Source organism: Ylistrum balloti, unplaced genomic scaffold (genome assembly GCF_031769215.1).
Source record: "Ylistrum balloti isolate Yb309-2 unplaced genomic scaffold, AGI_CSIRO_Ybal_v1 Utg369802, whole genome shotgun sequence".
NCBI classification, from domain to species: Eukaryota; Metazoa; Mollusca; class Bivalvia; order Pectinida; family Pectinidae; genus Ylistrum; species Ylistrum balloti.
The window spans coordinates 1423406-1567584 of NW_026781979.1; the positions used below are offsets into that span (position 1 = coordinate 1423406).

Below are 144179 nucleotides of genomic sequence, written 5' to 3' on the forward strand. Positions count from 1 at the left end.
AATTCATACTGGACAACTTTGATATTTGCCCATGGATAAAACACAACAAAAACTGGAAACAAATAGTGGCAGTAATATCTACAAGCAGCTTCGAACACACCTCAAAGATTCTTAATAAAAATATACACGAATGCCGCAACAGTAGGTTCGGGCCTTAATGGGAATGAGCATTAGTTCTAACAGTTATGGATTCCAATGAATCAAACACACAAGAATATGGCAATTCATTAGATTCATATCCCATGCGCTGGAACCTCATGGGCAAATACCTAATTCCTATATTAAAAGTGCGCTAACGAAATTGCTTCTGTTAATATATAACTATATCTAAACTACATTTAAACTGATATTAATGAAAATAAGTGAGCTCTTTATATGTAATATAGATGTGATTTAAAGAAAAAGAAATTGAGGAGGTGTTGGGATACTGACTCCATTTATATACAATTTTTCAATTAGAAATTCATTTTAGGAGTAAAAACATTTTATCCATGAATACGCTTTCAAAATGAAACAAAATGTTGTCGAGATATACCCTAAAAATTAGAAGACAGGCCCGACCAAAAAATAAGTCTGAAATAAGGTTGTACATTATTTCATTAATAAAGCTGAAATAAGTCGCGTCTTCTTTACGAGTTTTACGATATTTCCCATAATACTAATACTGTGTTTAGTTTGATTAAGTTGTTATACATTGTGTTTATGTCAATAATCAATCATATATAAAGCAATTTCTGAAGTCAATTCCTATAAAATCATAAATCATCTTCATAATGAGAGTATTATTGTTCTGTGCACGTCACTTTCACTGGTTAAAACGAGTCTATTCATCACAATTGCTGAAACAATCAGGATTTGAAAAAGAAACAAATAGCCAATAAGATGTTTCTTCCTTCGCAGTAAAAATCTTGATATCAAACAAATAGTTCTTTTGAAAAAGAAATATGGATGATAAGATAGCGTATTATCCAATAATGAAATGAATAGGAAATTCAACGTAACTGTCATTCCTTGATATCATTTCATTCATTTGTAGTAGAGAATTTCAGATAAATGTAAACCTAATTATAGAATACACGCAACAATTACAATCGTGATGTGAATGTTTTTGTATAAAATAGTTTCACAAGGTATCGAAATACTGCTCATCCCGAAGCAAGATGTTAAAATCCTATATTGAAAACGCAAATTAATTCCCACTAGACCCAACTAATCACTTTTCCAATTATCATACTTAATTGTCATACCGCAATATATTACTGTACAACACCAGATTTTAGATGATGCCAACACTATGGAACTCATCAAGTTTCATTTTCGAACTACGGATACAAACAATTCCTTCCAATATCATCCTTTTCTTTTATCGATCGTTAGGGACAGATTGAAATACTGATATATATTTAAAATTCAAGCCATGCTGCAACAAATGGAGATATCAATTAAATTAAGATCAGTGATATATGAGTATTGTTAATCCATGTACATGTACCAGGTCCTGTTCAATTTACAGAGTCATTATCCACAGACATTTACGATCGATCAAGGCTTCATGTCTTGTTTTTACTGCTGGAGTTTTCGTAATGGTGACTTATTCTCTGTAACGAGCGACAAACCTAGGTTGATAACATAATGTTTCACTGGTCAACAATTACTAATAACTGGACAAAACCCAATGACATAACACAAGGTTACAACAGTCTGCTATCCATATCTATATTAATCGATATTTTTTCGCGTTGTTGAGTACATACAATCAACAAAGAACATATAGAACGCAGATTCTATAATATTAGACCAACATCACGTCAGCTTCATCAACCTTCATTTTATCTTCTTATCAAACATTTTTACATATTTTCTGCATTAATATATCGTATATAACATGTAGATTTTCGTCACATTTGTCCTATTGAGCTGTTCAAATTCATTATGTCGATTTTAAGTTATATATCAACACCATTCAAGTTTGTTTGAGAAATGAAGCCCGGAGGCCTGCTCTTATATAATGACTAATTTCCTTATGTTATCAGCAAATTACTGAAACCATTGGCATTATTATAAGGATTTACAGAAGAAACACAAGTATATAGCACATTTCAATATACATTTAGAATCAGAAATATATCATACAGTTGTTTCGTCCTTCTAGGACTGGTCAGCTATGCTACATCATACAGCTGTTTCGTCCTTCTAGGACTCATCAGTTATCATACAGCTGTTTCGTCCTTCTAGGATTCGTCAGTTATCATACAGCTGTTTCGTACTTCTAGGATTGGTCAGTTATGCTACATCATACAGCTGTTTCGTCCTTCTAGGATTGGTCAGTTATGCTACATCATACAGCTGTTTCGTCCTTCTAGGATTGGTCAGTTATGCTACATCATACAGCTGTTTCGTCCTTCTAGGACTCGTTAGTGCTGATAAGTCCATAAACTTTGAAAACAAGGAGACAACTGAGCTGGGGAAAAGCAAAAGTGATCGAAAGAAATGTCAAAATCCAGATGAGGAGGTGCACTATAGGCACATCATTAAAATAAATCTCGCAATTTCTATACGTCTGATAATCTCAAAGAAAACAGCAGTACATGTGTATATTCTGAATGATGTCATTATTCGAATGAATTAAAAGTGTCATGCAGGTTTCATTTGAACTTTGAAACGAATAGGAATTCGTATTTGGTTCTGTTGACGCTGACATAAGACATTTTTTCATACTTTCTGGTGTGTCACGTAAGCATGTATAGTTTGTCTATAAATGGTAAGTTTTAATTTGAGTTTGTTTTGCGGTGTAAGGACTCTTAATTGTCCGCACCACTGGGCGGATATACGTCACGGGCTTGACCGGTTGTGCACGAAATGGACACTTGTTTACGGTCCACAGTTTTGTGAGTTCGTGTAACCGATATGTAAATATAGCTGTTTCCGATATTGTGAACAAGGCACAGACGACAGACTGTGGTAAGTTATGTTTCTTTCTTCCGTTTCGATATGTTTTTTTTTTCTGGCATTATTTTATCCATATAAAGCGCCGTCATATTGAGTCATGCCATGAAAGTCTATAGGCAGAAATCTTCATCACTACTTTAGAATTTGCATACTGGTATATTAAGGTCATTCCTTAAAAGATTACACAGATTAGAGAAAAGGGCGTTGATAATGTTGTTATAACTAATTCTTATGCCATTGTTCAACATGAAACATGTTTACATTTATTCATCATAAATCCGAAATGGACATCAGAAAAAAAATTGCTATTCTGCTTACTACTTCCATCCATACGATTTTACGGCGTATAAGATGATCTTCAAATAAAATTCATGGATTTTGAGGTGTTCTATCGGCGTCATTCATTCATATAATTTTCTCTTTGTGTATTATGATATTGTCCATTCAACCGATATATTTTCATCTATTTTAGGTTGCTTATTAGGTGTTTCCAGATGATTACAGAAAAAATAAATGAGTGAATAACATCGTTAAATGCAAATTATAAAGAGCAGATATAGTATAAATAATCTATTAAACTGCACCTAACAACTGTTTTTTTCTATGACTTATCGATGATGCCTTGGAAACGATCGGGAAAGATCCACATCGGTGGATAGAAACGTCAGAATCTAGAAGTGGAGGAGAAATAACCCCAAAAGTCAATAAATTCCAACATTTTTAACATTGAATCATTTCAGACGCACTTCAAATAATTATGTATACTGTCGGTAGTGTCACTATTAGAATGATTTTTGTCTCAATTATTTCAAAATGGTATTTTCATCGATACTGTATAACACTATTCCATCCAGTGAATAATTCAGATAAGGGCTTTGGCTGATATTTTGTAAGGGTACACCAAAACAAATATATAGCGCTATCTTATTTGAATATCAATCGAACATCTGTAGTGATGAATATTTAAACTCTTTTACAATGACGTATTGATAATGAACAGGTTTCTTGCTCGATGACTCCGTAATAAATCTTCGCTAAGTTAATGACTCTGTCAATACCATAAACAATGAGATTGGCCACTACGTTCGGTTTATGCTCATGTGATCATCAGTAGTGATCTGAACTGGAAACAGTCGAATAATGTAACCATATCTACTGTCTATTAATTCAGGTTTCTCAGCATTCTATTATATGTAATGATATTATCAATTAATGTATAAATCCATTGGCTTTTAACTGTTGCGGTGTAATGATATTTTCATGTGTTATTGTGACATGCTATCCGTGCATATTATGAATATGATGCTAACAAATAATACCTTCTGATGTAATCTTGTATATTTATGATTGCCTTGGTTATTGATGGTGATGATGATACTAATTTATTATTAACTACAGCTAATATGTCTTCTACATTCCAAGCGGTAGTCCAGATTTCAACTGTGATGTTAGGTTTTATCTACAAAATACCAATTACAAACAAACATGCCAACAGAAACATAATCAAAACTAAAACAACATTTTAAAAACAGACGAGGGGAAGGGGGGGGGGGGGGGGCAATTATGACTAAGCCGAAAACATGTCACGTTCTCAAATATGATCACGGTAAATGAAAACAAAAATCAATAGGTAACTAACGAGCATGTAACATATTCAATTTTATATCAAGAAAATAGAAATAATTTGACGACCGCAAAAGTTCTTCATTCATTTCATCGATCTGCATCATTCGAAACTGTGGCGTGATTTTGTTTGTCAGTTTCCGACATCTTGCGTGCTTTTAAAAAGAAGAGAACTGCGACGTGTAAACACCATATGTTGGGGATGCAGAGATACAAACATTTCGACTGCTGCTTATGCTAAGGATACGGACCTCCACCGTTTATACTGGATTACTTATCTTCAAAATATTCCATATAACAGCGTTTCATTGCTGACTTGCTAGCTGTTCAACAATGCCTTTGTCAAAACTACCTTTCTAAGTACTATCAAATCTGGGTTACAGTCTTATCGTCATTTTGTTTACTGAAGAAGTGGAATTGGTGCTTTGTGGTCCAAAGAGCTTTCGACCAATCTTCAACACCGCCTTCTATAAACATTTGTTTTACAAGAATATTTGATTTTTCCATTCTGTTCACCACCATACCCCATTCTAAACTGAAAGAACACCATTATCCTCTTGCTATAAGAGATTTCTCCTCCAAAAAAGGTGAACGGTGGAATGGATATATGGTTCTGAACTATACTAATCGAATCAAAGAAGAAATATACGGAGAACAAAATCATAAAAAATGATCGAGTTTCTTGTTGACATCTTCATCTAATTTGGTGTTAAGATCTTCCAACAGATTATTGGCATATTAATAGAAACTAACTGTGACCCTCTTTTTTTCTGAATTTATTCAAATACTTATCGAAACAGGTCACAAAAACCTTACACAGTCGTTTAATTTCATTTCCAGATATTATGATGACGTCTTGTCTTAAATAACGATAAATTTATTGACTACGTCCATCGTATGAACCCACCAGACATGGACACAACAGACTATTCTACATCATCTGCTTATTTCGATATTTTCAAACAGCGACACCAACATGGACAGCTTTCCAAAACGCTTTATGATAAACGTGATGATTTCAATTTCCCTATTGTGAATATTCCATTTCTTGATATCGATATACCTGCATTCCCAACATATGGTGCTCACATGTCGCAGTTAATTCAATATTCAACGACCTGTTTCCATTATTACGGTTTTCGTGCAAGAAGTTGTCACCTGACGGACAAACTCGTAACACAGGGTTTCAAAAGATGCAGGTTAATCAAAATTCGGGGGAAGTTTTATGGTCACCATTGTGATCTATTTGAGAAATATTCTATTTCTTTGTGCGATATGAAGCTGGACGTATTTGGTGTTCGTTTGAATGCTGTTGTATATCCTATTCTCAATACAGAACGTGACATGACTTCCTTGGATGGACCAATGTTTACATGGCGGTTATCGTCGATGAAGTAGAAAACGCTTGCTTTTCCGGAGCACCTGGTTTTATTCTCCTTTTATTTTTCTCAAAAGTCTTCTTGTAAACATTTCTTTCGCTCATATTTTGCCCTGGTTTTATGGAATTTGAGGTTGGATTATGATTATGTCGACATGTTGCAACCGTGATATTATGTCTCTGTTTACAACATTGATGTTCTGTCTGTTTTCAAATATAATGTCCGTCTCTATTTACCACTTTGATGATTCTGTCTTTGGTTATAACTGTAATATTCTGTCTTTGTTTACTATTCTGATGTTCTGTCTGTTATCAACTTTGATGTTATGACTTTGTTTACATCTGTGATATTCTTTCTTTGTTGGCCACGCTAGCATTCTGCCTCTATCCATAAATCTGTTGTTTTGTCTTTGTTAAGATATTGTCAAGTAAGATAAAACGTCATTTAGACGAAATACATCGAAATCCTAATGTTATGTTAAGTCTATATTAAAGAGTGCATATGTTGAGGGAAAGGTCGGTTTAATTGTGAAATATCGAAAGTCACACTCGGCAAAAATTACCTAATATCGTCATTAGTTAACAAACGATAAACCAAGAAAAATTGCAGAAATGTTGAAAACGCTTAAATTTTAAATCAATGCAGATGTTGAAAGGCACATCAACATACTTCAAGGCTCAATAAAATAGCTGTAAAAACCCACTTGACCCTTGATAAAATTTCATGAACAGTAGCGCATTCCGAAAGAGAACGATAAAGGAATTTAACAAAAAAACAAAAACAAAAACAAAAAGATAACAAAACGGAAACACTTATGCACAAATGTTTCTCCTTCAAGGTGTTTTTATTTATTAGGTAGGAGATATTTGTATCTTATTATCTGCTGTAAAGAGCCAGTGTGCTGGACTAGCACAAGAGCGTTAGATTTCAAGTGGGTTTTTTTGTTTATAACTCTTAGGTGACCTTGATGTTTAAAACTAACAAGCGTTTTCTTTGTTTACCAATAGCAAGTAGTATATGTCTGTTTATGACTATCAATATTTAAGTCTACCTTTTATCATCCCTTGATAACACATAATGATTTGCTACGCTCACACTTTATATATTATTCAAATGTATTTGAATATACTCTACCGAATAATCCTTAATATTTTTCTTGTTGACGAAATCGTTGCTGTCGTGTATTCATGGTCCAGAATATTCCCTTTCTTTCTTTATTTCGAAATCAATTCATAAACGGGCACTCATGTATACGTATCGTTCTAATTCTTTTCTGTTTTTTTTTTTTTTTTTTTTATCTCGTTTTTTGTTTTATTACTGTTTTCGCTTAGTTCCATTCAGTCTGGAAAACACCAATACCATTAAATCAAATGCACGAACGACCTACAATGGAACCAGCTATACACACTTTAGGATGGCAGTGATTTGATTCTTTTGAAACAAAACCAGTGGATTTAATTGCCCTCACGAGGATATCTGCGCTACATAACACAAGGATAAAAAGACGAGCGTAGAGTTACTAATACATACTATACATATAAAACGTCATGCGAGAAATAGAATTTCAGAACAATTGACTGGTTTTGATTTCTTTTCTTATCATGTATTCTGCTCAAGTAGACACAAAGCTATGATTTTTAATGTAACACAATCACTCTAGGGATAATGATGATAGCCACTGTTAAATATTCTAGTTTTCATGTAAAAGTTCGAATAATCCGATGTACGTCAATGCTAGTATACTTCACACTGGTCATCTGTCTGATGAAGGTGACCTTTTCGTCATGGAAACATCAAACTAAGAAATACTGATTGTGTAATAAGGACTTTTATTCTATCCTTATCTCAGCTTTTTACCTTTTTGCATGAATATTCAATTTTTTTTTCATTTACATTATACATAAATAATTCCTTAACGTGGTATATACAACATAAAATATTTTGAAAACATATAATAGGGTCTGCTAGTTATACATATAACTCAATTTGCATGTTTCTCCTATGTTACATGTTGTCTTCATTCTAAATCATAACTGGTATTTTGACTTGAAATTTAACTAAAACAGACTCAGCAGTATGCTTGTTGTGGCCCGTGCATTACGTAGAATGTTTTCAAGTGTTTCCATATACTACTGTTTTATTACTTGATATCATTTTATCGATATTGAGTTTGAATAATGGTTCCATTGAAGTTTTTATATTTTCTTGTTGTTTTTACTTTAAATACAACAATAAAACAATGTTACTATCTATTAACGAGTGACAGACAATATATATTTAGGTATTATTACTCGAGGTCAATATCTATCGGACAAGACAAATCGTCATATAAATAGTATTAAGTATTGTCATTAAGTCATTATCAGGAGGTTCCTGTAACGGTTCAGAACGGTTCTGTATCCATATCTATAATCCATTCAAAGAATCTCGTTATGTATCAGTACAACCATTTGGAATGACTCTATGAATGTATATGAGATGAATTATGAAAGACAAAATGACGTCATAAGCACCGAGTGAAAACTATTGTAACACAAAATTCATAAAGCGTAGAGCAGTCAAAAAGTTCGAATCTAATTCATATAGGGTATAAAAGGATTTTCACTTATCTGTGTGCTACATGTATTTTATAGATAATATGGATATTAGAAATGAATAGGTAAGATAAACTAAGGAGGTAATTAATGGAAGAAAGGTTGCTGGCTACAGCAGATTGTACTAATGGACCAAGCCTACTATTCAATGATTACGTTCACAACTGCCTTCGTCACGTTGGCATTGTATTACATTTTAACGGAAAATTAATTTTGTATTTTTAAAATACTATTTACTTTCAAAGAAGAAATCTTGAACATCAACCTTAAGAATAAGCAAACTAAGATCATATTAACTTTTCACGATAATCGAAATCTTTACATCAACTATCTAAAACATAGGAAACATCATCATTAATTCCTTGAAAACGCATTACATTTACAATACAAAACAGTTCTGTGTGGTTCAGATATCTTCCCTTCGTCATTATCATTAATACCCTGACAACATTTTATACTGACAATACAAAACAGTTCTGTGTGGTTCAGATATCTTCCCTGTTGTAGAAAACGTCATTATCATTAATACCCTGACAACATTTTACACTGACAATAGAAAACTATTCTGTGTGGTTCAGATGTCTTCTCTGTTGTAGAAACATTAGTATTAGCAATACCTTGACAACGCATTACACTTACAATACAAAACAGTTCTGTGTGGTTCAGATATCTTCCCTTCGTCATTATCATTAATACCCTGACAACATTTTATACTGACAATAGAACGCTGTTCTGTGTGGTTCAGATGTCTTCTCTGTTGTAGAAACATTAGTATTAGCAATACCTTGACAACGCATTACACTTACAATACAAAACAGTTCTGTGTGGTTCAGATATCTTCTCTGTTGTAGAAACCGTTATTATCATTAATACCTTGATAAAAGCATTGCACCTACAATATAAAACTGTTCTGTGTGGTTCAGAAGGTAATTGTGATATATCTTTTCTGTTGTAGAAAATATGATTATCTTCAAAACCTTCATAAAGCACTACGATCACCATACAAAACAGTTTTGTGTGGTTCAGAAAGTAAGTGTGGTCTATCTTCTATATGGTTACCCTTACGTACAAGGTTGTTATAGTATTAACAAGTCTGGATATGACTGCCTTGTGAAAATCCAGGTAAAATACACCTTTTAATGAGATACAATGAGTTTTGTTTGCCTTAATACCGATACACACTTACAGCATCATCGAACACTGTCTGAGTACATCAATATTTTAAGACTGACTTTACAGACGTAAAGCCTTGCTAGCACAATTGATGTGTTGTGTGACTCCACTTACAGATACTTATTGAACATTTGTTATCTCCTATTCTGGGGCGAGCATGACAATGATCTATTCTTCTGATTAATAGAAACGTCGAGATGATATGGTAGACTGAATTAGCTTACATCAGCCATGGGAAGGGCTGTAGAATATGTATATTCGAGCATTAAAATACTTTATACATGGTTTGTAGGCGATGTGAATACCCGTTGTCTTAAAAAAGGGCAACATAAAAGGCTGGAAACGTTTTAGGAATGTTAGGCTATATAAATATATAAATAGTGGAATAAAACGTTATCATTTGTCAAAATATTCTTTGAAGATTTGCAATTGAGTAGTTGGGAATGAAAATGAAATTATTTGGATTGAATTTTCGCAGTCAGAAGCCAAACGGTGTTTCCAATTTAAAGTGTATTTTGTGTGCATATTACGAAAGAATTATAATTCATACAAGTAAAGAATTTATCAGCGTCAGTGACCGTTTTGATATTGATTTATCTGAGGGGTTTTGTTAAAGACCTTGGACACATTTAACTGGGGTATTGTTTGCAGTGGAAGATCAGTGAACAAATACAAGTAAATAATTACTAACTGACGAGCGAATTATTTACTCTGATTTACCAGCTGTCATCTGAATAGGGGTTTTCAGTAGGCGTTGTCCTACATACACTATTTAGTCAGCTTTATCTGTTTTCCAATCCATAACTACATTCGAAGGTTAACTAGCTAAACTGAAAGTCATATACTTTGAATTTATCAAATCACCAAATTTTAAATTAGATATAGAGAGATATCCTAAACTTCATATGATTTTTTGAAACTTACTTTTGGTGGGAAAATATTGTTTTGATGGTGAATACCTAGTGTGAACGTATCATACATTTTTTCACAAAAGATTATGTATAACTACTGATATTCTGATTTAATGGTATGGTGTAGCAGATACAGAGTTGGTTCAGTCTATGGAACAAGTACCGGGATAATATGAAAGCCGCCACCAGCATAGTTTAATGAATTGGTACAAGCAGCAAGATAAAGCTTTAAAACTGTCATAGGTGCTAAAAGATGTAAGGTCACCGAGGAGAACAAATCACATTATTGTTGTATAACAGAACCTGACTTTATCCTGCTCAAATGTAAGAGACGATAACTTCCAGGCAATAAAGAATTAATTTACAAACATCGTTATGCATTTCGCTCTCAATTAAACTGGATAATGCAACACAAAATCTACATTTGGGGGGGGATTTCTATCAATTAACAGTAGAACTTTTGATTAACGGGTGGCATAAAATACCGATGGAGGTAAACTCTAATAGTCAACATTATATTCAGATTTTAAATGGACATGGGAGTTTGTTGGTCTTGTTGACATGTTGACAAAACATGAATGGTTCCTTTTCGATGAAGTAATTACATTAAATTCATTCCGTGTTATCCACATAGTTTAGATATGTCCATAGTCAAATATAGGTTAAGGAATTAGGCAAAGGTGTATTTAATTTATCAAACCCTTCTCACAATACAAAACAACCTAACAATGAAAGTCTTGTTATCTATTTAAATACCATCTGAGATCAATAAATAAAATATCAACGGATGACTTGTTTGCTTTTTAATCTGCGGTAGGTGTACCTATCTAACCATACTTACCGCTGTTTTTATCGTCAACATTCACGCAGTTAAATTTCAAACCGACACACCTTAAAAATACAAAAAACCGGTATTCAGAAAATAACAGAAAGATATTCATCCTCGGATATCTCTCAATAATGCATGGAATTACTATAGAGCCTAATACTTATATATAAACCCTTTATCTGAGGCTATCGGAGGCTCCGATAGGCCAGGTTTTATAGCCGATTTCATACGAAAAATGTTTAAATGGAATATGTATTCCATCTGGGCGAGTAGATATAATTACATCATCAATGTAGAGCTGGTATCTTTAAGAGACTATCAACTGTTTAATGATGTTGTTTCATATTTTTTGTTATTATAGACAATTTTATTTGTTTTATTAGTAGTGAAGGCTCTAGAAATTATCTAAACCAAATTTTATGGAATGCATTAATTTACAACGTAGATTATTATACATCTGAATACGTAAAAAACAGAATTCCTTTTCAAATCATGCTACTAAATTTTCATTAATCAAACCCAACGTTATCTTAATGTTTTTCTTTCCTTTTTTCCAAATATTAAACGATTACATATATCAATGACCTAAGTTGCAGAATCTACGATTTTCTCTTTCTCCATGTGGAAAAGCACCAAAATATATTTTGGCTGTAAAGGTTAATAGTTATTCCTTCAACATACCGTTATATGACTCTGTCTTTGTTGTAAATATCATTTATTGTGTCATGTTAAGTTTTTTTTTAACAATATCGTTGTCGTGATAATGGTAGTGACGTCAAAATTAATCGCTGACATTATGACATTTAATGTCTTATTTTATTCATATTTGGTAAAATCTACAGAAATTGATAAATGTTCACACAACTTATTGGATATCTACGGTATAACAGTAAATTACATTTTACAATTGTATGATCTACAGAAGACTCCTACCATATAGCTAATACGAAAATGATGCACTCTTATTTGAACACTTTTCCGAAAGGCGTAAGTATAAATAACAATCCTAAAGTGTACATATATTTTCCCCTCTAAATGTAGTGTCATTCCGCTACATATCAAATTTACACATTACAGGATTCCAACCACTGCACCCACAAGAGCCCAATAACGTTGTCCGTTTTACTGTGATCGATGCTCCACTTGGGCGGATTAAATCATACTTACAGATGGCATGGATCTGTTACTGGAATATCACTTGGGATAAGCACGACCAGACATACGAGGTCCGACGTTTCTCTGCTACTTGAGATTCGACTTGATTTCGGCTGGAGCCAGGCATGGCTACAACACAACGAAAGTTTACGTACTGTTTTCATTGATCTATAAATATTTATGCACTCTGTGGGCTTAATGGAACATAAAAAGCACATGCAACGTCATCAAACAAATAGAAGCACGAGGATATCTGTTGTTCTGATGAGGATTAAAAGATTTTTCATCCCGAAAGTTTTGTCAATCCATTTTATTTTGACGCTCATTCTAACTGAGCACTGCATCGACAATCATTTACCACGTTTGTTTTTTGGGGTTTTTTTTATTGTTTTTTTTTTTTTTTATTTTTTTTTTCTAAAATTGTATTACGTAGTTTTCAATGTTACTAATAATACGAGTTATATCACGAGACAACATAGCCATTGTATTTTGTTATTTACAAATTTCTTGTTTACTTCTTGACAAAATGACTAATCGCTGTAATTTTAATTATACAGTTTGTATGTTAAACGTTCGTGAAAAATACAAACTCCGAATGCTCTTTTAATCAAATCTCATATGAATTGAAAACACATTTCAGATCCTAAAGGAATGGATAAAGAATTAAAAAAAACCAGTTGTCTGCCGATGGCTATCGTCACTTTGGGGACAGATGTAAAAGTCCCGCCATTTTATGGAATCCATTCATTCCACTACATCCCCTCAAATCAGTCTTTGTGGAACAAAAGTCTAGGTAGGTAGATCAGTATTTATATAAATATTTCATCCACTGGGCCTGTTTCTGCCATTTGCTACGGTTAATTGAGATTAAGAAGTACACGTAAATGATGAGCAGTTTAGGTAACAACTCCTGTACATTCTTCATTGGGTTTTCTGGTCCCTGTAGGCAAAGTCGGACTGATGGTAAACGCTGGGAAATTAATCAGCATAATCCTATTATCTTATTGTAGAGTCAACGCACCTTCAATGGCCTTGAACGTGGGCAGCGATAGGTTCAATATAGCTTTCCGCAATATTTCACTGTTTATTTTTTATAGAATTTTTAACAGTTCTATCTATTTATTCGTAGTATATGTAAGTACTGTCGACGAATGACTAATGATACTACCTAATGTAGGACAAACTTAATACGATATTTTGTATTTACCAATGAACAACGATATGATTTAAACAAGAAATAACGCCCATAAACGACTATTCTAACGACAATACAACCACGGAGTGACAATTCTAGAGTTAGGTACCACAAATCAAAAACAAACGATACCAATGAATGCCAACTGAATCTATTAATATGACCATATAATTGAGGGTACAAAAGACACACAAATGAATAGTACACATTAATACAAATTTAGGAACAGACACAGTACAGCCACGTCATGAATGAAATTGTACCATACAGATTTTTGGTCCTTTTTCAGTGATACTTAGGGCCAAAAATATAAAACTTACGAGGTGGCCGAAAAGAATCTAAAATGATAGAAAAAAAGTCATAACGCAAATTTCCGAAGAACGTCAAGTACATGTGTATGAATTCAAATGTGGCTTCTAACAGTAAAGTCTATGAACGGCAAATAAAAAAATGAGACCAGATGTCAAAAAAGAGAGTGAAAAATATTTTTCTTGTATAAAGGGATTGGTCCTCTCGATGTGAGATAAAAATGTATTTAGTATTGATTTGAAGGTAAGCTTACAGCAAGTCGAGACACAATAAGAATAACTCTTTCATCGCACTTTTACAACAGTTTCAGGTTTTTTTGTTGTTTTTTTTTGTTTTTTTTGTTTTTGTTTTTATTTTTTGTCTTGCGATACTAAAATTTTCAATTCAATCTGAAACCTTTCATGAAATAAGTGTCACATTCTCCACTTACAGAATGATAGGACTGCAAGTATCACGTCTTACGAACTATAACTCAATTTATTTTTAGTTTTTTGTCGACCAGAGATTGCCTATCAAGTTCTATTTACACATACTATAAGATATGAACACTAATTGACTCCTATTATCAGTCTTGTGAAATTCACTTGTGTGTCTTTTCTACAATCTTGAATACTGATTGCCGCTAGGGATGGCTTAGATTAATGTTTTAGTTACACACAAGAGTGACGAGAAAGGTCAAATTAACCAAAATACATGTAATTACAAAATATTACGTAACAGTGTTCGTCATTATATTCAAATCATAATAAATCAAAGTGAAGGCTAAGAAAAAAGTGAGGGCTGTGGAAAGATTTTAGTAAACAAAATTCCTTGGCTGAAATACGATTAGATAACCTCATATTTCAAGGAGAATTTAATCATATATTTCATTGGCTTTGCATACATAATTAACAATAATTGCTTGACAGGGAAACAAATAGATTAAAAGAAACAACGATGATTGGCGATGATGAATCATAAATGATAAAGAATGTTAAGTAAAGAAAAGGGTGTAGAAAAATTAAGTAATTAAACAGGTCACCCTATGATTCTAAACATACACGGGATTACTTTAAAACTGTTTTTGTTGATTGTTTTGTATTGTTTTGATGAATATCATATTTACAAATATTCGAGATCCTCCTCCTCTTTTGAACACGTTTACCTTTCATCAGAGCAAAACCGTTTACGTAGAAATGATAAATACGACATGTGACTATGAAGATTAGGTAAATGAAATCAAGTTGACAAGACAAAGACGGGTGATTGTCTATTTACTATTCCAGTAATTTGATAAGAACACATATTATCGAAAGTGGAATGTCGAAATATATTTTCTAATAGGAATGGATTAGCTTTGGGCAATTACGATTTTCTTTTGAGGTCAGTTCATGGCCTTCAGCAAAATCATTCAGCGTGTAAGAATAGTCGGTTTCAGTTCTGAATCATCAAAAGGCGGAATGCATGGACATATGATAATATCTCGAAATCATGCACACTCATCACAAACACTCAGTCCGCTTTAATAGGAAACTGTCATTAAATGACCATAGCCTTTTATTTAAGAAAGGTACATTTTTGTTGATGACGTGTTTACTAGTGTGTAACCTGCAGCTTTTTTCACTGATATTTTAGATGACGCGCGGTTTACACACCAGTAAACAACAACACATATTTTAGTACATTAACATTTTGAAAGCATTGCTTTTCGTTTTTGCTTATTCAAAAACATTAATCTTCGTTCATTGGACAATATACGCGCGTAAGGAACCAGCCCGGCAATTAATGGAATAGCAAGCCAGCTTAGATTCGAATTTCGCAAAACAGTTTCTCAACTGCAGAACTAAAACGTTCCACAATTATGTCATCTTTTTATTACATTTTTGTATTTCAAATATCAATATTCAAATTTAAATATCTTGCTTGGGGTTTTCTAGTTTATTTAAAATAGATTCACAAAATCAGAACAAACGCAATAGCTGATTCACTATTTTACCGCAAGTTTACAGTAGCCAAGCTGGCTACACGCTTGACATGTCGTTTACAGAAGTATAAAATATCATTGTTGTTGGTGAGGCCAAGTAGAGGATATATACCGAAAATGTAAATATAAAACATTAAATAATATCAAACCAAACAAAACTGTAACAACCAAATACTGTTTTTCACTGACCATTCGGAAACACAAGTCGCTTTATACATGACAGGAGTAGTTTACATGTGTACGTATATGGAACGATAGAAACTTCATTTGACGTCAGTGTAACAAAACCAATATTACGCTTATTTTGATGTTACTTACAAATGTACACTTGTCTGTGTTATTTCTGCTTATGGTTTATTTATCTATTTCTCTTTTGTGTAACATTATGGCTAACGAGCACATTCCCGTTAATCTTCGAAATGATTTTGAATCTCCGACATATTTATACAAACGAGTACACGATATCTCATACATTAGCTATCAATCTATGTATCCCGTAAGTCTATCGACCTAAATCTTAACAAGAAAAGAAACAGAACATATTATAGACTCTCCTTTACAACTGTGCCTACTCACGATTTCTGTGTAAGCTCTTGACTTAGGGAGACTTCAAAATGTTCCCGTAAACTCGCGAGATGTCACGTTAGCAGCACGACAACGTCAGATGTTTTATGTTTAAGAACAACTCTTGTTTCAGATTGGCGCGACATAAAAATGACATCGAGTAAGATATACTTTGATAAAAGACACTCGTTATCTTCCCGATATTTTCAAAAAGTCTATTCACCCGAAAAAATTCATATTCTCTTTCAGTGGTTCTGATTTCCAAAAAATACTTATAAGTCGATATACAGCTGGGTCACAAGCCCATGACATGTTTTCACGAGAGTAGCTTTTCCTGATGTTCCCTAGACTGAATAATCTAATAACTAACAGGATCAATACATATACCAGTGACCACAATGATACTGAAGCGATCAGACCTGATGGATTGGACGCCGCATGAGTTTAGATTAAGCTTTGTTTTATAATACAAATCATACGTGCCCTGTGTGTAATATCCACGAAAAACTTAATCACTGCTTCGTAACACGTTTGTGTGTGACGCAGGGGTTGGATAAGTGATTGGCAAATGTAAAGATAACACTTGACCAAATGTTTCAATCTTATAATATTTTAAGTGAAAAGAAAAGAAAAATAAATGAATAAAAGGAAAAACAAACAAAAGAAATGTATAAAGAAGATTTACTTGAATATCCTTGAAAAAGAACAATGAGAATGAAACGAGAACAAACCAGATATTGACATGATCAGCGAAATCATCTAAACTGGAGTTTGTGAACGTTTTAGATGTCACCAGGCCAGGGATAGGTCATTGACGCGCCGTCTGGTCTTCTAGGTTGGAAACGTGTCACAAGGCATGGAAACTAATGAATGACACGTTTCAATACCAATTCAGATAGTGACAGGTAATTAATTAAACTTAACTAAAAATAAAGTTGTTTGTCCCGTTAAGGCTCGTCATTGATGCTGTGCCTAAATTGTGAAAACCTTGTACTCAACTGAGGAGTATCTAACTTGTTGGACACTTAGTCAGGTATTGAAAGCCTGTGAAACGTCATAACGTCTGATCGGTTCCACGTCAGGTCTCCTATCAAGGAGACGGATGTCACATATCACGGCCTGTTATCATGTGAATCGCCCATGTATCATTATTGCGTGTAGATCGATTGTGTAAGATACCCTGTTTTATTGACTGCCATTCAGAAATCGATCATGATGTCAGAATATATAACGTCAAGTATTGAAAAAAGTGCAACAAAATGACTGCCTCAACTTGATTTTATCTTCCAGATTTATTCTATAAATCTGTCATAATAACATTTTTTCAGTCTAGATGAGATTTTGCCGTCTAGAAGTTAAATGTCTGCTCGCCAAGACTCGCAATTTTGATTTAAATCTACGACTCGTTTAAAAACTCTCAAATAAAATAAGAACGCCTTTAAGTTCCTACATATTTGTAGAGTAATAGAAGAACATATGATACCTTATATTGTATGTTTGATAGGTGTGGCGATGTACTTTCCATGTTACATACGTGAGTATTGATATATATATATATATATATGCATATATGACACATTATCTTGGCAAATAATACATAACAGACATAGGTAAACCATAAAATGGGATTTTACCTGACCAATACATCAAAACACAAATGCATAGCGCATGTTCAAAACATACCATCAGAAGCACTTCAAAAATTACTATATATCTTTTAATCAAGGGAATGTGTTTATTTATCAGACAAATAGCAGTTTTTGCCAGGATACGATAATATACTCTGTTATTGATCATATAATCGTGAGTAGTTATGATGCAAGTCACGGATACACTTCTTATCAAACTGATACGCCGTGACTGTATATAATAGATATATCCATCAAACCATTATCAGTATATTGTATACACGTGTCTGATGGAAAACTTTTAATAGTTTGATAACATACTTTCGGTCAGTGGAATAATCCGTGGATGAGGTCTAAGTAATCTGTAATGTTGTAAAACAATGTCCAAAAGATGTAACGATATTCCCCGCCTATCATAATATGTGTAATATCGTTATCGGGAGCGACGACTATTAATTACACGTAAGTAATAATCTGCAAAGATAAAGGAGATTTACTAAAAGAAGTGTTTTAGTACCGATCAGCTTTCGAGCTCAATAGAATTCTATCGTTAAAAATGTTGTTGCTGGATTTTTATTATTTTTTTGAAGGACCAATAAAGCACGGCATGATCTGAAATGTGGAGATTAGAAAATACTTTGTATATCATCTGTTTCTAAACGATATCACATAAGGATACTTAGGTTATCATACTGCTGTAAAAGTTTGTCTCACGCTTGTCTTATGGATGATGAAAAGAATGAAGAATTGCCTTATTTTCAGGTTAATGTGACAGAATGAACTAGTGTGACAAAATAAACTAATAAGACAGAATGAGCTAAAATAACAGAATGTGAAGGTACCAAATTCCAGGATACGATACTTCAGTGTAATACTGCAGTATGTTAGAATAATCCATCGATGTGTTTGGTCGACAACGCTAACTTAGATTGTGATATGTCAGTGTTATGATACGGTGTCATAAGTGTCTTTTTTTCAGCATTTTAAAAAAGAGATGCAATGCAACTAACAATCCTAACAGATGATATTAATGGCGTATGCAACCAGACTGTTTGATATAAAGTGTGGATATTCAAAGCGGATGAAAAAAGAACCCAACACATACAAAATTTCAAATATGATCACCCTTTGTCAGCTTACCCGCTGCAAAATTCTTCAACATTGACCTTGGACGTCAGACCTATTGATTGATTTGAAAGTTACATTGACCAAAAATATTCAGTAAAACAACAATGTGACAATAAAAACTTACCAAAAGGCTCTCATAATTCAATATAATTTGAAACCAAGGTTTTTCTTATACTACATACATGCACTTGTAATTGACGTTATGCTAAAAATATATGAAACATAAAATCTAGGAAATATATAGAGTTATTGAGCAAGGGTACCTCCCATTCTAGATATTTTACATTTTTTTCGATCACTTAGCATTTTGCTTAGTCCCCTCTTTAGTTGTAGTAATGTGTCTTTTGGAGCTTAAATGTCAATTAATTATCCGAGAAGAAAAATTTCAACCAGAAATGTTAAAATGAAAGGCAAAACGATATTAGAATATGGAACAATGAAGTTTTAGATCAGAGACAGACAAGAACATGTATACCTTCTTTGGCAGGTGATCGCTAGTTCGAGAAAAAAAATACAAAAATTCCTGACTCATGGACCTAGTGTTTGCCTATCAACATTTAGTAAGAACACATTGAGCATGCTCTTGGTCAGTGTTTATTACAAATTAGGATATGGCTGAAGTAGATGCAGCCAAAATTTTTCGTTATTTTCCTGATGCATTGAACATAAATAGTATTGGATTTGTTACTCTGATTACTTGACGGATTGAGAAGAGCACCGTGCTCTGCTGTCAATATGTAACTTTGTGTATATGTTGTATCGAACATGATCCCACTTCTTTTACTTAATGGATACAGGCACCATAGATTATATACAGCCATTCAGTGACACGAATAGAACTAAAAAAAACTGAAGCATCGAGATAATTAGGTTATTTGTATTATCACTATAATATTCCCAGGACTAAGTCAATATATCTTATGTATATATTTCTTACTTCCATCAAGGGCGACATGTGGCCTATCAATTTGTTAGGAATTGTTCCGGTACCCCACAACAAACACTGTCCGTCCTTGTCCGTGGGGATCGATCAGGTACAAACATCACCAATGCTTTAAATCAATGTAGTTTTCAAATTCTCAATGCCCTCTAATCGATAGTTATTGAAATCGTAAGTACACATGACGGTTCAACGTGCTAACATTGTGTTCCCTTTATTTGTGGTCCATGATTCAATTGGTGTTTCCCCTTGCTTATTAATAAGAATCCTGAATGTAAGTACACTGGAAGTGAAGCGAGTCGTGATTGTTCTCGACAAAATGTTTTGATAGTCGTTTAATTCGGAGTCGTGTAGTTCACCTGCATCTCTGTCGTGTATCCATAGACAGTGTCACGCCAAGCCATGAAACTTTGATTTGTGTGATTGCTGGGTACGCTTGGAAGAGCCGTGTCGACCCATTTCTATTGATTCATTGTCTCCGCCACGTCACTTACATTGCAGCCAAATGGTCAACGATCATCATTGGTGTCAAACAACCTAAAATTTACGGTCAGTTCAGCATTGAAGCTCGCGCGTTTCACGTACGAAAGAAACAAAACGTTTGTCAAGCGTGAAACTGTTGATAATTATTTGATGAGGTAGGTGATATATACTGCCAGGTTGAACCGGTACCCAACACAACACGTTGGAGACGATAGAGAAGGACAAGTCATGGTGACAAATTTGACGTAAGTACTCCTTTATATTTAGATTTACTTGATTGTACGGACTTTGAAATCATTTTTCTGACAGTAAAATGAAGCATCAGTGTTTAAGTGTGTTTGTACAATTGTCGGGGCGAGGGATTACTCTCAGATTCTTTTCTGAATCAATCTGAATCAATCTTATTTCAGACGTGCTTTGCCATATTTAGCTTTCATTGAAATTTGCCGTATTTGCTTTTGCTGACAGAACCATGTTTTCTTTCAGCACTATACAAATATTAATTACGGAATCATAGATCCCAGTGCCAATACGCGCGTGATATGCAAGCGCTTACCGTCAGGTTGCAGTCACTTGGATGTTGGTTTTGGCAGATCTTCATCAGGAACCTTTGATAAACCAACTAGAGTGGCACGGATTTCCTTTTTTAACTCATCATCTCTAAGATCATGCGAAAGAAAAGAAAATAACAGCAAGTTTGTCTTTAAAATTATTCAATAATTTTCCATTTGTTCAAGATCCAGGTTTTAGGAAACACATTTTTCATGAACGCGACTGGTATTATAGTTTCAGAAAAAAGTGGATTTATGTTTTACATTTTGCTCAACCAATCTCTTCCCCGAAAATATTGTATATTTGATTATATGTATTAATATTACGTGTATATAGAAATCCCTATCGCAGATGCATACCCTGCTGGGAATCTGGTGTAGGAAATCAACTGGCGTTTTAAATAATGGAGTGTTTCCTTAATGTAATTATATTAAGCTATAAATACAAATGACCTTTTGGCAAATCCCTTGAGATCCGTTTTCATGAAACATTTGTCAGAAGGGTGTCACGTAATTATATTGACTACAATTATATTCCAGAAATACTTCATTACGTATCTATTTATTACTAATATGTATTACTTAGTAATATTGATAGGATACACTGATTAATTGAGCGAAAAGACGCATCCATGGAGTAAATTCGGTAATGCGAAAAGCCAAGAACGAAACGGAGTGGCTGGCTTGAGTATTTTGACGACACAGTATAGCGGGACAACTTGCAGTTATAATCCCATCATTACATTGGCCGTCAAACAGTGTTTTAATGAGACACTCATTTCATCTACAAAACTGAAAACCAAAAAATATTCGTTGTTGGTTCGCGATTAGCGAGTATTAGGAAAATCTTGAAATTAATCGAGGCAAGCATCTAATCTTCATACATGTCAAATGCTCCAATTAGTCTTTTCCAGATTATCTAAAAATAAATATCGATATTTCCGAATTGTTCGGAGAGTTGGAATCCACGCCCAGATATATATAGTAGGAAGTCGATGAAAGTGTAGAAGTAAGAAGACACGAAAATTAACTGATTTACATTTATTCATATAGATGTAATGTATTTATATGACGTGTGTTTGTTGATCTTGTTTTTCTATATACCAGATTAAATCATCCTTCACGTATTACAGAGTTTTAGTGTGGAAGTAAATAGTAGTTAATGAATCGCCCATCACGTTCTCAGGACTAACCCTGTGTCTTTATGGTGGGTATATCAATGTTCGATGTGATATATGGAATGAAGCGAAAGTTCCTGCGACATTTTTTTTATAAATCAATTGACAATTTGACATTATTTTGTCCATCTCTATATTGAGAATGTATAATGCATTTTTTACGTCAGTATCTATTTTAATATTTAACTAATGCTAGTATGTGGCGAGTTTATTTTACACATTGTTGATCAAATGGTATGCTAAATACTAAAGGTATATCAAAGCGATTATCATTAGTAATCAATACATATTCGTCGGCCCATTGTCAATAGCTCGCTTTACTTTTAATAATGACCAGTAGATTTAACTATAAATCTTATTGTAATCATACACGTACCTGCGCTAGAAGAATGTTTAATGGGCATTGCATTGGTACATTACGATTGTTTTCCGCCCGCCCTTTTTGTACTTCATATATAGATATGTGTATGAACAGTGTGAATATCATTGTTAAACATTTCATTGCGCCATACAACGTATGGTTAAAAGGCAACTTCATGGTGTACATACGATGATTGATAAACAAGTGTAATAACTATGTACATATTTCTGTTCCCTGACAGGAATCACATGCCGCACCCACGTTTAGTTTAAATTCTTGGTTCCAAATTCTTTGCAATATACGTATTTACGTCGTTAGACTTTTTAGTTCACCAATATCAATCTCAGTCAGTAATTTGAACATATTTTATTTTTGTTATAATGTTGAAGTACATGTTGTTGTCTCATACATAGCACCCAGAATGATTTGGAGTGTGCCACCACTCAGAAGTGCATTTTTACCGTTTGCTGGTCACATGTCACTCCCAACTAGATGCATGGTATGCCTTCAGCATTTAGTGCCTTCAGTGTGCTAATACGTTTGCAAAGTTTCTCCAAGTTGGTCGATCAAAGCATGCCGTCATCAGTTAGTGTTGGCAATGACTTGTTACGCTTGTAAGGCATCTCTGGGTTGTCTATCAAACAACGAATAGAAACTCTACTGACGTAGGACCGAAACCACATGCGGTGTGTTCCCTCCCTAGGTACACATCGTCAGTCATTGTATTGATTACGTCATTGGGACACTGTCGTTTGATGTGTTATTGAGCTAATAACAAATATAGCATATGACAGGTGAATATATCACCTGTGACAATGGATGTGTTTTCCATATTTACTTACATAGCTAGGTGATCATTGATTTGAACCAGGTCATGTTTGCCTCCCATATGAATATCCGTTTATTCCTTGTGTACAAAATAACTGTACACTTCCGGTGGTCATTCTATTGACTTCCGTTTGTGTCTGTCTAGCACTTCAGCATTATCTACGTTTCAATACGAATAAGTCATAAACATGTTCCTTTGAGCCTTCGTACTTGCAGATTGCTATTTTTTTAAATTTAGGCATTGCATATAAAACAAAAACAATCAACTACATGTACAGACTCAATTTTTCAGAAGCTTCGTAACCTACGATGATAAAAATACCCCAACGGTCGATGTTTCCTGGTTCACCAATGCAAGGTAGAAGGATAGGCTTACTTTTCAATCGTAGTTGGTCCATATCCTCAGCTAATATCGCCATGACTTTACCACGTTTAACAGCCCGATATAATGGAAAGATTTAAGCTGATTACTCTATGGCATCACATCACATAATCATGTGTGGTGAGTTGACTGTAGTTCCAAACTCCTAAAAATCCTATTCGATTTTACGACATTGAAGTGTTCTACAGTAAAGTTGCCTGAAGAGGTTTCTTCTACCATGTACGCCAGGAAACACAGAGAATTTTAAATCTGGTCTAACAGAATAACATAAGAATTTGCTGATTATGTTCCTTCATCTCGAAACAATCACAAAAAAGGTCTTCGTTTGCGTCAACAAAGGTTACATCGATATAAAAGCAATATTCTTAATTAATGATTAGGCGCGGAGGGTATCTCTCTGATTGACTTCGATGGTCGACTTCGACATTAACACAGATACTCATTATAACGATATGTTAATATCTGTCATCGAAATGTGAAGTGAAGAACACGGTAATGATAATCTATGCGACATGGTCCGGTTCCCCTTTTCTCCGTGTCAAGTGAGTTTGTCGGTAATGTCACAATGTCGATGAAGACGATAACAGTAGTCTGTGTGTTATAATCCATCAAGGGATCAGCTTAAGTTAATAATTTTACAGATGAATGAAATCATATCACATGTCTCTTACTTTACCAGATAACTCTATAGAGAATGGTATATATATATACTGACAACTTCAGATGAGTCTCCCATCAGGAGTTCGTATCGATGCCTCCCCACGATGTCAGGTGCTTTCTGGGTCTACTTAAATGAATGAATACCTTTACCATTATGGGAAAGACTAATGAATTAAGGGTATTTACACAAAGAATCAATGTTAACAGCAATTTAGACAGTTACTCCACACATGGAAAAATTTAAGCCTTTTCAAATGCCTCAACCTACATCCTGACTCGAATCTATCGGCAACTTGACTGGAAAGTGGTCGGAACTTCTACATCATCCATAGTTGAAAGGGGCATTTTGAATAGCTATGAAGGTCGGTTTCGAAAAGAATTGCACCGTTCGTTGTTATTGTTGATATCGTTGATATTACGATAATTACAGCACTTTTACGCTCAAATTATTTTAGAATGGAGCTAGTATGTTTGTTTTTTTATTCAGATACTGGAGATTATATCACGAATTTTGTCGTTTTATAACTGGTCTGGTGTAAAAAAAAATTAAATTAATCTCCAGTATATGCATAAAAACAAGCGTACTATTACCAAATTAGTGAAGATGAAGTGACGTTGACCTGTCAACTAAAATTACATTAACACACATGTATTGAGCTGATAGTCGAATTGTCTCACGTGACATGTTATTCCTAGTTAAGAAAATATTCGAAACCATGTACTGAATATGTACGATATGCCAAACTATATACGAAATTGAAACGATATTTCAAAATATATTTTATGATTTTCGTTCTCAATCTTTTCATAAATTTCTAGAATGTGATAAAATAACGAAAGCCAGAGTGTTCGAAAATAGAATTCATCTCGAAATTGAAAACTTTTTTTCATGCCAACCGTGAAATATATTATCAGTATGTAACTTTTGATAAAAACGGCAAATGTCTGATCGATCAAAAAATACACGGTTGCGTTATTGAATTGACTGTGATCCCAAAAGATATATAAAATTGCCAGCGCATTTGAATTAATATTGGCCTTGACTGGATATTCCAAATAAATGTCATCACAAGGGAGCATTACAGAGTACAAGCTCTTAAGATTGGACATATTCTAGATATAAAGTGGTGACTTACAGACAAGTGAGTTCAAACTTGTTCTTCTTTCTAACAATTCAATTACAATGCAGCTACCTATGGTGTATATAAGAGGCATACTATTCGTATATATAGATTTTAATGCTGTGGATGACACTCAAATTAGAGTAGAGGGTATTGTGATTACTTTCGTTAATAATGTACCATGGTGTTAGACTATAAAGGGGACAATTTACGGAGTCAATAGATAGCAACAAAGACCAATAAAATCTATACACAATTTATTTGTGTCTACTTAAATGGTAGCCGTTTGAGGGTATGCTTTTATTGAAACGGAGTATTTGTGTAAAAGTTCGTACAAAATATTTATGAATGATTAAAATGTATATTTACCTTTAAAGTATTTCAGTGACTCTCATGGGTTATCCTTCTCGCTTTTAAAAGTGATTATTTTTGAGACCATTTCCTATTTCCATGTTAGCAGGATCTTAATTCGAATACATATAGATAAAAATATCGTAAAAGAAGCATTAAGAGAAGTTTTACACGGACACTCCTGTACTGGAAAGGTCAGCGTAATGTCAATCTAGGTCAAACCAATGTCACGTTCCAAAATGAGAACAGCGGAACCACTAGGTATTTTAATGAACATCAAACATGCCCAGCTTCAGATCGCACAAAGAAAACCATGTCCTCAATGAGAACGATATGACGACCGTAAGCTCTCCTACAATCTTCATTAACCTGCATCTCTCGAAACCACGTGTTAGTTTGTACTGTACTGTTTTGTTCGCTTTGTTGCGTTTCTAACTGTTTGCGCTGTCATGTGTACCCGAGGGAAATTGTAAATATTCATTAAGATTGGTATCTGTCTGTTTTTTCACAAATAATATGAGAGAACCTTCAACCTGTCATAGGGTCAGAGAACAATTCATTCTCTTCTGTGTGCGTTTTAATTAAGATCGTGTCATCAAAATGTGTTTTTTTATTATTATCTCGTCATTCTATTACAGTATTTAACTCTAACATTTCGTCAACTTGATATTTCCGTCAGTTTGGACAGTGGCTCATTTTTAAACGATTTCATTACACGTACTATGATGTTGAAAAATTATGAAATGAGTAATAATTTAGCAGTTGTTGACGCTGTAACGATGGTACATACACATCTTAAAAGTGGGGTCACCCATGACGTCAGTTGTAACAGTATATAAACATGGTGAGTGTTTAACAAATGAAAATATTGGCAAGATGTATTGTGTACACTTTAAAAACATAGTTATGGATCATTTTGTATTGTGTGCTATTGATCTTAAAAAGGACACGTGGCTTTAAAACAATGCAAATATTACACGAACTTTCAACGGATGTTTTAGGAGATTATCAACTAGAAAGGTTTTGTTAACACAAACCTTCACTTATAACATCAGAACTTGGAGATCAAGTCAAGCTGAATGCATATCGACGGTGTTCCTTGTTTTTCTTCGTTCCCATATTTGGATCCCATAAATCACATTTAGCTCTACAGTTCTTCCAATTTAACTGACCAATCGTACCAGGCTAGGTCGGATTGGATCGAAAATCTCTTCCGTTCTGAACTGTTCAAATACAATTTATGGGGTACCGGAAACTGTAATACAAAGGAATGCTGGGAAAATTGCAGTTGATCTTGGGGTCGACCGTCGTTGCGTCTGTTGTGCAGATTTAAGCTTCTGGGGAATCAGCTGGAACGCTGTATGACAGCTAATATTCTGAGATAAGTAAGTAGGAGCGTTCACATTGATCGTTTCCCCAATATTTCTATACCAATATTAGTTTACGTTCTAAAATAAACTCCAAGTATGTGAAAAAATGTGATGTGAAGTAAAAATTGAGTTCAATAAGTCATATCCATGTGGTGTTAGTTGGGGCAGTTGCAGCAATATTCTTTACATGTATGTCGTACCTCATCAGCGCCGAGGTCCAATACAGTGTTTCCGATGTGATTGACGTTCCTTCGGACTGGGAATTAAATTTCAGACCGAACATCTCTACTCAACGTGAGTTGATATTGAGACTGGTCTGCGCGGGCAGTGTCGTTTAACGCTATGCATCCTTGTTTCGCCACCTTATCACTTCAGTAGCTGAGATTAGATTCTTTTTTCTCTTTTTTCAGAAAATTTGAAAAATTTCCAATTACTTATCGTCACATTTTCATCTATTCTCCTGACGGGTTAATATAACGTGGCAATCCCGCGCGTCGCACGTCACATTGGCAGCCGTGAGGACGTACAATGAATGCCATGTGCATAAACAGACAGGCTTGGCATTGACAGTTCCAAAAGTTTATAAACAATATGCTGACGTGAAATCACTTATCAAAACGTTACAATACTCATTTTATAAGATATGTTTTTGTTGAGAAGATAGACAATTAACTGGTGTTCAGGCAAAACGTCAACCTGACGATTATATATATACGACATGTACGATGGTGATTTGACAGTGTGTGAGACAGAATATTGCCTCTAATTAAATAGCGTAGCAGCGCTTTCGTCTGTTATTCAAAGAACCTAAACAAGGCTGTCATTGCTTTGCAAGTGATTTAAAACAAGCGAGATCCCATCTTGAGATTTTTCGCAAACTTGATTAGATCTGATCAACTAAAATCAGATATCAACATATCAACATGATATTGCTTTCATCCGTACAAGGTATCTTTTTGTATCTTCTATAAATTATTTTGATAACTGCAAGAGTTTTCAAAACAGTTTGATGACTTGTAACCGTCGATTTGTAATGGAAACCAAAGTAGATGATATATTGCTTTGTGATGCCATCTGAAATTGAAAGAAAATAAACAAAAGCTTAATTTCAAAATTTTGCAGAAAAGCAAAGCAAATAGCAAATATCTATTACACAAGCGAAAAATAGCGACAAGAGTCAAATCAAAAATATTTTAATATTATATGAATTGCAACATGACATCCTTATCATGTCTGGGAAACAGAAAAAATGGGGGGTGGGGGGTGTTTTGCCAGTGCTATACGCAGCAGGATACAGTGGCAGCAATGCTGAGAAATATTTTCATTGTCATATGACAGTCAACAGTCATTGTCATTAGTGGAAGGATACAGGGGGAAGTTGAGTGCAAATAAGTATAATATCAGTCCAAAAACGGACATCAGTTAAAAACCGAGAAAGACAGTCTATAAGCTTCCTAAGGAGAACATCAGTATTAGGGATGAAGTCCATGTCAAGGAGATCGTTTTAAAACATGTATTGTAAAGATTGTATCAATCAGTCGGAAAGAGGGCGTCGTTGTGGAGAAAGATATCAACTTAAAAGAATGCCAAGCACCGTTTAACATCTAGTTCACATCAACACGTACTACTTTTAATATCCCCTGGTAGCAGAATGTCGACGAAGAAATCGCCAATCACACTTTCAGAGAAGTATCCTCCTGGGAAAAATCAAAAGTACGAGCTGGTTCAATACTCTGTACAAGCGATTAGTATTGTGAGAGTACGTTAAGCCCTTTCGTGAGATACACAAGTTCGTGATTAGCATCGCAAAAAGCCTTTTTTGGTTTTTGAGATCTCCACGTGGTATTCTTTCGAATGTTTACTCATTTGTCCTTCTGGCCCAATTAGATATGTACATCCACGTTAACAAGTCAATATTGTGTTGACGTGACAAAAAACATTAATGACGTGACTACAATGTGTTGTTGGTGTGGCTCAATACATTGTTATGACCAGGGATATCCATTGTCTCAACCCAAGGATAAGACTAACAGGGTCAATTATAATGTATATTCATAGGTCTGGGAGAAAAGGAAAAATTCCGGCTCGGTGTTTTGACCCAGATTTAAGTATCAAAACGTGTAGTTTTTCCTGTCCAATGAACTTATTTTTCTTCCAGTTCTCGGAAGCGACTTTTAATGTCAAGCTTTGAATTGGCTACTCTATGGTACTCTACTGCTATGAAATATGAAGTAAGATATAACAAAATGTGGTGTACGCAGAAAAGGTACAGATAAACAACCATTTGTTCAACCTTTTTTCCGTTTGTATCTGAAGAGTAAAATCGGCAAAATCCATTGTTTCGAAGGAAACGGACGAATTTGATTGGTCCGTACTTAAAGATTTATAATAATTTCATCACTGCAGTGATGATATATATCAATTATATATCATCTGTAAAACTAGTGTGAGTCAAAGACAGAGTACTGTCAAAGACTTGACTGCACTGTACTGCATATATTTCCACCTTGTCATAGAATTAGTCAATTTTACGTTTTTGTCAGAAATACGTTTATCAGTCATACTTTATACGCGAGATTTGTACCAACTGATACTTTATCAATACGGAGGAAATTCATGTTCATGGTATTCAATATTTCAAAGTAGAGGTAACACAGATTATATGTCATCAAAACTTCACTCCGGTGTCAAGGATGTCGGTATTTTATAGTGTCATCATATTGAAATACCATCACCTGGATATGACAGCAGGGTAACCCATCTACTTACAAATACACTGAAAGGCAGGCATACCAGCTAAATGTCAACTAGAAAGCTGAAAGTACCGGTAGCATTTTGGTATACCTTTGTTTGTCTTTTCCCACTGACAAAACCGCGTCGTCAACAACCAAAAGCGCGGCATGCCGAGAAATGGTAAGAAAGAAAGAAAGAAAAACATTACGGGAAGACAATGAAAAATATCGATATCAATTCAGTCACATGTTACATTAAATGTTTAGAGACAGCAGGTTCAACCGACATGAGACTGCTGATTCTATTGCGTTGTCAGTGTGATCCATGACACACTTGATCTATGGTCTGTTTGATGCTTTTCTGTGAAACTTTAAGATAGATAATATTTGTTTTTATTATTCTTCATGAACTGGTTACTTGTCGTGAAGAGATTCGCCCGATCATATGTTTGCTTGATCAGGACAGATTCAACCAACTTCCTGGTGCACCGGAGCATGACTAGTTACAAACGAGACATGGTTAGGCAATGCAACAGAACTGCTATTATTTAACCTGACTTAAGAACACGTTTCCACTCCGTTCGTTGAGCGCAAAAATAAATAAATTATGAAATATTGTTATGTATTGTTTAAACACGTCGAGGTGTAGCTGCCTATTGTATTTTATGATGTTATTTCTTGACGTTTGCTGCTAACTTTATATGTTTTGGTTGTCAGACTACAGTGTGTGCGGGAGGATGTTGTAGGAGGTGGTACTGTTATGCTGTGTAGTGAAAGACCAACTACTGTCACTATCAGAACACAGAGCGCGCGACACTCTCGCGTCACGTAGTCAGAGCCGTGCACCCTCATAGCCACACAGACAGTTCATCACACACCAATCTCATATATATTACAAATCAATCTAGCTCGCAATTCAAACCAAACACTAACGTCTTGTACTTTTACAAACAGACTCTCAAGCTGGAGGGGATGGAACAGGATGTTTCCAAAGTAGGGGATCCTAACTGAGCGTGCCCTACCACCAAAGCCCAAAAGGCCCTGGAGTTTATCAGTCAAAAAGTAGCAGCATCGCTTTATTTCTTTCTCCGCTCGTACTATTGGCTGAGAGTTTGGCAGTTCGCTGTTGAGGGATGGATGAGTAGAACTCTTGTGGATAGTAACATTATCATTACCGGACATCCGGATAGAAACAATACAAATGTACTGTTGGGATAATATGTAACAAACATTTCGGACAGTTGGATATGTGTTGTTGGATTCCGGATACTGTCATTATTCTGTCAGCACTTTTCTTAGCAGTTATTGGTAAGTACAACTCTTTTTTTCCTGTTAATACGCATCAATGAATGTGATCGGCGAAGAAACTGTCACATGTGTTGTGTTGCAGGCCCTATATATCTAAACCTATAAGCATGTCTTTTAAACAGATCAATGTGCTTTATGTATCTTTACCTAGAGAAAAAGTTTCAGAAATTAATTGGTTAACGACATGATATTGAGGTATAGGAGTGTCCATTGTACTATGTAGCACTGATCAGCGTGTTTACTTCTAATATTACCAACGCCGATACCAGTGTTTACTTACGTCGGGAGTATTGTTGTATTACGTTTACAATGAAACAGGATTGGATGGCTTTCGTTAAATGGCAATGCTAACAGTTCGCAAGGAAACAGTTGGTAAATTCCTTACAAAAATACATGTAGGTGTGATTGACAAGAAGAGAGTATTGTACGAAATGTATTCAGCTAAAATAATATTTGTTTGTTATGTATGAACCTTTTAAGACTGGTTAGGATTTAAATAATTTGATATTTGTTAGCCTATTAACTCGACATTTGCTACATTATGTATATGTTCAAATCTTTGAAAATAATACAACCTTACATGTATGTATTTACAGCATTGTCCAGTTTACTTCTTTACACGGTATGGGTACTATTTGAAATGATTTCTTTCTTCTGGGAGTCCGTAACAATTGTATTGACGTGGTCTGGTTTTGTGGGTACTACTTAATTGATTTCATTCTTCTCGGAAGATCTTGATATTTTCATTTTTGAGGTTTGATTTGAGTTGTACTTTATGGTATCCTGCGATAGGTACATTTAGCATTATCTAACATAAAAAATATTTAATATGATACGGGTATAAGTGGATTAGGTTTACCTGTAATCTAAGATGTGTTCCTACAATCAATAAGCACCTGGCGATAACAATATTCCGACCTCCATGTGTATTTCATCCTTGTTATTGCTTAGGTTATCCCTAGTGTAGCACTAGACTTCAGTAAAATAGGAAGTGTTTTCTCTATGGGAAACTTAAGCCAATGATTTTACAAGTTATTAACGTTTTCGAGTTTTAGCCTGATAAACATTCGTTTTGTTTAAGAAGAAGAATTCATTCTGTAAAGTTATAAATAGAAACATTAAAACATTAGATTCGGTCCATATCCTAAGTTCATGGACGTGTATATTCTTGGGTGTAGAAAATCTGCACGCGTGTATTATGATTGTTTCAGCGTGTCAAGAACGTATACTTAAGGGCTTATGTCTCCAACTGATTAATATGACTAAACGTTCATACTTAGGTATTTTCGTGTAATAAGTACATACCTAAATAATATCTCTGTGTGACGAGTATCTACACTAAAATGTTCTTGCGTGACAAGTACCTATACACATTTTGTCGCAGTCTGACGAGTACCTAGAACACTATGTCTCCGTGTGACGAGTACCTACACACACTATGTCTCCGAGTGACGAGTACCTAGAACACTATGTCTCCATGTGACGAGTGCCTAGAACACTATGTCTCCGTGTGACGAGTACCTAGAACACTATGTCTCCGTGTGACGAGTGCCTAGAACACTATGTCTCCGTGTGACGAGTACCTACACACACTATGTCTCCGTGTGACGAGTACCTAGAACACTTTGTCTCCGTGTGACGAGTACCTAGAACACTATGTCTCCGTGTGACGAGTGCCTAGAACACTATGTCTCCGTGTGACGAGTACCTAGAACACTATGTCTCCGTGTGACGAGTGCCTAGAACACTATGTCTCCGTGTGACGAGTACCTAGAACACTATGTCTCCGTGTGACGAGTACCTAGAACACTATGTCTCCGTGTGACGAGTACCTAGAACACTATGTCTCCGTGTGACGAGTACCTAGAACACTTTGTCTCCGTGTGACGAGTACCTAGAACACTTTGTCTCCGTGTGACGAGTACCTAGAACACTTTGTCTCCGTGTGACGAGTACCTACATTGTACACACGCTATGTCTCCATGTGACGAGTACCTAGAACACTATGTCTCTGTTTGACAGGTATATAAACAAACGTTTTCCCACTTTGACGAGTACCTTCACACACGGTGTCTTTGTGTGAAGAGTACCAACAAGCACTATGTCTCTCTGTGACAAGTACCTACACATACTTTGTCCCCGTGTGACAAAGACCTACACACACTATGTCTCCTTGTGATAATTACTTACACACAGAGCTCTTTTGTGAGAAGTAACTCTACACATTATCGACCCCTTGTGACGATCACCTACACAAACTATGTATCAATTTGACGAATACCTACACACATTATTTCGCCGTGTGACGAATACTTGCACACAGTGTCCCAGGTGATGTGTACCTAAACAATGTATGTCCTCGTTGTGAAGAGTACCTGCACACTCTTAATTACCGAGTGACGAGTACCCCAATATTTAAACACACAACTGTATGCCCCCGTGTGACGAGTACCCCAATATTTAAACACACAACTGTATGCCCCCGTGTGACGAGTACCTACACACACTATGCCCCCGTGTGACGAGTACCTACATAATCATGTTTCCTCGTGTGGCGTGTTTTTCTTTTAAAAGAACGCAAAAGGACACTGCGTATGTCCTGTTTGTTGCAAAACGCATTCCCAAGGGAGACATCGAATTGATAACGGCAAAGTAAGATGTCCTGTCCGTAGCATTGGGAAATATGGGTTTTATGACCACCAAGAGCTCTATCTTCCAAGTCCATCAAAATAAAAAACCTTGTATACTTTGATCGTTTCCTATTTATAGATACAGGCGATGTCGGTAAGATATGGTTTATCTGTATTTGGATATTTCGTATAGATCGATTGAAGGTTTGAAGGAGACATGCACAGTCAAAAAGTAGGTGGATACGAGAATCCTTGTCGACGAATCCGATTATAAGTTGGACGGATTCCAGCGTAAATGATAATATTGGCGGTTGTCATTGTTAATGTCCTCCCTCGAAGAATAGTGAGGACCGTAACCTGCATTTAGCACCGAATAATTATGTGTTTGCGTAATAACTTCACGAAAAGTCAGATTGTTGTTGAAAAGTGAGGCGTTGCAGTGCTCTTCTCCATCTCGCACTCCTTAACAACCGCCATGATTGAATTAAGAGCGCCGAATTAACATTAATTAGTGGCGATGCAGTCGTCATATGCACCATATAAAAGTCCAACCCGGTATTAATTAACCAGCTTTATAATGAGTGCACTCCTATCATTGAATTTGTCGTTTAAGTAGTGTGTAATGCTATACCCCAAACCTATTGGACGAGTGGCCAAATTTGTTAACATGCGGTCTGGCATAGATAGCGGTTCGAAAATGAAATGATAATTCTGAAGTTTCAGGGCGTTGATGTCGGAATTATACAACAGAATTCCAAGATAACCCCAAATTATCTATAGAGAATTCCATAAATGAATTGACACATATCAAAGCGATCCGATAGTTTCTCGCTCCCAACATGTCACAAATAATTCATTGGTGTCACACCTTTCACATAGCACTTATCAAAGCCCACACAGTTGACTGATTATCTGATATACATGTATAATGCATTTCATCGAAAAAAAACTTTGAACAACAAATACAGTATTTGAAAAAAAAGTCCCAGTGGAACAAAAAACATCTACTTCAAAGATAACTAATCAATGTACTATTTTGTCATTTCCCCGAATATTAAATATTTTAAGTTTATTATTAAATTCGTATTCTGTCTTAGTTATAGACATTTCTACATCAAGAGTACGGAATGATTTTATAGGGTGTAATCGAGATACAAAAATTATCTATCTCAAAATGAATATTTTGCGTGTTAGATATACAGTAGAAAATAGCATTGACTAAGGCCAATTATCTCGACAAAGAATCATTTTAGCGATAAAACATAAAAACAAGTGTATAAAAACGTATGATACAATAAACACGATGTTTGTACGTCAATACACAGATTTAACATTCCCTACAAATAACTGCAACCCGTTATCACTACATATGACAGCTCGATACTGCATCTGTAACACATGGGCAATTACCAATAGGTTACTGCACGTATTAGCATGTTGTATATACAAAAATACGAGTTCTTATCACTAGGGCAAAACATACGGCTGTCAAATGTTACCAGTCACGAGAATTTATGGCTTTAGAATTGATTGTGGAAAATTCCATCCTCTTCATTAGAATGCACATGTTTCAAGAAATTAATAAGATATGTTATGTTTCTGTTTTAGTTAATATAAAAAATGAAAATTTTTCTCAAAATTTGAATGCTTTGTTTTCAAATGCTTTGTTTAATTTTGAACACATGCATCTCATCGATATGAATTGTGCAGCACAGTATACACTCAAGGTCATTCAGGCTTTACTCTTCAATTAATCATTATGATGAAATACAACAACTTAATGACTGTACTTGTATGTTTTGACGATCAATACAAACATCATTATGGATATTTGTAAAAGGGATTTCTGACAATGTTAGTGTCTGTTTACCTCCTAATAACATTGCTATTTGGACCGTGTACTATCAGTGTTATACTACAGTCCGACATTATCAATCCGCTCACATTTTACTAGGTTTCTATGCTGTAATATTTACTACAGAGATTTTATAGGAATCATATTTTCTTTCACTATTACATAATAAGGATACGAAGATTGTATCTGACTATAGGACTTGTATAACCGCCAGCAACATACGATTAATATCAGTAATTACACATTGATGATGACAACACCAGCGACATATTGTATATAGGAACACATTGTTGAATAAAAAAAAGTGTGTAACTTGAGTGTGTGATGATTTTAACCACTTACAGTCATAAGATATGTCCATAACTTGTATTTGGAGTTGCAGTTTCAACCTATATTTAATTACGCGTGCAGTACAATAATGTATTGTTTATATATCAGATTACTACTTCTGTAAACAGGTTACAATGGTGCTGCGTTGACAATAGCAGGTGCTACATAGAATCCAATTAAATGTTGAAACCGGACAATGTCCATGATGTAAGGACGATGTACAATACATTTAATTCTACAATATTCAAACTTATATTTAAACTACATTGTAGATCGATTTCTCAAAAATTGTCAGTACTTCACCTAGACTTCAACAGTGATCGTGACAGTTATATCTACATCCAGTGTTTTGGTAAAATATTGAATTTTGTTGGTTTTAGTATCTTCTCAATGTGTGTGCGACGAAGATATCCATGTTCATATTTTGGAAGTTGTGACTTGACTATAAAGTGAAAATCTGTATGTTTATTCAGCAAGGGAGTTATTTTCACTTTATTGATGTAATTCATCTTATCGTTCCGTTAGTGATCAACAGTTTATTACAATGACAATCATACGGAACTTACCCTTATGTTATTAGATATAGAACATAATCATCCGCCATGTGAAACATTCTGTATTCCTGATTTACCTATCAATACAAAACTTGTACACTGGCCGATAAATAGCTTTAATGCTGAGTAATAACCGATGGTAAATCTTCCATTTCTTGTTTTTATTAACATTCCCAATGTCAATTAGCCTTCTGGTAACAATGTTCAAATCATTGCTTGGCTGCTTTCAATGATGAAGATAGTTTGGTTTCGATTTTGACCAGATCAAGCTAGAATTACGTCATAACCTGATCTCGAACCGATTCAACAAGAACAACATTTTGATGAATATTATATTTGAAGGCTATTTATAGAAATCAAGTTTTATATGTCCATCGGCCTATGTAATAAATCAATATTTACGAGTTTTTTTCACTTCTCAATACCGCATCATCTAATTTACGGAAGACCGTCTCGGGGTCTCGTGATCTCGTGGGACACACCGTCGCAAAAATTGATTCCCAATGGTACTATCGTGAAAATGAGGGGCACGCGATCACTTTTTGTTTTACAAAAAGGATGGGTATTAGGGAGTAGTGGTGTCGATCTTAAGCAGTGTAGACATAACGGATTTGTTATGTGTATTGTTAAATAGACGTCATGAATAGCCTATTTCTGGGATATTTTTAAAATGGAAGATATTATTCTGAAGGCGAATTGCGTTCTGAAAAGGCAAAACCTTGTTAATATATGAGATTGTTACCGATATCTTCTGATTTCTACTGAATGTTTGACTGTCATATCAGTATTGATATGAATGACTTAAAAAACGGAAATAAATTAGGCATATACTTCCATTGACAACAAAATAATACAAAAGTAATTCCAATTGAAAATATTTTCCAATATCAGAATGTTCATTTTGATAATCTCTAATCTAAATTTGTTTGTTCTAGCGTTTACACATTTATGAAAAATCCATTTTACATTTTTTTCAAGAGAAATTTTAAGTATTTATCAACTTTGAATGGATTTAACTTTTTCTGAATTCAAATGTTCAAGACTTCACTTGAAATGCACAACTTTATGGATCTGAGAAAATAAAAATATCTAGCAATTTAGGGTCCATATCGTAGATTGACATCAAAAGCACCAAGCCTTATCATATTTTGCATTATATACACCTGTCATCAACAATGTTCCTTCTGTCATCGGTTTTTCATCTTTTAAAATTGTGTTATTATTGCAAAGCTCTCCTGCTACTCAATTTGTAAGCGTATGTGCTCGTTACCTTTTGATTTCATGAATATCACATATATTTTAGAATTTAGATCATGATTACATATTCCATGGCATTATTAAGCATTTAATTAGGAGAGTATTACTCGCAAATTAGAAAAACTTCTCGTGGTACATCAAGAATAGAGTATTGTCTGGAGATTTAGCTAGACAAAAAGACTAAAAAAATAGAGTCGTATTCGGGCACTTTATCTTACCAAAAAGAACATCGTGTCTGAACATTCAATTGGTAAGATCATAACGCTGTGGACATATGATTAGGGAAAAAAACACATCGATTTAATGGTACAAAATGATGCTATGATGGGAAATTTGATCGGACAAAACATTTCAAGGTCGGACATTTTAACACGTCATATCTTTCCGCCTGAACTTATGACCTGCTGGTATAGGACAGGTTAATTTCTAAGGAGAATTAGCGTTCTGTTTTGTTAATGTTATGATCTGCAATTGAGCACTCAGGTAAATCTATCATAAACACTTCTTCGCGTCGTGATGTTTCCATGGATATAACACCATGGTGGTGCACTTCTTGCAAGAGACTTCAAAGATAGTAATGATGATAATACTTTGTAAACTGACGTCACCTTCCTCAAACTTACACATTTTTTGTTAAGACGTCGGATCAAAGACAATAGATACCGGGAAAACGTCGGGAAGTGATACGGGAAAATCGAATTATTTACAGAAGTTCGTGACTTGGCCACACAAGAATCGTGTATCTAATTCATTTTCACGAATGCGTTTAAACAAGAAGCTTTAATTTTTTTATTTTTTTTTTAACTAAAGAAAAGAAATCGATTAAAATTCAACAGGTATATCATAATCGAAATAAAAAGTAATAAGCTGTTAGAAACTTAATTGTAAATTGTTACTAGAATGATAATATTGGTATATTGGAAAGGAACTTTACCATTCCGGGCGATTATAATGCTGACACACGAAGTATGGTTCGGGTATTACGACAATCGATATTGAGGTATACGGAATTAATCGTGTTTGTCACCAGACGCACAGAGAGAACGAACCAATGATAAGGTTAGAGAGCCCAGTTATCCAAACCGAGACTTGCTATGAATACCGATAGGGAAAAACTCTATGTATACCGTGTGTTACCACAGACAATTCTACAGACAAACGGACCCGTATCGTCCTGGAGACAATGATATTGCCTTACTCCTAATTCCCAGTATGTGGCCACTGACTTATGTTCCTCCCATTGACAGGATTGAACCTGACTAACATGTCTTATTAACTGGCACAATAACAACAATAGCGTCGTAAAACACTAATCATACATGTACATAAATGACTCTGTTGAACAGTTAATGAAGCACTTTTAGAGTAAGGGATGAACGCTTAGTGTGGTTACAGAAATAGTTTAACATTGAATGATTAATTTCAAAGATAGAGTAGGGTACTTATGGCGGATAACTAATGTTCGTTGACGGCAAATGCCTCTATATTTTATTTTCGCTCTATTTTCCGTGATATAGCTGCGAACGTATAGGCGCTTGCACCGAAAACGCAACATATGATGGCAGGCGGAAATAAATTGTTCAAATATTTGCTGTTTGACGCCAAACGCATGTACATAACAGTAAACAGAACATCCTTTATCCTTGTGATCGAAAGCATGGGACTCGCTGTTCCTTCATACACATACCAAAGGTGAAGTCGTATAACGATGTTTGTCATCAGCATTCAGGACTTTAACGCAGACAATAAACTTTGGAATAGAGTTTTGAGATAAGCTAGATCACTTTCTTTGTGTGTTGCTATTTTTACCATTTTACCATTTGTAATCAGCGTAATTTCTGTGAAGAGCTTTATGTATATATAATATATAAACATATAAACAAATGTATATATAATTTTATTGGGAAAAAAGGATCTTCGGCTTTTCTGATTGGTGTACTGTATTCACCTTCGTTTGATCTAATGTGATATGCCTTGGTCAATGACATGTGTCCTTAGGCTGTTTATCTTGATCGCTGAATTTAAAACTCCAACTGTGCACAGTCATAGCATAGAAACAGAATGTGTTTAGAAAACTTACAGCATACTGACAATTATATCTTTATATGTTTACAACCTTTAATAACTGAAGCCAGCTTTCGGGAGACATTTATATTTTCACTTCTATATGTATATATAGTGTGTATTCCATAGATGATGTTTACGTCTGTTGAGTGCTTTGAAGTGTCCCGGCCTGGCATTTATATATTCCGTTGTGACTACAATTAGTGGTATAAAAACGGGTGCTTTTGTTTGTATTCTGTTTGGACTTTGCTACAAATAGAAACGATACATAGTTTATAAGATGACAATTATACCTGATGGTATTACTGTTTATGAATTATTAAAATCCCTCACTAAGTGGTGTGTCAACATCAATTTTCATTAACTTCACATCAATCTTTGGCTAATGATGTTGTCAAACATAACAGATGAACAAGCGACTCTCAGATATGATATACATTATACAATATACATACATTTTGGACAGGTCACGGATGAATGGGTACAGAGTACAGACCGTTGGTGTATTAATACCGGGTACAGGCCATCTCTGTGTGGTACGGATGGTTAATGTATGGCAACAAGTCGTTGGTGTACGGGAAAATGTCGTTCTTGAATGGGAACAGATCGTTGCTCTATGGGAACAGGTCGTTGTTAAATGATTAGAGGTCATTTGTGTATGGGGACAGGTTGTTGTTGTTGTTGTAGGAGAACAGGTCATTGTTGTATGAGAACAAGTCATTGTTGTATGGTTAGAGCCTATTGTTGTATGGAAACAGGTCATTGTTGTATGAGAACAAGTCATTGTTGTATGGGAACAGGTTGTTGCTGTATGGGAACAGGTCATTGTTGTATGGAAACAGGTTGTTGTTGTATGAGAACAAGTCATTGTTGTTTGTGAACAAGTCATTGTTGTATGAGAACAAGTCATTGTTGTATGAGAACAAGTCATTGTTGTATGGGAACAGATCATTGTTGTATGGGAACAGGTCTTTGTTGTATGGGAACAGGTCGTTGTTGTATGGGAACAGATCATTGTTGTATGGGAACAGGTCGTTGTTGTATGGGAACAGGTTGTTGTTGTTTGGGAACAGGTCGTTGTTGTATGGGAACAGGTTGTTGTTGTTTGGGAACAGGTCGTTGTTGTATGGGAACAGGTCGTTGTTGTATTGGAATAGGTCGTTGTTGTATTGGAACAGGTTATTGTTGGATGGAAACAGGTTATTGTTGTTTGGGAACACATCGTTGGTGTATGGAACAGGAACAGGTCATTGTAGTAGGGAAACAGGTTTTTGTTGTTTGAGAACAAGTCGTTGGTGTATGGGGACAGGTAGTTGACGTTACAGTAGAATGATATGTAGGTACCTTGAAGTGGATGTATTGTTACGGGAGGTTGATACATTGAAGTATGTGTATGGCAAATGTAGCCGATGTATGGGTTCAAGTTATCGGTGTACGAGAACAGGACGTGAATGGCACTAGAAAGTTGCAGTACTTGTACAGGGGTTTGTATGTAGTCGATGTGAGGTTACAGATCGTTGATGTGTGTTTTAGTGTTATACTTATGTGTGAGTTATCATTGGTTATCATACACGGGATTATTGACCAGAAAGTTGACTATATATAATGTACCATTGATTTATACATTATTTACTGAGCTATCCCTAAACCAACACGTCATACAGAAGCCGTATTTCAATGAGTGTGTATCAACAAAGGTAGAGATTTCCGGTTGGAGATAAAAAGTACACAATACCTCTCTCCTTTTACATGTATGTATTGGCATACTTACGGATATCTAAGACAAACAGACTTCAGACGTATTGTTGACTTGAAACATCTTTGTTGTACATCTCTTTATCTAATGGATTTGTACCTATAAGCTCATTGTAACAGTAATGAAGTGAATCGAAACGCCTTAAAAGATTAACAAATTACAAGTGCTTCTGCCCCTTCGTATGACTCGCTACCTATTCTACAGCTGTCTATGTCCCACTGTATATTCTACAGCTGTCTATGTCCCACTTTATATTCTACAGCTGTCTATGTCCCACTGTATATTCTACAGCTGTCTATGTCCCACTTTATATTCAACAGCTGTCTATGTCCCACTTTATATTCTACAGCTGTCTATGTCCCACTTTATATTCTACAGCTGGCTATGTCCCACTACATATTCTACAGCTGTCTATGTCCAACTGTATATTCTACAGCTGTCTATGTCCCACTTTATATTCTACAGCTGTCTATGTCCCACTTTATATTCTACAGCTGTCTATGTCCCATTACATATTCTACAGCTGTCTATGTCCCACTGTATATTCTACAGCTGTCTACGTCCCACTTTATATTTTACAGCTGTCTATGTCCCGCTACATATTCTACAGCTGTCTATGTCCCATTGTATATTATACAGCTGTAGAATAGGTACCACTGTATATGCTACAGCTGTCTATGTCCCACTGTATATTTTACAGCTGTCTATGTCCCGCTACATATTCTACAGCTGTCTATGTCCCATTGTATATTATACAGCTGTAGAATAGGTACCACTGTATATTCTACAGCTGTCTTTGTCCCACTGTATATTTTACAGCTGTCTATGTCCCGCTACATATTCTACAACTATCTGTATGTCCCTATATCTAATTAACTGTTTGTCCCACAACCTATTCTACAATAAACTGTATGTCTCGCTACCTATTCTACAACTGACTCTTTGCCCCGTTACCTTTTCTACAACTGTTTGTTTGTCCCGCTACCTATTCTACAACTGACTGTTTGTCCCGCTACCTATTCTACAACTGTTTGTTTGTCCCGCTACCTATTCTACAACTGTTTGTTTGTCCTGCTACCTATTCTACAACAGTATGTAGAACTCGCTACCTATATGTATTCCACAGCTGTCTATGTCCCGCTACCTATTCTACAACTGTTTGTTTGTCCCGCTACCTATTCTACAGCTGTCTATGTCCCGCTACCTATTCTACAACTGTTTGTTTGTCCCGATACCTATTCTACAACTGACTGTTTGTCCCGATACCTATTCTACAACTGACTGTTTGTCCCGCTACCTATTCTACAACAGTTTGTAAAACTTGCTACCCACATGTATTCTATAGCTAGCATTGACAATTGCTACACATACAGAAGTCATTGTACAACTAACATAGTCATAGCTACACTATGTACCATTACCTATTATACAACTTGTTTCCAGTATTCTACAATAGTAAAACGTTTTGTATGTTGTACAGTATTTTACTGTCTACCTGTTCCATTGATATATATTCTACAATCGACTGTGTTCTCCCGACTGCGTCCTATTCCACACATACAATTGACAATATACTCCAATATATATACGGCCCACATCAATGAGAGTGTATCGTTAGCTATTTCACACTCCTAAGCTTATGTTCCAATATCTATTTTTTGGCTATTTTACACGTATATATTCCAATATCTGTAAGACCTACATTATATATCCAACAAATGAAGCGTTTTATATCAATGTACAATCAATAAATATTGAGAAAAGCAAAGTAATTTCCGCTTTATGTACTATTTTACAGGCTACATAACATCCGGGTATTAATGTCCAAAGATGCGTAACATTACACGTGTCAGTGTTGAAACCAATTAAAAGATTCCGTGTCGTAGACACACGATTAATATCACATGACAGTACACGACAATACACGACGATACACGAATCCCCTTCCGTCTGCTTACAATAGTACCATGACTCGCCTGTAATACCTACAGACTGCCCCAGACATAACAAGTACCTACTTCACTTACTACACGTATTACCTCTGTGTTTTAGATTATCCCTAATTCCCTTTCCCTATCGGTTTGAACTAAGTATTGGCTGTTCAGGCGTAACAGCAATATGCGCCCTCTGTAATGGGGACAGCTGCGTGATGATTAGCCCATTTATCTGTAGATTACTGCGCTGAATTCAAATATAAACACCTTGTTAGGCATCGCACTTGTTAAGAAATTGTAAATAAACAGAATGCTGTGCAAAAACTGGTAATTTAGAGTTATCTGTCCTGGGTGTATCTGGGTGCGAACTGTTTCACCCTACTTTGACTGGTGAATTCAACGCAGACAAAGAGCGCAAATTTAACGTATGATGGACCAATGTTGATATATAAACATGAGTATTATTTGATGTTTCTAGTTTTTATTTTTTTGATAAAAAACTGTTCGTTTTAAATATTTTTGTAGGACGTGAACCCCTGTTGCGAAAAAAATATCTAATTTCCAATGTTCCTTGCACATCATGAAAATTTATCAAAGATGCGTTTAGCTGTGAAAGTTACATAATGGAAATTCCACTCTGAGTGAGTCATTCCGATCCCAGTTTTTAAATCCCTTAAGTACAGTTGTATGATACAAGAAGAGGTCATACGAAAGGGTACTCTTCAATTGTATGGCTATATAATTTCAGCAAAGTACTGGAATATAATTTACTCTTCGCGCGTTCGTTAAGGTTGGCCTGCCACGCCACAGGTGGAAAAGGTTTCTTTTCCCATTTAGTGATATAAAACTTTCTTGCCCTGTTAGCTTTCGTCATTTAACTGTGAGCGAAAACTTCTATGCTCGTTCGGTTTCCAAAAGTAACACCAACGATTCTGTACATCATGTTATGTAATTATCAGTGATCCTTCATTTTGACAGGATAATGTTCATATAATGTAAAGTTTGGAACGAACTCTTAATATCTCCGTCATTTTCAATTTTTCCCGATGTAATGATTTGTTCCATTCCTTCGTCGATGACTTTTCCCTAATGAGCACATAAGTTTATCGTTAACATTCCGCCAGATCTGTTAGTCGTGTACAATCCCTACACCGTTAAACGATTATGACTTTAACTGAGGGAGTTGGTTCTATTCACTTTTATGTGTTGCCTCTGTTTATTTTGTATGTGAAATACTATAAATTAATGGCTGCTCTAAAGATTTTGAAGAATTACAAATTTCGCGCCACACGTGTTATTGACAGTCGATTGAAATGTCAATTTATCCACCCAAGTTCGTGTAAATTGTGTAGTAAAATTGCTATCTTCTATTCTTCAAAGCTGTCAGAACTCTCTTCGTGTGGACTACATTGGGTGAGAAATCTGATAAAAACTTCGGTTATGATTGACGAGTGATTTGTAAATGGCGCCCTCTGATGAGCATTTTTGTTGCTCCTTTTATCGTATCGTTACATCGCTGCCGTAATAGTGAGGTAGCTTCCGACTCTCACTCGGGACCCTACCGTCCATTACACCATCGACGTCATTAAGGCAGATAGACATCTAGAGATAAACTGGGTTCTACCAAAGTTTCTAACAATATCAATATACAGACCTTTCCGCAGGCTGTGGATTAATAATGCCGTTTTGCCAAATCATACTTCATGGTTTTATTGTAATGTGTTTGCCAATCCGCGCCAAAGTCTTAAGTTCACATAGCCGCACGGAATGTTCAGGTGTTCCCTGGAGAACACAGATAGAATCATTACTGATGCAACTAGAGTGACGACGAAGTATGGCGCTACAGAGACATTATCATAGTCATAACAAAATATGCATAGTATCATTGATTAATAGAGGTAGAAATAGGCATGTAGCTAGCAGGAAGTCTGTCTTTGAACAACATGAATCGCAGTTTTTTTTTAATAAGATCGCATGACTGTGTAAATTACCAATTGTGATTGTATTGATATCAATTGTTTTGAGTCACATTTTGAAGACGTGTGTTGACGTTATAATATTAGTATACGTTTAGTATATGTGTTGTCACAATGAGGAATTAAAAGCTGGCGTGCAGGTTACGGCATTCATCGGGGACTAAAGTCCGCTTGTATTAGATACAGCAGAGCCGAAAGATAAATGGAACTGCATTAAATAGCTGTTTCGTCTTTTTAGAATTCGTTAGTGATAATAAACGTTGAAAGCGAGGGAAATCAAAAGCGATCAAAAGGAATAGCAGAATCTGGTGTACCATAGCACTGATTAATACATGTTTATATTTACATACTATACAATTTTCCAGATGTGTTTATAATACATTTGCCCCGAAGTATACTATAAAATGTTTCCGGTGTTTAATTGGTTAAATTTCTGACAATATATTATCACCGATACTTTCTGGAATACAAATGTTCACGACATTTTCAATGACTCCGATAAAGCGTGTGATGCAGCAGTGTTCACAATACAGTATATAATGGAATGCTTCGAAGTGTTTCCAATATACCAATTTGAAGATATACCAAACGGATGTCTCAAACTTTTGACACAATTAATAAAAGTAGACTCATTAAAAATATAATACACACTGACTTTTTAAACACGGGTAATGGCTTTGACAACTATGATATCGAATTTAATGAAGCTTAGCAAATTTTAATATTACCTTCCGAAAGGTGCTTCATCTTGGATTAGCAATTATCCGGATTTGCCAAGGGCAATTAAAGTCAATTACACTGTGAAAAAAATATCAAAAGTAAAATGCTTAAAAAAGCAAGATTCATCGGAATAGAATAAAAATCAAAGAAGTGAGATACGCACGTGTAGATATCATTATAGAGCGAAATATAGATTAAAGGTAGAACTAGAAGATAAAAGTAAAATAGCCCTGTAGGGACCTGGGAGTAGAGTACTATAACTAACTCATCTATTTAAATTCATTAAAACCATAACACTTTTCAAAAACAATAGTATCCTGAAGTCATGCAAAGAAAGAGTTCATGATTCAATAGAAAGAGAACACATTTTGAAAATAATTTACAATTGTAAATAAAAAACAGAAAATAACCAATGGTTGAATGTTCACTTATTTACTTAATTTTTAAGTAGCAAATTGTTTTTCTTTCAATATCGCTACTACTGATAAAGAACTTTTTTACAGTATCATTCTTTATGCTAGACGACAAGGTCAGCGATCGCTGTCTGGAGTACTCATGATGGTGAGGATACTCATTTATTAGCGTTTTTCTATTCATTATGATCTGGTGTTATTCGACTCAGATGTCAATCCTTGACTTATTGGCAAATACAGAATTGATTATAACTTGTTATTGATTGATGAAATATGAAGTAATAAAGTGTAGTGGATATGAACTATAAAGTACTGTAATATCTACTCCGTCATGTAAAACCTATATACATGTTTATTGTTTATTGATCAATAGATATGAGCTATTGTCATACAATACTGTTTCGGAGACAATCTACACCTTGTACTTATATCAATTGAAAATAAGTTATACGACCGGTAGCCGAAGAACCACACGATACCATAGTCCGTATCTGTAACAGAAATCCTAGACCGGTTTTCGAACCTTTTTCGGGCATTGTGTCATTTAAGATGTCCTTGTGAGATATAAAACAAATTGTCGATATTGGCCATAACTAAACATGACCGCCTGTCTCGCTCTTGAAATAAAGTACATCTTGATAGAACGGTAAGGCGCGGACACATCTGCAACGTTCACGGGCTTGTATCATCGTTCAAAGTCTGCCATGTCGCCATACTAAAAACAACACTTACAATCCCCTAGGATTTCAACAGAAAATTCTTGAGTTTATAACATTGCCTGATATAGTGGTATCTGTTACTTTACGCAGCCCTTGGAAAATAAACAAACAACATCAAATCCATTTAATTTGTTAGGTCCAGTTACAGTTGCAATATTCCGTCTCCTCGACAGAGCGCCGCATACTTGATGCTGTTTTATGTTTTTATAATGTTTCTGAGCAGAAATTAGATTTGGATTGAAAATCTTCTCGTTTGACTTCGTCAGAAATTACCTTGCTGGAGCAAAACGGTTTTATCATGTACCAAAACTGACAGCGTTAAGGAAAATATGCTGTCGAGTTAAACCCGATTATCCAATATGTAATCGAAAATCTAAATGTTTTCTTCAAACAATATAACATCTTCATACCTGTATGAAATGCATCTATCATTTTAACTTGCAGTAATATCTCAAAACACGACCACGACACTTGCCGTGTTCAGAGTGTCTAGTAATATATCAAAATATCTTTTATTATTACTTCCTACTTTTTTTCCAAAACAAAAACAAAATACCGATATGTCAACAAAATTTTAATAAAAAGTCAAATTCCATGAAATTTTAGAAAACTATGACAAAAGAAAGATTTCCATGGAGACTCCTGAAAAAGTACAAGGAGACTAAGACCAGGTGTTTCAGAAGATTAAACGCTTTCTGCATCATCAATGATACGCCATGTAATTTTGGTCAATCCAAGTAAGCAATATCACATTCCAAACCGAGAACAAGGTAAACAACAAAGCAAATTAACAAGCAACGGACACGTGCGATTTCATATCACACAATGAAATATCATATGTTCCAATAAGATCATTATGACAACCGCAAAACGTTCCCATAATCTTCATCTACCTACATCTCACGAAACCCTGTGTTGTGATGTTGTCTGTCAGATGCCAACATATTGCACGAAAATCGGGATATCGAGAACAAGCCCTTGTTTGATTGCATGTGATTTTCTGATTTCCCACAGATGCAAATTCATACCATATGGTACAATAATGTCACGTAATCAAACCGCTAAAATAAGGTAGGACTATATTTTGATCATTAAGTCGCATGCGGGATAAATGACACTACTGATAGTTCACGATGATCTGTACCCTCATAGTGTTCACTGAACTAATTTCTTTAAAAAATATTTAATGTATCTACTTTTTTCGATGTGACAAATTGAAGTTCAGTAGAGAAACAATGGAGGAATGGTGAAATGATTTTCATATACAGACGTTTATACAAGATGACTCATTGATCACTTCAATTCATCTTGTAGAACTATAAAGAAGTGAAATTCCTTATCGTTACCCAAAATGAAAGATTCAGTGTATAATATGGTTACACAACGAGCGCTGCTGGCAGATAGTATTTCTTTCACTCATATCATTTTCCAAAGTTACAAAAAATATGTAAGCTTGATCGTGTGTCTATGTTTATTTTGTAAAATAAAGAAAGAAAGTAAATATAAATTATATGTTACTACCATGAATTTGTGAGAGCTGTTTCTTCCTCATTCAAAAAATATTACGAAGTTAAACTAACCTGTTCCTCACGAGTGTTTTGTGTTTCGTTATCAGTTGGGGCGTAATGATACGACATTTTATAAAATATCGGTAACTAATGGGCAACAGATAACTTCATATATATGGAAATATACTTATTGCAAAATATAACTAAAAATGAAATGGTTCCATATCTTCAAATCAAAACAAAGATAGAAATCCAAAGTGAAATTAAAACAGCTACCTACTTATTAGTTACTTAAACATGCTAAAGTGTTATACCACAGGTGCTATAACATGCATTACGCGTCAACTCTCGTCAACTCTCGTCAACTCCCGTATCAATTATCGTTGGCCTATTGTATATACGGTCTATGTATACGAGGAAATGGAACTATCGCATGCTATATAACTGTATATCTGTACTAGATGTGGGTGTTCAAAACCAATAAACGATGTTATAAAATATATTCGGTTAAAAAAAATAAACAAGAAAAGCAAAGCAAAAAATAAACTGGTTGAATGTTTTGAAGGTTGCTACCGAAAGCAATATTATTTTGAAATACCGAGGCAAAATTAGCCATAGACATGTTATATTGAAATAAGACCTCACTGTATCATTGGTTTTGGTCTGTTTCACTCTCTGTGATACGCAACCAGAAATACGAGCCCTTAGAGTAGCTGTGCGGGGAACAGTTAGTTTAATCATGGTTAACTGGAATCCCACTGTTAAGACAAACAACTTTGGTATCGATCTGGTAGGGGATAGGAGGAGCTGATTGTTATGTGTTCGTTGGGCTAACAATTTGTACTAATGCAAGTTTTAGACCAATATGACAAATGGACTATAACCAACGGACAATATCGAATGGACAATGACATATTAGAAGACCTCTCTAACAAATCGACCGTCGGCCGAAATACTCAGATAAATTAACCACAGCAGTGATGGAACTTGCTGTTAAGCCTCAACCAATTACTGTGAACGCATTTTAGGAAATGTATTATATGTTGTTATCGCATTAATAGGTTTTTTGTTGTATGAAAATACATAACAACACCCGTATGATTATTTATGAATAAAACCGGAAGTTGGTTTTGAGTAAATTGTCATTGTTTTTTTTTTTTTTTTTTTCGGTTTCTGTATTTATAGTTTGGCGATAAAATCATAAGAATGCCGTTTATCGTTTCAGGTGTACCTTACACGTCTGCATAGACATTTTACAGAATATATCAGTAAGCGGTTTCTATAAGTTCAACGTCTTAACACTACACTAAAACTGTCTTTGAAGTAAATACACCACTAGAAGTGTTGAGAAATTGATCTTTCGTCCTAGTACAAAAAAAATCATTTAGTTACCTAGACTATTTGCTTTTAATTCACTTAAAAGTGTGACGAAACATTTTCCCTCGCTGAAAGGTCCTAGGGGGATGAAACAGTTGTAAAATGTAACTGAATTCATCGCAGGTGCCTGCATGTAATTCTACATTTGTATTGAAAGATGTTATATATTCGGGTATCTTTAGTACAATTCTTTGCTATTAAAAGTGGTAGACTGTGCTGTGCCTGGAGTTTGCCGTGATGGAGCATGCATTCGATTTAATGCAATTTAATAGCTGCTACAGTTCGAATTATGCGTGCACCTTCCTATGTGTATTCTGATATTTTTTCCATCAATTTTGATGTTTATAATTGTCTTTTCCCTTTTTATTTTAGGCCCTTAGTAACGCTGATAAATCAGCTGTATGATAAAGTCACATAGTTCATCTATAATTCTAAAATTGTATTGAAAGGTGTTAAGGAAACCTGTGCGTTAATCGTACAATCATCTGATGGGAAATGAAACTGAATAAAAACTCAATTTTGATACTTGATTAATGGCAATGTTACTCGGACGACAAAAACATTAGCTCTTCGTACTTACAATAATGGAGTAAATTATGGGTATGAGATGGACTCCGGTTTTTAAACTCACTGTGAATTATTCCCGTTTGTGATACGGTACAGAATGTTCGATTTGGAGCGATCTTAAGTGAAACAAACAAAATATTTTCTTTAGCAATGATGAAACCCAATTAAAAACAATTTGATTGATAACAAACATGTGTGGATTGCTCAGCTAATCCAATAAGCTATTTCAGTATCTCCAGAATACAAGTTCTTATTGAATGTGTTAGAAATTCACTATCTAATGGTTCTATTTGTGATACTCTTGATGACCAGAATGTAATAAAAGAAAAAGAATACTGTTAGAACAACTATGATACCAAGGCATACTGAGAAATAGAATAGTGTTACCAGGGCATATAGAGAAAGAGAATAGTGTTACCAGGGCATACTGAGAAAGAGAATATTGTTACCAGGGCATATAGAGAAAGAGAATATTGTTACCAGGGCATACTGAGAAAGAGAATATTGTTACCAGGGCATATAGAGAAAGAGAATAGTGTTACCAGGGCATTTTCAGAAAGAGAATATCGTTACCAGGGCATATAGAGAAAGAGAATATTGTTAACAGGGCATACTGAGAAAGAGAATATTGTTACCAGGGCATATTGCGACAGAGAACAATGTTAGAACAACTATGTTACCAGGGTATATAGAGACAGAGAACAATGTTAGAACAACTATGTTGTCAGGTATATAGAGACAGAGAACAATGTTAGAACAACTATGTTGTCAGGTATATAGAGACAGAGAACAATGTTAGAACAACTATGTTGTCAGGTATATAGAGGCAGAGAACAATGTTAGAACAACTATGTTACCAGGGTATATAGAGACAGAGAACAATGTTAGAACAACTATGTTACCAGGGTATATAGAGGCAGAGAACAATGTTAGAACAACTATGTTGTCAGGTATATAGAGGCAGAGAACAATGTTAGAACAACTATGTTACCAGAGTATATAGAGACAGAGAACAATGTTAGAACAACTATGTTACCGGGGTATATAGAGACAGAGAACAATGTTAGAACAACTATGTTGTCAGGTATATAGAGACAGAGAACAATGTTAGAACAACTATGTTGTCAGGTATATAGAGACAGAGAACAATGTTAGAACAACTATGTTACCAGGGTATATAGAGGCAGAGAACAATGTTAGAACAACTATGTTGTCAGGTATATAGAGACAGAGAACAATGTTAGAACAACTATGTTGTCAGGTATATAGAGGCAGAGAACAATGTTAGAACAACTATGTTGTCAGGTATATAGAGACAGAGAACAATGTTAGAACAACTATGTTGTCAGGTATATAGAGACAGAGAACAATGTTAGAACAACTATGTTGTCAGGTATATAGAGACAGAGAACAATGTTAGAACAACTATGTTGTCAGGTATATAGAGACAGAGAACAATGTTAAAACAACTATGTTGTCAGGTATATAGAGACAGAGAACAATGTTAGAACAACTATGTTGTCAGGTATATAGAGACAGAGAACAATGTTAGAACAACTATGTTGTCAGGTATATAGAGACAGAGAACAATGTTAGAACAACTATGTTGTCAGGTATACAGAGAATACTGTTATGATAACAATATCAGGGTATATACATGTACATAATTCTTTAAAGGATACGGCTAGTTTCTAATAGTCTTGTTCTGCATTCGTGCGCAGCCTACACATAAATACCTGTTTTCATAAACAAATCAATATTCCTTCAAGGTCGGCATTGTTTCAGACCTGGATTTTGCTATATTTAGGACGCAATTATAATTAGCTGACTACAGTGAACAACACCAACAACTTACGGCATTACTAAAAATAAAAACTTTTATAAAAACATGTACATCTTAAATGCTCGATTTGTTTCAAATTCGCTTATAATGTCGTTTAAATCAATTTCATAGTTTTAAAAGCCAACTTCTGTGTTTTCGATAAATATAATACATACATGCAATTCTATTTCGTATTAGATTTGTGATATAGTGTAATATTAATTTTTTATTTAACCGCACTTCCGGCGAGATAAAATGAAACATGCTTTATAGGTGTTGCCTGAAATGGAGACGAATATGATACTCTGTTCATAGAATAACTTGAGTAATTTTGCAAGAAAGACCCTTTCATTGGATTTATGTATCTTCTGAATTGACGACATTCCCACTGAACATCTTTTTCCTTAAATGACCCTACAAAGTTGTAACGTCACTATTGAAAACAAGGGAAGTTTTAGCCAATCACATATCCGCTAGGTGTTATTGCAAGTGTGGTCATCACAAACTTTATATAATTATTGTTTTTATCACCGATAACAGGGTAGTTGTATGATCTATTATGTAAACCATGATCTGAGGCCTGACCATCTGAATTGTAAGTACAACCTTGACTACAGTTCACGCCTCATACCACAGCTGGTATCATCACTGTGCTACAATTCAGTGGCTTGTGAATAAAATATTACTTCAACTAAAATGACATTTAACTGCACCGGAGGCAATTTGCTTGTGTCATTTTTTTTAATTACATGTTCAATGGACCATATTGTTAAAACAGTAAAACATCAGTCTTCAAATTAAAAAGAACTTGAACCAACAACTTTATTATATTTAGTATTACAATGTCTCCTGAGGGCTGTTGAGGGGGCGTGTTTTGCTGCATTGTCGACCGCGAGGGAGATCGCTTCCCACATCAACATAATAAGAAATTCACTAGAGTAAAATGTCTTTCATTAAAATGTTCTACTTAGAAACATTATCATCTCGTAATTAGACTTTGATGTTAGAAGTTGTACCAAAGTAGATAGGTGTGCATGAGTTATCTTATATATTTACAATTTATGTGGCGAAATATTGGTTAAAGTATGCATGATACGGTTGAGTGAACTACAGGGCAACTCTTCTTTGGCCTTAATGTTGATTGGTATATCCAAATATTGAGTTCAAATCAAGACAGACTTCAGATATGATTATTCTAAATGTTTCCAATATATCTACGAAAGTCATTCATTTCGGGTTGCGCTTTTTTATTATGTGAGTCTAATGGTATTGTGACTGTTTACTAGTGGGGAAATATGAATGGCTTAAAAGCACCAAGTGAGTAATGTCCACGATTGTCCAGGAGAACAACCTATAATCTGAACACGAGTACAATGAAGGATGACCATTATGCGAACAGAAATCCATTTGTGGCGACCTAAATAACGTATCAAGGGTCGAATTCGTAAATGGCCCAATACAGTAATGCAGTATTGACTTTGTACGGTGAAATCCATACAAATAATCCAATCTTGTGTCTCGTGGTTTTACTGTACAAATCCATATTTATCACCTATTTTAAGCCAATATTGCTTCAAGGACTTTGCTTCTCTAAATGCCTGTAGGTGGGAGTGTTCTCACGAGTGCACATGCAGGATGTACTGAATGTTGTCTCCTTTGTGATAAAACCACTCTCCTTTGCGTTATGTCATTTTCTTTCAATTACCACGATGTCGCAATCGGTCAGAAAAACGATCTATCTGGCGCCCGATGGTGGTGCTCGGCTTTGATTGGTGTGCGGGAAGGCGCGAGTCATCTTACAATTGACCATTTTGTAAGAACGGTGAACGGATGAGATGATATAGAATACTCGGCAAGCAAATAGATTTTTTATCAGTAATTATAAATCAGCTATACTAACATTGGAAAGTGTTTATATCGATCTCTCCCACATGTACTTAACTGTGTCTCGTCAACACACACAGGCAACTTTCAGATGGATTATAAATTCCAACTTGACAATAAAGAAAAAAGAATGCGCGCTGACCGCCTTATACTCCGAAGTCATAATAGTCCGATACTCTAAAGGTCACATGGTCCGATACATGTTATAAATATGCGCGATGAGTCAAACATACCCATTATTGGAGTATTTTGATTTTCCTCAGTGGCAGCCTAGGTGTCAACTTCAGTATTTACATGTCATACTGACGCGTCTTAGAGAAAATAAACAGCTGTAACGATGCAGTTACATTAATAATTTGGCTACGCTGTATCTAATTTAAATGATTTGTCTATTGTTCAGTCCCTGTAAACATATTATGTACATGTATCACACCTGCAGCTAAATAGGTAAACTTAATATACATGACGTGATAGCTACTACTTCAGTTCACTAACAGCTGAACAGGCAAAATATCCGATTCTGTACAATTAGATCAGAGGAGGTAAAGTTGAGTAATTTACCGAATTCTTCACGGTCGTTAAAGTATACAGCACGCTAGACAGGATGATGGATCGCAATGAAAGTGAGACATTGCCACATGCGTCACACCACGTGCCAGGTCACATCGACAACAACGGGGTTATCTATAAAACACGAGTCAATTATGTAAGCTTCTGATACAATCGGTGATATATCCTTACGTCATTTTACAGCATATTCCGTGGTATATCATAAAGCCATCAAACGCTATAAATAACCCAATCATACATTCGCCTCCACCCAAGGTTAATTCTACTAAAATATATTTCTAACTACCCCGACCTCTACCAAACAATACCTTTACTTACAAGTATCATAAATATACCCCATACCTGTACCCAGCCATATCTACTACTTACAAAAACCCTCATCAACCTACTTCCTACCTCTACCCAACAATAACTCTACGTGTCCTTACAACGGTACTCCTAAATTCCCCTACGTCTATCCAACATTATCCCCGATTACATTTGTACTCCTAAATTCCCCTACGTCTATCCAACATTATCCCCGATTACATATGTACTCCTAAATTCCCCTACCTCTATCCAACATTATCCCCGATTACATATGTACTCCTAAATTCCCCTACCTCTATCCAACATTATCCCCGATTACATATGTACTCCTAAATTCCCCTACCTCTATCCAACATTATCCCCGATTACATATGTACTCCTAAATTCCCCTACCTCTATCCAACATTATCCCCGATTACATATGTACTCCTAAATTCCCCTACCTCTATCCAACATTATCTCCGATTACATATGTACTCCTAAATTCCCCTACCTCTATCCAACATTATCCCCGATTACATATGTACTCCTAAATTCCCCTACCTCTTACCCAACATTATCCCCGATTACATATGTACTCCTAAATTCCCCTACCTCTATCCAACATTATCTCCGATTACATATGTACTCCTAAATTCCCCTACCTCTATCCAACAATATCCCCGATTACATATGTACTCCTAAATTCCCCTACCTCTATCCAACATTATCCCCGATTACATATGTACTCCTAAATTCCCCTACCTCTATCCAACAATATCCCCGATTACATATGTACTCCTAAATTCCCCTACCTCTATCCAACAATATCCCCGATTACATATGTACTCCTAAATTCCCCTACCTCTATCCAACAATATCCCCGATTACATATGTACTCCTAAATTCCCCTACCTCTATCCAACAATATCCCCGATTACATATGTACTCCTAAATTCCCCTACCTCTATCCAACATTATCCCCGATTACATATGTACTCCTAAATTCCCCTACCTCTATCCAACATTATCCCCGATTACATATGTACTCCTAAATTCCCCTACCTCTATCCAACAATATCCCCGATTACATATGTACTCCTAAATTCCCCTACCTCTTACCCAACAATATCCCCGATTACATATGTACTCCTAAATTCCCCTACCTCTTACCCAACAATATCCCCTTTACGACTGTACACTTAAATTTCTCTTCCTCTACCTAACAAAACCACCACTTACAACTGTACTCCTAAATTCCCTTACACTACCCAACAATACCCCCACTTATAACTGTACTCCTAAATTTCCTTACACTACCCAACAATACCCCCACTTACAACTGTACTCCTAAATTTCCTTACACTACCCAACAATACCCCCACTTACAACTGTACTCCTAAATTTCCTTACACTACCCAACAATACCCCCACTTACAACTGTACTCCTAAATTTCCTTACACTACCCAACAATACCCCCACTTATAACTGTACTCCTAAATTTCCTTACACTACCCAACAATACCCCCACTTACAACTGTACTCCTAAATTTCCTTACACTACCCAACAATACCCCCACTTACAACTGTACTCCTAAATTTCCTTACACTACCCAACAATACCCCCACTTACAACTGTACCCAACTTAACTATACCCCCACTTACAACTGTACTCCTAAATTTCCTTACACTACCCAACAATACCCCCACTTATAACTGTACTCCCCTTACACTACCCAACAATACCCCCACTTACAACTGTACTCCTAAATTTCCTTACACTACCCAACAATACCCCCACTTACAACTGTACTCCTAAATTCCCTTACACTACCCAACAATACCCCCACTTATAACTGTACTCCTAAATTTCCTTACACTACCCAACAATACCCCCACTTACAACTGTACTCCTAAATTTCCTTACACTACCCAACAATACCCCCACTTATAACTGTACTCCTAAATTCCCTTACACTAACCAACAATACCCCCACTTACAACTGTACTCCTAAATTCCCTTACACTAACCAACAATACCCCCACTTACAACTGTACTCCTAAATTCCCTTACACTACCCAACAATACCCCCACTTATAACTGTACTCCTAAATTCCCTTACACTAACCAACAATACCCCCACTTACAACTGTACTCCTAAATTCCCTTACACTACCCAACAATACCCCCACTTATAACTGTACTCCTAAATTTCCTTACACTACCCAACAATACCCCCACTTATAACTGTACTCCTAAATTCCCTTACACTACCCAACAATACCCCTACTTACAACTATACTCCTAAATTTCACTACCTCCACCCAACCATTTCCTTACTGATGGAAGTCATACCTATATCTATATACCGTTTCTCTGTACTGCGTTTTAACACTCAAGTCATCAGTTCCAATCGATGTATTGTATGAAATAAATATTTTATTTCTACAGCGATCCAATGAATTAGTGTGACGTTTGATGCGGTTCGGTAGAGATATGTACATGTATATCGGCAGGAAGACAATATACAACTCGTCAAGACGCGTTGCTGTGGAACGATGGAGCTGCCTTAAGGCTATACAGCTGCAAATGACATTTTAGTTATTTTTACAGTACATACTGTCACCGTAATTTGGCAGTCGATGTTAAGGTGCAGTTCATAAGTTATACTTTCACTAAATGAAAAAAAAATTAAAACTCACACTGCCCGCCTTTTCTTTAAATTGTCAGTTTTTGCACAATTGTCGAAAGTACAATGATTAATTGACTGGGAGCGGTTGGTCGTAATACCGTTGTATATATCATGCATACTTCAGTTGTCGCAATGTTCTCTTGAAAAGTTCCTTCAGGAATATGATCGACAGTGTATTAGCTTATCCAATACTAACAACAGGGTAATCGTTCGGCTTTAGCCGAAACTGAAACCGATCTTCGATATTTGAGGATGAATATTGGTTTGGTGTCAGGACCGGTGTTCCGTACGTTACGTCTGTTGTATAATTCATGACGAAGTATTATCTTTAGGTCATGTAGAAATCCTAATGAAGCTTCACTAACTCATTTAAATTGAATTTTGATATGAGTCCATTTCGTTAAGCTTAACGCATATACATGCACTTTAGTAGTCTATTTGTTTACTTTTTTTGTTTGGCTAATTATACGTTTGGGTGTAAATGAATACGATTGATGTTTATTCATGGCCTCTTAGCTCCCAGAAAGCAGATTACCTTAAATAAATTATACTTTCAATATCCCACTGGTCGATATCGGTATATTGTAATACTTCTGTCATAATACCGTGTTGATACAGATACATATGTTATAATACATAACAGTATATGAAATGTTTGTATACATATTTGTTATATGCATGCATCTCTTTCATGCCGTTACATGCAATACCGGGACAACATCTTTATGCAAATGAACGAAAACCATCTCATAATACCTATATATTTCGCAAACATCATTCCCTTTCATTTATTCTCATTGTTACATTGATAACCAGTACGCCGTCATGTGTCGTATTCTGAAAGGGACAGTATTCCAATCGTCGTTTGTCGTATTCTGAAAGACAGTGCTACAATCGTCGTTTGTCGTATTCTGAAAGAGACAGTATTCCAATAGTCGTTTGTCGTATTCAGAAAGTGACAGTATTCCAACCGTCGTTTGTCGTATTGTGAAAGGGACAGTATTCCAACCGTCGTTTGTCGTATTCTGAAAGGGACAGTATTCCAACCGTCGTTTGTCGTATTGTGAAAGGGACAGTATTCCAACCGTCGTTTGTCGTATTGTGAAAGGGACAGTATTCCAACCGTCGTTTGTCGTATTATGAAAGGGACAGTATTCCAATCGTTGAAAGAGGCAGTGTTGCAATTGTTGTTTGTCATATTCTGACTGGGGATGAGTTACAATCGTTGTTTGTGTAACCTACAGGCTAATGAGTAAACAACTGGTAGCTTACGGGCACGTCATTGGTAACCTTATTTTATCCTGTTATAATGAACTGTTGTAGACATACATGAAATGATTGTCAGAATGAAGTACTATTTTCTTTTATTCTATTAAAATCCCGCGTTCATTCTGAAATGAAATGAAATATTTCAATGAAAACAATGGTATCTAATACTTTGCGTGATTTCTATATAGATGTATTAGTTCCAGACATACTATTGTACTTCAGAAGTATTAATGATATTTGTCGTGTAATCCTCGCAGCCGTCAACTCCTGTCCTGACAGACCCTAACCCGCGCCGCTGTTATTGGCGAACACGGGGTAGTAAAACACATGGCGTTGTCGTCACACAGACGATGGACAGCGGTTTTAAGCACGAAAGTACAGTAGATTTTATCATAACGAGTTTTCGTCGCTGTCATTAACAGCTCGACAAAGGACATCCATATATCATTATATCATTAAACCTTGGTGTAAAGATTTCACTTCTATCGACTGCACATACCATACATCTGAGTATGACGCCCAGTAGACGTGATTGGCTGTGGTTAACGTCACATTTCTTATATACTTCTAAAAATAAATCAACGTTGCAATTCAATTGATAATTATATTGTTTACACGGGTTTCGTGAAATTAAGAAACCATTACCAGGAGAGGAATTGGATCTTGAATTCGTTTCTGTCTCATAACATATTGATGAAACTGCTTTTTAACGTTTCAAGAATTTCAATTAACTTCACCAGAGGGTCTCTGAAAGGCTACATGTAGTTTGAAGATTGAAATTCGTTTAGTCCCAGTTTGACTGATGTTAGAAAACGAAAAAAAGATTAATTCCAAACAAAGGTTATCTTCATTATATTGGTGTGTAAAGTTGTATTAGGTGTTGTATATGTATTACGGGGCGATAAACATATTTCTTACTCTATACATGTTCGTTTCTATGCAATAAACAGCCAATAGTAAGTGTAGTTTACACCGTGTAATGGACAACACGTGACCATGAACGACCTTTTTCAATCTACATGTATGTATATCCGGTGAATGATTTCCAATCAGATTTTGTAATTTCAGAACATAAAATGTGACAAATCGATGAGCTAATGAAGAACAAATGTCGATGTGTTCTGCCGTTAAATTTATGTATGTGCAAAATACTTTTTTCTATGACTGGCATCATCACCATTATGGACTCCACATCTGGCTGACACATCTCTATGTCATGTTCTCCTTCAGTTTGTTGACTGCAGACCCGCAAATTAACATGGCAATACTTGTTGTGTTTAATCGATTCAATGTTTGATTTTACTATAAAATGCATTTGGACGAGTGATGTCGGACCAAAAAGGCGTGTGCTCATGATGATTTAGAAAAAAAACACACTTACTGTCATGTTCTGGTCCAGACACTCGTTTACCCTACCTCCTGATGCTTCCAAATATTTAGTAAACATGATAATTAAAGCATTCCAATTTACATTTGTGCGGTACAAGACACGGTTTATGGGTTTCGGGGATGGGTTCCAACGAGCTCATCTGCTTATTTTCATTTATGGTTTGTTTTTGTTTGACTACTTCTGTTCGGCGTTTAGTAGGCCCCTCGCACGCACGTGTGTTTGCAGACTAGAATTCAGAGCATAAGACACCTATATACAATAAACAATCGAGATGGCGACCAGCTCCTTGGATTGGTCAATCACAAGGTTCACGTGGGGAGTAATCTTCGCCTAATGCTTTGACGTCGCCTTAGGCCAGAATTACTTCCGATGTTAATTTTGACGACTCAGCGAACCATGAAACAGAAAAGGGAGGGGTGAGTATTTTGTGTTGCTGGGAACACAGCACAGGGAGGGGTGAGTATTTCACTTTGCATCAGATCGCCTTACACTCCCAAACAAGTATCTGATTTACATATCGCCTTTTTGTTTTGGTTTTGTGGCGGTCTGTTTTACCGCTATTATTATGTGGAGTCAAACAATTAATTTCTTCGTGTTGGTGTTTATCCTACCTATCTATAATCAGTCTACATATATACATGGATATTCACACCGAATAATAGTATAGATTATAATTCTTGACATTTAGCAAACTTGATTCTGCTTTTGCCGGGAAGTTTAGTCTTGCAGTGTTGTCACGAGATAGTGACAGGATTTTTGCGTTTTTATATTAAGTGAGTATCCCTTTATATGTGTGTGATTTCAAGATATTCATTTTGTTCATCTTTAAGTATTCCTTTTTAATAGTAATGTGTTCATTTTTGTTTGATATTTTACTTTTATGTGTTTTCTTATTGTCAATGAAACTGTTGCACCGTCTATCAACTATGACGTGGAAATAAAGCGTATGTAATCTGTAGATGGTTATGAACGATTCGTACCTAATTGTTTACGCTTTATTCAGGTATATTTACATGCAGACTCAAAGTCTCCAACGTCGTCTGGAATTACGCATATATACATTATTATGTATCAATAGTTTTCGACAGAGTTACTTAATTTGCGTTCGGTGGTCTCTACATGGAACTGAACTGAGTCTTGTCGTTAGTTTCAACGTTTGAAAACGTGCAATGGTTTCTTGTCTTTCTTAATTTCGTTTAAACGTGATTTAAAATGTAAAAAGATACAACAGATCTACATGAAACATGTATCAATAGAAACACAATTTAATCATTTTTACTCGTGGAACAAATAAAATCACAACACATTGCTGCGTGTGATGGGGAGGTTTTACGGGCGTCGCAATGATCTCATTATAGAAAGGTTATTTCTTTGTTCGATATGAAGTCTTTGTGTTGGTTGCTCGTTAGTTTACCTGTTGGTTCCGTTGTTGTTACCTTGTTCTCATTTTCGAAACATGATATTACTTGATTAGATTAACCGAAATTTACATGGCGGGTGTTGTCGATGAAGCAGAAGACGCTTACTCTTCCAAAACACCTGGTCTTATTTTCCCTGTATATTTTCTTGAGTCTGCGTGTAAATCTTCGTTTTTTCATATTCTTACTTAGTTTATTGAATCTGAGTATGAATTATAATTTTGTTCACGTGTTGGTACGTTCTTGTATGTTTTGTTGCTATTCGTGTTTTATGTGACGCGTCAGTGGCACCACCTGTATTGTCCGAGTGTACTGTTTCCGGTGTTGTAAAGTTTTTGAATAGAAATCACCGCCGTATTAACTATGAGTATTGTTATCCCTATTAAAATACACATGGATGCGTGTTAAGATAAAAGGATCATTTTTAAATGTTGCAATTTGTTAATAAAGCACCGTGCCAAACTCTGGCGGTAGTATTAGTTTGGGCTAGTTCACGGTTATTAAATTACACGTGTCTGGACACTGGTGTTCATGAATACATGCAAAGCAAATACTCTCAGAGATATCATTTACAGTTAAAAATGTTCATCTTACATAAACTTTACTGACAGCGAATGAAACGAAATGAACTCCTTAGTGAATATTTCCAGCTATGCAGTACATCATAGGATGTAGTTACTTTTGTTGTCTGTAATAGAATGGTGATTATTGATGTACGTGACAATGTAACATAAAACATTTATAAGAGTATTGAAAATTAAATTTTCATGCAGATACATATACATTTAGATTACAAAAACATGTCAATATTTTGATGTTTGCTTTCGATATGGGAGGGGGGATTTTCATCACGTTTGAACAATTCGGTTTATTTTTTTTCCAAAGTAGAACAGTAAATTGTACGATTTTGTATTGGATGGAAAATGAGTATAACAACTATGTATTATGGTAAGTTCCATTAAAAATTTACCTTTGTGTACCGCCGTGAACTTTCTGGTAATGTACAAGTATTGAGTCCATCTCTAACATTTTTGTATTACTGTTTATTTACACGAGGTGACAACTTAACCAAACTGTATCGGTGAGAGTTTGAAATTTTAACCAGTATTTATTGACACGAGGTGACAACTTAACCATACTTTATCGGTGAGAATTTAAAACCTTTACCACTATTTATTGACACGGGATGACAACTTAACCATACTTTATCGGTGAGAGTTTGAAACCTTTACCACTATTTATTGACACGAGGTGACAACTTCACCATGTTGTAATAGTAAGAATCGGAAAGCTGTTGATGGACAGGGTGATGGTTACCTCTCAAGTGCTTTAGGATAGTTACCTGTGATGTGTTTGATGTTGGTCGTTCCTTTAATGCATTAGGCGTTCGTTCCCCTTAAATTTGGTGGTTGTTCCTGTTAAGCATTTTATGGATGTTCCTGTTAAGCATTTTGTGGTTGTTCCTGTGAAATATTTAGTGGTTGTTCCTGTGAAATATTTAGTGGTTGTTCCTGTGAAATATTTAGTGGTTGTTCCTGTGAAATATTTAGTGGTTGTTCCTGTGAAATATTTAGTGGTTGTTCCTGTGAAATATTTAGTGGTTGTTCCTGTGAAATATTTAGTGGTTGTTCCTGTGAAATATTTAGTGGTAGTTCCTGTGAAATATTTAGTGGTTGTTCCTGTGAAATATTTAGTGGTTGTTCCTGTGAAATATTTAGTGGTTGTTCCTGTAAAGTATTTGATGATTATTCCTGTAAATTATTTGTTGGTTGCTCTTCTGAAGTATTTGGTGTTCGGTGCGCTGTTTACATATTGTCTTCTTGTTGTGTGTTAACTGTATGGGGTATGCTAATTATTACTTGTCTCAATCACCTGTATTCGTCATCATTCTACAGCAATGCTGAGTCCCTGAGGCACGGGTCGATACTTTTGTCTAACACAATGAGAATAGTGTTTTGTCAACTATGTTATGAAGCCATAGCTCATCAATTTTACCTTTGAATTATTAACAATCTGGATGTGGAAATGAAGACTCTCAAAATGTCGCCGTGGACGTTGTGGAGTTTTATCTGTGTCCTGTTGGCCCTTACTAATCCTAGCCTGTCTCACCATCAGAGAAAAGGTACGACACGTTCTTTGAAGCATTTTCTTTTTAATATCATACCTGTAGCTTTACGTACGTCACTGCAGTAATGTGTGGCTGCCTTGTTGTCTAAGTCTGTCGTTCACTTGTATACAATCAGATCTTAGACTTTTGATATTGTAACTGCACCATGAACATGTACATTGTTGTCAAAACATGTGATATTGACATGTAAATTGTTGATAAAACCTATGATCTGTACCTAAGCTTTGTTGACTTAACCTGTGATATCTACCTATACATTGCCGACAAAACTTGGTATCTGTTTTGATCTGTGTACATTTTGTTAATACATGTTATTTGCACCTGTTCACTGTCAATAACTGATCTGTACCTTTACAATTTTAACAACACCAGAGATATATGCCTGTACATTTTTGTCAACAGATGTGATCTGTTATGTACAATTTTGACAACACCTCAGATCTGTACCCGTACATTCTCACATGTGGTCTTTACATTTTGTTGTCAACCATCGACCAACAAAAGTGAACACTAAGCCGTAATTCTAACCGTATCGTTATACTTTTACGACAACTGTGATGTAACCTGTACATTGTTGATGACAACTGTGATATATTTAGACGTGTACATTGTTTGACAACATACCTGTGATGTATGACGACAGCTGTGATATATATGGACTTGTCCAAAATTGATTATTTGATTTCAATTGTCCTGGTTCATGACGACAAATAAAAGTCGAGTACTAATTGAAATTATCTGTAACGCGTAATTTTATTTTCCGTCTTTTATTATTAAGTAGGAAACTTAAGAATGAAACCCATGATTGCTATATCAATGTAACGACGCCCACTGGGGATGGCACTTTGTCATATACAAAATAAGGTAATGGTGAATAATTCATTGTACATGTAGAATGGTATTGTATAAATAAGGAGATCATAATAGATTGTTTCCCTACATTATTTGTTTTATATCTTGAAGACGGTACGTTATGTAGCACAGTTAAACGGTTATAAAGTGGTTTTCCAAGAACGCACGTGCTGTTAAATATCACGAACAGCAAGTGCACTTCGGGTTCTACTTTTGGCACATAACCTTATTGTGAAATAGAATCATGAAAAGCCTTACATTTTATGCGACTGCCCATTACGGGTCCTTGTGCTTCACGTGCTTCAGCTGTGTTCCCGGAACTACTTGCCAAGGCGGAAGGTGACGCCCTCGAGTGACGAAGTAAGAGGTACACGTCTGAAGCCATGATTGCCAAGTTACAATATTGTTAGGTTAATGAAGGGCATTTTGTTCTACAAGGATGTAATCACCAGGGTATGTGGAGATAATAATTTCACTTGACGGACGAAAGAAGCGGCAACGCGTCAGAATAATAAACACGCGACAGGCAATAAAGACATTAATATTTGAATCTGACCTTAACAATATACACCAGGTTTCATTGTTAATCTATCTCGAACTCATGTAATATTTTTGTAAGTTGATATGATCAAGAATTCCATCGTCATCTTGCCTCTCAAGAGGTCCTGATATAGAATTTGATATCCATATCTGAACAATGTCTTATGTGATATACGCCGTCTAGGAATTCTTCACATAACTATTAGAGTTTCATTAAGTACAACCAGTAGGTACATGCAACAAAGTTTTAACCATAACGATATCCTCTGTCGATAAAAGATATTCACAACTTGATATATTTGTTGCTTCTTAACAATCGACACATATAAATCAGAAAACATGTTTTATTTAGCAGGGTCATGTTCATTAGAATGTTAGGTATATCAAGTAACATGTCTGATTGAATATAAACTTTATCTTATGTTACAACAATTTCGAAACAAGTTACACGTATATCGACTTACACAAATCGCTCTTGTTGGTTACGTTTACCACTATTTCTACATGGCACCGGGTGACCTGTTACTTTCCCATCCATATCCTATATAGTACAGGGTTTGTACCCATGTCATTATATATTCTGATTCTTCGTTGTTCATTCGTTTATTTGTCCGTCGTCGATGCTGTTGCCTTTATTCCAAATACAGGAATTTGCATTATGCAACATCTGCTATGCTGATGGTGAGATTTTACTTCCTATCCTTACTAATATGAACCCAGATCAGTTCATTGTACATCAGTAAAGATATGCCCGTGCTGATAAAGCTCTCATAGAAGCGGTATGCCGTTGATTTGTATGATAAAGAAGAGGTTTTCGTAGTACATTTTAGTATATAGTAGATATCTAAATCTAATACTAGCATTGTCCACTTATCATTAATCTGGTAGTCATTATCACCAGGTGAGAAGATTTTTACACCACATGAAAACGCTATGGTTTCTAACACAATCTATAAGAATTATACAAGATGGAACCTGATGGGGAAAACTGTGCCAATTAATAGAAAATGGCAACAACTCAACATGTGGTGACTTTTAATATCTGTCTTCGGTTACAATTATAACTGTAACAGTAACCGTAAGTATGTAATTGTGGCCAAAGATCAAGGCAGCTGTAAATATGAAAATCTGTATCTGTTTTATACAGGAAGACCTCGAAAACGATATTAAATTTGGAGTAATTCGAAGAGTATAAATTTAAATATTTGGAAATAGCTATTTAGGTAACATGTTTTCTCAAGTTGTGCTTGTGAAATACTCCATTCAGTGATTGGTCGCGGAACAAGAGATTTTTGAAGGTGTCGGTATTACACTGGACTTGTCTGTAGTTATCTTTTTATCGGGTGTGTTTGACACAGTTAGTATTTTGACAGGTATAGTCACACCACAGTTTTACAGAACAATCTAGGATCATGTCCACGGCTTTCAATTGATAGTAGTTGCGATGTTTTCGTCATTGCTATTACACTGCTTTCTCTTCGATAGTTAGATGTTAAGAAGCTGGCCGCGCGGCGTTGTACATGTTCCAGAGAGAAACTGTTTATTTGTTAGAAATATCTATAGATCTATATACAATCTGTAGATAGTAAGTTTCAGATGCGCAGGACCCTGACGCAGATTTCGTCTGCAGTCCCAGCGTTGACTTAACTTCTTTCATCTACTACATATATGAAAGCTCCAATTTGTGAATGCTAATAACACCTAAGTATGGATTCTCTTCAACGTCTTGAAGTGTCTGCTTAGATTTTTTTTCTGAGCATGTGACCTTTCACCTCATTACACCTATCATTTTTTCTGTCCTTTCTTCCAAAGACCTGCGATCCTTTGTGAAGTCTAGGTGGTCTTGGAGCATCAATCCGGTGATATAACAAGCAAATTAACTCACAGTGGATGTAACACAGGTGAACAAGATATTAATATCCTAATGTAGTCCTGCTTTCTGGCCTTAATGTACCGCCAAGAGCGTTTGCTGTTGGTTTGCTCAATACCTGTCTGTAGTGTTGCAGTCGAGACCATTCATGTTTTCGGCAGGGCTGTCAGCGTTGTGAACTTACTTTAGATGGTATGTTTGTAACTTAGACGGACCGTTCTACATTCTTGTTCAGTTTGCATGAGACACTAGAACTGGTGAATTCTTCATTGAGGATCGATTCGTCCTCCTGCGTAGACGCCCAATTGACATTCGGTGCAGCAATTCTTTACTCGGCCTCTTGTTGTAAACAAATTTATTATCCTCGTTTATTATTACCATGTCACAATCATGTTTATTGTGGATCGTCTGTTCATGCTTAACAAAGGAAAAGTTTAACGTGATGAAGAGACTCAAGACGACATTTTTCCTTTTAGAATATTTTTGATGTTGGTCAAGGAGAATATGTCTGGGGTGTCCAGGAAAATATTTCGGACGGACGGATGGTTGACTCTGGTTTAAACGATGATCAACTTCAGTTTATGTGCGGTAGATTGAAGTCTACTGCCAGTATTAAAGGAGAATTGGCGATTCGGTTGTTTCGTTATCCTAGATCCCTATTGTAGTCCACTAATTCATCCGAATAGTGGTCAAATTCCGAATATACACGTGTACTCGATTCTTCAAGTATCGGATACATAAAAAATACGCAATTTATTAAATTATAAGGCTAGTGCACATCCACGTCAACATTTTTACTTTTATCTCGATCACATTGGAAATTCCTAAGTCGCTTCCTTCAAACTTATGGCCCTTAGTATCACTGACATTACAGCTGTATGATGCAGTTTACTTCATTGTTTAGCTCTAAAGTATATAACGCTAAAATTGTATTGAAAGGTGACAATTAGTTTTTTGTCTTTCGTACAATGTGTAACAGGTGGTCTATATTGAAAGCCCAAAACTACTCTCACCTTCTTATTCTATTCTCAACAACTAAAGTAGAGAGAGTTGTACTTAAAGTGTATAATCTGGAATAGGGAATAGTGAATGTTAGTGTAATATATTTCGGCCAATCAGCATTGTTTCTTAAATAATTGTTTTGCAATGTTATTCAGGGGATATAAATAAAATATAAGCTGAATTAATAGATATCGTGATTTAAGTTATATAATGTCACATTTTTATTTTCCCTTTCTCGAACATTGTAATCAAAGAAACGAATCTCGGATAAAACGGATTGACCTAACTGCCTTAATTGTGAACAAGACCGGAAGAAGATTTGAATTGGCATATGACTGTGATAAGATACCCTACCTGTTCGATAATTTGTGTTCTCTTTATGAGATGGTAGAATGTACTGAATTAGTTTCAAATATTGAAAGACATTCTCTTACAATCGTTTCAATCGTTTTCAAGTTAGCAATGAGTTAACTGCATGATCCAATACATTTCACATGATCAGGTCAACAAAAATCGGCTTTTATGCTTACTCTTTCTTCGCGACTGTCAGATATCTAATACCACCTAACTCTCCACTGGTGAACAACACTACTGATATCACGTTAATAATAAATTACGATCTGACTTTACACAGACATTCTATTATCTATGTCTGATGGAGCGGTACCCTTATACCCTTGCAATGTTAAATGGAATAAGCGCCAGCATGTCTAATGTTTAGAAGACACCCATGAAGTAATAATGGCTCCTTACTTCAGGAAGAAATGTTGTATACATTGTTTTCATTTGAGAACATGACATTGCTTAATTTGATTGACAACAGTTTGCCTTGTGAGTTGTCATTGATGAAGTAGAAGACGCTTACTCTTCCGGAATACCTGGTCTTATTCGCCTTGTACTTTTTCAAGTGTCTCCTTGTAAATCATTATTTTGTTCATACTTTGCCCTAGTTTTAAGTGATTTAATGTTGAATGAATATACTGGACATAATTACACCGAAATATTTAGACCGAACCCTTTTAAACCGAATTACTTTAGTAAAGATAATATTGGACGCAGGCAAATAACGTATCTTTGTCTATATCTTAAATTTGACACTGAGGGAATTGGTGTTATACATTACGTTTCATGTTATATCAAACAATTACACTTGCATATTATTCTAGTTGCTTACATCGTTAAGCTGCAACTGTTTTGTATTTTACATCTTGTATAGTCAGTGTTCCCTTAATTGTCCCGTTTTCTGTGAGCACATACAATTTCCTGTTCTGTTGTGGTCCACGATCACGATAGATAAATTCATCAGTTTCTTTGTTGTCCTTTTAGTATTTTCGTAAACTTTCATTTCTTTTCTCTTTTCTCATTTCTGATTTGCCCAAAAGAAAATTGTTCATTGTTTACAACGCTTTTGATATTTTTAAAGCTGCATCTCGTAGATAAAGTGGAGTCAAACAAGAATCGGCCGTCCCCTTCCTCTAAAATCATTTGATTTCGGACATTCTCCTAACCTTATAACTTTCTGTGAAGTTTCTACTATCATTTCCAACACTTTGATATCTACTTTCATTATTTCATTTCCGACACTTACTTACTGTTCGGGAACTCCAAAAATCATCACGTTGTTTTCTTGGCATCGTTATTCCTTTATCTCAGAGAGTATAACGTCCGAACATTATGGTGATTCTGTTTGGTTCCGGAACTTAACTATTTTTGCTTACACGCTTCATTCGATTTCCGATCTTTCGCTTTTCTGCTATATGAACTGCTCAAACTCCCCATTCTCTTCTGGTATGCTTTCATTATTTCTCGAGATCTTCCTTCGATTTTCCTGTCTGCCAATACATTCTTCTCAACTTGCAGTCTACACGGAGGACAATACCATATACGCGTACCGTTGGATGGGGACAACATTTCATACTTACAATGTAGGTATTTCGTTGCCAAGACATCCAGCAGAGAATTTTTCTCGGCACCAGTTACATTCCAGCATTTTAGCCTTTTTTACCGTAAGCTTCAGAACAAATCTTATATCCAGATAACTTCCAGACTTTGATCCAGACAGAGGTGATGGTTTGGCTCTTGTCAAGGTCTCGGAAGTACAATCTTGTAATTTTTGAAAACACATCAAAAGCTCCTTTGTTGACGTCCTCATCATTCCATCGTTAACTTGCTTTTACAGACATTTCTGTTAAAATTATGTATATCACACGGAAACCTGTTAGACATAAGTAATTTCCACATTGAAAGATATTTAGTATTCTGTAACTTAGTGTACTTTATTTATACTTGCCGTCGAAACTAGTAAATAATAAGGAAATTACTCCATTTGACCACACTGAAACATCCTCAACCATTGCGTGAGATTCTTCAAACCGAACAACTCTTTCTCCGGACAATTAATAGTTATATTGAATCTTCCAGGTTACACTATAATAAAGTAGGTATTTGTAAACATTGGAGTTTTTGTCTATCATTTTATAAACCGTACATTTGATATAGTGACACATGTTAATAAACTTGATATAAAACCTGTATTTGACCACATCTACAGGTAAAACTGAAGTGATTTTCACCCTGTTCTAACTTATTAACCTGAAACTCGAATTCGCTAAAGCTATTAAAAAATTTACTGTTTAATGTCTTTTTCGCTTGTGTCTCATTTTCACTATTTTCGCCATAAAGTTGCATGGTAAACAAAGAGATGCTCTTCATGTATATTTAGTTCTTGATCTGCAATGATGAAAATATATTATGGCTGAAATTGTCATTCTACTTTTTGCAAACAAACGGTGAAAATTACATGTGGCGAAATAAACCGCCGTTTCTCAGTTCGCTAACTGGACTCAAGGGACTGAGTGAGCTATTTAATGCATTACTATCCGTTGTAGAAAGACAATCCTCGGAAAGGTTTTAAACAAATGTCATCAATGAACCATTTGCCAAATTGTTTTGAATCTCTGGTAGCTCGTAAGAATTGCACTGCATCGAACAGATCTTAAGACGCCTGAAATTCAAATTTGACTTTGAAGAACTACAATGTCATTAGCTAAAATATCAATCTATCAGTAAACCTTAAGACACAAATCCATTTAGATCTGACGGTGTTATATATAGTTGTCACAAGGAATGATGATGTCCATGCTATATTCCGCGGCATCAATTCCAGGTTAGTGAAATATTAATCAATTCTAGACCAAAAGTGTCAAATATGTCACGTGACTTTTCCACAAAATGTCTAACGTGACCACAAAAATATATACTTAAAATAAATAACATCCGTTACAATACATGAGTTGGCGGATGTTGATGTCGCGTGTACAATTATAGAAGGTCGATGTTTGATAATATCACGTGTACAATTGAGAAGGTTGATGGTTGATATCATGTGTACAATTATAGAAGGTCGATAGTTGATGATATCACGTGTACATTTGTAAAATGTTGATGGTTGATGATATCACGTGTACACCTGTATTAGGATGATGGATGTCTAGATTACATGTATAATTTTATCATGCTGACTTTTGTTGGGACCACGTGTACATTTGTAGTAGGATGGTGTTTTTAAGACAATGTGCGCTGCATATCGCGTGTAAAATTGTAGTAGTCCCGTAGCTGTCTTTGTTAGCAATTTGACAAACCTGAATACGCCTCTTTCAGTTACAAATTGTGGTGACATGCAAAGTGGCTGATAGGCCATCACAAATGCACTGATAATTGGTTTTGATTCCCATGTAATCCATGCAGCCCACTTTCAGACTGAAAAGTTGGCGTTTATCACAACCCGAAACGTTCGTCACGGGGCCATAAAATCATGCAAACCTTTTAGGGGAGGTGGTTATTTAATACAGCGTCGTAACGAGGACACCAGAACACAGTTCGATTTGGTCGCTCAATACAATGACAACCGACCTCGAATTTGGCGGTTTTGCATCAGGTCTTTGGTCCATATACGATACATATTTAATGTACAGCTACAGAACTCATAAAGTGTATGTTTCCAATTAATTCGGGATGCTACAGCTGTCTGCATGATAATTTGAATTATATACGTGAGATCTGTGAATGTTTCCGAGCTGCATAAGTCAGAAACATAAGACAAGTAGATTGTCTAGTAATTTAAGCCAGACACACTCTATGTGCCTTAACATACAATTGTACAATTTGAAAGAAACACTTATCTTGCAAGAATAGTTAGAGATATAATAAGCGTCAATTTTAAAGTGTTCTCTGTGATTGGCAGTAGAGTATTATGGCCGTGAGAGCAGTTAGGCATGCATACTGCTAAAGATTAAAGAGTGAGGAGAGACTCAGGCACGAATCATACATTATAGAAATATAATACACAGTCTTCAAAGAGCGACATTCTCAACTTCTTAGACACGCTATAAACCATCAGATTGTGTATACAATTATTTTACTATTATATTTGCCTTAAATCTCAATAGTTCGTGGATAAATGGGAGGTACCGATGTCCAACATGACTCGTTATTGGCAAGAATCAAGGCAGTACAAGTCTCGCAGCCGGACGTTTGTGCTGTACCGAAACAAGACACTGAACGTCCAAGACATTACGAGAGAGGCTATGTGTCTTACTGTATGAATTATTCTGATGTATCCAAATTTAGTTTGCTTAGAGAAGGCAGAACGTGCAGTAGTTAGGCCGGACTAGTGTAGAGTGTCCGAAGTTTTACAGGAGTATATATATCTAACACATACAAACCTGTCTCGTAGTTTGCTGGGAGCGGCCGGACCTTGACTGAAACAGGATGCTTACAAGTCCCGCGGGGTCAGGGATTCTCATCTACCTCCTCCTCTTCTGGCCTCTTTCTTGTTCTGCGCTGAAAGGTAGGCACCCTTCTGGTAATACTGGCCTATACGTCCTCATACTTCCGGTACGCGCAAACTTGGAGAGGATGATATAAGAATGGCCCTCAATTTGAAAACAATCCAGTAGATTACTACAGTTTCCGACTGTTTATCAAATTGGTTGTTGTTGCTTACACCATCGCCTCCAAGGTTCGGTACATTGTTGATATCGTGATAAAACGGTGGTGATGCATGATTTTCTTACTATACTCCCTACTATATATGAAATATAAACAGGACACATTCTGTTAGAGTCAGTTATGACATGTTCGGTCATGTTGATGAAATATATCTTCGGTTTCATTAGAATTGAATCAGACAAGTACTATATCATTCTTTAAAAGCAGTACTATTTTAACAATGTAAATTTGAAACAAACAAACAAAAAACAATACAAAACAAAACAAAAAACAAGAAAAAAATTAATAAATCAATAAGAAACAGTTCTTTCTTCAAGAGGTATATCAACATTTATCAACCTTCAAGGCGAAAAAAATTATCGATTTGTATATGAAAAAAAAAACCAATTTTTGAGACTCATGTAGACATAAATCACATCATAATTGAACCTGATGCCCATCACAGTACATCTATCGGAAGTTTTAAACGATAAAGTAGATTACAGACAGGATACGTTGTTTATGGTGCACGTTTGTAAACATGTGGCTCTTCAGTGGTAAACCACAGACCAAGAATGTTGTTTAGTATGCACGTGTAGCGCATGTAAATAGTTTATAGTTATTAAACCCCTCGTTTGATGTGGTAGTGTTCTATCTTATCATTCATTTATCTATATTTACTTATCTTGTTTTTAATCTATTCTCTATACTTCTAAGCATAACTGACATATTGAGCTTTAATGCAGTGTATTGAAATAATTATGTGTGTTATCTTTTCCTTCAATGCAAATTAATGTTCGGTTTAAAGAAACAAGTCGGTTTATGTTTCTAAACACAGATGGCGATGTTTGGAATTGGGTATGTATTTTTGTACTAGGGGGTGCTCCTCCTGTGGTATCGAACCATTGACCACAATGATTAGTCCGTCATTCGGGTGGAAGTTGTCAATGACTGTCAGCTTTTTTAGATAATAACGACTACTCCACAATTACTTCCTTTTGTAGTGTTTACACAAGAAACGGTTGCCTTTCCACATGATGACGTCATTACAATTTATAAACATCTGTCAATCAATGTCACTGTATTATATACAAATATACAGGGGATTTTCCACGGTAAACAATTACTGCTAATATGTGTAAATTTAAAGAATAGCAGGCTATCGACTTCTGTATTGCTTTGACAGACCAATTTGATTTTTAATACTTGAAAGTCACCTCTTCATGTACTGTGGTATACTTAAAAAGACATGTTGTACTTAAGGGGATATGGTATACTTAAGGAGATAGTTTATCCTTAAGAAAATCTTTTATACAGAGGGAGGTATATTAGACTTCAGGGGATACGATATACTTTACTCATAGAGTTGTATTATACTTAAAAAGACATGTTGTCCATAAGGGGATATAGTATACTTTACTAATAGAGATGTCTTATACTTAAGGAGATATGGTATACTGAAGAATGTATGTTATACATAAGGCGGAATGATTTACTTATAAGGAGATATTTCATACTTAAGGGGATATGGTATGCTTGTTACTTAAGGAGATATGGTATATTTGATGCGATGTTATATACTTAAACAGATATGTTATACCGAAGGAGGTATGTAATACTAAAGGAAACATGTTGTATTTAAAGAGGTATGCAATACCTATTGAGATAAGATATACTTTAATCGTGGAGATGTGGTATACTTAAAGAGATACGTGACACTTAAAGGGGTTTCTTATATTTAAGGGGGTATGTTATACTTATATATAGCAGATATGTTACACGTAAGGATGCTATTATACATATATATTACATGTATATTATACCTAGATGTCTGTTATACCAAAGTATGTATGGCATTCTTAGGGATATATGTTCTGGCTAATTAAAGAGTTACAATGTTTGATACATGTAAAATAAATATAAGCACATACTTCTAGAGAAACAACATCGTAAAGAAGATGTCTTATGTACTTAAAGACATAAAGTATGTATGTACTGTGTAATGAAACATATCATTCTATCTCAAATAGTTCTACATATTTGTAGGGTATTTTAAGACTTCTATATATGTACTATGTAATAAAACGTATCATTCTATCTCAAATAGTTTTACATAATTGTAGGGTATTTTAAGGCTTCTATATATGTAATGAAGTGTCGTATATCCTTGTCATTGGTACAATGCACAATGTACGTTTGAATTTTTTGCGTAAAATTACAAAACGTACTTATTGTTAAAATTTCTGATACTTTGGGTATATATGATTTATTTCAGGGGATATATCATGTAAACCAGGTAATATTTCATGCTGTTTATTCGAGAGATCTACGAAACACTTAAAATTCAATGATAAACGTTTAAAGATACCTATTCCAAATGTACTTGTAAATATCTTGCTGTGCAAAAATTATCGCATGGTCTTCTTACTTTTTGCTTTTAGAAAATATCTCTTATTATTTTGTGGTATACTTAAAGAATGTTTTATATTTTAGAAGATGTCTTATAATAATTATGAGATATCTTATATATTTTACATACCATATGTTTAAGCAATGTTTTAGCATATCTTTAACGTTAAATATCACTCTCTTGGAGAAATATCGTGATCCCGGAGATATCATAAAAGTCTATATATTGTAAACCATATTCCATTTTAAGATATGTCACAAATGCTTTATGTGGTATCTCGAATATCGAAAGAGTTATCTCATATTTGAGAAGTCACGTGATGCTTTAGAATAATCTATACGTTTTTCAGAGATGTTTTGTAAACATAACAAAAATGTTTTTTCAAGTTTCCCTTAGATTATATCTCGTCAACCTTTTCGAGATACATGTATGTTTTACTTATATTGAGTTAAAGTAAGATACTAGCTACATTGTACAGTGCATATACGTGCATCTGAAATATGACTTTATACTTTCTGGTTCCCACTATCAACCATACAATGATTACGGAGCCAATAACACTTATCCATGATTTTTTTTTCTATCTGTATATCCATCACATGTATTACTTGACAAAGAAATTAGATTAATTTAAGATACATTGTAAATATAACTGATTGTAAAGAATTCAAAGCAAGAAATAATCTCGTTGTGTGTGGACTCTAAATTTGACCAATGAAAAGTGTCCGCTGACAAGAGATAACCGATAAAGCGGATGTTTAAGTGTGTGTAAACATTTGCTTTGTTATTATCTCTACATGTATATCTCACGCACCAATGATTTGTCAGATTAGAAGATCAATCATCCAGAGAATAAACAAGTAAACAAATAATAACCAAATGCGTGTATCGTCTTTTTGATGCCTTTGGTAAATGTAAATGAGTCGTTCAGTAGTTTAGCACATTTAAAAATTCAACCTTCTAACATATAAACAAACGCGTTGTAGCACGTTCGGTTATAGGATAACGAACTATCAAATTGGGCTCTCTGTAGTCACATAACCAGACACCTTATTACAGAGTAAAGAAGGCCGCCAAACGCTGTACATTTGTAGGTGGTAACGTTAGGCGCCATCAGACACACTAAATGACGTCAGGAAAGTTGGCCTTTTTATTTACGTTTTGTGAACTAATCGTTACCGCTGAGCTATACATCACACATCAAAGGGACATAAATCAATAAAAATATTATAATGACATAACCTGTAAATTCTTTCATAGATATATTGGATCTTCTGATTCGTAATGAGTTTAATCATGCATTGAAAGTGATCAAATCCTTAGGTGACAAATCCGAACCATAACTCACAACTGTGGGTGTTAGGTAGCAAAACACTGTTAAAGCTATATTCCCGAAAGTCCAGTATTGTCTACTCTTGTATACTATATGTTAACGTGTTGCTCCCGTCGATAGCTGAAAAAGTTGCAGGATCTGCATGACTAAAACATCTAAATGTAAATCGCTAGTGGGCGGCTATTGTTGGTAAGCTTACGAATGTGAGGCTTGTGGCAGTAACAGCTATGTAAAATACAGATATGTCGAAATGAAGTTATTCAAATAAAAAGACAGATCTGAAAGTTCGATAATTAATTCCAACGTTTCCTCTTGACAAAATATCGATTGATGACATTGTTCAAACATTTTCAAAAAAATTCTCTTCGTTATATATATATATCTTGTTACTTGATTTATGACTAATTTTACTAAATTAATTTTTTTACAAAATGAAGATAAAAACATCTTTTCCTCATAAAGATAATCATCTGTTTCAATCGGCATGACACGGACGTACATATATATATATATATATACCAAACGTTATCAGCTGGTGAATTAAACAAATTAAACATTTCATGAAATTAACGCATATAATACTCGTGTTATCTGAATATTTAGAATGTTTCTTAATAAATTTGATATTGACTCACAAAACAGTTGATCCAATTTTCAAAAGCATGATTCAATGTAAAGGGGGGATACGTTTGTACTTAGCTGTTCAATTTTCAATATCTTCGTGTAACAGTTACATTCGGATGTATATATTCGATGTGTTGTGATGTTATATTGATATAAGTTTCGGCTGGTTTGTTTTGGGTTTTTTTACCTTGAACATCCGTGAACGTTAGATACACAAAGTAAAACTCGACTTCATAAATATATGCATAAAGGAATTATTATATTTGAATAAGATAATGCTGTTCTGTAAGACGAACAATACAGTGTTAACACAAGGTAGGTGGGAAGTTCTATTCTAAATGTGTATGGATTTTGTTTTACATGCAGCTTTCTAATAAACGGCTGCTGAGGCATGTTTAAATATGTTCCACTTTAATTAGAATGACCTTTACATGTTGGGATTGGTAGAAGGAGAAGAAATATTAAAGTTCGGGCTAATTCTCTTTTCAACACCGTCTTGTGTTACGTAGATATGACTAATCCCAATTTTTTTAACGTAGCGACTACAATACTACTGCATTCATCAACCTCTATTCTGCTCCTGATGCGGTTTTCTGGCTGAGCTGAGCTGCTCGTGCATACGCCCGTGTAAATCGCAGACATCACTTCTCAATCAACACACCAGTAAACATGTTTTCGATAGCACTACAATAAACCGTTCACCAGAGGGCGTACTGGGCGTTAGTGATACGTAAGTTTATGACTGTAAATAAGAGTCACGTGACAGACACGTGGTAATGAACGCCTTTCTTCCGTTAGACTTGGTACACGCGCTCTTGGTATTTTTTCCACCTCCGAGTGGAGAACAGTTGCACATTAAGTCTCAACATGATAGAAAACGGTGTCCATGTTCTGACGTGACAGGAAATTACATAACCGGAACCGGAAATTGATTCTCGGATGTGTTGCAATTTTCACATTAAACGAAGACACAAGAGAGCATGTACATGGTTACAGTTTGGAGGTGCCATAAAGGTTTTTAATATCGTCTAGTGAGCTTGTATTTTATTATTTTCATGCCTGATTTCTTTTTTGTCGACAAACTACAGAGATATATCTTATCCCTATAGGCTGTTCAGATGGAATATACAATGATGAAGAGTATCATTAGTGCTAGCTAGTTATACACTTACAGAGTATGCTGAGTTTTAAAGCGCCTGTATTGTTCTGTTATAGAGTTGATAACATACACTTATACAGTAGTGCATTATCTTCAAAATCCACCCTGAAAGAATTTAGCTTCAGTTCAGACAGGTGAACCTGCGGTATCGGTAAGTTGTAACTGATATGGGTATAAGTGTTGTCGGGATCATGTTTGTGAATCTACTTGACTGTTCCAGTAATTGGTCATAAACGGCGCCAGCACCTGCCATTTGACTGGATTTCTGAGAGTTGAGTATGTAAAATTTATTCCACGTGTGATTGTTTATTTAGCTATATTAAATCAATACATGTGGATATGATATTTACAATCCAACCGATCTGGCAGCCCATTTGTAGATTTATCGTACTGTTTACATTGTATATATATGTATATTCCTCTCCCTCGGAATGAAATCCCTGATCATTCCTTCTTAAACTATCTCGGCAATTGCCTACCGTGGAGGCCAACACCCCCTATAAACCTTATCTCGCTAATACAAATCAATTTACAAATCTACACAGGCGTCCTGCAGTCACAGTAAATAAAGATTTAAATTGTGTAGCATTTTCGTGCAAATATTTTTCTTCTGTGTAATCCATTTTGTAAATCTTTCTCGCACATCAATCTCGACACACTTTTGATGGTAATTACACCTGCGTATCTTTGGCATCCTCCCCAGGTAAGAAAGGTCCTGATTCCAATCACAGGGATAAGGGACCATGCTATAATAAGGATGTTTACACGAACACAAGATCGGGAGAGGGTAGCTAGTCTATCTGATCATCTTAGCATCGCAGTTGTTCTCGTCACAGTATGCGTTTTAAACACGAGCTCCAGGATAGTAGCTACCGAAGCGTCTCCCAGACAGAGATCTCTGTAGATCTTCCATCAATTAGGTTCCCGTCTATTGGAATTTAATTGGAATCTTTGTGGTGGGTATGAAACTGGAAACATCCTAGTGCTTTGTGATTTGATATTCGAAATGCTGAAGTTCCTTTTGATCAGAGATTTTCAATAAAAAACAGCTAAGGTTTTCATACGCCAATTTGTTGAAACAGATAGCGTCGCGGTTGCTGAGAGGATGCAGGTTGGCCAAGATATTAGTAAATACTGCCGACACGTGGTCCATCTGACCAGTAAATTAGGAATCCCAGACTCAAAACCACTCCTTCACTTTTTTTCCACTGCCGAGTACGAATAGAGTTTGTGCTGTATGGTTCTTCCTCAAAAACATTATGTACTCACAAAATGTGCATATGACTGTAGGTCTTTAAAATGTGTAAGTTTTCAAATTAAAACGACTAGACAGGATCGTAAATGATATCTTTTCCAAGCAGAACTTTTGTACATTGTATGATGATAGAAAGGGTCTGCTTTAAAATTGAATTCAATAGATTAAGATACAAGGCATTTTAGCTGGCAGGAGTTTCTGTTTAAAATATAACGACCTTAGCACCACAAACATGTACTAAACATGTACCTGGTAATTCCTGTAATGGTATAACTTTTCTTGTTGTACAATGTAACTTCGTGTTAGATCAGGCTCAGACGGAAATCAAAACACACAGCAGAAAGGCTGTTCAAACAGAACCAACGATAACAGTATGATATGCGTACTTTCTACGGGGCAGAATAATTGATGCAGATCAAATTGTCACTATGTATTGCAAGTGCCAAGCTGTCGCTGTATGTTTTATATGCATAGCACTCCGCTCACTTACTCAACAATACTTCAAAGGTTGAATTTACATAAAAAATGGATATATGTAAAAACATCATCTAAACAGTTTTTTATTATAATAGATGTCAAATTCAAGCTGGGAGATATCTTTTTCATCACAGCTTTCGGGAAAAGATTTACGGATATTTAAATGCTATTACACATGAAACAATACGATCAAAGACATATTTTATTCAATAATCATGCTGTTTTATCCATCACCATGGCGAGCAGTTTGCTTGATATTTTCGGTGTGATTACCCAATCACAAAAGGAAGTTTTGTGGCGATATGCGTGTCTATGGGGATTAGGGGATCATCATCTATCACTACCCTGTCTGAGCCGTGAACATGGACATATATATTAGTTTGTCTGGACCCGGATTGGTGGGGAGCCGATAAATTCAGCCTTACATAACTACATGCAACTAGATTGGTAGAATAGGGCAAGGCCGACCAAAGAGAGGTTATACATTGTATCTGGCTAGGTTTTCGATTATGTATGTACATTTTGTCAGAAGTGCAGGATCAGCTTCAAAACACTTGTCCATACCAGGATTGTCAGGGTAAGCTGTTCTAGGACAGAAGTAAGGGTGATATGAATAAATATACACTGGGATTCTCACCAGCGCTCGACAATATTGTATATTACAATAAAAGTATAAAATTATCGGGAAAATACTGAGTTTGGGGGAGGTATGCCTATATGAAGAGTGTCTGAGAGTAAAGGTTTATATCGCTTTGTTTGGATGGGGAGTTCAGGGAAGTACATAGGTTTGTCTGGACGAGGGAGTGTGGGAAGTCCATAGGTTTGTCTGGACGAGGGAGTTTAGGGAAGTCCATAGGTTTGTCTGGACGAGGGAGTGTGGGAAGTCCATAGGTTTGTCTGGACGAGGGAGTGTGGGAAGTCCATAGGTTTGTCTGGACGGGAAGTGTGAGGAGTAAATGTTTATGTAGGTTTACGTGGACAGGGGGTGTGGGAAGACCATAGGTTTATGTGGACGGGAAGTGTGAGAAATATAAGTTTATTCAGGTTTATATGGACGGGGGAGTGTGGGAAGTCTATCGGTTTGTCTGGACGTGAAGTGTGAGAAATATAAGTTTATTTAGATTTATGTGGACAGGAGAGTGTGGGAAAGTCTATATATAAGTTTATCTGGACGGGAAGTGTGAGAAATATGAGTTTATTTAGATTTATCTGGTGTAGAAAGTCTAAAGTTTTGTCTGGACGGGAAGTGTGAGTACAGGTTTATTAAGATTTGTCTGGACGGGAAGTGTGAGTACAAGTTTATTAAGGTTTTTCTGAACGGGATGTGTGAGTACAGGTTTATTAAGGTTTGTCTGGACGGGAAGTGTGAGTACAAGTTTATTTAGGTTTGTCTGGACGGGAAGTGTGAGTACAGGTTTATTAAGGTTTGTCTGGACGGGAAGTGTGAGTACAGGTTTATTAAGATTTGTCTGGACGGGAAGTGTGAGTACAGGTTTATAAAGGTTTTTCTGGACGGGAAGTGTGAGTACAGGTTTATTAAGGTTTGTCTGGACGGGAAGTGTGAGTACAGGTTTATTAAGGTTTGTCTGGACGGGAAGTGTGAGTACAGGTTTATTAAGGTTTGGAATCCAGATTGATATAGTTTCTCTGAATTGAAAGTATGGGAGGATTCTTGTATAATTAGTTTTTTAGAGGTTGGGGAGTCCTGGCAGATAACAGTTTGTTTGGACGGGATTATAGTGAAATCCTAGTTAATATAGTTTTGTCTGGACGGGGATTGAGAGGGAGTCCTGATATGTATAGGTTTGCTGGACGGGGAGTGGAAGGGGGCCCAGGGTTATATAGGTGTGTCCGGACGGGGAGTGGAAGGGGGCCCAGGGTTATATAGGTTTGTCCGGACGGGGACTGAGAAGGATTCCAGGGTTATATAGGTTTGTCTGGACGGGGACTGAGAGGGAGTCCAGATATATATAGGTGTGTCCGGACGGGGAGTGGAAGGGGGCCCATGTTTATATAGGTTTGTCCGGACAGGGAGTGAGAGGGGGTCCAGGGTTATATAGGTTTGTCCGGACGGGGACTGAGAGGGAGTCCAGGGTTATATAGGTTTGTCCGGACGGGGAGTGAGAGGGAGTCCAGGGTTATATAGGTTTGTCCGGACGGGGACTGAGAGGGGTCCAGGGTTATATAGGTTTGTCTGGACGGGGAGTGAGAGGGAGTCCAGGGTTATATAGGTTTGTCCGGACGGGGACTGAGAGGGGATCCAGGGTAATAAATAGGTTTGTCCGGAAGGGGAGTGAGAGGGAGTCCAGGGTTATATAGGTTTGTCTGGACGGGGAGTGAGAGGGGGTCCAGGGTCATATAGGTTTGTCCGAACGGGGAGTGAGAGGGAGTCCATGGTTATATAGGTTTGTCCGGACGGGGAGTGAGAGGGGGTCCAGATTATATAGGTGTGTCCGGACGGGGAAAGTGAAGAAGTCCAGGGTTATTTAGGTTTGTGCGGACGGATGGTCTGAAAAGTCCTGGTTTATTTAGTTTTGTAGATGCTGGAAAGTCTTTGTTGGTATAAGGTTATCTGAACGTTGAGTCCGAGGGAGTCTTGTTTACAGGTTTTCCGGAGCCGGAATGTTTCCGGAGTCATGAGACCGCGAGACAAGCAGTCAACTCGCGTCAGAAGTTGCATTAGTTTAAACCCATAATCGAAATTCTAATTAGTGAAGCGGATAAATAAATTATTACGTCTTAGCCTGTAATAAAAAAAATAATAAAATGTTCAGTTCGGTGAGAATAACAGAAGTTTGCAGTGGCCAACAGATCAAAGGGAGGTTTTATTCAGCATTACACTTTATGATTATGTACCAACCTGAGACTGGCCAGTCAGTGCTTGTCTCTCCTTAAACATGCAGCATTTAACACACAACGAGTCATACGAACATTTAAAACCCACAGGTGTAGGGATCACCTTTAATTGTCAGGTAAGCCCGGAAAGCAAAATGTGAACTGATCAGTACCATACCGAAGTATGGAAGCTGGCGATCAGGAGAATCAGGTGTCCCGTGTTATAATTGGTCGGATTAGTCCCGGGTTATCGTGGCTCGCTGGCAGATACCTGATGAGTACGAGAAGGGGTGAGAGTGAATTATTCATCGTGTTTGGCTGAGAATTAAGTGATCTCCCGCTTTCCCTTGTCCTCCCCCACTGCACGCGACACCGGGACGCGTCTATGGAGGTACAATCTAGTCCCCTGCTGTGATGTGCAAGTCGCCAGCACGTGCTCGAAGTGTTCAGTTATGTCTCGTCAGCTCAACTCGTCATTGCTTTTACTGGCCATAGTGCTGGTAGGTAAGTAGTACCACGTGTGTCACATCGGAATTATATATATATAACTGGTATCTTGTCCATGTTATTCTGAGGTAACATGCACGCATAACTAAGAACTTTAACTTATTTAGCCGGAAATAAGACAAAGGTTTATACTTTAATTGATGTTTATGTTCTGTTGTCGTGTAATATTGACAAAGTCTTCGTCATAACTCGCTGTTCCAGGACGTTTTACGTTGTAGATTTGTCAAACTACGACAGATTATAACCTCACATAAAAATACTTAAATCGTCTTTTCATAATTCAATGTAATTCAAACATTACCCAATTTAAAGATAAATTTAATTTCAAAATCAGTGTCTGTAAATTAAATAGAACTTGTGAACTGTGGATTAGTCAAGTTTAACTTACAAATTTAATTTGATTTACAATAGATATGCGTTGACATACGTGAATCTAGGTATATGGGAGATATAATTAGGTTGCATCGAAGTTAAACGATGTATTTAATGGTGTTATGATTCCAGTCAGGAAGAGACGAGATATGACTTTGATTTATTATATATATCTACAGTACTCGGATTTACTTATATACTTGTCCATCTGGTCTGGCACGCGAATCTCTCGCGCATCGTTATACATTTATCAGATACAGCAGCTGTGATCTGTAATTTACTTGTTGTATTTACAAAAGATGTCAATTGATTAAGCTTGGCCAATGTTGTTGGTATGACAGCACGTGAAGCACGTGTAATTCCATGAAGGACGTGCATGTATACTGTTGTTATTTTATTGGTGATTTGTTTTAATTTTTAAAATGCGTTCTAGAAGGAATATATAATTACGCACAGAAACAATCTAGAATTTCACGTCCTTTTTCCATAAGGCAGCAATTGAAAATCTCAATTTTAACACCTCCCAGGTGGCATGGCCCCGGTTTACGGATGAGGCTAATCGGCGTGCACAGAATCGTGAAAGTTTAGGAGTCAATCACGATCGCGGCTCCTACAATGTGAAAACAGGAGATTTTTTTTTACTAGACAGGCGACTGCAGTCTAAGAAATGCTTTAAAGTCATTGATTAAGCAACGTTCTCATGAGAGATGCATTTGTAGTCTCAGCTTTTCAATCTTGAATGTATCCTTGAGCGAAAATTTTGAAAACGCCATGTTTAGTAGATAATGCTTTCGTAGTTGCCTATTAAATTGTCAAAGTTAGATATCAAACGGAGTTCTTTATTGGTTGTTTAACTAGTATCGCGACCAGGTGCACTGAAGGCGCCCCGTGCACCGATAGCGAGATGCAGTAACGATTGTGTCAGATACCCAGCTTCGGTCAGTCACGCTATCAACCGGTACATGCCAGTCTAGCGGTTAAAAGTCCGATAACAATGTCGTTAAAAGTTAAGTGTTATTGTGTTGTACGAATTTTTTTATTTCTTTCGGGAGGAGAGCGGAATTATGACACTACTATGATTCTTACTCCCATGCCAATATATTACAGTGAAATCCACACAATACATAAGTATAGTGGGTACTATCTTATTCTAAAATTAGATTGGACTACACAGTATAATTAACCTATCATGATCGGACAGTTTGTTGTAAGATTCTTTGTAGGTACAGTCGTACACCAACACGGTATGTCATTATCCCTTACCTTATCTCGTTTTAAAAGTCATTGGAAAATAATTGTATTTCACCAGTTTTACATACTCCGTGTTATTAAGTAGATCTGTCTGCTCTATATTATTGATCAACGGTACCATGTCACGTGACAATTACAGTGATTAAAGCATTTAAATATGAAGGATAATTTGAACATTTATATCATTTTACAGATATACGTGGCACTTAATGAACATAGCATATGTAGATCAAAACAAGACAGACAATCATAGTGTTTGTGTGAAACCAGCTTAGCTCAAGTCGTTATGCTTTGCACTCCTGTTGAAGGAGGCATTTAGCTAAAATGAATAAAACATGTCGGAATGATTGCAAATCTTTTTATTATTTTTTCCATTTTATTGGCAGAATTTTAACGTTTTTCCAATTTGTTGTTGTTATTTCTTTGCACGTATAAGTGATATATATGGATTTTACATGTATAAATCATTGGTGTTACTTCTGATGTCAAACGCCAGACTCTGTTTTACTTCGTTTATCTGTAATAACCATTGAATTCTAAAGGCACACACTCCCTGAAGATCCATGTTTGATTTCCAGTATATATTCATTAAAAGGGAGGTGGCATTGCTGGTATGTTGAACATGAAACCTGAAACCTTATGGTGAGATCTTTATATACACTGAAACGATTTTAAAACCGATTTTATCAGTCGCCCGAGCTCCGAAATCACTCTACAATGTCTATAGGGAGTTAAGAATGCCTATCATGTATTTCCCATTGAAAAATCACTTTGAATTCATTTGGTTGAATTAGGAAATAAAGCATATCCGCATAGACATAAATTGTAGAAAATAAAAAAGATAGCGAGCAGAGTGCTCCGAGTCTGATATTTAGCAAAGTATTGTCCTAAGATTAACATCAGTTATTTATGATATATGATTTTTTGGAATATAAATAATAATAATTCACCTTTCCCAAAGTATTTCCTATTTATGTCATGAGAAAATAGAGTAATTATCTTTACATTACTTATTTTGCCCACAAAGCTCAAAAGAAAAGTAGGGATTGTATTATTGTATCCAGGGAGTTAGAACGTTTGTGAATACAGAGAAGAGGAGGGTAGGGGGGCAGCAGAGAAAGAAAATAAAGTGTAGAGGGAAAAAGAGTTGGAAAGGGAAAGAAGGAGGGAAAATGGAAAAGAAAGAAAACTTGAATTTTGTATTGGATACACAAGAATCTGAGTTTTTACGTAGATATAAGGATTTATTAGAGTAGACTCTATGTGACGTGTTTAACCAGTTCAAATTCTATAAAATATGTTGATATGTACATTAGATATATGTGAAGATGACATCAACAGGAGTGTCCAACCGTAATAAGATACACGTATATAGATGACATTCAATGGTACATACACCGCCAGGACAAGCATTTCCCACCTGCTCGGTTTGATATTTCAATTTATGTTTATTTGAAATTTCAAATACATGAATAAAAAACATTATCACATTACTAGGTCAAATAAAACGTCGATTTTGTACAGATTTTGCACATGTATAATGTTGATATTAAAAATCTGTGGTAATACGAGCAAATACATGAAATATAACCTTGAATTTGACACTGAAGACCCAGTAATGAGCTGGAAAGCCTTGTTGTTAATAATTCCGTGTTGTATAACCCCTGTTAACGGTTTTGATATATCTGCATTTCGAATCATTTGACAGTAATGAAATCGGCGATAGTCGTATGATAAATGACTCAAGCAAAATTTGTCCCAGGTTGACAGATTTTTTATTCACTAATTCATTTGTCTGTGTTACAGATGTGGCTGATTTGTCGCCAGAAAAGCGCCTGATAAAAACCCTGTTAGCCGATTATGAGGAGCGCGGGAAAATGGGTCGCCCGGTGGAGCATTTTAACGATACTCTCGTGGTCAATTACGGCCTCAGCCTCATACAGATACTGGACCTAGATGAGCGCAACCAGGTCCTAAGTACCAACGTCTGGGCTACTTACGTAAGTACCGACGTGTGAGTAGCTGTCGCAGCGCTATACGCAGATGCAAGTGTCTCCTCCGTTATAAAATGCCCCTTGGTGTGAATCTCTGCGAAGGACTTTGTCCGTTTGGCGGGTCTCCTCCGTAGTATAATGTTTCCTTGTGTGATCTCTTCCGTAATACCATGTTCATTGCATGAGTTTCCTCTATAGGACAATGTTCCCAATATGTGAGTTACCTCTGCGTCCTTTTTTTCTTATTTGTAAGTCTCTTCTTTTGTGTCATGTCTGTTACACGGATTGACCTCCATAGGGCAATGTTTCCGCGTGGGAGCCTCCTCCGTTGTATGTTGTCCTTATGTTTGAATCTCTAGTACCATGTTCATGGTGTAAGTCTCCCCCGTAAAACAATGTTCCTGAGTATGTGTCTCCTCCGTTGTAGGCTGTCCTTATGTTTGAATCTCTAGTACCATGTCCATGGCGTAAGGCTCCTCCGTAAAACAATGTTCCTGAGTGTGTGTCTCCTCCGTATAACAATGTTCCTGAGTATGTGTCTCCTCCGTTGTATATTGTCCCGATATGTTAGTTTCCGCCATCTTCCTTCCGTAACTTTCCAAGAATCATGAAAACCGTGTTGGGGTAACTAAAGATATGATTTCTTCTTGTTTCCTCACTTTCTGTGTGAAATTTTATTTTTTTTTTTGCGATTTTGATCGATGCTGTAATATATTTCAATTTCCATGTGTAACTTTCGTTTGCCATAACAGTTTCGGCATTTTAATTGCCTTTGGAGTCATACAATTTACATACTACAACCAGAGCAACGCTAACTAAAGCATGATGCACCCATCATGTATAGGGATATTGAAAATTGCAAGAAGTGGGGTTTAAGTGTGTACACGGTTATCCTTTCAAGCTATAATAAATGGTTAGTATGGAGTTTTGTTCCAAGATTCTGTCTCTGTAATCAATATCGGAGCGACCTTGCTGATCTGTGAAGTTAATCGGTCAAAACTAATTTAAGTTGCAAACAAATGATTTAAGCTTTCCTTGACATTGAAGGTAGGAAACCTAATTGACTGAGCTATTTTTGTACTGAAACTCAACATATTTTATCAGTATAATTTTAGATGTTACTGGCAAATTCTTCTGTGAAAATCCTTTAAGAAAACAGGACCTAGACCTAATTTGGTTCGATTTTGTTTTATCTTAATTGTTTGAAGTTTCATTAAGATCATATAAACATTCTAGCCGTCAGTAGATGTAAAGCGGTGAATCTATAATTGGTAACAGTAACCTGAATCTTATTCCTAGAGTTACGATTCGTGAACATGTTAGAGATGTTTTGGCTATGGACCCGTAGAAGTTTTCATATCATTTCATTTTAGTTATATGTCAATTGCAGCTGGTATTGAACGCCAAGTCGAAATATGTATTTATCTATGCTTGTGTGATATGAAGTTGGACGTGCTTTATGCTTGGTAGTTTACCTGGTTGTCCCGTGGTTATGTTGTTCTCATTTGAAAATATGACATTACTTACTTGAATTAATCAACCTGTACAAAGCATGTGTCGTCGATGAAGCAGAAGACGCTTACCCTATCGGAACACTTGGTATTATTTCCCATGTACTTTTTCACGAGTTTCCATGTGAATCTTTCCTTTGTCCTTATTTTGCCATCTGTTCTTAGAATTTGTATTTGAATTATGATTCTGTTAGCATGTCGGTATTTTATTTGTTGTTGTATGACATTGACCCTGGAGGTAGAGGGCTGATGTCAAATCTCGTGTTAACTTTTTCCATTTAATTTGAAAGCTTCAAAATCAGAAGAGCAATGATGACAAAATCTTAAAAAAAAAACAAAAAAACAAAAAAAAAACAAAAAACCTTGACGTATGTCCCTCCGACTTTTCAAAGTCCGACTAAGAAAATAAACCCGGGTATTTCCGACTTAGGAAGCCAACATGTTAGAACATAGAAATGATTTTTGTCATTTTGTTCGACTTATTTCATGGATTTCATGACTTTCATAGCACGTAAGTGATTGTATTTATTGTGGTTTTAATATCCTTTTTTAAAATTCTCCGTTCAACAATCCTAACGGCGATACGCAAACGCGACCCGTCCGTTTGTTACAATCAATGTTCCTCTCTTCATTTAGATATGCGTTTGTATAATGAATAATTCATGTTGCAGATATTGAACTTTGCTTAGATGTCACGCACCACTGAATAGATTGAATATCAGGCAAATAAGAATTGTACACCTAAGTTACTTTTGTTATATATACACGTTACTATGGAACATTTCATGGCGTTATGAGTTACTACATTCGTACATTGTAACAGTCATACAATCCTAATTGGCGCTTCCTTCATAACATCGTATTGATACCGCTTCTCGTGGATCACGTGTTGACGATCTGTATAACTGTGTGTTGGTGTGTTACCTTTATTTAGGTACACATGTACGCAGCTGAATGTAATTCTTCATTGTGATCAGATCTATGTTTTCGGTAAGGCTCTCATTATAACGCTGCATAGTTTATTAGGTTCTGGACGAATGATCGCGTATATGGCAGGGGAGACAATCCTGTATGTACTAGCTGCTGGTTACTAGCTAAAAAAGGCTCCAACACCGTTGTTCTCCGTTAGATACTATCTCGACTTTGTTGTTCTCTGACTAACACAGAGATGTAAGTGAATGCTAAATGCGCGTTACTATAATACTCTTAAGTCTTTTAGGGTGTTTTTACGATCATTACTGATTTGTCGATAAGGTCAGTCCATAGCATGCCAAAGGTCGTTAGCCTTCTGTTCCTATTACAGACTTGGAGGGATATCTACATGCAATGGGACCCGGAGAAGTACAGCAACATCACCAAGATCCGCGTGCCCAGCGGCAGTATCTGGCAACCCGACATAAAGCTGTACAATTAGTGAGTAAAGTTACACACAGCCGTCATAATCACGTTTTGAACCTCTTTATTATTAACCATTTTGTCAACACAACAACAAATGTCAACACTCACATTCTTAAAAGCACGTAAAATCCACGCTCACTTGCTTACAAAGTCACGATATCAACACCAATGTCCTTACAAAGTCACGATGTCAACACCAATGTCCTTACAAAGGCACGATGTCAACACCAATGTCCTTACAAAGTCACGATGTCAACACCAATGTCCTTACAAAGTCACGATGTCAACATCAATGTCCTTACAAAGTCACAATGTCAACACCAGCGGCCTTTCACATTGATAATGTTAACAAACAAGTCCTTACACAGCTGTAACCTTAACACATTCGCCAACGTCGGTAAGGTTAACAAGGTTAGACCTGAAATTAGATCACATCCATCATTACATGGGACCGATTGAGGTTCCCGCCTTTAAACTATACCTAGAATTAGAGTACGTGACGAGTTATGATTACACATCTTATGTTAAGGTATGGTGTTCTTGAACTCTAGTATTAACATAGTGTACATTCAAAAGATCTACAAGTTCTTATCAATCATGCCATATCTTTTAAAATGATGTGATTTTTTCTATATGGAAACAAATTGTATCATTTCAAACCTTAATCGAATGGACATTGAAAATTGTACATTCATAACATAACTCATTTTTTCAGTGCGGACGAACGGAGGGAGGAGAAGCGAGACGCATTATTCGTGGTGGAATCGGACGGTTCGGTACTCTGGATCCCACAAGCTATTTTCAAAAGCTCTTGTGCAATAGACATAATGCATTTCCCCTTTGATGTACAGATATGCAAGATGAAGTTTGGTTCCTGGACGTATGATGGCAGTAAGATCGACCTGTCGTTTGTGTACACGACAGAATCTGGCTTCGATATGACTGATTATGTCAAAAGTAATGAATGGGACATTAAAACGTCCTACTCCAAAAAGAACGTTATCCGCTATGCATGTTGTCCAGAGCCTTACGTCGACCTGACATTCATGCTGGAGATCCGACGGAAGCCCGCCTTCTACAACTACATACTCATTCTGCCGTGTATTCTGCTCTCCTCCCTTACATTGGTGCTCTTCTGGCTTCCTCCAGAGTCCCCGGCCAAAATGCAGTTAGGTAAGTGGTTCTGCGAGAGATTTCTGCATTAAAATGGTTCTAAGAAATCATAAGTTCTACAAATGAAACCTCTTTGCAAACGGCATGTAACAGATTCGATACAAGAATGAAAAAGAATGAGATAATGGGCGTGTCCTGGACAAGATAGTTGTTGCAATGATGGTTAGAATCTGTAATCAAGAATATATAAGGTGATTGAGGTCAAATTATTTGTGGTTTCCTCTATGGTCAGTAAGATTATAAATTAATGATCGGCCTCACTGTAATGCCATGACCTGATGTTCAGACGGCCATTGAAAGCCCTTGACCACACTAAGTGATATATGATTGGTTTTTAGTCGGGTACTTGCCGTCAGTATTAATCAGGAGAATGGTCCTCACAGTCCACATTTCCTCGTTAGTCTGTCGTCTGGATGTCGGTTCATCATCAGGTTTCATCCTCGCACCACCTAACCGGGATTACGTCGTACTTGAGTGCTGTCAGCACTCTCAAGTCAACAGTAGTAGTCATGAGGAAAGGGTCTAGTGTGAACTAATGCTGTTGATGACTCGACAAAAAATACCTTTCTTAAGCATAGGTTGACCGATAAAAAATTGTCCCTTCAGTAGAATATATCTATAGACTGGACGTGTACAGATCAAGGGAAATATCAGTTATCAAGATAGTCTGCACTACATGTCTGTAACTCGTCGATCCTGTCTACGTTTATGTAGTGGTGAAAGGAATAGCTAGATACATACATAGTTTTTATCAAAGCAATCACCGTTCCGGACACCGCCTTTTTAAACAACCGTAGTCGGATGTTAAAACGGAAATTGGAATGTCGGCTGGCACACGTAAGCTGAAGTTTGTCCGATTCCCTCACCTCTTTCAGGCATGAGTGTTTCGTTACCGCCCTTGGCGCTACATGAAGACATGGGTTCTGTAAGCTTTACATAATGCTATTACGAGGTGTGGCTGGATTTCTGTTTGATACATTTACGATAGAGGCGAGATGTGTAGTCGGCGAGGATGTGTTGAGAACGTATGGCGTTGTTGTATTGCACAGAAGCGAGACTTCGAAAGCGATTTGGCCATCATTATTTGGACTCTTGCCCTCTCTTATTTGCAATTAACTAAAACGCGTCATCGTGTCGTGACCTGCCTACAGTGGATTGATTATTCCACATTTTCATTCATATGCGTTCGGAAGTAAAATGAATCTGCGTGATATTGTTTACTCAACGTCAAAATTCAATGATACGAGTATAACGATATTTTAATAAAGTTTTCGGGAAAGTAATCATCTTGTATCGACTGGAGCCGGTATTTTTGTATGTGGGTACAAGTGAATTCCGCGACAGGTGGTGTTAGGTTAATTCAATAACGCGGGCTGTTACGGCGTGGAAGCGGTCTTCATCACCACTGATTTGTTTCTCTGTGACAGGCGTCAAATTGAAATAAGAGGCTGCCTCGGCTCTGTGCGCTTTAATGATGAAGTGGGGATACATAATATTAAAGCAACAACGGGGATAGATACGCTCTAACAATCTGAAGGCGATAGTCATAGGGGTCGGGAGGGCTCTGTAGTGGTAAATAAACATGTGACTGGGAGAGTCATGTGTATAAGGGGGTTAAGCAGGCTCTGTAGTGGCAAATAAACATGTGACTGGGAGAGTCAGGTATGTAAGGTGACTGAGAAGGCTCTGTAGTGACAGATAAACATGTGACTGGGAGAGTCATGTGTATATGGGGGTTGAGCAGGCTCTGTAGTGGCAAATAAACATGTGACTGTGAGAGTCAGGTATGTGGGGGACTGAGCAGGCTCTGTAGTGGCAGATAAACATGTGACTGGAAGAGTCAGGTATATGGGGGACTGAGCAGGCTCTGTAGTGACAGATAAACATGTGACAGGGAGAGGCAGGTATGTGGGGGACTGAGCAAGCTCTGTAGTGGCATATAAACATGTGACTCGGAGAGTCAGGTGTGTAAGAGGGTTGAGCAGACTCTGTAATGGCTGATAAACATGTGACTGGGAGAGTCAGGTATGTAAGGGGATTGGGCAGGGTCTGTAGTGGCAAATAAACATGTGACTGGGAGAGTCAAGTGTGTAAGGGGATTGAGCAGGCTCTGTAGCGGCAGATAAACATGTGACTCGGAGAGTCAGGTGAGTTAGGGAGTCGAACAGGCTTTGTATTGTATTGGCAGGCAAGCATGTGAAGCCAAGGTCAAGATGGGTAAGGGAATCGGCTAAGCTATGCATTGTCAGATAAACATGTGACTGGGAGAATCAGGTTGGTTAGGGAGTCGAACGGGCAAGATACGTAAGAGGATCGGCTTAGTTCTGTATTTGCAGATAAATATGAGGAGAGTCAGATGGGTTAGAGACATGTAAAAGCAAGGAGTAGATGTAGCTGCAGACGAAAATGTGGAGGTGAGGTTCTGATTAATATGTAAATGCAGACGACCATGAAGGTCTAGGGGAAGTGGTCGGGTAGGCTCTGTAGCTACAGACTAGGAAAAGGACCATTCATAATTTACTGGAAATCTATTCATGATTTTGGGTTATTTTTATATCAATCGAACGTGTACACAAGTATATGGAGTAACAAAGGACACAGAAAGTACGCACAATAACTGATAGAACTTACAAAACTGCAGTTTTTAGAACCATGATGAGCACTTTCAATCTCCTTCTCTGTTCTAGGTATGAACATATTCGTGGCGTTCTTTGTGCTGCTGTTGTTATTGGCGGAGTCTACGCCACCAGCCGCTTCCTCCATCCCCCTCATTGGTAGGTAACAGTTCTTTTCAGAAATTGTAGCAGAAATATTTTTGTACATTCCGTTGTCGCTCAGTAAATCACAAATTTATTCAAACAATAATAGAAATGTAGTCTTACGAGGAGATGCTTGCACCTTTATAGTTATTGTTGAGAGATGTTCCTACGTATTTAATGTCTGTAATGTCACGTTTCCAAAAGAAGAACTGTGGTAACCTGTACTAACGACGAAACCACCACATACGAACAAACATGGAACACGTAGAACATTAAATTGTACAAAGCGGGGTAATGATGCGCCTGTTGTTTTATAAAACTGTTCCTCTGTCGGATCTCTCAGTGTTCTGATAGGTTTGTCTCTCAGAAATCTACATTATGAAAACTGTTATGTTTAGAACATGCCTTAATTTTTGAAGTACACATTTTATTGCAAAGATGTTAATGGAATATTCGAAGATAGCACACTTTTCATACACCTTAGTGAACACCAGTCTCTGTGAGGATGTAAGTAAAACTCAAGGTAAGACGCTGAAGGAAAGAGTATAAAAGGTGATTAATTTTACGTTAATAATTAGAAGGGCTTATGTCAGAAACAAATGTTGAAAAAAACAGTTGTTGCCTGACTGGTTCAACCGCCTATTCAATACATTTAGTCGCGTATATAAAAAACAAGTTAACCAAGAGATGAATAAACTTTGAAAATAATTGTCATTGAATTCGACAAAGGTGTTGTAAATCTGGGATCCAGTCATTTCATCATCGTATGTTGTTTTCCATAATTGAGTTCAAGAATATTCATATGTATATTATCGTTTTCAATAGGACTATTAGCGCAATTAAGTATTAAGAAAACTATTGGTTAAAATATTGGTTGAATAACATTCTCAGCCAATAAGAAACGTTGTTTATTAAGCCTCTTGTCAAAATTAAGAACACCATGATTTTCAAAGAAGCATGGTCAGAGAGTATTTCGATTTTCGCAAAAACTGAAAGCATGTGGATTGGATTTCTATTGCTCCTTCATTTTACAGGAAATATAATGCTGTTTTCAGGCAAGTATGAAGTAATTAGCTCACTTGTTTACAGGTGCTTACTACTGTTTGAACATGGTCTTGATCACGCTATCCACCTTCTTGTCTGTCATCGTGGTGAACCTCTACTTCCGGGGCTCACGTACCGAGGTCCCCCGCATTATTAAAAAGGTGAGTCTCAAAATACAGTCATGTTTGGCAGTACTATTGTCTAATATCACTTACTTTTTGGTGAAGTGAATATATCTGGTGTCTTGTCAACAGATTCATCGTTGATTGCAACCATTTGTACATGTATGTCAGAGCTGGAAGTGGGTAAAAACAACATTGAAAATACCGACTTGTCAACAGAATCATGATGTAATTTCACATTCGTTGAAAATAGGGCAAATATGAACAAAGAAATTTACATAGAGATCCTTGAAAAAGTACAAGGATAATTAGACCAGTAAATTTCCTCTGTTTCATCGACGACATCCGCCATATAATTCTTGTCCAATCAAAGAAAGTAATGTCATGCTCCCAAATGAAAACGAGGTACTATTAAACAACATAGGAACCGCTAGGCAAACTAACGACCAGCAAACACAAAAAAGATTAATACCAATGAGATCATTGTGACGCGGAGAAATTCCCCATAATCTGCATAACGGGAAAATCATAATAAATATTATCAATGAGTCATTTTCAGTCCGGATTGGAATATCCGTATCACAGATGCACTTCTATACACGAATCTCATAGTATTGGTGGTGTATATTGCTTTGGTGTTGTAGACTTTATTCTGACACGAAAGTAAATAGTTCTGGTGTTGTAGTGTATACATAATCTTAGAGTTGTAGAATATCATTATTGTTATGTGTTGTATGTGATGTTCTGGAACTGTAGTATATATTATTCCGATGTACTGATTCAACAAAGCAACATTGATAGTTTCAACTGTATTCAGATCGAAAGCAACCAATCGTGGCTATTCCTTTTAAGTTAATAAGTATCATGTTCTTACTAAACTGAAGCTTCCTTATGTTGCACAGCAACCAATCGTGGCTATTCCTTTAAGTTAATAAGTATCATGTTCTTACTTAACTGGAACTTCCTTTTGTTGCACATGTATGATGTGCTTTAAAACCCATGTTGTACATAGACTATCCTACGGTTGAAGAAAACAAATAAGTTTCAGATGAGGCTCAATTCACAGTCAAGGATCATACAACAGATACACAAGGGAATAGCGTCTTTTAATACAAATTTAGTATTAGATACGATGGAGCCAAACATCACGTAGCTGTTTATAGGTTTTAGATATCGGATTTTATCAGCACATGCTAGATATTAAGCCCAGTCTATTTGCAACGTTTAATTAAGCAAAGACGGTCACGTCACACGGCGTCCTGTTCGAAACCAGAAAAATATCAAAATAAGCCCTTCGCAAGAAGTTATGAAATACACGGCATGAGCTGTCGTATCAATGGCGAAGGAGCCATTCCGATATCCTGATTAACTGTGATAACGCGCAATGTTGTTTTCTTTTTCAGGTGTTCGTGGAGATTTTAGCGTGTTTAATGTGTATGAAAGAGCAGATTCGAGAAAAACCCAAGTTGAAAAATCAGGGCCAAGTGATAAATAAAGACAAAAATTGCAAATATGACAAAGTGGGTTACTTTGAGATGCAGACAGAAGAGAGTTGGAAATGCCTTTCAAATGGTACGTCCAGTTTGAATAATGACCCCGAATCTCAACCACAGACGGCACTGCAAAGTACGATCAGTGGTCTGGAAGCGGACGTGCGCGAAATCAAGGTGCATCTGCGGCAGCTATTCGAACGTACTGTACAGCGGGAACTGAAGGAGAAGACCGCCAAGGAATGGAGGGTCGTCGCTCTCGTCCTCGACAGACTCTTCTTCTTCGTCTACCTAACGGCCATTGTTGTGTCAATTATAACGGTATTTCAAAATGTCCTTTTCCATTCACTTTCCTAGCGTGTCTCTCACATTCAGACACTCAGACCTAACCGTTTTTTCATTCTGCACGGTACTAACATGTTGTCTTTGGTCTTTCTTGTGTCACCTGTGACCTACGTTAGGGGGAAGGAGCACTGCATGCATTTTTAACTAACGCTCGCCTGATTCACTTCAACTTGCGGTCGGTCTTTCTAGCACGGAGATGTCGATGACACTTAGTCAACAGGCCACTCTTTGGGAACTTATGATAGAGGCATATGACAAAGTTTACACTGCAATAGACATGCTGATGTAATAATTGTATAGTATTATGGATTTACAACTAACACTTTTGATTTACAATAGATAGAAATGGATATTATGTAGACTAAGCTAGTTATAGGTTTTTCCCTGGGATGAAAAATCTACCACAACCCGGACTAACACTTTAGAAACAGAAATTGCACCTGTACCTTGTCGGAATGATAAAAGGTACATTTTCTTCTATCTCTATTATTTGCACTACTAACTCGGCATGCATTTTGTTGATTTAAAAGCAAATTTAATTTTGTTTCAAACTATTTCGCAGACAATGTATAACATCCAAACCGGAGGGACAGAGCACATCCGGAGTGTACACAATATAAACTGACTGGTCCTTGGTTGTGGATATCGATGGTGATGGGCATTTTCGCGATCTAGGTGGTGACAGGAATGTGCATGTAGCTTTGGTGATGAGGACATATAATTTCGTTTCTTTAGATAGAAATATGACTTGTGAGTGGTGGCCTATTTTAACCGGCATGCATGTGCCGGTGCCTACTTATTCCGACTAATGAAGCCAGCCTTACTTACATGGCTTAGCGCGAAAATTGTTGTGTTCTCGCGGATTGCCGGAAACAAGGACCATCGTTTGAAAAGTCATACTAAGTACCGTGGGATGCTGGATAACAATGCCATTCGACCAAAGCCTAGCCACCTGCAACGGGAATAATTCAATGGATGAAGAAATGTTGCACACTATGTACTGCTGAGGAATGTTACAGTAAACCATACGTTTAAGCTGTATACTGCTGACGAGTAAGAACAAATATTAAAGTACGGTTAAAGTTGAATTACTCGCATCTTCATAACATTCTCTATACTAAACAGACATACTAAGTGTGATGTATCTTCACCGTTTATCTGAGAGCCTTGAGGAACTGCTATTTCAATTTCAAAAGTGCCATGTCTCTGACAGTGCCGGTTCGCAGTGCATATCGGGACGATCGAGGGACACGATAACATGGTAGATTCTAGAGGCGATGGAGGAACTCGATAGCGCGGGTCTCGCACTCTTCAAGGGAAGGCGGAAGGAACCGATGGCGCAGGTCACCAGTTACTGTATCGTGTTGAGAGATCGCGTAGTTAAGTTGTCCTGGAGCAGCGCTAGCGTCATTTTGAGACGTCATTCATGTGTTTCTATTTGAGAACCAACAGTTAGGTCAAGTATTTTCATTAGTGTAACAACTTATTATGCGGAATACACGCATTTGCATAACCGAATCGTAAGATACAAGATTAATTTGATCTTTTGAAACTGATTCATTTTAGCAGGACTTGATAAAACCCATTGGGGTATGGAACATATATATCGGAATTCGCCTCATACTGGACGTGTAATGTGCATGGTGAAAAGTAGTGTACGGCGTAGTTGTGAGAACATTAGCAGCGCCCCTTAGTGAAACGGTGTATGATAGTTCGCATCTGGATAAACATTTATGTAAACTTGTGTATATATAAATATGTATTGGTCCATCCGTCGACTCGTCATTGTATACTTATTTAAGGTAAAAAGTCCCAGAGCTCAATGTTGTTTCTTAAACATTGAAGAGTTCTGTTGATGTCTTTCACAAAAGATGTGTTGCAATAGCAAAGACTTGCATTTTCCCAATAATTATAAATGTATACATTTTTTCACAACAAAACACCCAAAATCCTGGAGTCCTTTATTTGATAAAGTGTATGTATGCTTTAAACATCGTGTATGATCAAATTTTGCTATTTTTACACGTAGTCACATGTATTTACTTGTAGATATTTAAAATCCAGAGATGCAGCGAGCGAAAGTGATCGAAACCAGCAGAATATCGAGGATATAAACACCCTGAACACGTAATTCAATCTAAATACAAGCAACTATATCGACGAGCTTTTGGGCTTTTTACCTTCATCATTTGAATATTATAACAGAAAAGATATTTGATGTACTCGTTATGAAAACAATAATATGGTAATGCTCCAGCATCGTAGCCCGTCCAAAGCAAAGAGCCAACAAATTCTATTTTATGTCATCAGCCATCTTGTATATAATCTTTCATCTGGACATGCATAGTGATTGTTGTTCTCTTAGTATAGAACTAACCTTCCCGCACATACTACAGTAGAGACGTTAATTATCTGCATGCGGACAAAGACGATCTGGTGACGTAAATTATCTGCATGCGGACAAAGACGACCTGGTGACGTAAATTATCTGCAATGCAAGCAAGGATCAGACCTGGTGACGTAAATTATCTGCAATGCAAGCAAGGATTGGACCTGGTGACGTAAATTATCTGCAACGCCAGCAAGGATCGGACCTGGTGACGTAAATTATCTGCAATGCAAGCAAGAATCGGACCTGGTGACGTAAATTATCTGCAATGCGAGCAAGGATCGGGGAGCAAGGATCGGACCTGGTGACGTAAATTATCTGTAATAAGTACAAAGACTGACTTGGTGATCTATACCTAACAAAGATTGAACTGGTGACGTAAAGTATCAGTCATGTGGACAAAGACTGGACCTGGTGACCTTAATTATCAGCATTGCGAACAAAAGATTGAACTGGTGACGGAAATTATCGCCTATGCTGAGATAGATTGAACTGGTGACGTAAAGTATCTGTCATGCGGACAAAGACTGGACCTGGTGTCAGACGTTATCAGCATTGCGAACAAAATATTGAAATGGTGGCGTAAATTATCTGCAATGCTGACAAAGATTGGACCTGATGGTGTAATTCTCTGCAATGCGGACAAAGATTGGACTCTGATTGAGAAAGAAATACCACGACCATACCATACATATTACATAAACGACACAGTTAACTAATACTATGAACTTGTTGCATGCTACAAATTGTCAACCACGTTTTTACTGCAGGACGGTACATGTAAACAATGTATTAATTATGTAAACAGTGTGTGATGCATATTAGTACTAATTACCCTTGTCACTTGCGCATAATTATCAACATGATGTATTAACTAGTCATATATACATATGTGTGTCAACTTATGATCGTCACAAAATTGTCAAGAATCTTTTAACACGCGAAAAAAAATGCGCACCGCACATACTTTTCACGTGTAGACACTGTTGACCGAATCTATGTTTCAAAACTGCGTACACGAAAAGAGTCTATTAACATTAGTATTATGTTAAACAGGTATTTGGCAACATGGTATGTCTACAATTTTGTTATAAATGGGTTTGACATGTCTGTACCTATGTGTGTACAGTTGTATGATAGATAGTTTCTGTGACGAATCATTATCCATCACACACACACTAAAGCACAACAGGAAGAAATCCCTGAGTTGCGCTTACATATTTCTTTTTGATATATTACGAAAATGCATGTACCCGTTAAAGAATTATAGTAACACATTTGTAACAGATGTTGTATTGTCAAAGATGTTGTGATCAAAGATATGTCACTTAAGAATTTTTTCATCGTTAACAAAGGATATGTATGTTTTGTGAAATATACATTTGTAAACATCGTTATTATTTAAAACCAAATCACTTTCATTGTTGTTATTGGTAAATAATCTTGTGACATGAACTTATGGACGATAGTATGGTAACTTTACTATATTTAAATTATTTGAAATCATACAGCAAAAAATCATGGAATGGTTCTCAAAATTGTTTGTCCCGGTTATTGTGTTATTTTGAGGGCGATACCCGGCCATACGACCACGTGCTACAACACTTACAACATAAACCCATGAAGAACGGGTATAATACATAGATAAAATAACCTTGCTGTTATTATGATGACGTTGTCCATACCACATGTATATGAGATGTGGTAATAACTCCGTCAGCACCTGCACTCATCACACAACTAATGTGTAAGGATGACCTGAAGACCTTCACCACAGCATCATTACTTGTACAAGATAGTCCGAAAGTCTGGTGCCATTATAACTTAGTCTTTGATGCGCCGTCTATTCTGGTACGTTTTAGAAGTTATCGGAAGTTCTGTTACAATCAGTGCTATTATTTTCTCGGCTGCCACTTACCCTAATGTGCAGCACTTACAGTATGTAAAGCAATACGGCGTCCGATACTATTTTTACACTATGGGCACCGCATCCTCATTCACACTTCATTATGGCCTCGATCTGTAGATACTATTACAGCATACCCCTACTTTGTCATTCACACAATGTACATGTTGTACATTCAAACGACGGAGCACCTAATACATTTGCGTTTTTGGAGCGTGCATTGTCCTAAATTCTAAGGGCTACATATATAAACAGTGAATTGTTAACAACAATTGTGTAATTGTCCCACACACATGTACAGAATACGATGCATTGAGGACTTCACGTGCTTTCTTGCATGGTTCATAGTTACACACATGTAATTTACAACAAGCACAGCTTACATTCATATCTGTACATATGTGTCTTTATGTCGGTACATTTTGTGCTTGTTTAAATCGTACAGGTATTTGTATGCATGTGCAAGGTGAATCGTACACCTATCCGTTGCATTTGTATGTATTTCACGATGAAATTTCACGGTAGACTGTGCGTGTATCCCTGTGTATATTTCACAATGAATCGTACGCGTATTCATGTGTGTACTACACTAGGTGTATACCACGGAGACTGTACACGTGTCTCATTACGTCGTATTGTATCAAGTACACGCATGTGCCGATAACTTCTGATTTATGTACGCGCATGTGCCAGAAACTTACATTGGCCACACGTGTTGCCAATATAATTTCATATGTGTGTACTAGTGTATCGTAATTTTGTACATGTGTGTGGCTCCCTATAATATTTCGTATCTCACATAACAAGCTTAGTATACCTGATTTTTGTTATCGTCTCATTTCATCAAGAAAGGAGCAGTTGTACTATATATTCTTGTAGACTCTGAATCTATTTTGTATCCTATACGATTTCATATGATTGTACCGTGATTGTACAGTGTATGTTGAGCACACGACCAGCTCTCTGTCTCTCTCTACTTAATGTGTATGCGAGATAACAAATTGAAATAAAGAAATCAAGAAATAGTTCACGTGTTTCTTTTTAAAAGGAAGTGTTACCATCACCATTAATACAGTATCACATGGATTATACTTCGCGCAGTGATGAACGTTTGGTTGAAACAATCAAACATGCACCTGGATGATCGTAAAATGTATCAGTGATGTGACAATGTATTACACCTCTGTACTGATGGCATGTTAACACACAGGGATCCGACGCTGAGTAAGAACACGCACTTTATCTTTTATTTTTTTATTTTTTTTATAATAGTTGTCTTTTGATGGCTGACGTATAAAAATTCGATGCTATCCGAGAAAACAACATAACGAAAAGCTACAATCCATCAAAGCGTAAAGACGAAGAAGAAGCCAACCCCGGATACATACCTCTACAATATACATTTGTTGGGTCTTCTTCTTTTTGTTTTGTTGGGTGTTTACCTTCTCGTTTACGGTCTTGTTGGCGATCGGCAAAAGCGAAAAGACGAAATGTCGGACCTCAGTTGCCATAGTTATAAGTACACAAAGTGCATTTTTGTATCTAATTCTATAAAATGTTTTACTCAAATCACTGTATATCAACATACAGCTTGTAACACAGATATGTCTACATTATATCTTATTGATATACAGATAGCATAGCTTTGTTGATGGAAACAGTGTTAATTCTTCGGGAACAATAGTCTGCCAGGGGCGTAGCTAGCCCAGCAGAAATATGTAAGCCCAGGGTCTGAATTTCATGATTTCAAAGATGTTTAGAATCGTTTTCTGAGACAGTTTTTTTTATTTATCTAACAACAAACTTCAACCCCTGATATTTATTTTCAACCTTAGTTTTGTAATTTTGTCCGACATACTTTATGCACGGATTTTTTTACTTGTAAGCCAGGGTTTTTTCTTTCTATGGAAGCTACGCCCCTGTCTGCTGTAATTGTTACCAAGCGAATTCGACACACTTCCAGAGTACAGTAACAGTATTAATTGCGGTGACAAAACCATCCCAGAGTGTGCACGAACAAAATGATTTTTTTACTTAAAAGTTCACAGATAATTGCTGTCTGCAATGTAATTAACACATTAGATATCATATTTGTTTTATTTTTCATTAACTAGTGTAAGAAATGGTCAGAACCACAATGACTAGATCAAATACCGCAGTTTTCGCTGATTTTAATCAAGCGAGTCTCCTGTCTATCTATTTCTCTAAGCTCTGGACATCTCTGGTCTGTGGTATCGATATATTTATTAAGAAGCCATGGCATTTCCAGGTATGTAGGTCATTCAACATTTCTTAAGCTGGGAACTAATCACGAAATCGCGTGCGGGTATGGTTAATTCCCGTTGTCATTACTGTAGCATATCGCAGTGTAAGCTAGCGATATCTATTAAAGATACATGTATTGTGACTTCAGACTTTTGACTCCGAAGATTCCATATATCTGTGAAACATTTACAAATTCTTTTTTATTATCATTTAAGATCACTATTTCTACCACCGTGTAAAGCGCTACCCCACATTCGCTTGTGTAACTACATCATCTTGGGGAAAAGCTCGTGTAATCTGTATAATTCAGTGTATTTTTTTTTTTTATCTCTGAAGTTATCTACATGTAGTTTTTATCATAACGCCTTGCGTGGAATTAGTAATACATCTACATCTAATTTTCGAAAAAAAAACGATCATCCTTTTAAGCCATCTTAAAATGGGATCCGATGACATGACAAAAAAACGGTATATGATCAACATTTCAAAGTATTTTAGAATGGAATCGTTTGGCTGTTTCAACCACCTGTTGGCAGTTAATGGGTTATTTTTTATAATCTCTAATTTGATAAAATCATCGCAATAATACAGCTCAAAGACCTTAATTTTATTACCTACCTTGTAAACATCACATCAGATAGATACAATGTACGTAGCGGATGTTTACGTGTGTGTTAACTCTGAACTATTTTCACATAAAACCATTCAAACACAGTAATTAGATGAAAATAATTACATTCATGTTTCAATATTAGGTATAACATGTTTGCACTGATGGTAAGAAAGGTGATAACGATTGAAAAATATTCTCATCGAATCGTCTGACGTATGTATATTTTTGAAGAATATTTTTAATGGCGTCTGAGCAGACATGATGTAAGAATATATATATATATTCAGGATCTTAAAACAGGTTTCTTTCCATATGATATTTTATGAAACGTGTCTTAGAAGTTTTAATTTTTGAGAGACTGGGTGGGCCAAAATCAAAACTTCGAGGCGATCTTTATAATATCTCGTATGAAATATTAACACGTTTTAAGGTACTCAAAATAACTACGAAAAGTTATATTTTGATAGGTTTTAAAGTCAAAATGTGGATGACAAATTCAAATAGATACTTAATATGACATCGATTTCTGAGTGTCGCACAAAGGTAACGGGATAACAATATGATATATATTTAGTGTATACAGTAAGTTCCGGATAAACATATCCTATTTTTATTGTAATCACCAAATAATGTCACACAGAATCAACCTACGGATAAGGACAAGAATTTCTAAAGTACGAGTAAGTCATTATTACAAAGACGACAAAAACATACATCGGAAATTATTAACCTCTGTCAGAAACAAACCACAGACGAGGAAGTAGAACATTGGAGTGGCCACTTATAAGGAGGTTAACATCCACAGGGAGACGCTCATTTTGAAGGAACCAACAATGGCACCATCACCTTTAAAATGCTGGAATTGACTGACAGGATGGGAGAGAGCGCTTCCTGAGTTCCAACTGTACACGTGCGACTGCCCGTGAGTCGACCCTCTGTATAACTAATTATAGTATAGCAACAGATTATTGTTCACCAAATCAACACAGATATGTGAACAGGGCGATTTAATTATGTATCTGCTAACTATTGATTAACCGGTTTCTCTAAATCGCTTCCGTAATAGTTTGTATTATTATTGTCAGTAATTATCTTTGAGTACACAACTCACGCGCAGGGAATCTAATAGGTTGTATAGAACACCAATAACCCGGTACTTAGAGCAGCACACTTGTCGACTTGTGCCAATCCAAACGTTAATCAATATCACAAGTATAAGTAAACCATGTCAACACTTCGGCACTCCTCGGGGGAGAAATTCCGAGTATGATTCATTGTTTGTGGTGCATATTAACTTAAAGTCATACACGTGAAATAATTATCTTTTATCGAATCGTTTAGTTTTCTTATCACCACAGAACGACTTAACTAAGAATTATAATTGTTATTGGATTGGCTGTTCCTCCAAGGACAATAAATGTAACATTTCCATACAATCGCTTCCTTGTGTATTCCCAAACAGCATTCTCCCTGATTAAATACAAACATGTCAAGAAGCAATTCACGAATACAAATATATCAATATAATAGTTCTTAACTTAGCACAGTGATATCTTCTTATTTTAATAGCCATCAGTCGTGGATTCTATTAGTAACAACACCGTTACCGATTACATCATATAAAAATTACTGGATGTTGAAATATTAATACATGTCATTCAGTTTAACCGACCCAATGCAATCACCATTTCTTAAACTGTATACTTGTAGAGTTGTTATTGAGATATAACAGAATTCTGAACCTAACAGTTTAAGTACGATTGCAATCGAGGCTAGACGTTTTCTGCTCGCTTTCATACCTTTTATGGGGTTGTTAAAACGCCATACCAGCACAGCAGCATTAAGATATCATAGATAAAACATTTTTAATTATACATGTACTTAAAATGTTCAAAAACACACATGAGACTATTAGTTTTCAAAACAAGTTTAAGAATTAGATACACTAGATTCAAATGGATAATCAAACCGCATCATATAGTTTTTTCGTCATTCAATGACTCGTCAGTAGTGCTTAAGGCATCAAGTTTGAGACCTAGGCCGCGACTGAGGGAAATAAAAAGCAGTCGAAAGAATTCATGATAGTGTAGTAAAGTGTAATAACGTCGGTACGCTGATTTGATAGTGTAGTAACGTCGGTACGGTGATTTGATAGTGTAGTAACGTCGGTACGGTGATTTGATAGTGTAGTAACGTCGGTACGATGATTTGATAGTGTAGTAACGTCGGTACGATGATTTGATAGTGTAGTAACGTCGGTACGATGATTTGATAGTGTAGTAACGTCGGTACGATGATTTGATAGTGTAGTAACGTCGGTACGGTGATTTGATAGTGTAGTAACGTCGGTACGGTGATTTGATAGTGTAATAACGTCGGTACGATGATTTGATAGTGTAGTAACGTCGGTACGGTGATTTGATAGTGTAGTAACGTCGGTACGGTGATTTGATAGTGTAGTAACGTCGGTACGGTGATTTGATAGTGTAGTAACGTCGGTACGGTGATTTGATAGTGTAGTAACGTCGGTAGGCTGATTTGATAGTGTAGTAACGTCGGTAGGCTGATTTGATAGTGTAGTAACGTCGGTACGGTGATTTGATAGTGTATTAACATTGGTGCGTTGATCATATATAGTAGTAACATTGGTGCGCTGATCATATATTGAAGTAACATTTATGCGCTGGTGTGATAGTGTAGTAACATTGGTGCGCTGTTCTTATATTGTAGTAACATTGGAACGCTGATCATATATAGTAGTAACATTGGTGCGCTGATCATATATTATAGTAACATTGGAATGCTGATCATATATAGTAGTAACATTGGTGCGCTGATCATATATTGTAGTAACGTTGGTGCGCTGATCATATATTGTAGTAACATTGGTGCGCTGATCATATATTGTAATAACATTGGTGCGCTGATCATATATTGTAGTAACATTGGTGCGCTGATCATATATTGTAGTAACATTGGTGCGCTGATGATATATTGTAGTAATATTGGTGCGCTGATGTGATAGTGTAGTAACGCCGGTACGCTGATGTGATAGTGTAGTAACATTGGTATGCTGATGTGATAGTGTAGTAACAATGGTGCGCTGATGTGATAGTTTAGTAACATTGGTACGCTGATGTGATAGTGTAGTAACATTGTTGTCCTGATCATATATTTTAGTAACATTGATACGCTGATGTGATAGTGTAGTAGCATTGGTGCGCTGATCATATATTGTAGTTACATTGGTGCCCTGATCATATATTGTAGTAACATTAGTGTGCTGATCATATATTGTAGTAACATTGGTGCGCTGATCATATATTGTAGTAACGTTGGTGCGCTGATAATATATTGTAGTAACATTAGTGTGCTGATGATATATTGTAGTAACATTAGTGTGCTGATCATATATTGTAGTAACATTGGTGCGCTGATCATATATTGTAGTAACATTGGTGCCCTGATGATATATTGTAGTGATATTGGTGCCCTGATGTGATAGTGTAGTAACGCCGGTACGCTGATGTGATAGTGTAGTAACATTGGTATGCTGATGAGATAGTGTAGTAACATTGGTATGCTGATGTGATAGTGTAGTAATATTGGTACGCTGATGTGATAGCGTAGTAACATTGTTGCCTTGATCATATATTTTAGTAACATTGATACGCTGATGTGATAGTGTAGTAACATTGGTGCACTGATCATATATTGTAGTAACATTGATACGCTGATTTGATAGTGTAGTAACATTGGTGCACTGATCATATATTGTACTAACATTGATACGCTGATGTGATAGTGTAGTAACATTGGTGCGCTGATCATTTATTGTAGTAACATTGGTGCGCTGATCATTTATTGTAGTAACATTGGTGCGCTGATCATTTATTGTAGTAACATTGGTGCGCTGTTCATATATTGTAGTAACATTGGTACGCTGACCATATATTGTAGTAACATTTGTACGCTGACCATATATTGTAGTAACATTGGTACGCTGACCATATATTGTAGTAACACTGGTACGCTAATGTGATGGTGTAGTAACACTGGTACACTGATATGAAAATGTACTATAAATGTAGATATGATACTAACACTGGTACAATGATATGATAGCGTTATAACGCACAAACGCTGGTCTTATAACGTGCTAACGTTAATTACGCTGATTTTATAGTGACAATACGCCGTACACGGACTTTGTACGAATATTAACGTCGATACAAGGAACTGATATTGTATTTAATGCAAGTACGCTAATCTGACAGCGTACGTGTACCGACGCTGTACAAGGATATGACAGGTTTAGCATTCATCAGTTAGAGTTATTGCCATGAAATGAGATTCATTTCAATTACGAGAAAGTAGTTCGCTCATTATAAAGAGGAAAAAAAGGTACATCCTAATATGGCATTAATGGGGTTCCGTTGCCTGACCAAATTAAAATTCAGTCAGTGGATTTGATGTAAAATGTTCAGATATTAGCGACAATTTAATGTCGAATAACATACCCTTAAATTTACATTAAACGGATGTTGAAATTTGAGAATAATAGACAAAACAGACACGGACTAAGTACATAATCACCAACGCCAGTTTTACGATCCGCCAACGTCACAATTTACACTAATGGCCTATTTGTAATGCTAATTGATCTAATTGGAAAATGCATTTCCATTTACATTTTAGCATGACACTACATTGTTGAGATACACCCCTGTCTTAGTTACCGAGGGGGACGCTGGCAGTGAGTCAGACTTAAAAGAATGTGTAAATGGAATACCTAACATGAAAAGTACAGAATAAAGTGTATGAACTATTTCAGGTGTCTTTAAAAGCAATCTTTGTTCCCATTCAACTACATTTTTCTCTGTGATATTTTAGTATTCGATCTCTTCACATTTACTGACTAAACTTTAAAAATATCGCACTGCAGCACCAGAGCAATGAATAATGGATGGCTAGCGTCTTCAATGTTTTCTTTTCCTCAGTCGAAGTCGTTGGTTTGTTAATTAGCTAAGATGATTTCCAGATTTTCGCTGTCTTTTATCGATGGCATTGGATGTTCAGAAAGTTTGGACGAGTTGAACTTTCACAGACTTCCTTTTATTTATACAATAGATTGACTGTAGTTCATTGCAGAATTGTAACTACCGCACTTGAAAGTTCGCAGTCGGATGTTCCAACAGAAACATTTCGAAGTTTGGTCCCGACCTTAGACAAGTACATCTTAAGATCATGTTTGTTTATTTTTAGTTTTTAATACTGACGTGGTTTGTTAAAATCAATGGTTTTTTTTATCTAAGATGACTGTCGATATATCCGCCAACACCAAATTCAGCGATGGAAATCTGACAGGATAATGTTTTTCTATAAAATGCCACACATGTTTCCAAATCGTATCATTCTGGTTTATGATAACGGATTGTAAGCGATTATTATCAAATGGTTGAAGTGACCCATCAACGTTATGCCACGTGACCTGTCGTATACCAGTTTCAGCCGAAATGTGACGATAAAATTCGATGTGTACCCATAATTTACGGTGTTTTGATAATTAGTCAGGAGACAACCTTAGGACTACTCTCCCTCCCACGTTACAAAATTAAGATTGCAAAATGTTTAAGCTTTTAAACGATAAGTAATGATCATTTGTCAAAACAGTCGCGATAAAAAATCTGTTTCTTCAACATCACTCATGTGCTGTGCTAAGTTTACATTTTAAGAAATATCCAATGTTTACAATATGTCACGGATGGCATCCTGAAGTTAGACGAACCTTATCACATGACCACTTTGAGCCAATCAAAACAATCCCGTGAGTAGTCAGTGTAGTTGATAACGTGAAATATGTAGGCAGCCCCGCAAAAATGTTTACTTTGATTTTAAAGTGTAGCTCATATTATCAGTTAAATTTAGAGCCAAAGACAACTGTAACAAACTGTAAGATAAAGCCAGTTTATTTCCTCTCACGTGAATGATGTCACATTATAAAGCCAAGTCATGTAGAAACAACAAACCCTTTGTAGGGTTGAAGACGTGTAGTGGTGGATTAATCTAGATAAACTATGGCACCTGTCAAATAAGACATTGAAACAACCTAACATTAATGGAAGTATCTCTATGGTGCGATAAATATAACAAAAAATTGAACGCTATTCCATGTTCTAGGAGCAGCACGATCACAGACTCCTTCCGCTAACACGGCATAAAGAGAGGTTTGACAGAGGAAGAATACAAGGACAGAGTTTCAAACTGATGCAATGGGGACAGTGGAATAAACTGTTTACAAAAAGGCAAACATGTATTTGATGCATTTGACCTAAAATCTATCACTAAATGATCTGTAAATGGACCAAATTGGCACCCCTTCTGCGATATTTTTATTAATGTTATAGCTCTTGGGAGTTTCATATCCATGCGAAAGCCTGAAACACATGTAAACGAAATCAGCGGATGACTAGGGTCAGTGACGGATTTTTCTATAGTGTAGGTACTCCGGAATATCACAACATGGAATCGATGAAATGGCACCCCACTTGAATCACATTACACTCATAGTGGGTCATCCATTTCGTGTACGTCCCAAAAACAGGGATCATGAAGAAGTATTACCGGCTAGGAGATGGAACCCGTAGTCTCCTCACTATGTCGGACGCACAGTTAAAACTCGTGTAGTTATGACTAAATCGGAATATTACAATTGATCAGGAATTATAAAAAGTCCTTTTCAATTTCACAGTTTTCGAAATAATACTGGACTATGTATTAATTAGTCTTATCGTATAGTTTCAGACCTCAGAGAATGGCGAGTGACGGGCATCGGGCAACAAAAATTACTGGTATACGGGTATATATGTATGTACCTGACAGGTCCGGATCCTCACTGGCTAGGTCGCTCGTTTGTAAAACACACTTAGATTTACCTGAGTATATATTTTTGGTTTACAAAATGATAAAAAATTGAGAGCAGTACAGAAATCATGAAAATAAATTCTGACGGTATGAGATTTTACATGATTCATTGCCAAGATAAAAAGAGACGTCAATTTAATGTTTATACAGATGAATGTCATTACACAAAAGCTGGTCACGTGTTGCACTTTGTAAACAAAACACAATAAATAACGAGCTTATTTAACTATTCTGTCTGTATCTGACAGATCTAAGTGTCTAACCTCTATATTTATGTAATAATTAAAAACATACACTTAGTTGTACTCTTATATATTTCGAAAACAATTAAATCCTATCTCGCACTTATCTATAAGTCATTTCTAAATTTATATCAACCACGATATAGTAGCACATTTGTGTGATATATCCACACAACGTGTACACAAATGTGCGATAGCTTATTTCGCCCAGTTTTCCTATAACGTTCCTTGTAACACTCTCGATAATCAAAACAATATGCACTGAAATACGGGTAGCAGAGAGAGGCTGTGCGGTGACGTGAGAGAAGAGTACACGAAACACAACATTGGCAGGATTAGACCGAAATGAGTTTTTTTCGGTAACAGTGTAATTAGGACACTTACTCAGAAATCAACACTAATTGCTTTTTAAATAATACATTTTGAAACGGCATGGAAAAAATATACCAAGTGACGTCATTCAGTGCGTTAAGGTTTTGTGTGATTGCTGGGTGTAATCAGTTTCTAATTACTTGTAAATTATGCATTTATCAGTTCTTAAATAGCTGTTATTATTGAATGAGGTCGTGGAAGTACAAACCACCACTATATACATTTATGACACAAAAGTACCAAATTATTAAACATAACATTTATTATTTTGTAACTCCAATATATCAACTAAGATACATAATAACGGATATATGACAATCCATCTTCTTACACACAGATTTACACTACATTGTTTATAATTGTCCCAGCTACTCTACAGTAGAAGTTTTACTGCAGAATATTCTCCTGATTTCGTTCTAAGAAAACAATCGTGTAGTTTATGTTCCATACTTCTGTAATAGAGGACGTACATGTTTTAATGTCTATGATTCATTTTGACAAAAATACAGGTTTTCAAATTTAAATATACATAAATCGCATTGATTTTTTTTTCAGATTTCTACAGTTAATAGGTCTGTGTATGATACAAAACCTGTTGGTTTATTGCATTAGATTTGTTTCTATCTCGAACCTACGAATTTACACAAACATTCTGAACGTTAAGAAAACTCCGGTCGTCAGTAGTTACTGCACAACAACCCAGTACATGTGCACATGCTCCTGAAATTCACGAGAAAACAAGCAGCCTATGTAATTTACATATGAATTTATATAATATAAAAACTACATGTAAATAAATAGCCGGAATTTAAACCAAACAATACACTTCAACGTTCGTAGACAAAACAGGCGTGTTGTATACTACTGAATATCGCGGTAACAGGCGACTTATACGTGAAAGTATAGAGAACCGGATTTGATATGTCTGCTCTCATTGAAAGCATTCATTGAATGCTATGGCTATCCTGACTGTAACCCTTAGTGCCTTAATGTCTTCATGTAACCATAGCTGTTGCGAGGATGTGAAACACGACAAGAAATCCAAATCATTTGTAGTGTATACCAAATAGGTATAAAGATAACGTTTAAACATGTATAGTTTGTAGAAACAAGTATAAGCTGTACATTAATCAATTAATTAATTGCTAGAGTTCATTATGTAGGTGTTGGCATAATAGTCCAAAATACTGAACACAATACCAGCGTTTCATATATGTATGTATGTAGCTACCACATCAGCGCTTAATTAGTATCCATTGTCATTTCAGGGTATTGTCACATACAATATTCATACACTTTATTCTTTATAATGAAATAACATGGTAGAACATGCCTTGTAGTGTTTAGGTATCAGTGCTACATATCAGACAGACCTTCATTATTTAGTATGCATATGTGTTTGTATTTCTTTGTGCTTTTTATGTACTTTGTTCAGACATTCTCGTCATTCCAAAAGAAGGCTGTGAAACATAATGCGGGGATATATGGCCGCATACAGAGCTCAGAAAACAATTATACTGGGATACAAGATCATAAATGACCTAAAAAACAATTAAAGCTCGGATAACTGACGCGTAGCGAGCTCTTTTAAGCTCAGATAGCTGACTGTGTAGCGAGCTCCTTTAAATTTCGGAAAGCTGACCGTGTAGCAAGCTCTTTGAAAGCTGCGAATGTTGGCTGTGTAGTGAGCTCTGAAATTGAATTAACTGCAACATGTTAGATAACTTGATATGTGAAATAAGTAATCGGAAAACATCAGTAGTATGCCACTCTTGTTGGTTGAAGGTAAAATAGAGGTAATTATCAGCAGTGGATGTGGAAACTCATCAACATGCTTGTAATTGATTTCCAGTTCTGGCGGGTATGTACATTATACATTGTATACGCTCAATGCATTTTTACAAGACACCAGCAAAAGTCAAATCCAAGAATAGGGATAGTTTAGCCTCGTATAAAACAAAAGCAAAAGCAAGCCAATCGAGAAAGGCAGGTATGATGTTCCTTTAGATTGGAATGGGGTATGATAGTGCACACAGTGAACAAAATCAAATTTTCTTAAAGAAGTGTCCAAAGAAGGGGTGTAGATTGGTCAAAGTTTTCTTAGTTCTTTAAAATCCATATTATAATTATTCAACTTCTCGAGTTCAATTGTACCATAATAAGACTGTAACAGTAATTTGATAGTATTGAGAATGGTTCATGTAGTAAGGAGCTTTATTTAATATTGGTTTTGATGTTGTATAACCAATACAATCGAAGGAGGTCCATATTCTTACAGTCAGTTGGTAATCTGAATCATTGTTACAATGATCGAAATAGCTTACTTGGTTTTCATTCACTGAATAAGTTTGGAAAATGTTAAGTTATACATCCAAACATAAAACAGATATTATCAATCAGAAATGGATTCATTCGCACAAGTTCCTCCTCCATGTATTACGAATTACACTACATTATAATCTTCAAATATATATTTGTTCTGCACTTCACCTTTGAAAGGAAAACTTAAAACAAGACAATGGGGGCGTTACTATAAATCCGAGTAACAATAACAGAACCAATAGGCAAACTAACGAGCATCAAACATGTTCGGCTTTATGTTGCACAAAGATATAGAATTTTTCTCAGTATCACTATAACGACCGTAAAACTTCCCCATCATTTTCATCAACCTGCATCTTTTGAACGATTTGTGATAACATGCCCTTTGATATCGGATCAACTGCGGCACGATACAATGCAATCGAACAAATCAACACCATAGGTTGAGGATGCAGGGATGGAAAATTCCAAATAAGGAAATTGAAATCATCACATCTGTCGTATAGTTTGGTGGAAGGCTGTCCATACTGGTTTCGTTGTAGAAAAAAAATATCAAAACAAGCGGCTGATGTAGAAGAGTCTATCGTGTCTGTGATTTCCTACTCTGTCGGTTATATATGATGGACGTGGTCAATGAATTTCTAGTTATTTACAGACAAGACGTCATCAATATATCTTAAAGAAGAATTTAACGACATTGCAAGCTATTTGCTACCTGTTTTGTTTTCATAAGGAGCGGCTGTTCAATATTTACCAAAAACAAAGGTCTCAAAAATATACATTCAATTTGACCTACCTCATAAGCATGCAGTGTCTCAATAGGTATGGCTGATGAAAAAGTATTGAGAGTGGTAATAAGTCAAGTTGAAATAACACGGACCTGCAAAAAAACGCATACACAGATTCATATTCAGTGAAAATTCCAATATAAATGAGCAAGGTCCTATCTTTAGCAATAACCGGTAATCTAAATCATTGGACTACAGACGAATTCATTAAATGTAAGATGTTTACTAACGAAATATTTCGTATTTGATATTAAGCTTTGATGCAGCTATTGGATGGATTTTTAAAAACATTAATTCAGGTGTGAAATAGTGCGTCTTACAGATGAATGAGGAAGAAATATTTATATGACGTAATTCAATTTATGTTTTGGCTTTAGAGTATTTAAATTATTTAATTCTTAGTTTGTTTTTAAAAATGTTATTATCTTTTCATCTTTTGTACAATCTTCCATCCATAATGTATGAAGACTAAATTATTTCATGTTAAATTCCTATGTTACGTAGGTGTCAATCGATGTATAACACACACATTTTAATATTTTGGCGCTGATGACACAGCTGTACATGATGTACAAAACATCAAACACTCAGTATGACATCTGATTATAACTTAAGGCACATTCAGATGACTAAATGATAATTCTAATTTTATAGAATCCTTATAATCTAACTCGGCAAACTGCACTTTATCAGAGAAAATAGAATAATATTGACATACATTTAAATATTTTGACAGCGACTTAATACGCTAACATAGGAGATCTGAAGGGAGTTAGTGGGGAAATTTGAATAGAAATAATATATTTATGTTTGTTTTTTGTTGTAATCAATTCTTCAGCTGTGAAATGAGTCATTCGCATTTGTTAGATTTCAGCTGCAGCAGTGAAACGATGATAAAACTGTCGGATCATAACTAGTTTTATATCGCATGGTTTGGTGATTACTCTCTGTCACATTCCCCAGGAAAACGACCATTGAAGAGTATGCACTCTAAGGTATTAAATATTAAAGCTGTTTATTTACTTGACATAGCGGTGAAAAGTGGGAGAGGTGAGCTGTGAAGAGATAAACGTATTTTGCCATGAAAGGGTAAATTTTGCTGGTGTACTTATGGCCCTAAAGTTTGCTATCACCTTACATGTGATGTTATTTTTTCAAATTCCTATGACTACTGGCACAGCTTAGAATATACACATGTAAGTGACGTTCTTATAAAATCCTTCGATAGTTAATGCTTGATGCCTAAAATGTGGAAATTCAGAAGGCGATGCAAAAATAATTGACTTAGATAGGAAGGTTAACTAACCAATATTCGGTTAATTTTTAAATTTTAAATATTAGATAATTTTAAAAAAAGGACGGCAAATATATATATACAGGATGGATTCAAAATGACATAATGAATTAGAGGTCAAGCTACGGAGACGGAAGTCCACAAGCATAGTTTATCTCCTTGCAATCTCAAAAGACACATAATTGAGAAATATCTTTATGAAAACTTACATTTTGGTATATAAACCGAGCGTCGACATGACATAAGGTGTTATCGTACGATTGAAAGATGTCTTTCGGGTCAGATGTTAATTTCCCAACTGTGTGCTAGTGACGATAAACACAGCAAGACGGATAAAACAAAACATGTTAGCGCCAACGTTGTGATGGGATGGTACCGTTTATGTTATGTCTATACAGGTGAATTTCCGGTCCGATCTATCATTATCAACTAAGAGTGGTAACGCGATTCTCCAAATCACCGGCAATTACAGACATGTCTTGGATCCGGAACTTTTAAGGCATATCCGGTTTCTATTTTGCAATGGATGCTCATCAAGACGACAGTAATGTACGCCAAACAATAATGTTACGTGTATTTTGCTCTAATTATGTAACATAGAGTAGTAATCAGTCATATGCGGCATGGGCTCACGTTCCGTTGGTCCATACTGTTAACGGTCACGTGACAAATGGAAAGGACCACCTCAGGAATGTAAGTAGTATCAATATTACGACATAGTGTATTAGAATCCTTTAGCCTCCATATAAAGAGACAAATTGAATTCCAGGATGAAAAGAAATAAGTATTATGATACGGGTAAACAACATGATGCAAGGAAACATTAATCGATTATATAATATTAATGAAACAAATCTAATTTTCTGTTACGGTTATGTTTTAGAAGTTAACAGACTAACTGTCATGCAATACGGCTTCTCTGACTGTTTTGTTTTCTACCAAAACGTTAGCCATGATGTGTTGTTATTATTCATTACAGAAAACGACGTTTTATCTTGTCTTCATCATGTCGCCGTAGTACTTATCCAAGATTGAAAAACATGCCTAGGTTTTATCTCAGAACCTTTATAGTAAGCGAAATATATCAAGCATATCAACTTTGTAAACATTTTGTACTTCATGAGCTACATATAAACCATTTTCTTTGTATATCTTCCCGAAGGACAATGACTCCATGACGTGTTCTACGCATTAACATTCGCAATGTTATATCTTCAGAACGAGACGAAACCAATTAGAGGCATCAAAGAGGGGGCCTCCGTAAAGCACGCAGAAGTGATATTTCTTGAAACTTAAACCCGCATATAGATGTAAAGGAATTCAAGCTAATGCATTTTGTTGTAAATCTGATAAAAAGTTTTGTTACAAACAAATATCTCCATACTTTTATTATACAAACGGTGATGGGCATATGCTTTCCTGTTACCTGCCCTGTTAAGTTGGATAGGAACAGTTTTAGAAAGGTTTTGTATTTTGATGGAATTCTATATCAACTTAAAATACTGTAATGTGACGTTAACAATTATAACATAAAATCACCAGGTTCTTTAAACACCAGTAATGAACTAATCTACAAAACATGTAACTTCATATTGCGTAAAGAGAATGTAACATTTCCAAATGTACTGAAACCTAAAACGAAAATGCCAAAATGTTGAAATATCAATTCAAACTTGAAATCAATTAAATGAACCAACTCCTAGTTATATCGTATACTGTTCCACCGGAAGTGTCGATTGTGAATCTATTAGAGCTATTTATGTATTATTACTCGACATTAACGTAAAAATTATAGTGAATAGATTGAATAAAGTACGTGACTTGTAAAGCCATGGTTCAACTGAAATGATGTTCAACCCTTACAAAACAACGCATTGCATTACAGCGGAAAACTGATTGATAATTTAACAGTTCAAAATCTTACAATCAATTCCAACTTACAATGGAATGGAATCTGAAATACTCCCATTTAAAAAAACATGAATAGTCAAAACACCTCGGCAGAACAATTAGAGAGACCAGATTGCGTGTTGTCAACGTCAGTATCAATCCCAAAGGTCAATTCTTACGTATATCTGGCTATAGTCCTCGGGCATCAGAAGGTTACAACCTATTTAGAGTCTATAATCAATACAACATCCATATACACGTCAAAACAAATCTACATTCCTTTTTTTTTCTCTGACCTTTTTCAGAAGTCTTTTTTGGCAAAACACATCTACATACTGGAAAAAAGCAATTACAATACGGGAATGTCATGGTGCATTTGAAAAATATATAGACAACCGAGGCGAGAACAAATACAACTTCCTCTGAACCATTTAGGTTAGAATGTCTTTTAAATCATGTCTATTGTTGGAAAGGAAAAAATCACCAAAGACAATATAAACACGGAAATATCAATATTTCACTCTATATTTTAAATGACATAAACAATTGTGAAGGACAAACCACTTTGTCAGTTTATGGATTAACATTCCTGTGAGATATTTGAAGCAGTACCTAAAATACGTTTACAACAAACCTACTAATGGTACATATTTTAAGTGTTTTGTTCATATATAGATTTGTCTTAATGAGGCTTTTCAACGCGAATCAGTACTGGGAAATTTTAACAATATTCTGATAATTTTACCGAATGAATTTAGAGGTACGTCTGTATTACTGACAATGAGTTGGTGTTTTCTAACAGAATCCCATCTAAAAATTTTGATAACGATATTTCCAGGACTCAGATCGTAAGTAAATAAGTGCATGTACTATTAACACTAAACATACTGTAAATACACCATAGAGAAACCTGTGCTTGTGATAGACATATGTTAACATATTACGGTTATTAATGACAGACCTTAATAGTTTGATAATATTGAATTATGTTATGCTCAAATTGTCGATCAGATATTTCGTTATGTTTTACTTATAGTTGTATAATGTAAATAACCTACATATGTGTTTATACAGAACGTTATAATAATTGTCTAAATTCATATCACTTTACGTATTAAACAAAAGATGAGTGTAACAAACTCAAAGCACAGACGAAAAGTACACGAATGGGAAATAAGGATCGTTCAGGCTTATACAAGTTTGCTGTAAACTTTCCATATTTGCTAAATCGGAGGTAAATGAGTATTTCATATGAAACCACTTGGAGTAATAACCTGACACGAAATAATCACGATATGTTAAAATTAAAGTTGTAAAACACCAATCAGAACTAAAATGCAATATAAAGACGTAAGGCAGAAACTTTTAAGAAACTTCAAACGTTAGGTTTGTACTCACTATTGTAAAGAGTAAAGATATATAAACATTGATACGTTATTTTACGTTAATTCATAGAACATTTAAGCTATTGAAACATTGCACTCAAACACAATGATTAGCGTAAAACACATATTTTATCATGGAATACAACATGAAAAATAACAAAAACGAGAACTTCATATCTTTATTTTGAGTGTATTTTATACGAAAAGAACAACTTGACATAAGTATCCGTTAGAGAAGTACATAACAGTAAGATACGGGGTGTAGGGTGTAACTCCACACAACGTTACAGAACTTGTTGAATATGAATGAGAGTTGGTTCATTGTCAAGGGAGTATGTAACTTTGTTATTGTTAGAAATAAAACGAACATCACCCAGCACAGTATCAACCTGAACAATGGCACTTCGGGCGCTGCAACGGCTCTAACAGAGATACGTTATTGCAATAAAATCGAATTAAATTCAGTAAGAGAATGTCGATAGAGTGTTAATGTCTCAGAGCTGTTAGCAGATACGAGTTGATCTAGGATCCTCCATCTACTGGCGTCCTTATATAGGATTGAATTGCTATCAGTGTGACGCCTTTAGTAGTTGTCGTAGCCAATAACACTCAACAAAACATATCATTACTCTACTGATGCACAAACAAAACTGTTAACAACGAAGACATTTTCTGCTGGTCGTTTTACTTTGCAATCGTTCGTTATAAAAAGGAATGTGTAAGGTTATAAAGTGCTACCTTTAAACTCAAATGGAGACTTCATTGGTTTATATGGAGGATAATTGGCATTTCTTTTCTCGATGTAGGGCAACGTAGGGTCAAAATACAGAAGGGTCCAAACTAGGAAGCTCCATAGATAATGTAGACAACAGCTAACTTGATACCATGAACATATAACACATTTGTTAGTCAATACTATATTCATAGTGCAGTAAGGACTCGCTTCGCTTTGTAAATTTGTTTAGTGCATCAGAAGAGAGACAACTCTCAAAACCTGAATACGCGTATTTGCCATTATATGTTTGATAGGTTTTGATGTCACCTCACTGTGAAATACATGTACATGTATGTCCTCGGTATTATCGTATGATATCACAATTCATACATTTATGAATTTTCAATTTCATTAAGTTTCGCGAAAGACGTGTTTTTTTTGTTTTCTTACAAATTCTTTTTCAATAAAACTAAAATCCCATATGAAATGAAAACGACAAACGCTCTTATATGCATCATGTATGCATGGGATAATACGAGATTACTCCCTTACATTATGATTCCTAAGTATGTAAAAGTAGTTACTTCCCATTGGAAAGAGAGCAAAGGATCATGGGTAGACCCCTTTCAATTGCGTGCCATTGAAAAAAAAATCATCAACTGAAATTTATTATTTAAAGTCTTTTATACAATTCAGTCGGTAACCAGAAGACTCCGAAGCAGCATCGTACTTTCCTACCTTTTAAATCGAAGGATAGTGACATTGATAACCGTGGGAAACATAAAAATGTAACACTATCAGTTTTCCTGGAGCGGTTCTCCTGGATTCTCGGCGAATCGCCATTTTTGAATCTAAGTATATCAATTTGATTGTTTTCAATGAAAAGCTTGGCTACCTTGATGCTTTCAGGCCACATCTTTGAGTACAAATTCTTGTTTGTATGAACGGAAATTGTTATTTGCATGGACAGAATTTACATACGTTTGGCTTTTCCCATTGTACTGTGGTCGGTTTGGAGATCATCGGAGTCGACAGACCCGAAACTGATTTTGCGGTCCGAAAAAAGATCATCAATGTCCATCCATACAACATAATTTTACAGATAGGATGTAACTGTTTAAATAATGATGATATTCGTCCCAACCAGCTTGCTTAAAAGGTTACACGATAATTAAGGTAGAGATAAATATGTTCGCGTGTTATTTCCTAGGTCACATCTTCATGGAATGAGCTAATATCAAACAAGGGCATATCTGTCTTTTTTTTCTGGACAGGAGCATGTTGATATTTGGTCCCAACGTCAGACAATCAACAGCTCCTTTGACCTTTTCCTACAAGATGGTGCCACCTGGTGAGCTTACATTTACATTGTACTGTATGGATTGTAGTATTTTATGTAATATATAATATTCAATACATGTACCTTTTCATTTTATCAATTCACTCACGATGATCACATCCTAACTGATTTCCGGTGAATCAGGTTCTTGAAATTAGGTTGACATTTTATCACCAATATAATATATAACACACACAGTATTATATATTAATATCTGACATATTATTTCATATAATATCTGACAATGGTATTCGTTCATTGAGACATGGCCTTGTGCCAATTTGATCTATTTGAATGACTTAATTTCCTCTTTTTAGTGTAGTATATCTGAGACATGACCGTGATATTTCTGTCGTTTTAATCTGATTTTGGTTTACATAACAAGTTTGCTGGTATAAGTAACCACACGATGACCAAATTCTTTTGAGCTGTTTATGTGAAAAGATGGAGGATGCATAACTGATTTTATTGCGAGAATCTTAATGCAAAAGGAATTGGGTTACAAATATGCCTCTGATAGCTACCTCATTAGAACATTAAACACAATACACATCAACTTAGTTTTAAAAGTACACAAAGATGAATCTAGAATTCTGCCTAACAATTATGATATAACATGTAATGATATAATATGGAAAAGGAAAGATAAAATATGACTACTTAATGTATTGATCATTATATTACATTCTATAGCTACCACAGATATCCGTCAGTTCTTCAGATTCGGTGCGTAGGTCAGCACAGATGAACTGTCCATAAAATGTCCCGATCTGTGCTTATTCTTACTAGGCAGTAGGTGAATAGGCCAAGATTTATGACAATATGGATACAAAAGGAATTAGCTAATTGTAACAGCGATTTGTAACACTAGTGCATCCCTGAACTACCTCCACAGTAGACATATTGGTGTTTTCATCAAGATTTGGAGACATGTGAAAGGTTTGGCCAGTAGGTGGAATATCATCACTAGGAAATGGAGTTAAGGGAAGAAAGATGACAATGGAGAAGAAGTCAGCACAAGTCTTCACTACAAAAAACCAAATAAACATGATACGCCAATAATGTAAGAACATGATTGTCTAAAAATAGAGATTACCCATGTCTAATTTTCAACAACTCAGATTTAATGGTAATCGTTCGATTACCTAAGAATACTTTGTGTGTTGATGACAGACCATTTTGTTCCTTTAATGAAAATGGCTTCCCATTTTGAATTAAGCTTTCGGGATAAAACAGAAATATTGCGCCATTCAATATATACATATGTATATACATATTAGATATATATCCTTATTACTCCATTTGTTATTTTCTTAACCTAAGAAAATTCATTTTGGATACTAGTTATTTGTTACTCCATGTTCATAATTGTTACAGATTGTGCGCTTCTTTTTCAGTCCTTAACATCGAATTAAAAACGATCTAAATCCATGCTCTCTAGAATTAAAATGTAGTGCGTAAACCATTCCTTCATCCTCTCTATATTGTGTATCTATTTACGGTATGTCAGTAACGGATATTCCACGATAAGACACATTACTGATATTCAGCCTACCTTTCCACTTCAGACCTACTTGTTCAAACGCTCTCTAGGATTGCAGGACATGTTCCTCAGGTTTGCAGTGGAGAGGTTCTTGACTGACAATGTCAGTCATTGGTTACTCCAGATATATCTGATTTTTCGGAAAGATCTACCACTGGGTAGTACATGCCATCGCATGTACCGTTCCACCTTACAATAATATAATTTTCTGTTTACCGAGAAAGTTTGGCACGGCATCTTTTCGGAGTTAATCCCCTTACTCTGCATTGTCAGAGTATATCCGGCGTATGTCTAACCTGGCTGCTCGTTAAACAATACTCTGGGGTAAGCTAAATTTAGGTAAGGAATGTTAATATTTTATTGTTTATTACCGAATTATAATTACTGATAAATACCTGTAGTATGCCACTCTATATGCACACATTGTACACATGATCTATCACCAGTTGGTCGGCAAGTCATTTTTGTGAGGAGTTTTTCTGTAGCTAACAGATCTGATTGATCACAAGATTCGATCGGAAACTGTGAGGGAGTTTCCTCTAAATTTACGGTTGAAAATAACTCCCGACTTCGATACCATCTGTCCAAATGTGATTTCAGTAAATCAAGAAGTCGACAAACAGCCAACAAGGCAAACTTATGAGCACAATAAGAAAGTCGTATTATGTACAATGTACAAACAAGAACGTTGTTCTGCATATGTAGCTCTTAGTCTTCCATACATCAGAAAATGTGCTTTTGAAATCACTTGTCCGTTATTAGTGTATATCTGAAAATGTACCTTAATTGTAGAAACCGAAATAATTAGAAACAACTCTTATCTCATTATCGAACTGCTCATAAATGCCAAAAATACAAATAAAGATATTGTTACTATCGAAAACGGAAAGGTAGATATGGAAGGAGACACTGGTGACAAGTAGGTACAATCTGTAAATCTCCAAGATTACATATTGTAGCAATTATTTATGAAGACAAAAGTGAGTCATTTTATCCAATCATATGCCAAATCTCTTCTACAAAATTCATTGCCTGTTCTTATTGTAAGATAGATGGCATCTAACAAACTTTTTGTCTGTCCTGGTATGGTTAATCAAAAATGAAGTGTAATAGTAGAAAATTGAATAGAGTGGAATGGAATTAAAGAATAAAATGAGTTGATATGTGTACCCGACTATGATACTGATCACAAACAAGTCAGGTAGCATCCAGAAGATATACCACCAGCGAGATTTATCGTCCAAATGATAATGATCTCCCTAAACATAGAAGTGAAATAAAGCGTGATTGCCCAAAGTCATTGATGATGGAAAAGCATTAATTTGCTCTTTATAATAGAGTAATGTTTATATCAACACAACACGTCATTTATATCGCCTAACATAATGCATAAAGTAAAATATACGCAATATATCTACATTATTTGAAATTCTACCATAACCTGCGTATGTTATCTCACGCCGTGACTATTTAATAAACACCATATCCATTGATATTCATACGCATAATACACACGTGTATTATTGGTGACAGCCAAATCTATTGGACGAGGCATTGACCTCCCCAACCATGATCTGTGACCCCGAACTACTTTCGCCACGTGCGATTGTTTTCATCGCCTGTTGTCCATCATTAACATGGCTGACCGTGACAATCTGTCTCTCTTGCCGGCGGTCAAGATCGGTGATGCGGTAAAACTGTGTGAAGGGGGAAAGGGGATAGTGTTTGGTACATGCAGTAATTTTAGTTTCCCAACCTTTGAAATTAGGTTGGAGACGGGCAAGGTCTTATCCGCAATAAAATCTAGTTCCAATTTTTTTTTTTTTTTTTTAAAAAGATTAACAATTTGTGTTATTTTGTAACGCAATTTTGTTAATAAGTATTTTGCTTCAAAAATAGGGAGTTTGTCTCTGTTTGCATATTAATGAGCCAATCAGACAACCTACGATGTATTCTTACGCGAAAGTGTCAATGGGGGCGAAACAATGTTGTACACGATATATCTATTTTTACGTTAAAAGGTTATGGTGGAAAGAAGTTCTACAACTCGTGGCAGTTGATTATCATCGTTATCAAACTCTCGTTAGTTATTATTCAAATTTAAAAATTAACTAACTCGAGTTAGATAACGACGATAATCAACTGCCACTCGTTGTAGAACCTCTATTTAACATGGGGCGAATACGTATTTGATCAAGAGGTGGACTTATAGTATTTCTTTGGGAAAATATTTGTCAATGGAAATGTTGGCCTCATTATTTTAGAATAAGTACTTCAAGGCAGTTCAAAGTTGTCTCTACATACAGTGTTAGAAAGTTAGATATGTTGTACAGACCGGAAAAGTCAACTAATAGGAAAAAAGGGGCAATTTTGAGAATCTTGAAGTACTAAGCATTGTAATACTTAATTGTTTTATAAACCAATTACAAGAACAGTACATTTAAAAGGAGGTTATAATGAGAGTGTTAACATACAAACTACTTAATTCATTTTAATTCATTCAATATATTAGTAATATTGCTGGAGAATTGTATTAACCGTCTGTGTGGCTTTCTAAACAATTATTCTCCTCTTTTAAGCAGTTTATAACAAAGTGCATGCAATGTACATTGGTATATACATTCTAATAAACTGTTGAATATGAGGAAAAACAGTTAATTTTCTTACAAGGTAAATCTGTGCATAATCTAACACTTTCCTTTTCATTATTTTTCTACCTTTATCATTGACAGTATCGATAACAATTCTAAACCTAGATTTCAGGTGAATGACGTTTTGATAGGTGAACCCCAAATCTTCCTGTTATAAAAAATTCTAAGGCAATTTCTAACATAAGTCTAACAATCTTTGGAAGATGATCGAGCGAACATAGCAACTTAGGTCATGCGCAATCGGTTGATGCCAAGCCTGAGTTTAATTAAAGATTTATAGTGACATTTCAGCGGTGTTAACAAACAATGGGAGTGGGGGTTCTATTCTCGCCTAATGGTCTCGTGGTGGTCAGGCGCCTTGAATAATTCTGCATAATACTTTGTTTTCGGTGGGTATCATATACACGTCCTTTGTATGGGGTAAATGTAATTAAAAACATGCGAGACTAGTGTAGATAATTTTATAAAATGTTAAACTTCAGTGCTAGTATTCCAATAAAAGTTTTAAAATACTGCAGTTGAACTAATGATTTATATCCAGTGAGTGAAATAATGACGCAATGAGGGCAAGAGATAATCTATAAACATTCCTTTTTTCTGAAAATTAAACTAAAACATTTTGTTATCATATACTTCATGTTATATCGCAGAAAATATAACCATATACAGTGTACCAATATTAGAATATTGTATTGGTTTGTTTTCAAACGGCAGCAGGAACGGTTCAATCATTCCAAAAATTCTATTGTATATTCCTTCTTAAGGTGCCACTTCATTACAATAGAACGAAATTGAATTTCGTAAACGTCATTCCAATGTTATGTATCGGGCACTTTTATGCAATAAAGAACGCAATAGCTTTGGCGAGGTTGCGACTGATGCCGTCGGGGACACGATACAATAGGAATCAGTCGACGAACTGGACTAAAAAACCAATATCCTTTGACAAATAACTAAGACAATCTCTTTGAAAAAGTACAGGACTCAAGTTCACATTTTCGTTTTGGTGCAACTAGCTCAAGTGTACCGGTAGAATCATTACAAAATAGCATCAAGCACTCTCCGCTATATTAGATCGTTGATGGAAGTTTTCATTGAAAATTGGACGGAAGACTTGTCAGGTCTGGTCAAGAAGGCTGGCGTAAGGCTTCATCGCAAGCAGGCTGTGTCTGAGAGACTGCTAGGTAATTGACTGGCCGACAGGACATCTTGATTGGGGATATAAGAACGTCTCTAGAGATACTTACGTGTTTTGTACAAACCGGAAGTCGTGATCAGCTGACGTAGAGACAGCACGCCTCGGTCGCGATCTGCCGTGACAGCCTTGTACTCATAGTAAAATTAATCTTTTTCACGATAACTAATTGGGATGCAAGACATCTTTTATGATATCTACGATATTAAGACAGATATCAATCTCTAATATACTGAGTATTTGTTTGCCTTTTTTATTGATATCATTTATAATTTACTATTATTGTATGTTTTCATCAGCAAAAGACATTAATATTATTTTTAAAAGTACTATTACGGTTGCAATTTGTTATGTGTATGCTTTGTCGTGGCATGCATTGGAAATAAAAGCTATTTAACGAATGGTAGAAATGTTATGTTTTATAACTTTTATTATACACTGAAGTTATCTCTCTGAAATAACGATGACTGTTTCCATAATACTATAGGTAGAATGTGAGACATCCATACTATATGTGATCTTAGTGATTACGTCTTAAGAGGGCAGCCGTTTAATTTAGTCAGAAATTAACGGAAAACTACACATAGACAATAGATAATTAGTGATAAGGTCTGCTTTAAAAGAAAATTTCAAATTGTTGATAAATGAAACAAACCTTTTAACTACAACTATATATGATATAACACATACTTGGCCATAGACTGTCATAAACCGTTTTGATTGTCGTCAAAAAACCTATGTTGAATCTGTTTTTTCAATACGCTCTTTTCATTACATACATACATACTGACTTGCACGAGCTTATAGGATTTGTTTTACAATGATAAAGTTTAAAACTTTGTCGATGGAAATTTCATACAGCTTCTCAGGAATTCATTTAAACATCAAAAGATGTATACTTATTTTATGGTATGGTACTGATCTTAACAGCATACAATGGAAGATACTGCGGATATTAATTTCCTTTTACAGTGTACTGAATTTTTCATTCCTAGACAGCGACCCCCATGCACCATCCATGGTTTTTGTCGTCGATAATGAGGATATGGGACACCGATCTTAATATCATTGTCTTGTATTTTTAAGGAGTAAATTTTTCATTTGTTCATATTTTGTACTAGTTTTATTGAATTTGAGTTTAGATTATGATTTTCTTGACATGTCAGTTTATCTTGTGTTTTCGTAAAGGGCTCCAATATGATGAGAACCCAATGTTGAAACCCTCATGTGCACAAGAAAATATTTTCAGTGAAATTTCGTGGAAAGTCCAGTTGAATTGTCCAGCCGATTCAGCCCTTCTTTATTTTCTTGCTGGGATTTCACACTTTCAACTCTTGGTATCAATGCAGACTCCTTGAAAGGCTAAAGGGTGTGTCCTGTACACATATCAAATTGCGAGATTCGTACCCGAAAGGTGCAGTTTTCATGTATGCGTCTTTTATCTAATCCTTTAAGTTTGCGGCAGTACAGCCGATTTCTGAAATAACAAAATAAAAAACAGCAAAATGATAATTCCATTCAATAGCCAATGCTGTTGTGTCCAATTACATTTTCTTATTGAAAACATAAAACTTTTTACATAAGATTAATATTTCACGCCAGTCAAAAATATTCTTAATAAATTGGACATTTTGTGCTTTTTCACCACGAAATACATTAAGATAACATCATAATAAGGATAGATAACTCAATTTTTACTCTGCCTAATACAAAATTTGTCAAATTCTCGGGACAATATGCCCAGGGCAGATGGTTCGGAATATATGACAAATTACATTGTCTGCATTTTGGTTATTACTACTCTCCTTATAAATCAATTGGGGTATACGTATGAAAGAACATCTGTTTTACAGTGCCGATGCCAGTATTGAAAGATACTGTCATTATATACAATGTATATATTAGATGACCGGGTCGCTAGTGGTTTCGTCAATTTGTTTTGGTGCATTAAGCAATTTTTCTACGATGGCACTATGAATGTACATATGTAAATTATGGCTTCAACGATTAATTACATCCACAAAACTGCCCTGGAGATGGAGTGTAAAAACCACATCTGCGGCCCCATTACGTGACCGCAATAGGCACCTAAACCTGGAATGTTTGTCTTTTTCTATCTTCTGAAGATGTTTTTGCCAGGATGTCTCTCTTGACGCTGTCTCACTTGGATCTAGGCTGAGCTCTCTTCCAAACCAGAAAGGCTTTGGTTCCCAGACCGTGACATACCATTTCATAGAAATGGCAAATGCACAATGGAAACACAATGTTTAGTTAACTCGTTATTGGATGCCAAGGTCATTGTTATGACATCTTATGGTGATATCACAATAAAATGATCCGTCAACGGACATCTTTTGTATAGGACCAGAGCTAGTGTGATAATGCTTAAACCAAAAACGGATTGCAATATGGATATATTTTCAAGTAAGCCGTGAAAGGGACTTCGAAGTCATGGGATTAATCGCTTTTCTTCTCTCTGAATTATGAGGTTATCTGTTATATTGAATTTATCAGGATGTCAGTTAATACAAAAATTTGATTGATAACTTGTGTACATTAGGTTTTTCCTTATAAAACTGATCATTGGGAATATCATGCTGCTTTTTAACCTTAGATAAGACGTGTTTGATTTATAAACTAGGTTTCAGACAAAGATATCAAGTTGTTGTCAGTTCTACACTTTCACAGGGAAACCATATCGCAGTCTCTCAAAACCATAACCACTAATAACATGTACTGAACCTATATATATATAGGGAGGCTGTCTGTCCTTAAATGACCAGAGTCATTAAGATGGATATAAACAAACGTGACCATTTTTGCACAATTAAAGCCCTTTTCCAGGACAGGCGTGTTCTTTGTCATCGATATGCATTGGGTCATTGTACTTTGGGAATGAGTATCAGATGCAACTGATAACTTACCTGCAGTAGATCCCCGCTAAACGCTCATGAGACGATTAACACCTTAGATCATTTTTAGCATTGAAGACAAACACACTTGCGTTTTTGCTGTTAGACTGTTTCGTCCCAAAGCTAACTGATCATCCAGTGGCATTTGTGGTTAATTTAAAAGACAAATACAACATTCTTTTGATATATCGGTATCACATTTGTTCTGCTGCACATTTTGTTCCCAATGCATTCATCTTTTAGTTTTTGAAGGCATCGTTGGAAAAATTAGTATTCTGGATTTTGTTTGAAGGGACATTCCGCGAAAGTTAGGATTTCATGGAATGATTTTGAAAAAAAAATGTACAGAATCACCTATTTAAGTTCTTATGGAATTCGTACACCGCATAAACAAACATATGAATATTCAATTTGCGCTCTGGATTGGATCGATTTACAAACATTTGCGCGGTTCTGATTGCATCATAACAGGTTTGCAATTTTATAAGCCGTACAAAATGAAATATTTATGCAAATTATAAAATCAATAGCAAGTAAGCCTAATGAAGTAATAAAATTGTAATCCCGGCAGAAACTTTTAGTTTCACACTTGTGTATTTATCCGATACTCTGCATTAAATCTATGATCCAGTGACCTTTCAGTTCCTGATTTCTCGATGCGCTATATTCAGACGGTTTGGCAGGGAGTATTCCCATCAATTTCACGTGTCCAAAATGACCACAGGGGAGATATTTTGATGCTAACAATAGCTTGAAAAATCGTAAGTCCCTTAAAGGTACAGAACCAGAAGTTCTTTTACTTTGACTTGATTTATTGTGTGGTATTTTGCTTCCTATTTGTCGTAGCTTGTTACTGAATGAATTGTCATTTCATCCGTTTAAACTTTCTTCCGAGTCCTGTCAAACATACTTCTTGGTTTGACATTAAGTTCGGTTGGTATTTATTTTCGATGTATTCACGGATCAGGTTCCTTTCATTCATTGTGTATCCGTCGTCGTTGAATTGATACATCGAATCCTTATATCAATTGATTTAATATATTTTTTCTGTTATTTGTAGCATTTCAAGTACAATTAACAAACCTAAATTTGAATTTAATTATAAAAAAAAGCTAAATGAATGTTAATTGAATAAATGAAAGATTCGTAACAAAGAAAAAAAATCGATCTTAATTATCAAGTATCTACATGCATCATGTTTGGTTTCTTTATGTCTAAATAACACGCCAGGCTACGTATCGACCATTGTCCGCACGTGCGTGGTATCCACGTGCATGTCTGAGAGTATAAATCCACGTGTTTTTTTAACAGTAGACAATAGAAGAGTATATAAGGAAGCCAGATAGCATTATTGCATGTGAGCGACCAATTTATCAAGCTACTGGCAGATCGAGAAGATGAGGTGAGTTTGAAGTCCGTTTTATCGGGACAATTGTCAGCTCGCACAAATATATTGAAGTTGTGAGCAGTCACGCTGCCCTATCCATGGTCTCCCATGGCTATTGTCATCGTAGTATTATCAAATTAACACGAAGTAGATGAAAGGTAATACTAGTTAAACAATGCACACATTATTATAAGAAGACGATTGATATTTAACAGCACGTTAACTGTAGAGCTATGCAGTTGGTCTGGTCGTACCTTAATCCCTGAGTTTTTATAAACTGGTAAGATATTTTAGACGTTTTTCCTCCCCAGTCGTACAAGAATGATGTACCTGTGGCGCGTGGGGAAGTTCATATTTCCAATTTACCACGTGTGTCAATGCTGTTGATGTTGTTTAGGCTAGATGTATTATCTTAAGTTGAAATAAAAAGAGTTTGCTGATAACATATTATCGATATACTAATGTCGCAAAGAGTCAAGCACTCATTGTCATTGCGAACCGTTGAACCGTTATTGCATGGAATTGAGATATTCTACTGTTCATATTTTATATTAGCTTTGAAAAATGTAGATGAATCATACATTGTTGCAAGTAAGATGTTACAGCAGCGTTGACTGCAAATCCGTGGTCGAAAATTACTTTGATTGTTTACGGGCTATAAACAAGAACAACGCGACTGCAAATCATACCACAAGTCAAATGCGATAAGGCAAAAATTCGCATAAATTGTCATTGCACAAAGTAATATAACCAGAAAAGCAGTCCTTCAAAAGGAAAGATTAAAGTAACTAGAAAAGAAGTCATGGTACAAAGATAAAAGAGGCCGAGCCTGTGATTTAAGCATAGAAACCAAATCTAGATCAGACAGACAAAGCCCTCTGGATGCTGCCAAATATTCTTTGAGCATAACAGAATTAGTATGTACCGACAGGAAACAATTCCCATTACCATCATATTTTTATTCTTAACTTTATTATCAACAGGTTAGAGTATGCCTCGGGCTATTTCAGCTGATTTGGCCAGAAAGTCCTTAAATGATCGGAAGTGTGCGAGAGCATGCCTCCCGCTGGCGACGATGTTCTCCTTGACCTCATCAGTAAGAGTATACCTCTGGCAAGTCACAGTTTTGGCCCGAGAGTTCACACTACAACACTATATATGAGACCCAATCAGGAAGAGAGTGTAATACATCAACGACAGTTCTATAATAAAAACAGACACACACTTTTATAATCTGTGTGACGGACCAATCTTCGCGGGAAGGCAGATATTGAGAGCGACGTTAATTTGCAAACACAGCAAGCCTTTGAACATTATTATTCCTGATAAAAGCTTATACGTGTCCAATTACCTGGCCGCAATGAAGTCGCCATTATTAGCGATTGTTTAAGGCCCTATAGATTCATTATGAAGTACTGAACAAGAGAAGGATTGATGGCGTAAGACAAGGGATTGGGACATCTTAATAGATCAATTGTTTGATCAGATAAAAATATGACAGGAGTTAGGAAACTAGCGTTTAGCTAATGAAATGCGTTAGGAATAAATGAGTCAGGAACTGCAAAGGATGGCACTTCTGTTTAAAATTCAGGCGAAATATATATCAACCATGTGTTGTTGGGTATTGTTGAAATGAAAGTGCTTTGTTAACAAATATTATCTAAAACATTAGAAAAGTGCCAAATATGAAAAGAAAATTGTCGAAGCGCAAACATGCTGCACACATGAAACTTATAATCAAAACCTGAACCATATTGTACACATACTGAACAAACCATGATATGAACTAATCATCATCAAACAAAAACTGCACAAAAAGGAATTTCAATTAAAGGCGATGCCTCCTTAAATAGAGTAAGTGGTGGTAATCATATTGAACAACATGCGAGACGTCTGTTAGATGCCCACAAGAAATTTAAGGTAAAATGTCTTAGTGAAACCAAAGTACATATATGACGGTCCGATTCTTTTTATGTGCCTTAAATCCTCAAAAATGTCGGGATCAAATGAGGAAGGGTATTAAGAGAGACACTTTGAGTGGAAAACAGGGCACAAAAAGGTAGGCATGAATGAAAGGAAATCATCAAAATCACTAGGGCAGCAGATTTTTTTATCTCTTTAATGTCCTTTTTGCAGTTGGCACGGCGGAAAACTTCCGAATCTGCAGGCCATATTCTTGGTCTCTCTCATTGCAATAACCACATAGATCGACAAGGTGTGTCCCATAAGCATATCTTATAACATACAGTGAGATACAGCAGACAGATTCTCTAGAACCAGACACCTTTGATCTTCACCCGAGGTTGCCAGGTCCCACTGTCCACCGACCGAGCCATCGAACCATCCACGTAACTTAAACTGAAGGTATGTCCGACATTCCGCCTTGAAATATTTTTTGTAAAATATGATATTGAATGTCGTCATTTCACATCAATTGTTTTAATTGTGTTTATTCAGACACCATAATAGGAATTTTAAAACTGTTTCGATTCCCTCACTGACTCGACCATTTAAGTTTTGAAATATTCAGTTCGGAATTATTCCCATATATGACATCAAATTCAAACCAATACACTCACTTGAATTCTCATTTTTTTATGACTGTTACCAGGAGGTTTAGGACAATGCTCCAGCTGATGAACATGGCGGGACAAATAACACACCATTGTGCTGTACTGCTGATCTCAATTCTTTGGTATGAGAAATCATTATGTAAAATGCAGATTCCAATCAGTCTCCAATCTAACTCGAATTTTCTATTCCATACAAATAAATCGAACTAACGAACAGTGAAATGAAGGCAAACTATTTCAGGAGGATGTACATTGTACGTGCACAAACATCACTAGAATTCATTACGTTTACAACGTTGATGATGAGTAGTTCCATAATAGGATTACAAAATTAATAAATAGCTATATCGCATTTGGATTGCATTCGGAACAACACGTTCAAATTTCGCAAATTAAACAAAAAAGGTACAAAAAAAATAATTAAAAGAAAACAAACAACAAAAACAATATTTTTCGAATCTGCCCTTGCAAGAGAAGGTTGGGTGAGTTATGAGCTCCGTCATTTTATTCAAATTTGCATGTATCTCGTCTTTTGTCGGAACTCATATTGTTTGAGGTTCATATCGCTGCTTTTGTTTATCAGTTGGTTATCGTATGGACTGGTTTATTGGTTGTATTTTATACAACGGGAAGGGTGCACGATATCCACTCTCATTCTGTTACTCGCCAGTATAGCCATGTTACCTTTTTAGTGTAAGCAGTCAACCGTGAAGATGTAGTGAATACGTATACATGGTCATAAACTGACTGTAGGCTATTTTAGCACGTGCATATCACTATCCGACTTACTATACAACACCATGGATGGAATTAAGCGAGATTTATCGGTCCAATTCTATCATAAATCTTTTCAAGGGCTGACTCACGAAAATGTTGTCGATGAACTTAAAAAAATGAATATTGTAGATGAAATCAATGCCATTCAAATAACAGAAAAAAACTGTGTAGTTTCATGTAAAAACATCGAAGCGAAAAATAAACTTCTGATCAATAATATTGAATTGAATGGAAGAACTGTGAAATTATTTGACGTTGAAAAAACGATTACAAATGTAACAGTAAAAGACGCGCCGTTTGAATTGAAAGACGAAGTCATCATTGCGTACATGGCTAAATTTGGTCAAGTGATCCCTGGAAGTATACGTAGAGGGAAAATACAGGGCACCGACATAGAGAACGGAACTCGGTACTTGAGTGTCGTAGGTTGTGTACCAACGATCCCAATTCGAAACTCTATTGGGCGATTTGACATACGCATTTTTGCGGATAACAATAGAACAGAATGTATACACTGCGGCCAAAAGAGCCATCCGTCCTACAGATGTCCAAACAAACCAGTGCGAACAAAGGAATGCTTTATCTGTAAAAATAGCAATCATATAGCACGCGATTGTCCACAGAAAGAGGAAAAGCTTTGTTATATTTGTAAAAAGAATGACCATGTGCAAAGAAACTGTCCAACTCGTCTGTATGGCGAGTATGCAAATGACGTATTGGAAGGTACAAACATATCGGATGTAGAAAGTGATCTTGAATCAGTCCATGAGGTACTTAACACCAATGTTGAAGACACATCAACTCTCGTTAAACCTCCCGATGTTTCTGTTATCCTTGGAGCATCCAACGTCAAGCGAATAAGCATCCCAGATAAAAATGTCATTGACGCTTCTATCTCCGGTGCATCTTTGGATAAGGTTGACTCCGTTATTTCTAGGGCTTTGTCACTTATTCCAGAACACGCCGAAGTAAAAAATGTTACACTATGTCTCGGCACCAACGACATCACCAGGAACATTGATGATCCAGAACAGGTTACATGTAACCTATCCACTGCAATTAACAAAGTGCAGGAATCATTTCCTGAAACGGCGATTGGAGTGTGTGGTATCATTCCACGCAAAGGCAAGAGTGAAAAGATTAAGATCATAAACGAAACTGCGCAAAGTGTAAATAAATTTGCAAAGAAAATGTGTGAAAGATTTGGCTCTCTTACGTATGTGGACACTCCGATCGCATTTCAGCGTCAAGGTCAAACAGTTAGAGAATTGTTTGACCCTAATGACTCTTCTGGGGTTCATGTCAATGAGTCGGGTGCCACTGAGATGTGGTCAGTCATGGAGAACTTTATCCGCAATGCCACCTTTACTCAAGATCCTGGTGTTGCTTTCACCCCGACATCTTACCGGAAGAGAACCAATAGTGACAGATCAGCAACCCCTCGGTCAGCAGAACGTCAAGCCAACAAGATGAGCAAGTTTTGATGGAATTCTTAAGACATATTTAGGATTAACTGATTATATCTTAATTTTGTATTAATGCCATCCATTTCTATCGTATCAATCAATATAAATGGTCTTAGAGATAAAACAAAACGTCAGGAATTCTTTCTATGGCTAATAAAAAGGAAATTTGAAATAATAGCCGTACAAGAGACGCATTGTACGAATACAGACGAAAATAAATGGAGTAAGGAATGGAAAGATATGGGAGGTAACGATAGTATTTGGAACAATGGTAGTTCTGCTTCGAGAGGTGTGGCGTTGTTATCTAAAAGTTTAACAAATTTAAAAATTACGGAATCAAAAAGGGATAACGAGGGTAGATTTTTACAATGCAAAGTGACAACGGATGACAATTGCTCCTTTCATTTAACAAATGTGTATACCCCTAATACGTGCGCAAACAGAAAAATATTTTTTGAATACTTGGATAATAATATACCGGAAACAAATAACATACTTTTGGGAGATTTCAACTGTACTTTGAATAACAAATATGATAGAATTCCAAGTACGAATGGGGACGACCCCGGTACAAGACAATTTAAGACGCTATTAGAAAAACATAAAATGATAGATATATGGCGCATAAGAAATTCGGAAAAAAAGGGACATACATTTAGCAGAGGGAATTCCAAATCCCGAATTGACTTCATTTTCGTTAGTCCCTTCCTAAGCAATGACATAATTGGTACTAGGATAATACCATGTTTATACAGCGACCATAATTTATTACACTCCGAAATAGAAATAGGTAATGTCGAAATGGGACCGGGAACATGGAAAATGAATGCTTCCACTATTAGTTCAGATTTATTCAAAAATATGTTTGAAACATTCTGGTTGGTATGGAAATTAGAAAAACACAAGTTTAATAATCTAACTGACTGGTGGGAGATAACAAAATTAAAAATTAAAGAGATCACTATCCACGTTTCTAAAATATTAAATAAAAGAGAAAGTGAAATAAAATCGAAAGAACTATTGCTTGAAAAATTATATCAAATGGAAAATGTTCCAGGAGAGAAAGTCAATTCTTTAAAAAATGAAATTAAAGATTATTATCAACAAAAGGCGAATGGTTTTAGAGTAAGGTCTAGAATCAAATACTTCGAAGACAATGAGAGTTCTTCAAGATATTTTTTTAGCTTAGAGAAAACTAGAGCAAAAGAAAAAGTTTGGCATCGGATTAAATCAGATGACGGAAATTACAAAACAGACATAAATGGAATTTTAGACGAGCAAACAAAGTTTTATAAACAATTATTCTCGACAGAAGGCATGGATAGAAGGGCTGCAGAATCACTTTTAGAACATGTACAAAACAAATTGTCCAATGAACAAAGAGATGATTTAGAAAAAGAGATCACAGAGGAGGAAATAGTAAAAAGTATCGATCAATTAAAACACAATAAGTCACCAGGAGAAGATGGAATTATAGCCGAATTTTATCAGAAATATTGGTATATTATCAAACTCGAATTTATTTTGGTCTTAAAAGAAATTTTTCTGAAAAATAAACTATCTGAGTCTCAAACCAAAGGTATGCTTACTTTACTCTACAAAAAAGGTGAAAGAGAGTTGATTCAAAACTGGAGGCCATTGACATTGTTAAATGTGGACTACAAAATTATCGCGAAAATTCTTGCAAATAGGTTAAAAATACATTTATCTTATCTTATTCATCCGGACCAAAAGGGGTTTGTACCTGGACGAAATATTTCAGACGCAAACAGACTTATACAAGATATAATTGAATATACGGAATTAAAACAAACAGAAGGTGCGATAATTTTTTTAGATCAAAGTAAAGCATTTGATAGGGTTGAATGGGAATGGTTGAATATGTGTCTGGAAAAATTTAACATTGGAACCAAATTTCGAAACTGGATTAACATGCTTTTACAAAATGCTAAGACATGTATCAAAACAAATGGATTTGTAAGTAAATATTTTCCTATATCGCGGTCAGCGAGGCAAGGCTGTCCGGCTGCACCAATTTTGTATATTCTTCAGGCGGAACCACTGGCATGCGCCATTAGAGCGAACCCAAATATAAAAGGAATCAAATTACCTGATAATACAGAAACTGCAATAAATATGTTTGCAGACGATACGCAACTCCTTGAATCTGACGAACAATCAATTGAAGAATCATTCAGAGTGCTTAATGTATATCAATCAGCGTCTGGTTCAAGAATTAATTTAGAAAAAACTACCGGAATATATTTAGGTAGATGGAAGAATAAAGAACCCGTATACAGCAATATCTCATGGACACAAAAACATGTAAAAACATTAGGTGTACATCACGGTTATAATATAGATAATAATGCGATATGGGAAGAGAAAATAAAGAAAATCAAAGCATGTATACAAGTATGGAAAAGTAGACATTTAACTTTATATGGCAAGAGTCTAATTATAAGATCTCTTATCTTTTCCTTAATTGCCTTTGAGACAGAAGCTCGAGGTATACCTGAAAAGTATATTAAAAGTATTAATTCGTTAATTTGGAATTTTGTTTGGAACGGAAGAAAAGACTTAGTGAATCGTAAAATATTATCAAAGCATTATCATGAAGGAGGTATGAATATTATAGATGTGAAAGATTTTGTTTTTAGTATACAGGTAAAATCTATGTACAAAATATTAAAAAGTGACACTGATACATGGAACGCGATAGGCAAACACTGGCTTAGGTCTTTGGATGACAAATACAGAATCGAGTTTTTTGTTTGTAAACTATCGGACATACGTACGTTGAACCTATCCAACTTTCCATTGTTTTATAAAAAACTGTTAGAATCATGGTCAACTTATCAGAAATTAAATTTAAGACATGTAAACAGAAACGAGATTCTTAAACAACCGCTATTCGGTAACCACTTTATTCAATTTAATGAAAAACCTTTATTTTTTACCTCATTTACGAAAAGTGGCATCTGTACAGTCAACGATATATGGGATGTACAAAACAAGAATTTTAAAAAAGATCGTGATATATACTCTTTGTTAACAGATAAGCGAAATTGTATGTCTGAGTTATCGAGATTAAAAAATGCTTTTCCAATAGTATGGTTAGATGAGTTAAAGGGGAACAACAGAGAGAACAATGATTATTTATACCCAATTATTGATAGTAACCTAAATATTATTGGAAGAGATGGGAAACCGCTCACTATGAGAAAATTAAAACCTAAAATCATCATGAATACACTGAATAAAAATCTGACACCGAATTGCAAATTGAAATGGGAACAAACTTTTCAAAAACAATTTGACTGGGAACTGGTTTGGGATAACATAGAATTAACATTTACGACAACACAGATGAAGGAATTGCAATGGAAATGTATACACAACGTCATTTATACTGAAGTAAAAATAAGTAAATTTAGTAATTCAGACGGAAAATGTCATTTTTGTAAGACAGAATTAGAGGATATTTTACATCTTTTCTTCTCGTGTAACGTTGTAAAATCTGTCCTTATTCAATGCAGAAATAAAATATTTGTGAAGTTCCCAAGTTTTAGGAATGAACTTTTGACTCCAGAAATATTAGCTCTGGGCTATCTGGAAAAAGGTATCTTTTCTATTTTATTTAATAGTGCGCTAATTGCATTCAAATGGACAATGTGGAAATGTAGAAATGATATAAAACATAATAGTATTAAATATAGTATCAATCAAATGCAGAAGAAAGTTCAATCAGTAATAGTTAGCAATCTAATTTTATATGTAAAGTCCAATAAAAAGAAAACATTGCCTATTGAATATGCACAAAATATACTTAATAAGATACTAGATCAATGAAAGAGGCATTCTTTTATTACAAGTTAAATGTCAAGCTATGTTTAAACATATATATTGAATAAACAACTCATTTGTAAAGAACAGGATTACAATTAAAAGTATAAAACGAGCACTGTGATGAAGAGAGAAAAAAAAAGAGTTGATGTGACGTGATTTGAGAAGTTCCAAAACATGTAATATAACACTTGTTAATTCTCTTATGCTTCTGTTGTGTAGTTAAAAAATTAGACTAATTATCATATATCATATATGTCTATGATTAGGATCTGTTATGTATACCGTTCTTTTGTGTATCTTAATATTTGTGACTTGTAACCGATGATAACGCAATCTGTCTGTCGTCCGCATGTTTATCGTTTCATTTTTCATGGAAGGCCGTATGTGATTTATCTGTGTGTCTGTGAGTATGTCAGTCTATGTGTCTGTCTGTGTATGTTAGGGTGTGTGTGTCAGGATGTCTGTCTGTGTGGCTGTATGTTTATTTGACTGTTATGTGTTTGCTAGTGTGGCTGTCTATGTTTATGATTGTGTGCATGTCTGTCTGTCTGTTTCTCTGATTGTCGGTGTGTCAGGGTGTGTCTGTCTGTGTGTCTGACTGCCTACATTTCTGTCTCTCTGTCTCCTTGTGTTGTCTGTGTCTTTGACTTTATGGCTGTCTATCTGTCTCAGTATTTACTTTGTATATTGGTCCTGTTAATGTTTGAGTTAATTAATGCTAATATATTAGAATGAACGTAGACATTTAAAGAACGTCACGCTTATAACATTCTGAATGAACGTAGACATTCGAATAACGTCACGCTGAACGTCATGCTTATACTATTCTGAGTGCTCAAAAAAAAAAGTATTTATCAAATGATATGTGATTTTTTAAGTAGATGGGAAAGAAAGGATTATTGCAATGTATATAAGATGGGTTTTAAAATGCACCAATATTTTATCGCACAGCTAGCTATGTCACGATTAATGATGAGAATTGACAGTGATTCTGCTTCATTTATCTCACAAAATACATGACGTCAGGCGATATTGTTACCCCTGCGTCTCACACGTCAGTCTGGTCTGTTAGAACGATGTTTATCGTTATTGAAAACTAATGACATTATGTAATATAGAGTCACGAGAATCACATGATAAATGACGTGTAATGTAAACTTTACGACGGTCAGAAATGGTTGATACAAGCAGATACTGAAGAAATACCGTTACTGAACAACATAAGTAGGAGAACAGCTACTGTTATAACAATATTATTGAAACAAACGAGTTAAGTGTGGTACATATCCGTGACATATCACTAGTGTTGCATATCTAAAACCGCAGTGTGAACTCCACAACAAAACTGTAATATACTTTATGGTTGTTAGTAATGATGAGATCATTTCTGATACTGGAAACAAACCAAGAAAAAATACATTGAAATAAAAGTTTCCGAAAACTTAACAAAAAACTTGACAGCATAATACAGTTACAAAATTAACTCGAAAAGAGAGTCAAGGATGTTGGATGTAACAAACCCAGCCTATTTTCTCATCACATGATCACAGGAGACGATCGAACTAGGGATAAATATATCTTCCTTTCCAAATATCTTTCCAATTATCTTTTCTTCTTATCAGTTGATCATGCATATTTTTCGCTTAAAGTTTGAAGAAGATATGATGAAGGCTGTGTTTTTCAACCCGAGGCTGAGACGTAACCAAGTACTTAAGAATGATGTTTGAATCTCCCAACCAGGCGCTCAGCGCTGAATGCTCAAGGCAGCATTGCTGGTTTGTCGCGGTTTCAGTGTAATGCATCGGGAGGGATTTCCTACTATTGTGCTTGTGAATTGAATTGACCTTTATTTTTGTCCCTTTCAAGCAGATCGTGTTATTGGAAAGCTTTCATGATCTCATTCCTGATAAACTTATGAATCGTCATGTAGTTATCATGGCAATCATTCTGGCGTTAGTCCAAATACGGTTTAAATTTTTCCTGTTGAAACCTACGATCGACCTCGACATTGCAGATATTTCTGATAACAACCTGCTGAAGTGTGTCATCGGAATGGCATGTTAACAGTACGATGACTATGATCTTTATGACTTATTCCGATTCGCTTTTCTCCGCTTCAAATGATTTGTCGGTAATGCCGAACTGTCGAAGAAACAGTTCCAGTGATATTCTTATTATTCAAGTGATAAATTTCAGTTATAATATCGCAGTCTCATAAAATCATTAACCATATATGGTATTGTCCCCTTTACTGAATATTTCTGTATACATTGATATCTAAATGTAAATCCCTATTTAAAAGAAACGTGCTGACAACTTCGGATGAGTTTCCCACAACTTACAGAAACCTCTCTACGATATGTGTTGTTTAATCGGCCTACTTTAATTAACCAAAATACTGTTTCTATCCGGATATAGACATGCCGAACTTCTGATATGTACACTAGAAATAAATATAGCTACAATTAAGGCAGATAATCTATATCCAGAAACATTTAAGTATTTACATATGTCTCGATCTACACTTTGACCTGATATATATGGTGAACTTTGTACATCATCAATGGTTATATTAAGGAGCGTTTGGTTGATCAATGTCATGTAAAGGACTATATCTAACAAACAGGTGCAGAGCTTGGTTTTTGTTGTTAGCGGGGTAGTTACTTCATTTTAAGACTCAAATTATTTTAGAAGGGGATAGTATGGTTGTTTTTATACATATACTAAACAAAAAAGAAAGGTAACACTACTTTATTCTGTGATTAATTAATTAACCCCTTCATAAATCCTTACCAATCATGTACGAATAAAGTAATTGATCAATTCTGATAAAACTGCAGTAATGGTTCATTATAAAACTTTGCGTTCAGTTGATTTTATTCGACTGTAAAGGACGTTTGGGTCAATTTCAAAGGTAACAACATTAGTAACGGGTATGGCCACCGTTTGCGAAGTAAACAGCATTGCAGCGTTGTCGCATGGAACTCGTAAACCGGCGGATAATTCGAGGAGAGATGTTGTTCCATTCAGCGATCAAGGCTTGGGCCAGCTCCTGCAATTTTGACGGCTGATTTTGACGTTCTCTCACGCGTCGCCCAAGAACGTCCCAGACATGCTCAATCGGTGACAAATCAGGTGATTTAGATGGCCAATCTAACACCTGTACTGCAAGAAAGTTCTGCTGACACGACTAGTGTGTGCTGGTGCGTTATCCTGTTGAAAATGGCGCCAACGCCATGGCGTCTTAAGAATGGCAGAACCACTGGTCTTAAAATTTCGTC

At 35.8% G+C, this 144179-nt stretch overlaps 1 protein-coding gene across 1 annotated transcript; it reads left to right on the forward strand.

Annotated features, from left to right (window-relative positions):
- Positions 1-31587: 31587 nt before the first annotated feature.
- LOC132544557 (neuronal acetylcholine receptor subunit alpha-5-like) lies at positions 31588-98857 on the forward strand. Its single transcript, XM_060208168.1, has 8 exons — positions 31588-31665; positions 88072-88265; positions 91074-91183; positions 91884-92341; positions 95029-95115; positions 96190-96305; positions 97670-98077; positions 98664-98857. The coding sequence occupies exons 1-8, from the start codon at positions 31605-31607 to the stop codon at positions 98724-98726; spliced, it is 1497 nt and encodes a 498-aa protein (XP_060064151.1). The 5' UTR covers positions 31588-31604; the 3' UTR covers positions 98727-98857.
- Positions 98858-144179: the final 45322 nt, after the last annotated feature.

Bases quoted from the DNA above. Each gene is read 5' to 3' on its own strand.
- LOC132544557 (XM_060208168.1), top strand. From the start codon at position 31,605: ATGTGTTGTTGGATTCCGGATACTGTCATTATTCTGTCAGCACTTTTC. The intron at 88,266-91,073 runs GTAAGTACCGAC...TTCCTATTACAG, and splicing joins CCAACGTCTGGGCTACTTAC to ACTTGGAGGGATATCTACAT. The intron at 95,116-96,189 runs GTAGGTAACAGT...ACTTGTTTACAG, and splicing joins TTCCTCCATCCCCCTCATTG to GTGCTTACTACTGTTTGAAC.